The sequence below is a fragment of the Antedon mediterranea genome, chromosome 6, assembly GCF_964355755.1.
Source record: "Antedon mediterranea chromosome 6, ecAntMedi1.1, whole genome shotgun sequence".
NCBI classification, from domain to species: Eukaryota; Metazoa; Echinodermata; class Crinoidea; order Comatulida; family Antedonidae; genus Antedon; species Antedon mediterranea.
The window spans coordinates 249860-394038 of record NC_092675.1 but is presented as its reverse complement, the minus strand read 5'-3'; the positions used below and the strand labels follow the sequence as shown (position 1 = coordinate 394038).

The 144179-nt window shown below is 36.5% G+C and overlaps 3 protein-coding genes and 2 long non-coding RNA genes across 8 annotated transcripts in view; all 5 read left to right on the top strand.

The window, feature by feature from the left end:
* The first annotated feature begins 67550 nt into the window (after positions 1–67550).
* LOC140052309 (uncharacterized) lies at positions 67551–70059 on the top strand. Its single transcript, XR_011845620.1, has 3 exons — positions 67551–67696; positions 68450–68783; positions 69688–70059. It is a non-coding gene; the product is annotated as an uncharacterized lncRNA (long non-coding RNA).
* A 1353-nt stretch (positions 70060–71412) lies between these two features.
* On the top strand, positions 71413–93255 carry LOC140052290 (hyalin-like). 3 transcript variants are annotated; one of them, XM_072097776.1, is made up of 17 exons: positions 71413–71516; positions 71701–71775; positions 72416–72526; positions 72618–72728; positions 72821–72931; positions 73370–73502; positions 73919–73965; positions 75023–75157; positions 75850–75942; positions 76656–76847; positions 78416–78655; positions 79220–79456; positions 82425–82661; positions 82916–83155; positions 83689–83904; positions 84508–84554; positions 93026–93255. In XM_072097776.1, exons 2-17 carry the CDS (start codon positions 71742–71744, stop codon positions 93059–93061), a joined length of 2220 nt encoding a protein of 739 aa, XP_071953877.1. In that variant the 5' UTR covers positions 71413–71516; positions 71701–71741; the 3' UTR covers positions 93062–93255. The 3 variants fall into 3 exon arrangements, with proteins under 3 accessions (XP_071953877.1, XP_071953876.1, XP_071953878.1); XM_072097775.1 differs by having other exon boundaries at positions 84508–84616; XM_072097777.1 differs by lacking the exon at positions 84508–84554.
* A 17048-nt stretch (positions 93256–110303) lies between these two features.
* LOC140052304 (fucolectin-like) lies at positions 110304–117829 on the top strand. 2 transcript variants are annotated; one of them, XM_072097804.1, is made up of 6 exons: positions 110304–110419; positions 112924–113055; positions 113439–113531; positions 114356–114559; positions 116783–117009; positions 117598–117829. In XM_072097804.1, the coding sequence occupies exons 1-5, from the start codon at positions 110335–110337 to the stop codon at positions 116830–116832; spliced, it is 564 nt and encodes a 187-aa protein (XP_071953905.1). In that variant the 5' UTR covers positions 110304–110334; the 3' UTR covers positions 116833–117009; positions 117598–117829. The 2 variants fall into 2 exon arrangements, with proteins under 2 accessions (XP_071953905.1, XP_071953904.1); XM_072097803.1 differs by lacking the exons at positions 116783–117009; positions 117598–117829 and having other exon boundaries at positions 114356–114962.
* A 6059-nt stretch (positions 117830–123888) lies between these two features.
* On the top strand, positions 123889–125057 carry LOC140052308 (uncharacterized). The gene is made up of 2 exons (XR_011845619.1): positions 123889–124144; positions 124747–125057. It is a non-coding gene; the product is annotated as an uncharacterized lncRNA (long non-coding RNA).
* An 8359-nt stretch (positions 125058–133416) lies between these two features.
* Positions 133417–144179, top strand: part of LOC140051749 (uncharacterized) — a 30799-nt gene continuing 20036 nt past the window's right edge. The window contains exons 1-6 of the mRNA XM_072097049.1: positions 133417–133539; positions 133824–133907; positions 141254–141454; positions 142137–142373; positions 142825–143064; positions 143493–143741. Coding sequence (XP_071953150.1) covers positions 133431–133539; positions 133824–133907; positions 141254–141454; positions 142137–142373; positions 142825–143064; positions 143493–143741 — 1120 coding nt within the window. The 5' untranslated portion in view covers positions 133417–133430. The remainder of the gene's footprint in view (positions 133540–133823; positions 133908–141253; positions 141455–142136; positions 142374–142824; positions 143065–143492; positions 143742–144179) is intronic.

Genomic DNA, 144179 nt, shown 5'->3' with positions numbered 1-144179 from the left:
CTAAATTAATATTAATATCATAGAAAAAAAACAATATCTCTTTAGTTATAATATCTATAGAACTATCTACTGTAATAAAATTACTCCTTTTTTCAGGAATTGGTCCATGTGACAGTTCTCCATGTCTTAATGGTGGAGTTTGTATTGATTTTGGTACATCTTACACATGTACATGTCCAAGCTTCTATACTGGAACCAGATGTGAAACTAGTAAGTCTACAAAAAAAATATTAGAAAAATGTAATATTAAAGTAATTAAAACACTTTCTACAAGATGACCATTATTGATTGTTTATGTCTTGGAATAAATATTGTCTATCTAAATTAATATTAATATCATTAAAAAAAACAATATCTCTTTAGTTATAATATCTATAGAACTATCTACTGTAATAAAATTACTCCTTTTTTCAGGAATTGGTCCATGTGACAGTTCTCCATGTCTTAATGGTGGAGTTTGTATTGATTTTGGTACAGCTTACACATGTACATGTCCAAGCTTCTATACTGGAACCAGATGTGAAACTAGTAAGTCTACAAAATAAATATTAGAAAAATGTAATATTAAAGTAATTAAACACTTTCTACAAGTTCTATGTCTTGAAATAAATATTGTCTATCTAAATTAATATTAATATCATTAAAAAAAAACAATATCTCTTTAGTTATAATATCTATAGAACTATCTACTGTAATAAAATTACTCCTTTTTTCAGGAATTGGTCCATGTGACAGTTCTCCATGTCTTAATGGTGGAGTTTGTATTGATTTTGGTACAGCTTACACATGTACATGTCCAAGCTTCTATACTGGAACCACATGTGAAACTAGTAAGTCTGCTAAATAAATATTAGAAAAATGTAATATTAAAGTAATTAAAACATTTTCTACATGATGACCATTATTGATTGTTTATGTCTTGGAATAAATATTGTCTATCTAAATTAATATTAATATCATAAAAAAAAAACAATATCTCTTTAGTTATAATATCTATAGAACTATCTACTGTAATTAAATCAACCCATTTTTGCAGGAATTGGTCCATGTGACAGTTCTCCATGTCTTAATGGTGGAGTTTGTATTGATTTTGGTACATCTTACACATGTACATGTCCAAGCTTCTATACTGGAACCACATGTGAAACTGGTAAGTCTACAAAATAAATATTAGAAAAATGTAATATTAAAGTAATTAAAACACTTTCTACAAGATGACCATTATCGATTGTTTATGTCTTGGAATAAATATTGTCTATCTAAATTAATATTAATATCATAAAAAAAAAACAATATCTCTTTAGTTATAATATCTATAGAACTATCTACTCTAATTAAATCAACCCATTTTTTTCAGGAATTGGTCCATGTGACAGTTCTCCATGTTTTAATGGTGGTACTTGTAATGATTTTGGTACATCTTACTCATGTACATGTCCAACCCTCTATACTGGAACCACATGTGAAACTGGTAAGTCTACAAAATAAATACTTAAAAAATGTAATATTAAAGTAATTAAAACACTTTCTACAAGATGACCATTATTGATTGTTTATGTCTTGAAATAAATATTGTCTATCTAAATTAATATTAATATCATAAAAAAAAAATGACTTCAGTTATAATATCTATAGAATTACTGTAATAAAATCAACCTATTTTTGCAGGAATTGGTGCATGTGACAGTTCTCCATGTCTTAATGGTGGAGCTTGTAATGATTTTGGTACATCTTACACATGTACATGTCCAAGCTTCTATACTGGAACCAGATGTGAAACTAGTAAGTCTACAAAATAAATATTAGAAAAATGTAATATTAAAGTAATTAAAACACTTTCTACAAGATGACCATTATTGATTGTTTATGTCTTGGAATAAATATTGTCTATCTAAATTAATATTAATATCATAAAAAAAAACCAATATCTCTTTAGTTATAATATCTATAGAACTATCTAAAAAAAATGGAAAATTATACATAAATGGCATGATACACAAACAATGACTTCTCTGATATAATGTCATAGTCGTCTACTAGTAATTTTGGGACAGATTATGGGACAGATCATGGTACCTCCACTGTATTTATACCAAACCACACAGGTATTCACAACAAATTACATGCCTTAATAATCATATCCTCGTTAATAATATGTGTATATACAATATATGAGTGTTTGTATATGTATGTATGTATATGTATCTTTACGGGTTACGTACGTATGTATGTATGTATGTATTATGTTTATACTTACCTCTTATTACCTTGTACTTACCGTTTAACTTGTCTTTTCGAGACTAAATACATCACAGAGAAGGTTATTCACTATACAATTATATAGAGTAGGAATAATCATCTAAGTTATGTTTTATAATAGTCTACATGAGTACGAAAATGAAACAATAGGAACTACAGAAACTAATTACTATCTTGTTAACGATTTTGTCTCCAAATTTAATATTGATAGAGAAAATTTTATTTCAATACTATGTCTGAATTGTATTGTATTGTAAACAAGTTTGATAGCATAAGTGAGGTTATATCCTCATTAAACCGAGAATTTTCTTGTATAGCTCTAGTTGAAACATGGCTAACGAAAAATGATATACCTAATATGTATAGCCTACCAAGTTACAGATTTATCTACAAAAACAGACATAATAAAAGGGGTGGCGGAATTGGATTATACTTACCTGACAATGCATACTATGCTATAAGAGAAGATCTCTCGGCTATGATGGATCAATCAGAATCATTATTTGTTGAAGTTGAACATCAAAATAAGAACATTGTATATGGAGTCATATACAGACCCCCGGATAAATGTTCTAAAAAGTTTAACGAACAATTGGGTACAGTTATGGACATTATTAATAGTGAAAATAAAGATTCATATCTCGTAGGAGATTATAATATTGATTTAGCTAATCACACAGAAAGTAACGTACAGATGCATACAGATACCCTTTTCTCACATTCTTTTATCCCTATCATAAACAAGCCAACGCGTGTAACAGCAAACACAGCTTCAATAATCGACAATATTCTTACGAATTCACAGCAATATCATCAGATAGAATCAGGAATAATTTATACGGATATTTCAGACCACTATCCTATCTTTTGCATAAATAAATCGGTTAAGACTCCAACAAAACATGTACACAAATATAAGTTACAGCGTAGCTACTCCCGTCGCAATCAAGAACTATTCAGAACTGAACTAGAACGGCAAGACTGGGAGAATGTAATTAGCAGCTGTTATGCAAATGAGTCGTACGTTAACTTTCATAACACACTAAATAGACTGATAGATAAATGCTTTCCCTTAAAAAATATACACGTGAGAGCAAATATAAATAAATCTCCGTGGATCACTGAAGGTATTGCAATATCAATTCGTAAGAAAGAAAAACTATACAGTTTGTATAGAAAAAATCCGACACTTTATAGAAAATCTAAATACACTAACTACAGAAATAAATTAACTAAACTAATACGACTAAGAAAAACGAATTATCTGAATGAAGAATTTGAGAAAAATAAAAATAACTCTAAAAAAACATGGCGAAATATTAACAATTTATTAGGAAAAAATTACAATTCGGGAAAACCGTCAAAGATGTTCTTAAATACAAACTATTACAACAATGAACAAGATCAAGCGGAAGCAATGAATTCATATTTTATTAATATTGGCAAAAATATAGCAACTGATATAAAAAATAAAAGAAGTAATAGAATAGATCCACTAATGTTAATGTCTGGCAATTACGCCAATTCTATGTTTATTAGGCCAGTAAATGAACATGACATTAAGAAATATATTGATAATCTAGATATAAGTAAGTCACCGGGTAATGATGGAATTGGTGCTCGTTATATTAAACCATTTTCGCAATGCCTAACAATACCGATTAAACATATTGTTAATATATCATTGACAACTGGTTGCTTTCCAGATGAATTAAAGATTGCCAGAACTGTGCCTATATTTAAGGGTGGCGATGAAAATGACATAACAAATTATAGATCTGTTTCAGTCTTGCCTTGTATTTCTAAAATTTATGAAAGGGTTGTGTATGATCAAACGACTCAATACCTTGACAAACTTAACATCATTGTAGTGAATTTATCTTTAGTTGGTTCCGAGCTTTCTCAGGCGTATATAACTCCACGCGACGTACACAGCTGTCACTGAATGATAACTCATACAAAAAGTATATTTAACTCAACTAGAACTTTTATTCCTTGTAATTCGATTAATACATCTTTCTACCACTACCAGTCAAGCCTTAATATTTTCTTTATCATCTTTCCATTTATCTACTCTGATCTTATTCTCTCTTCTCCTTAATATCTATTACATTCTACTTTTATACTGGATATGCAAATTTTAGGCTTCAGAGGAGGATAACATTTTCCCTCCAAAAATTATACGGTTTTGATTGGCTAATAATAAGGCGGACCTGGTCTAAAGCATCCTTCTCTAAACACAGAGAATCACAACATCAATAATATGACATTCCCCTTTTTGGGAAAAAGATTGTGTCAATCTTTCCAAAAATTTAACATTTAAAACCATTTTACTATAAACTATCTACAACACCTCTATAATATTATTTATGCACGGTTTAATCCATCTGCATTTCCATTTAATGATCCTTTCTTGTAAATAACTTTAAATTTATCCTTGTAAAAACAGAGCCCATCTCATAAGTCTAACATTGGCACCCTTCATTGAGTCCATCCATCTCAATGCCTGGTGGTCAGTATGAACTTGAAATTCACAACCATACAGATAATACTTAAGTTTATTGATAGCCCAAACAATAGAGAGGCACTCTTTTTCTGGCACAGAATATCTCTGCTCATGTACAGATAACTTTCTACTTAAGTACACAATGGGATAATCATTACCCTCCCCATCTATTTGGTTCAGCACTGCACCTATGCCATAATTTGAGGCATCGGTTTGCACTATAAACATCTTATCAAAATTTGGGGCTTTTAATACATTATCATCAGTAAGTCGTTTCTTTAAAGTTACAAAGGCATTTTCACATTGTTCATTCCACTTAACAACAGTATTACTTTTACTCTTTAAAGTTAAATCAATCAATGGCTTAGCAATATCGGCATAGTTCTGTACAAATTTTCTGTAATAGCCCGTTAATCCGAGAAATGATCGGACTTGTTTCTTAGACAAAGGTCTGGGGAACTTTTCCACAGCCTCAACCTTATCAATCATGGGTCTAATTTCTCCATTACCAATCTTATGCCCCAGAAATTCTACCTGTGCATAGGCAATTTTACATTTCAAAGGCTTTGCTGTCAATCCAGCACTACTTAATCTTTCTAATACATCATTCAAATGAAAAATATGATCTTTCCAAGTTTGACTATAAATACATATGTCATCTATATATGCCTTAGCATATCCCTCAGTACCTTGTAATACCTTATCCATTAATCTTTGGAAAGTACTAGAGCTATTTTGCATACCAAATGGAAGTACATTGTAACAATACTGTCCAAATTGTGTAATAAATGCTGATTTGTCTTTGGTCTTAGGATCCAGAGGCACCTGGTAAAATCCTTTAGTTAGATCTAACGTAGTTATATATATTGCGGATGATACCTCATCCAACATTTCGTCTATGCGAGGCATAACATAAGGGTCAAATTGTGTAGTCTTATTTAGTGATCTAAAATCTGTCACCATTCTAATTTGATTCTGGCCTTTCTTCAGGGCAATAATAGGTGCAGCATAGGCACTAACTGTAGGTTCTATTATACCCATAGCCAACATACTATCTAATTCTTCTTTCTTTTAAAATTCACCTGTTTGTTTTTGGCGTTGCTGTTCTATTGTTAGTCAACTGAAAATATTGTTAGTTGAAAGGCTGGTTACAAAACCATTACACCAAATTTGCATACACATGGTTGTAGTGAAATTAGCCTAATCACACACAGCATTGAGACACAAAAATATATATGTATTTTGTTTCTCATGAATTCATATGTAGGAGAATTTTACAGTAGGCGGAGGTATTGATGATAAAAGAAGAGAATAAAATTGTGTAAATTGCGTAAACGTAAGGACAGTGAAACATCGTCAGAACAGGGTGATGCTCACAGAGACCACACGTACATGATACCAAGGGTAAGAACCAATTTTGTCACTATATTTTTAATATTATCACATATTTCCATTTAAAAGGTTTGTGTATTTCATGTAATGTTTAATGTGGGACTGTTATTAGTTAAAATACACAATGTAATACGTAGTATTTGTGTTGTGAAAATATTTTCATGTAATTCTTAGAAAATGTATCATGTTTGAATATTCTGTTGTTAATGTTAGGAGCTATGCCTTCCCCTGAAGTATATTTGTCCAGTTCCCAGAATGAAGATCTACACCTTTTCACCTGTGTGCTTTTGTCCTCACTACAAATAAGATTCTGGTGGCTGATGGACCACATGGATTAATGCCATAACATATATGTAAGTAGGCCTGGTTACATAAGTAGTAGGTCAGGTTGCGTACGTAAGTAGGCCAGGTTGCGTAAGTAGCAGGCCAGATTGCTTACGTAAGTAGTAGGCCAGGTTGCGTACTTAAGTAGTAGGTCAGGTTATGCAAGTAGCAGGCCAGGTTGCGTGCGTAAGTAGCAGGCCAGGTTGCCTGCGTAAGTAGCAGGACAGGTTGCGTGCGTAAGTGGCAGGCCAGGTTGCGTGCGTAAGTGGCAGGCCAGGTTGCGTGCGTAAGTGGCAGGCCAGGTTGCGTGCGTAAGTGACAGGCCAGGTTGCGTGCGTAAGTGGCAGGCCAAGTTGCGTGCGTAAGTGACAGGCCAGGTTGCGTGCGTAAGTGGCAGGCCAGGTTGCGTAAGTAAGTGGCAGGCCAGGTTGCGTGCGTAAGTAGCAGGCCAGGTTGCGTGCGTAAGTAGCAGGCCAGGTTGCGTGCGTAAGTAGCAGGCCAGGTCGCGTGCGTAAGTAGCAGGCCAGGTCGCGTGCGTAAGTAGCAGGCCAGGTTGCGTGAGTAAGTAGCAGGCCAGGTTGCGTGAGTAAGTAGCAGGCCAGGTTGCGTGAGTAAGTAGAAGGCCAGGTTGCCTAAGTAAGTAGAAGGCCAGGTTGCGTGCGTAAGTAAAAGGCCAGGTTGCGTGCGTAAGTAGCTTGCCAGGTTGCGTGCGTAAGTAGCAGGCCAGGTTGCATGCATAAGTAGCAGGCCAGGTTGCGTGCGTAAGTAGCAGGCCAGGTTGCGTAAGTAAGTAGAAGGCCAGGTTGCGTAAGTAAGTAGTAGGCCAGTTTATGTTTTTTTTTTACCCTTCTTTTCAGTAATCAAAACGTAGATACGGATGCTGTGATGCTTGCTAACGTCAAGACGATTGTGGGGAATGTGACTACTCCTTGGTTAGTAGATTTTTTTAGTATACTAGATTAAAGGCAAATTAAATCTATGTCATAAGGTGTCCACTTTATTTATATTTGCATGGTTCAGCAATACCCTAACAAACACCACATAATGTATGGCTACCTTTTTAGTTGAATATTAAATATAATTTGTTTAAATTATTATTGTGAATGCTTTATTCAGGATACGAAGAAATTTGGCGGACACAACAGGATTAGCGAGAAATGCAGGTTAAAGCAATGTATTGGATTGCCTTTGGTAAGTTCTGTACTTAATTAAGGAATATATTTTCTTCTTATTTAAAGACCATTTTCCTATAATTTGTGACAATTTGTAAAAATAATAAATATATATAATACTTTAAAAACATTAAACCAAGTCATTCCTTGTCTTAAATAAACGTTTTATGGTAAATTATGATAGAAAGCTACATAGATAGCTAGATAGATCACTTTGTGGTCCGAAACGTATAACTTTAGACCAAATTCATATTCATTTTTGTTGACATTTATTACATTTTTAGAGGTGTTTAACAATCCATATTTTATTAATATTGACAATGTTTATATAATATATCAAATAAATTGCTAAAAAAAACCTAATTTTATTTTCAATTATTACTTCGAAAACTTTGTTTCGTGCAACAAAGGGCGTAACTTGTTTACATCGTTCGCATGACTAAAAAATGATGACTTTCGACAATGTTTAGAAAATGTTTGCTTTATTGCATCTTTAGCCCTAGTAGTACTACCCCATAGTGTCTGTCTCTGAAAATAAAGTTTGGGGAAAAAAGCTTATTTTATGCTTATAAAACGCATATCAAAGCCGATGAATTTATGTGTGCCGAATCGTCCCGGGGCTAAAAACTTCATTTTTGTACAATAGGCAAGAGTTTATAATATGAGATTTGTAATTTTAAAACATGATTAAATTTAATTTACATGTTTTTTGATGCAAGTAGTTTTAAAAATTTCTTTTAAAATTCACCTGTTTGTTTTTGGCGTTGCTGTTCTATTGTTAGTCAACTGAAAATATTGTTAGTTGAAAGGCTGGTTACAAAACCATTACACCAAATTTGCATACACGTGGTTGTAGTGAAATTAGCCTAATCACACACAGCATTGAGACACAAAAATATATATGTATTTTGTTTCTCATGAATTCATATGTAGGAGAATTTTACAGTAGGCGGAGGTATTGATGATAAAAGAAGAGAATAAAATTGTGTAAATTGCGTAAACGTAAGGACATTGAAACATCGTCAGAACAGGGTGATGCTCACAGAGACCACACGTACATGATACCAAGGGTAAGAACCAATTTTGTCACTATATTTTTAATATTATCACATATTTCCATTTAAAAGGTTTGTGTATTTCATGTAATGTTTAATGTGGGACTGTTATTAGTTAAAATACACAATGTAATACGTAGTATTTGTGTTGTGAAAACATTTTCATGTAATTCTTAGAAAATGTATCATGTTTGAATATTCTGTTGTTAATGTTAGGAACTATGCCTTCCCCTGAAGTATATTTTTCCAGTTCCCAGAATGAAGATCTACACCTTTTCACCTGTGTGCTTTTGTCCTCTACAAATAAGATTCTGGTGACTGATGGACCACATGGATTACTGCCATAACATATATGTAAGTAGGCCTGGTTACGTAAGTAGTAGGCCAGGTTGCGTACGTAAGTAGGCCAGGTTGCGTAAGTAGCAGGCCAGATTGCTTACGTAAGTAGTAGGCCAGGTTGCGTACGTAAGTAGTAGGTCAGGTTATGCAAGTAGCAGGCCAGGTTGCGTGCGTAAGTAGCAGGCCAGGTTGCGTGCGTAAGTAGCAGGCCAGGTTGCGTAAGTAAGTGGCAGGCTAGGTTGCGTGCGTAAGTGGCAGGCCAGGTTGCGTGCGTAAGTGGCAGGCCAGGTTGCGTGCGTAAGTGGCAGGCCAGGTTGCATGCGTAAGTGGCAGGCCAGGTTGCGTGCGTAAGTGGCAGGCCAGGTTGCGTGCGTAAGTGGCAGGCCAGGTTGCGTGCGTAAGTAGCAGGCCAGGTTGCGTACGTAAGTAGCAGGCCAGGTTGCGTGCGTAAGTAGCAGGCCAGGTTGCGTGAGTAAGTGGCAGGCCAGGTTGCGTAAGTAAGTGGCAGGCCAGGTTGCGTAAGTAAGTGGCAGGCCAGGTTGCGTAAGTAAGTAGCAGGCCAGGTTGCTTAAGTAAGTAGCAGGCCAGGTTGCGTGCGTAAGTAGCAGGCCAGGTTGCGTGCGTAAGTAGCAGGCCAGGTTGCGTGCGTAAGTAGCAGGCCAGGTTGCGTGCGTAAGTAGCAGGCCAGGTTGCGTAAGTAAGTAGAAGGCCAGGTTGCGTAAGTTAGTAGTAGGCCAGTTTATGTTTTTTTTTTACCCTTCTTTTCAGTAATCAAAACGTAGATACGGATGCTGTGATGCTTGCTAACGTCAAGACGATTGTGGGGAATGTGACTACTCCTTGGTTAGTAGATTGTTTTAGTATACTAGATTAATGGCAAATTAAATCTATGTCATAAGGTGTCCACTTTATTTATATTTGCATAGTTCAGCAATACCCTAACAAACACCACATAATGTATGGCTACCTTTTTAGTTGAATATTAAATATAATTTGTTTAAATTATTATTGTGAATGCTTTATTCAGGATACGAAGAAATTTGGCGGACAAAACAGGATTAGCGAGAAATGCAGGTTAAAGCAATGTATTGGATTGTCTTTGGTAAGTTCTGTACTTAATTAAGGAATTTATTTACTTCTTATCTAAAGACCATTTTCCTATAATTTGTGACAATTTGTAAAATTAATAAATATATATAATACTTTAAAAACATTAAACCAAGTCATTCCTTGTCTTAAATAAACGTTTTATGGTAAATTATGATAGAAAGCTACATAGATAGCTAGATAGATCACTTTGTGGTCCGAAACGTATAACTTTAGACCAAATTCATATTCATTTTTGTTGACATTTATCACATTTTAAGAGGTGTTTAACAATCCATATTTTATTAATATTGACAATGTTTATATAATATATCAAATAAATTGCTAAAAAAAAACTAATTTTATTTTCAATTATTACTTCGAAAACTTTGTTTCGTGCAACAAAGGGCGTAACTTGTTTACATCGTTCGCATGACTAAAAAATGATGACTTTCGACAATGTTTAGAAAATGTTTGCTTTATTGCATCTTTAGCCCTAGTAGTACTACCCCATAGTGTCTGTCTCTGAAAATAAAGTTTGGGGAAAAAAGCTTATTTTATGCTTATAAAACGCATATCAAAGCCGATGAATTTATGTGTGCCGAATTGTCCCGGGGCTAAAAACTTCATTTTTGTACAATAGGCAAGAGTTTATAATTTGTGATTTGTTATTTTAAAACATGATTAAATTTAATTTACATGTTTTTTGATGCAAGTAGTTTTAAAAATTTTTTTTAAAATTCACCTGTTTGTTTTTGGCGTTGCTGTTCTATTGTTAGTCAACTGAAAATATTGTTAGTTGAAAGGCTGGTTACAAAACCATTACACCAAATTTGCATACACATGGTTGTAGTGAAATTAGCCTAATCACACACAGCATTGAGACACAAAAATATATATGTATTTTGTTTCTCATGAAGGAGAATTTTACAGTAGGCGGAGGTATTGATGATAAAAGAAGAGAATAAAATTGTGTAAATTGCGTAAACGTAAGGACAGTGAAACATCGTCAAAACAGGGTGATGCTCACAGAGACCACAAGTACATGATACCAAGGGTAAGAACCAATTTTGTCACTATATTTTTAATATTATCACATATTTCCATTTAAAAGGTTTGTGTATTTCATGTAATGTTTAATGTGGGACTGTTATTAGTTAAAATACACAATGTAATACGTAGTATTTGTGTTGTGAAAACATTTTCATGTAATTCTTAGAAAATGTATCATGTTTAAATATTCTGTTGTTAATGTTAGGAACTATGCCTTCCCCTGAAGTATATTTGTCCAGTTCCCAGAATGAAGATCTACACCTTTTCACCTGTGTGCTTTTGTCCTCTACAAATAAGATTCTGGTGGCTGATGGACCACATGGATTAATGCCATAACATATATGTAAGTAGGCCTGGTTACGTAAGTAGTAGGCCAGGTTGCGTACGTAAGTAGGCCAGGTTGCGTAAGTAGCAGGCCAGATTGCTTACGTAAGTAGTAGGCCAGGGTGCGTACTTAAGTAGTAGGTCAGGTTATGCAAGTAGCAGGCCAGGTTGCGTGCGTAAGTAGCAGGCCAGGTTGCGTGCGTAAGTAGCAGGCCAGGTTGCGTAAGTAAGTGGCAGGCCAGGTTGCGTGCGTAAGTGGCAGGCCAGGTTGCGTGCGTAAGTGGCAGGCCAGGTTGCGTGCGTAAGTGGCAGGCCAGGTTGCGTAAGTAAGTGGCAGGCCAGGTTGCGTGCGTAAGTGGCAGGCCAGGTTGCGTAAGTAAGTGGAAAGCCAGGTTGCGTAAGTAAGTAGCAGGCCAGGTTGCGTGCGTAAGTAGCAGGCCAGGTTGCGTGAGTAAGTAGCAGGCCAGGTTGCGTGAGTAAGTAGCAGGCCAGGTTGCGTATGTAAGTGGCAGGCCAGGTTGCGTAAGTAAGTGGCAGGCCAGGTTGCATAAGTAAGTGGCAGGCCAGGTTGCGTAAGTAAGTGGCAGGCCAGGTTGCGTAAGTAAGTGGCAGGCCAGGTTGCGTAAGTAAGTGGCAGGCCAGGTTGCGTAAGTAAGTGGCAGGCCAGGTTACGTAAGTAAGTGGCAGGCCAGGTTGCGTAAGTAAGTGGCAGGCCAGGTTGCGTAAGTAAGTGGCAGGCCAGGTTGCGTAAGTAAGTGGCAGGCCAGGTTGCGTGCGTAAGTGGCAGGCCAGGTTGCGTGCGTAAGTGGCAGGCCAGGTTGCGTGCGTAAGTGGCAGGCCAGGTTGCGTGCGTAAGTGGCAGGCCAGGTTGCGTGCGTAAGTGGCAGGCCAGGTTGCGTGCGTAAGTGGCAGGCCAGGTTGCGTGCGTAAGTGGCAGGCCAGGTTGCGTGCGTAAGTGGCAGGCCAGGTTGCGTGCGTAAGTGGCAGGCCAGGTTGCGTGCGTAAGTGGCAGGCCAGGTTGCGTGCGTAAGTGGCAGGCCAGGTTGCGTGCGTAAGTGGCAGGCCAGGTTGCGTGCGTAAGTGGCAGGCCAGGTTGCGTGCGTAAGTGGCAGGCCAGGTTGCGTGCGTAAGTGGCAGGCCAGGTTGCGTGCGTAAGTGGCAGGCCAGGTTGCGTGCGTAAGTGGCAGGCCAGGTTGCGTGCGTAAGTGGCAGGCCAGGTTGCGTGCGTAAGTGGCAGGCCAGGTTGCGTGCGTAAGTGGCAGGCCAGGTTGCGTGCGTAAGTGGCAGGCCAGGTTGCGTGCGTAAGTGGCAGGCCAGGTTGCGTGCGTAAGTGGCAGGCCAGGTTGCGTGCGTAAGTGGCAGGCCAGGTTGCGTGCGTAAGTGGAAGGCCAGGTTGCGTGCGTAAGTGGCAGGCCAGGTTGCGTGCGTAAGTGGCAGGCCAGGTTGCGTGCGTAAGTGGCAGGCCAGGTTGCGTGCGTAAGTGGCAGGCCAGGTTGCCTAAGTAAGTGGCAGGCCAGGTTGCCTAAGTAAGTAGCAGGCCAGGTTGCCTAAGTAAGTAGCAGGCCAGGTTGCGTAAGTAAGTAGCAGGCCAGGTTGCGTGCGTAAGTAGCAGGCCAGGTTGCGTGCGTAAGTAGCAGGCCAGGTTGCGTAAGTAAGTAGAAGGCCAGGTTGCGTAAGTAAGTAGTAGGCCAGTTTATGTTTTTTTTTTACCCTTTTCAGTAATCAAAACGTAGATACGGATGCTGTGATGCTTGCTAACGTCAAGACGATTGTGGGGAATGTGACTACTCCTTGGTTAGTAGATTGTTTTAGTATACTAGATTAATGGCAAATTAAATCTATGTCATAAGGTGTCCACTTTATTTATATTTGCATAGTTCAGCAATACCCTAACAAACACCACATAATGTATGGCTACCTTTTTAGTTGAATATTAAATATAATTTGTTTAAATTATTATTGTGAATGCTTTATTCAGGATACGAAAAAATTTGGCGGACAAAACAGGATTAGCGAGAAATGCAGGTTAAAGCAATGTATTGGATTGTCTTTGGTAAGTTCTGTACTTAATTAAGGAATTTATTTACTTCTTATCTAAAGACCATTTTCCTATAATTTGTGACAATTTGTAAAAATAATAAATATATATAATACTTTAAAAACATTAAACCAAGTCATTCCTTGTCTTAAATAAACGTTTTATGGTAAATTATGATAGAAAGCTACGTAGATAGCTAGATAGATCACTTTGTGGTCCGAAACGTATAACTTTAGACCAAATTCATATTCATTTTGGTTGACATTTATCAGATTTTTAGAGGTGTTTAACAATCCATATTTTATTAATATTGACAATGTTTATATAATATATCAAATAAATTGCTAAAAAAAAACTAATTTTATTTTCAATTATTACTTCGAAAACTTTGTTTCGTGCAACAAAGGGCGTAACTTGTTTACATCGTTCGCATGACTAAAAAATGATGACTTTCGACAATGTTTAGAAAATGTTTGCTTTATTGCATCTTTAGCCCTAGTAGTACTACCCCATAGTGTCTCTGAAAATAAAGTTTGGGGAAAAAAGCTTATTTTATGCTTATAAAACGCATATCAAAGCTGATGAATTTATGTGTGCCGAATCGTCCCGGGGCTAAAAACTTCATTTTTGTACAATAGGCAAGAGTTTATAATTTGTGATTTGTAATTTTAAAACATGATTAAATTTAATTTACATGTTTTTTGATGCAAGTAGTTTTAAAAATTTCTTTTAAAATTCACCTGTTTGTTTTTGGCGTTGCTGTTCTATTGTTAGTCAACTGAAAATATTGTTAGTTGAAAGGGTGGTTACAAAACCATTACACCAAATTTGCATACACATGGTTGTAGTGAAATTAGCCTAATCACACACAGCATTGAGACACAAAAATATATATGTATTTTGTTTCTCATGAAGGAGAATTTTACAGTAGGCGGAGGTATTGATGATAAAAGAAGAGAATAAAATTGTGTAAATTGCGTAAACGTAAGGACAGTGAAACATCGTCAAAACAGGGTGATGCTCACAGAGACCACAAGTACATGATACCAAGGGTAAGAACCAATTTTGTCACTATATTTTTAATATTATCACATATTTCCATTTAAAAGGTTTGTGTATTTCATGTAATGTTTAATGTGGGACTGTTATTAGAATGTAATACGTAGTATTTGTGTTGTGAAAACATTTTCATGTAATTCTTAGAAAATGTATCATGTTTAAATATTCTGTTGTTAATGTTAGGAACTATGCCTTCCCCTGAAGTATATTTGTCCAGTTCCCAGAATGAAGATCTACACCTTTTCACCTGTGTGCTTTTGTCCTCTACAAATAAGATTCTGGTGGCTGATGGACCACATGGATTAATGCCATAACATATATGTAAGTAGGCCTGGTTACGTAAGTAGTAGGCCAGGTTGCGTAAGTAAGTGGCAGGCCAGGTTGCGTGCGTAAGTAGCAGGCCAGATTGCTTACGTAAGTAGTAGGCCAGGTTGCGTGCGTAAGTAGCAGGCCAGGTTGCGTAAGTAAGTAGCAGGCCAGGTTGCGTGAGTAAGTAGCAGGCCAGGTTGCGTGCGTAAGTGGCAGGCCAGGTTGCGTGCGTAAGTGGCAGGCCAGGTTGCGTGCGTAAGTGGCAGGCCAGGTTGCGTGCGTAAGTGGCAGGCCAGGTTGCGTGCGTAAGTGGCAGGCCAGTTTGCGTGCGTAAGTGGCAGGCCAGTTTGCGTGCGTAAGTAGCAAGCCAGGTTGCGTGCGTAAGTAGCAGGCCAGGTTGCGTGCGTAAGTAGCAGGCCAGGTTGCGTAAGTAAGTAGCAGGCCAGGTTGCGTGCGTAAGTAGCATGCCAGGTTGCGTGCGTAAGTAGCATGCCAGGTTGCATGCGTAAGTAGCAGGCCAGGTTGCGTAAGTAAGTAGCAGGCCAGGTTGCGTAAGTAAGTACCAGGCCATGTTGCGTAAGTGGCAGGCCATGTTGCGTAAGTGGCAGGCCAGGTTGCGTGCGTAAGTGGCAGGCCAGGTTGCGTGCGTAAGTGGCAGGCCAGGTTGCGTGCGTAAGTGGCAGGCCAGGTTGCGTGCGTAAGTGGCAGGCCAGGTTGCGTGCGTAAGTGGCAGGCCAGGTTGCGTGCGTAAGTGGAAGGCCAGGTTGCGTTAGTAAGTAGCAGGCCAGGTTGCGTGCGTAAGTAGCAGGCCAGATTGCTTACGTAAGTAGTAGGCCAGGTTGCGTGCGTAAGTAGCAGGCCAGGTTGCGTAAGTAAGTAGCAGGCCAGGTTGCGTAAGTAAGTAGCAGGCCAGATTGCTTACGTAAGTAGTAGGCCAGGTTGCGTAAGTAAGTAGCAGGCCAGGTTGCGTAAGTAAGTAGCAGGCCAGGTTGCGTAAGTAAGTAGCAGGCCAGGTTGCGTGCGTAAGTGGCAGGCCAGGTTGCGTGCGTAAGTGGCAGGCCAGGTTGCGTGCGTAAGTGGCAGGCCAGGTTGCGTGCGTAAGTGGCAGGCCAGGTTGCGTGCGTAAGTGGCAGGCCAGTTTGCGTGCGTAAGTGGCAGGCCAGTTTGCGTGCGTAAGTAGCAAGCCAGGTTGCGTGCGTAAGTAGCAGGCCAGGTTGCGTAAGTAAGTAGCAGGCCAGGTTGCGTAAGTAAGTAGCAGGCCAGGTTGCGTGTGTAAGTAGCATGCCAGGTTGCGTGCGTAAGTAGCATGCCAGGTTGCGTGCGTAAGTAGCAGGCCAGGTTGCGTAAGTAAGTAGCAGGCCAGGTTGCGTAAGTAAGTACCAGGCCATGTTGCGTAAGTGGCAGGCCAGGTTGCGTGCGTAAGTGGCAGGCCAGGTTGCGTGCGTAAGTGGCAGGCCAGGTTGCGTGCGTAAGTGGCAGGCCAGGTTGCGTGCGTAAGTGGCAGGCCAGGTTGCGTGCGTAAGTGGCAGGCCAGGTTGCGTGCGTAAGTGGAAGGCCAGGTTGCGTGAGTAAGTAGCAGGCCAGGTTGCGTGCGTAAGTAGCAGGGCAGGTTGCGTGCGTAAGTAGCAGGGCAGGTTGCGTGCGTAAGTAGCAGGCCAGGTTGCGTGAGTAAGTAGCAGGCCAGGTTGCGTGCGTAAGTAGCAGGCCAGGTTGCGTAAGTAAGTAGAAGGCCAGGTTGCCTAAGTAAGTAGAAGGCCAGGTTGCGTGCGTAAGTAGAAGGCCAGGTTGCGTGCGTAAGTAGCAGGCCAGGTTGCGTGCGTAAGTAGCAGGCCAGGTTGCGTGCGTAAGTAGCAGGCCAGGTTGCGTAAGTAAGTAGTAGGCCAGTTTATGTTTTTTTTTTACCCTTTTCAGTAATCAAAACGTAGATACGGATGCTGTGATGCTTGCTAACGTCAAGACGATTGTGGCTTCTCCTTGGTTAGTAGATTGTTTTAGTATACTAGATTAAAGGCAAATTAAATCTATGTCATAAGGTGTCCACTTTATTTATATTTGCATGGTTCAGCAATACCCTAACAAACACCACATAATGTATGGCTACCTTTTTAGTTGAATATTAAATATAATTTTTTAAAATTATTATTGTGAATGCTTTACTCAGGATACGAAGAAATTTGGCGGACAAAACAGGATTAGCGAGAAATGCAGGTTAAAGCAATGTATTGGATTGTCTTTGGTAAGTTCTGTACTTAATTAAGGAATTTATTTACTTCTTATCTAAAGACCATTTTCCTATAATTTGTGACAATTTGTAAAAATAATAAATATATATAATACTTTAAAAACATTAAACCAAGTCATTCCTTGTCTTAAATAAACGTTTTATGGTAAATTATGATAGAAAGCTACATAGATAGCTAGATAGATCACTTTGTGGTCCGAATCGTATAACTTTAGACCAAATTCATATTCATTTTTGTTGACATTTATCACATTTTTAGAGGTGTTTAACAATCCATATTTTATTAATATTGACAATGTTTATATAATATATCAAATAAATTGCTAAAAAAAACCTAATTTTATTTTCAATTATTACTTCGAAAACTTTGTTTCGTGCAACAAAGAGCGTAACTTGTTTACATCGTTCGCATGACTAAAAAATGATGACTTTCGACAATGTTTAGAAAATGTTTGCTTTATTGCATCTTTAGCCCTAGTAGTACTACCCCATAGTGTCTGTCTCTGAAAATAAAGTTTGGGGAAAAAAGCTTATTTTATGCTTATAAAACGCATATCAAAGCCGATGAATTTATGTGTGCCGAATCGTCCCGGGGCTAAAAACTTCATTTTTGTACAATAGGCAAGAGTTTATAATATGAAATTTGTAATTTTAAAACATGATTAAATTTAATTTACATGTTTTTTGATGCAAGTAGTTTTAAAAATTTCTTTTAAAATTCACCTGTTTGTTTTTGGCGTTGCTGTTCTATTGTTAGTCAACTGAAAATATTGTTAGTTGAAAGGCTGGTTACAAAACCATTACACCAAATTTGCATACACATGGTTGTAGTGAAATTAGCCTAATCACACACAGCATTGAGACACAAAAATATATATGTATTTTGTTTCTCATGAATTCATATGTAGGAGAATTTTACAGTAGGCGGAGGTATTGATGATAAAAGAAGAGAATAAAATTGTGTAAATTGCGTAAACGTAAGGACATTGAAACATCGTCAGAACAGGGTGATGCTCACAGAGACCACACGTACATGATACCAAGGGTAAGAACCAATTTTGTCACTATATTTTTAATATTATCACATATTTCCATTTCAAAGGTTTGTGTATTTCATGTAATGTTTAATGTGGGACTGTTATTAGTTAAAATACACAATGTAATACGTAATATTTGTGTTGTGAAAACATTTTCATGTAATTCTTAGAAAATGTATCATGTTTGAATATTCTGTTGTTAATGTTAGGAACTATGCCTTCCCCTGAAGTATATTTTTCCAGTTCCCAGAATGAAGATCTACACCTTTTCACCTGTGTGCTTTTGTCCTCTACAAATAAGATTCTGGTGACTGATGGACCACATGGATTACTGCCATAACATATATGTAAGTAGGCCTGGTTACGTAAGTAGTAGGCCAGGTTGCGTACGTAAGTAGGCCAGGTTGCGTAAGTAGCAGGCCAGATTGCTTACGTAAGTAGTAGGCCAGGTTGCGTACGTAAGTAGTAGGTCAGGTTATGCAAGTAGCAGGCCAGGTTGCGTGCGTAAGTAGCAGGCCAGGTTGCGTGCGTAAGTAGCAGGCCAGGTTGCGTGCGTAAGTAGCAGGCCAGGTTGCGTCAGTAAGTGGCAGGCTAGGTTGCGTAAGTAAGTGGCAGGCCAGGTTGCGTGCGTAAGTGGCAGGCCAGGTTGCGTGCGTAAGTGGCAGGCCAGGTTGCGTGCGTAAGTGGCAGGCCAGGTTGCGTGCGTAAGTGGCAGGCCAGGTTGCGTGCGTAAGTGGCAGGCCAGGTTGCGTGCGTAAGTGGCAGGCCAGGTTGCGTGCGTAAGTGGCAGGCCAGGTTGCGTGCGTAAGTAGCAGGCCAGGTTGCGTGCGAAAGTAGCAGGCCAGGTTGCGTGCGTAAGTGGCAGGCCAGGTTGCGTGAGTAAGTGGCAGGCCAGGTTGCGTAAGTAAGTGGCAGGCCAGGTTGCGTAAGTAAGTAGCAGGCCAGGTTGCGTAAGTAAGTAGCAGGCCAGGTTGCCTAAGTAAGTAGCAGGCCAGGTTGCCTAAGTAAGTAGCAGGCCAGGTTGCGTAAGTAAGTAGAAGGCCAGGTTGCGTAAGTAAGTAGTAGGCCAGTTTATGTTTTTTTTTTTACCCTTCTTTTCAGTAATCAAAACGTAGATACGGATGCTGTGATGCTTGCTAACGTCAAGACGATTGTGGGGAATGTGACTACTCCTTGGTTAGTAGATTGTTTTAGTATACTAGATTAATGGCAAATTAAATCTATGTCATAAGGTGTCCACTTTATTTATATTTGCATAGTTCAGCAATACCCTAACAAACACCACATAATGTATGGCTACCTTTTTAGTTGAATATTAAATATAATTTGTTTAAATTATTATTGTGAATGCTTTATTCAGGATACGAAGAAATTTGGCGGACAAAACAGGATTAGCGAGAAATGCAGGTTAAAGCAATGTATTGGATTGTCTTTGGTAAGTTCTGTACTTAATTAAGGAATTTATTTACTTCTTATCTAAAGACCATTTTCCTATAATTTGTGACAATTTGTAAAAATAATAAATATATATAATACTTTAAAAACATTAAACCAAGTCATTCCTTGTCTTAAATAAACGTTTTATGGTAAATTATGATAGAAAGCTACATATATAGCTAGATAGATCACTTTGTGGTCCGAAACATATAACTTTAGACCAAATTCATATTCATTTTTGTTGACATTTATCACATTTTTAGAGGTGTTTAACAATCCATATTTTATTAATATTGACAATGTTTATATAATATATCAAATAAATTGCTAAAAAAAAAAAAATTTTATTTTCAATTATTACTTCGAAAACTTTGTTTCGTGCAACAAAGGGCGTAACTTGTTTACATCGTTCGCATGACTAAAAAATGATGACTTTCGACAATGTTTAGAAAATGTTTGCTTTATTGCATCTTTAGCCCTAGTAGTACTACCCCATAGTGTCTGTCTCTGAAAATAAAGTTTGGGGAAAAAAGCTTATTTTATGCTTATAAAACGCATATCAAAGCCGATGAATTTATGTGTGCCGAATTGTCCCGGGGCTAAAAACTTCATTTTTGTACAATAGGCAAGAGTTTATAATTTGTGATTTGTAATTTTAAAACATGATTAAATTTAATTTACATGTTTTTTGATGCAAGTAGTTTTAAAAATTTCTTTTAAAATTCACCTGTTTGTTTTTGGCGTTGCTGTTCTATTGTTAGTCAACTGAAAATATTGTTAGTTGAAAGGCTGGTTACAAAACCATTACACCAAATTTGCATACACATGGTTGTAGTGAAATTAGCCTAATCACACACAGCATTGAGACACAAAAATATATATGTATTTTGTTTCTCATGAAGGAGAATTTTACAGTAGGCGGAGGTATTGATGATAAAAGAAGAGAATAAAATTGTGTAAATTGTGTAAACGTAAGGACAGTGAAACATCGTCAAAACAGGGTGATGCTCACAGAGACCACAAGTACATGATACCAAGGGTAAGAACCAATTTTGTCACTATATTTTTAATATTATCACATATTTCCATTTAAAAGGTTTGTGTATTTCATGTAATGTTTAATGTGGGACTGTTATTAGTTAAAATACACAATGTAATACGTAGTATTTTTGTTGTGAAAACATTTTCATGTAATTCTTAGAAAATGTATCATGTTTAAATATTCTGTTGTTAATGTTAGGAACTATGCCTTCCCCTGAAGTATATTTGTCCAGTTCCCAGAATGAAGATCTACACCTTTTCACCTGTGTGCTTTTGTCCTCTACAAATAAGATTCTGGTGGCTGATGGACCACATGGATTAATGCCATAACATAACATATATGTAAGTAGGCCTGGTTACGTAAGTAGTAGGCCAGGTTGCGTACGTAAGTAGGCCAGGTTGCGTAAGTAGCAGGCCAGATTGCTTACGTAAGTAGTAGGCCAGGTTGCGTACTTAAGTAGTAGGTCAGGTTGCGTAAGTAAGTAGCAGGCCAGGTTGCGTAAGTAAGTAGCAGGCCAGGTTGCGTAAGTAAGTAGCAGGCCAGGTTGCGTGCGTAAGTGGCAGGCCAGGTTGCGTGCGTAAGTGGCAGGCCAGGTTGCGTGCGTAAGTGGCAGGCCAGGTTGCGTGCGTAAGTGGCAGGCCAGGTTGCGTGCGTAAGTGGCAGGCCAGTTTGCGTGCGTAAGTGGCAGGCCAGTTTGCGTGCGTAAGTAGCAAGCCAGGTTGCGTGCGTAAGTAGCAGGCCAGGTTGCGTAAGTAAGTAGCAGGCCAGGTTGCGTAAGTAAGTAGCAGGCCAGGTTGCGTGTGTAAGTAGCATGCCAGGTTGCGTGCGTAAGTAGCATGCCAGGTTGCGTGCGTAAGTAGCAGGCCAGGTTGCGTAAGTAAGTAGCAGGCCAGGTTGCGTAAGTAAGTACCAGGCCATGTTGCGTAAGTGGCAGGCCAGGTTGCGTGCGTAAGTGGCAGGCCAGGTTGCGTGCGTAAGTGGCAGGCCAGGTTGCGTGCGTAAGTGGCAGGCCAGGTTGCGTGCGTAAGTGGCAGGCCAGGTTGCGTGCGTAAGTGGCAGGCCAGGTTGCGTGCGTAAGTGGAAGGCCAGGTTGCGTGAGTAAGTAGCAGGCCAGGTTGCGTGCGTAAGTAGCAGGGCAGGTTGCGTGCGTAAGTAGCAGGGCAGGTTGCGTGCGTAAGTAGCAGGCCAGGTTGCGTGAGTAAGTAGCAGGCCAGGTTGCGTGCGTAAGTAGCAGGCCAGGTTGCGTAAGTAAGTAGAAGGCCAGGTTGCCTAAGTAAGTAGAAGGCCAGGTTGCGTGCGTAAGTAGAAGGCCAGGTTGCGTGCGTAAGTAGCAGGCCAGGTTGCGTGCGTAAGTAGCAGGCCAGGTTGCGTGCGTAAGTAGCAGGCCAGGTTGCGTAAGTAAGTAGTAGGCCAGTTTATGTTTTTTTTTTACCCTTTTCAGTAATCAAAACGTAGATACGGATGCTGTGATGCTTGCTAACGTCAAGACGATTGTGGCTTCTCCTTGGTTAGTAGATTGTTTTAGTATACTAGATTAAAGGCAAATTAAATCTATGTCATAAGGTGTCCACTTTATTTATATTTGCATGGTTCAGCAATACCCTAACAAACACCACATAATGTATGGCTACCTTTTTAGTTGAATATTAAATATAATTTTTTAAAATTATTATTGTGAATGCTTTACTCAGGATACGAAGAAATTTGGCGGACAAAACAGGATTAGCGAGAAATGCAGGTTAAAGCAATGTATTGGATTGTCTTTGGTAAGTTCTGTACTTAATTAAGGAATTTATTTACTTCTTATCTAAAGACCATTTTCCTATAATTTGTGACAATTTGTAAAAATAATAAATATATATAATACTTTAAAAACATTAAACCAAGTCATTCCTTGTCTTAAATAAACGTTTTATGGTAAATTATGATAGAAAGCTACATAGATAGCTAGATAGATCACTTTGTGGTCCGAATCGTATAACTTTAGACCAAATTCATATTCATTTTTGTTGACATTTATCACATTTTTAGAGGTGTTTAACAATCCATATTTTATTAATATTGACAATGTTTATATAATATATCAAATAAATTGCTAAAAAAAACCTAATTTTATTTTCAATTATTACTTCGAAAACTTTGTTTCGTGCAACAAAGAGCGTAACTTGTTTACATCGTTCGCATGACTAAAAAATGATGACTTTCGACAATGTTTAGAAAATGTTTGCTTTATTGCATCTTTAGCCCTAGTAGTACTACCCCATAGTGTCTGTCTCTGAAAATAAAGTTTGGGGAAAAAAGCTTATTTTATGCTTATAAAACGCATATCAAAGCCGATGAATTTATGTGTGCCGAATCGTCCCGGGGCTAAAAACTTCATTTTTGTACAATAGGCAAGAGTTTATAATATGAAATTTGTAATTTTAAAACATGATTAAATTTAATTTACATGTTTTTTGATGCAAGTAGTTTTAAAAATTTCTTTTAAAATTCACCTGTTTGTTTTTGGCGTTGCTGTTCTATTGTTAGTCAACTGAAAATATTGTTAGTTGAAAGGCTGGTTACAAAACCATTACACCAAATTTGCATACACATGGTTGTAGTGAAATTAGCCTAATCACACACAGCATTGAGACACAAAAATATATATGTATTTTGTTTCTCATGAATTCATATGTAGGAGAATTTTACAGTAGGCGGAGGTATTGATGATAAAAGAAGAGAATAAAATTGTGTAAATTGCGTAAACGTAAGGACATTGAAACATCGTCAGAACAGGGTGATGCTCACAGAGACCACACGTACATGATACCAAGGGTAAGAACCAATTTTGTCACTATATTTTTAATATTATCACATATTTCCATTTCAAAGGTTTGTGTATTTCATGTAATGTTTAATGTGGGACTGTTATTAGTTAAAATACACAATGTAATACGTAATATTTGTGTTGTGAAAACATTTTCATGTAATTCTTAGAAAATGTATCATGTTTGAATATTCTGTTGTTAATGTTAGGAACTATGCCTTCCCCTGAAGTATATTTTTCCAGTTCCCAGAATGAAGATCTACACCTTTTCACCTGTGTGCTTTTGTCCTCTACAAATAAGATTCTGGTGACTGATGGACCACATGGATTACTGCCATAACATATATGTAAGTAGGCCTGGTTACGTAAGTAGTAGGCCAGGTTGCGTACGTAAGTAGGCCAGGTTGCGTAAGTAGCAGGCCAGATTGCTTACGTAAGTAGTAGGCCAGGTTGCGTACGTAAGTAGTAGGTCAGGTTATGCAAGTAGCAGGCCAGGTTGCGTGCGTAAGTAGCAGGCCAGGTTGCGTGCGTAAGTAGCAGGCCAGGTTGCGTGCGTAAGTAGCAGGCCAGGTTGCGTCAGTAAGTGGCAGGCTAGGTTGCGTAAGTAAGTGGCAGGCCAGGTTGCGTGCGTAAGTGGCAGGCCAGGTTGCGTGCGTAAGTGGCAGGCCAGGTTGCGTGCGTAAGTGGCAGGCCAGGTTGCGTGCGTAAGTGGCAGGCCAGGTTGCGTGCGTAAGTGGCAGGCCAGGTTGCGTGCGTAAGTGGCAGGCCAGGTTGCGTGCGTAAGTGGCAGGCCAGGTTGCGTGCGTAAGTAGCAGGCCAGGTTGCGTGCGAAAGTAGCAGGCCAGGTTGCGTGCGTAAGTGGCAGGCCAGGTTGCGTGAGTAAGTGGCAGGCCAGGTTGCGTAAGTAAGTGGCAGGCCAGGTTGCGTAAGTAAGTAGCAGGCCAGGTTGCGTAAGTAAGTAGCAGGCCAGGTTGCCTAAGTAAGTAGCAGGCCAGGTTGCCTAAGTAAGTAGCAGGCCAGGTTGCGTAAGTAAGTAGAAGGCCAGGTTGCGTAAGTAAGTAGTAGGCCAGTTTATGTTTTTTTTTTTACCCTTCTTTTCAGTAATCAAAACGTAGATACGGATGCTGTGATGCTTGCTAACGTCAAGACGATTGTGGGGAATGTGACTACTCCTTGGTTAGTAGATTGTTTTAGTATACTAGATTAATGGCAAATTAAATCTATGTCATAAGGTGTCCACTTTATTTATATTTGCATAGTTCAGCAATACCCTAACAAACACCACATAATGTATGGCTACCTTTTTAGTTGAATATTAAATATAATTTGTTTAAATTATTATTGTGAATGCTTTATTCAGGATACGAAGAAATTTGGCGGACAAAACAGGATTAGCGAGAAATGCAGGTTAAAGCAATGTATTGGATTGTCTTTGGTAAGTTCTGTACTTAATTAAGGAATTTATTTACTTCTTATCTAAAGACCATTTTCCTATAATTTGTGACAATTTGTAAAAATAATAAATATATATAATACTTTAAAAACATTAAACCAAGTCATTCCTTGTCTTAAATAAACGTTTTATGGTAAATTATGATAGAAAGCTACATATATAGCTAGATAGATCACTTTGTGGTCCGAAACATATAACTTTAGACCAAATTCATATTCATTTTTGTTGACATTTATCACATTTTTAGAGGTGTTTAACAATCCATATTTTATTAATATTGACAATGTTTATATAATATATCAAATAAATTGCTAAAAAAAAAAAAATTTTATTTTCAATTATTACTTCGAAAACTTTGTTTCGTGCAACAAAGGGCGTAACTTGTTTACATCGTTCGCATGACTAAAAAATGATGACTTTCGACAATGTTTAGAAAATGTTTGCTTTATTGCATCTTTAGCCCTAGTAGTACTACCCCATAGTGTCTGTCTCTGAAAATAAAGTTTGGGGAAAAAAGCTTATTTTATGCTTATAAAACGCATATCAAAGCCGATGAATTTATGTGTGCCGAATTGTCCCGGGGCTAAAAACTTCATTTTTGTACAATAGGCAAGAGTTTATAATTTGTGATTTGTAATTTTAAAACATGATTAAATTTAATTTACATGTTTTTTGATGCAAGTAGTTTTAAAAATTTCTTTTAAAATTCACCTGTTTGTTTTTGGCGTTGCTGTTCTATTGTTAGTCAACTGAAAATATTGTTAGTTGAAAGGCTGGTTACAAAACCATTACACCAAATTTGCATACACATGGTTGTAGTGAAATTAGCCTAATCACACACAGCATTGAGACACAAAAATATATATGTATTTTGTTTCTCATGAAGGAGAATTTTACAGTAGGCGGAGGTATTGATGATAAAAGAAGAGAATAAAATTGTGTAAATTGTGTAAACGTAAGGACAGTGAAACATCGTCAAAACAGGGTGATGCTCACAGAGACCACAAGTACATGATACCAAGGGTAAGAACCAATTTTGTCACTATATTTTTAATATTATCACATATTTCCATTTAAAAGGTTTGTGTATTTCATGTAATGTTTAATGTGGGACTGTTATTAGTTAAAATACACAATGTAATACGTAGTATTTTTGTTGTGAAAACATTTTCATGTAATTCTTAGAAAATGTATCATGTTTAAATATTCTGTTGTTAATGTTAGGAACTATGCCTTCCCCTGAAGTATATTTGTCCAGTTCCCAGAATGAAGATCTACACCTTTTCACCTGTGTGCTTTTGTCCTCTACAAATAAGATTCTGGTGGCTGATGGACCACATGGATTAATGCCATAACATAACATATATGTAAGTAGGCCTGGTTACGTAAGTAGTAGGCCAGGTTGCGTACGTAAGTAGGCCAGGTTGCGTAAGTAGCAGGCCAGATTGCTTACGTAAGTAGTAGGCCAGGTTGCGTACTTAAGTAGTAGGTCAGGTTATGCAAGTAGCAGGCCAGGTTGCGTGCGTAAGTAGCAGGCCAGGTTGCGTGCGTAAGTAGCAGGCCAGGTTGCGTGCGTAAGTAGCAGGCCAGGTTGCGTAAGTAAGTGGCAGGCCAGGTTGCGTAAGTAAGTGGCAGGCCAGGTTGCGTGCGTAAGTGGCAGGCCAGGTTGCGTGCGTAAGTGGCAGGCCAGGTTGCGTGCGTAAGTGGCAGGCCACGTTGCGTGCGTAAGTGGCAGGCCAGGTTGCGTGCGTAAGTGGCAGGCCAGGTTGCGTAAGTAAGTGGAAAGCCAGGTTGCGTGCGTAAGTAGCAGGCCAGGTTGCGTGCGTAAGTAGCAGGCCAGGTTGCGTGAGTAAGTAGCAGGCCAGGTTGCGTGCGTAAGTGGCAGGCCAGGTTGCGTGCGTAAGTGGCAGGCCAGGTTGCGTGCGTAAGTGGCAGGCCAGGTTGCGTGCGTAAGTGGCAGGCCAGGTTGCGTGCGTAAGTAGCAGGCCAGGTTGCGTACGTAAGTAGCAGGCCAGGTTGCGTGAGTAAGTGGCAGGCCAGGTTGCGTAAGTAAGTGGCAGGCCAGGTTGCGTAAGTAAGTGGCAGGCCAGGTTGCGTAAATAAGTAGCAGGCCAGGTTGCCTAAGTAAGTAGCAGGCCAGGTTGCCTAAGTAAGTAGCAGGCCAGGTTGCCTAAGTAAGTAGCAGGCCAGGTTGCGTAAGTAAGTAGAAGGCCAGGTTGCGTAAGTAAGTAGTAGGCCAGTTCATGTTTTTTTTTTTACCCTTCTTTTCAGTAATCAAAACGTAGATACGGATGCTGTGATGCTTGCTAACGTCAAGACAATTGTGGGGAATGTGACTACTCCTTGGTTAGTAGATTGTTTTAGTATACTAGATTAATGGCAAATTAAATCTATGTCATAAGGTGTCCACTTTATTTATATTTGCATAGTTCAGCAATACCCTAACAAACACCACATAATGTATGGCTACCTTTTTAGTTGAATATTAAATATAATTTGTTTAAATTATTATTGTGAATGCTTTATTCAGGATACGAAGAAATTTGGCGGACAAAACAGGATTAGCGAGAAATGCAGGTTAAAGCAATGTATTGGATTGTCTTTGGTAAGTTCTGTACTTAATTAAGGAATTTATTTACTTCTTATCTAAAGACCATTTTCCTATAATTTGTGACAATTTGTAAAAATAATAAATATATATAATACTTTAAAAACATTAAACCAAGTCATTCCTTGTCTTAAATAAACGTTTTATGGTAAATTATGATAGAAAGCTACATATATAGCTAGATAGATCACTTTGTGGTCCGAAACATATAACTTTAGACCAAATTCATATTCATTTTTGTTGACATTTATCACATTTTTAGAGGTGTTTAACAATCCATATTTTATTAATATTGACAATGTTTATATAATATATCAAATAAATTGCTAAAAAAAAAAAAATTTTATTTTCAATTATTACTTCGAAAACTTTGTTTCGTGCAACAAAGGGCGTAACTTGTTTACATCGTTCGCATGACTAAAAAATGATGACTTTCGACAATGTTTAGAAAATGTTTGCTTTATTGCATCTTTAGCCCTAGTAGTACTACCCCATAGTGTCTGTCTCTGAAAATAAAGTTTGGGGAAAAAAGCTTTTTTTATGCTTATAAAACGCATATCAAAGCCGATGAATTTATGTGTGCCGAATTGTCCCGGGGCTAAAAACTTCATTTTTGTACAATAGGCAAGAGTTTATAATTTGTGATTTGTAATTTTAAAACATGATTAAATTTAATTTACATGTTTTTTGATGCAAGTAGTTTTAAAAATTTCTTTTAAAATTCACCTGTTTGTTTTTGGCGTTGCTGTTCTATTGTTAGTCAACTGAAAATATTGTTAGTTGAAAGGGTGGTTACAAAACCATTACACCAAATTTGCATACACATGGTTGTAGTGAAATTAGCCTAATCACACACAGCATTGAGACACAAAAATATATATGTATTTTGTTTCTCATGAAGGAGAATTTTACAGTAGGCGGAGGTATTGATGATAAAAGAAGAGAATAAAATTGTGTAAATTGCGTAAACGTAAGGACAGTGAAACATCGTCAAAACAGGGTGATGCTCACAGAGACCACAAGTACATGATACCAAGGGTAAGAACCAATTTTGTCACTATATTTTTAATATTATCACATATTTCCATTTAAAAGGTTTGTGTATTTCATGTAATGTTTAATGTGGGACTGTTATTAGTTAAAATACACAATGTAATACGTAGTATTTGTGTTGTGAAAACATTTTCATGTAATTCTTAGAAAATGTATCATGTTTAAATATTCTGTTGTTAATGTTAGGAACTATGCCTTCCCCTGAAGTATATTTGTCCAGTTCCCAGAATGAAGATCTACACCTTTTCACCTGTGTGCTTTTGTCCTCTACAAATAAGATTCTGGTGGCTGATGGACCACATGGATTAATGCCATAACATAACATATATGTAAGTAGGCCTGGTTACGTAAGTAGTAGGCCAGGTTGCGTACGTAAGTAGGCCAGGTTGCGTAAGTAGCAGGCCAGATTGCTTACGTAAGTAGTAGGCCAGGTTGCGTACTTAAGTAGTAGGTCAGGTTATGCAAGTAGCAGGCCAGGTTGCGTGCGTAAGTAGCAGGCCAGGTTGCGTGCGTAAGTAGCAGGCCAGGTTGCGTAAGTAAGTGGCAGGCCAGGTTGCGTAAGTAAGTGGCAGGCCAGGTTGCGTGCGTAAGTGGCAGGCCAGGTTGCGTGCGTAAGTGGCAGGCCAGGTTGCGTGCGTAAGTGGCAGGCCAGGTTGCGTAAGTAAGTGGAAAGCCAGGTTGCGTGCGTAAGTAGCAGGCCAGGTTGCGTGCGTAAGTAGCAGGCCAGGTTGCGTGAGTAAGTAGCAGGCCAGGTTGCGTGCGTAAGTAGCAGGCCAGGTTGCGTGAGTAAGTAGCAGGCCAGGTTGCGTAAGTAAGTGGCAGGCCAGGTTGCGTGCGTAAGTGGCAGGCCAGGTTGCGTGAGTAAGTGGCAGGGCAGGTTGCGTGCGCAAGTGGCAGGGCAGGTCCGTGCGTAAGTGGCAGGGCAGGTTGCGTGCGTAAGTGGCAGGCCAGGTTGCGTGCGTAAGTGGCAGGCCAGGTTGCGTGCGTAAGTGGCAGGCCAGGTTGCGTAAGTAAGTGGCAGGCCAGGTTGCGTGCGTAAGTGGCAGGCCAGGTTGCGTGCGTAAGTGGCAGGCCAGGTTGCGTGCGTAAGTGGCAGGCCAGGTTGCGTGCGTAAGTGGCAGGCCAGGTTGCGTGCGTAAGTGGCAGGCCAGGTTGCGTGCGTAAGTGGCAGGCCAGGTTGCGTGCGTAAGTGGCAGGCCAGGTTGCGTAAGTAAGTGGCAGGCCAGGTTGCGTAAGTAAGTGGCAGGCCAGGTTGCGTAAGTAAGTGGCAGGCCAGGTTGCGTAAGTAAGTGGCAGGCCAGGTTGCGTAAGTAAGTAGCAGGCCAGGTTGCCTAAGTAAGTAGCAGGCCAGGTTGCGTGCGTAAGTAGCAGGCCAGGTTGCGTGCGTAAGTAGCAGGCCAGGTTGCGTGCGTAAGTAGCAGGCCAGGTTGCGTGCGTAAGTAGCAGGCCAGGTTGCGTAAGTAAGTAGAAGGCCAGGTTGCGTAAGTAAGTAGTAGGCCAGTTTATGTTTTTTTTTTACCCTTCTTTTCAGTAATCAAAACGTAGATACGGATGCTGTGATGCTTGCTAACGTCAAGACGATTGTGGGGAATGTGACTACTCCTTGGTTAGTAGATTGTTTTAGTATACTAGATTAATGGCAAATTAAATCTATGTCATAAGGTGTCCACTTTATTTATATTTGCATAGTTCAGCAATACCCTAACAAACACCACATAATGTATGGCTACCTTTTTAGTTGAATATTAAATATAATTTGTTTAAATTATTATTGTTAATGCTTTATTCAGGATACGAAGAAATTTGGCGGACAAAACAGGATTAGCGAGAAATGCAGGTTAAAGCAATGTATTGGATTGTCTTTGGTAAGTTCTGTACTTAATTAAGGAATTTATTTACTTCTTATCTAAAGACCATTTTCCTATAATTTGTGACAATTTGTAAAAATAATAAATATATATAATACTTTAAAAACATTAAACCAAGTCATTCCTTGTCTTAAATAAACGTTTTATGGTAAATTATGATAGAAAGCTACGTAGATAGCTAGATAGATCACTTTGTGGTCCGAAACGTATAACTTTAGACCAAATTCATATTCATTTTTGTTGACATTTATTACATTTTTAGAGGTGTTTAACAATCCATATTTTATTAATATTGACAATGTTTATATAATATATCAAATAAATTGGTAAAAAAAACCTAATTTTATTTTCAATTATTACTTCGAAAACTTTGTTTCGTGCAACAAAGGGCGTAACTTGTTTACATCGTTCGCATGACTAAAAAATCATGACTTTCGACAATGTTTAGAAAATGTTTGCTTTATTGCATCTTTAGCCCTAGTAGTACTACCCCATAGTGTCTCTGAAAATAAAGTTTGGGGAAAAAAGCTTATTTTATGCTTATAAAACGCATATCAAAGCCGATGAATTTATGTGTGCCGAATCGTCCCGGGGCTAAAAACTTCATTTTTGTACAATAGGCAAGAGTTTATAATTTGTGATTTGTAATTTTAAAACATGATTAAATTTAATTTACATGTTTTTTGATGCAAGTAGTTTTAAAAATTTCTTTTAAAATTCACCTGTTTGTTTTTGGCGTTGCTGTTCTATTGTTAGTCAACTGAAAATATTGTTAGTTGAAAGGGTGGTTACAAAACCATTACACCAAATTTGCATACACATGGTTGTAGTGAAATTAGCCTAATCACACACAGCATTGAGACACAAAAATATATATGTATTTTGTTTCTCATGAAGGAGAATTTTACAGTAGGCGGAGGTATTGATGATAAAAGAAGAGAATAAAATTGTGTAAATTGCGTAAACGTAAGGACAGTGAAACATCGTCAAAACAGGGTGATGCTCACAGAGACCACAAGTACATGATACCAAGGGTAAGAACCAATTTTGTCACTATATTTTTAATATTATCACATATTTCCATTTAAAAGGTTTGTGTATTTCATGTAATGTTTAATGTGGGACTGTTATTAGTTAAAATACACAATGTAATACGTAGTATTTGTGTTGTGAAAACATTTTCATGTAATTCTTAGAAAATGTATCATGTTTAAATATTCTGTTGTTAATGTTAGGAACTATGCCTTCCCCTGAAGTATATTTGTCCAGTTCGCAGAATGAAGATCTACACCTTTTCACCTGTGTGCTTTTGTCCTCTACAAGTAAGATTCTGGTGGCTGATGGACCACATGGATTAATGCCATAACATATATGTAAGTAGGCCTGGTTACGTAAGTAGTAGGCCAGGTTGCGTACGTAAGTAGGCCAGGTTGCGTAAGTAGCAGGCCAGATTGCTTACGTAAGTAGTAGGCCAGGTTGCGTACTTAAGTAGTAGGTCAGGTTATGCAAGTAGCAGGCCAGGTTGCGTGCGTAAGTAGCAGGCCAGGTTGCGTGCGTAAGTAGCAGGCCAGGTTGCGTAAGTAAGTGGCAGGCCAGGTTGCGTAAGTAAGTGGCAGGCCAGGTTGCGTGCGTAAGTGGCAGGCCAGGTTGCGTGCGTAAGTGGCAGGCCAGGTTGCGTGCGTAAGTGGCAGGCCAGGTTGCGTAAGTAAGTGGCAGGCCAGGTTGCGTGCGTAAGTAGCAGGTCAGATTGCTTACGTAAGTAGCAGGCCAGGTTGCGTAAATAAGTAGCAGGCCAGGTTGCGTGCGTAAGTAGCAGGCCAGGTTGCGTGCGTAAGTGGCAGGCCAGGTTGCGTGCGTAAGTGGCAGGCCAGGTTGCGTGCGTAAGTGGCAGGCCAGTTTGCGTGCGTAAGTAGCAAGCCAGGTTGCGTGCGTAAGTAGCAGGCCAGGTTGCGTGCGTAAGTGGCAGGCCAGGTTGCGTGCGTAAGTAGCAGGCCAGGTTGCGTGCGTAAGTAGCATGCCAGGTTGCGTGCGTAAGTAGCATGCCAGGTTGCGTGCGTAAGTAGCAGGCCAGGTTGCATAAGTAAGTAGCAGGCCAGGTTGCGTAAGTAAGTACCAGTCCAGGTTGCGTAAGTGGCAGGCCAGGTTGCGTGCGTAAGTGGCAGGCCAGGTTGCGTGCGTAACTGGCAGGCCAGGTTGCGTGCGTAAGTGGCAGGCCAGGTTGCGTGCGTAAGTGGCAGGCCAGGTTGCGTGCGTAAGTGGAAGGCCAGGTTGCGTAAGTAAGTAGCAGGCCAGGTTGCGTGCGTAAGTAGCAGGGCAGGTTGCGTGCGTAAGTAGCCGGCCAGGTTGCGTGCGTAAGTAGCAGGCCAGGTTGCGTGAGTAAGTAGAAGGCCAGGTTGCGTGCGTAAGTAGAAGGCCAGGTTGCGTGCGTAAGTAGAAGGCCAGGTTGCGTGCGTAAGTAGAAGGCCAGGTTGCGTGCGTAAGTAGCAGGCCAGGTTGCGTGCGTAAGTAGCAGGCCAGGTTGCGTGCGTAAGTAGCAGGCCAGGTTGCGTGCGTAAGTAGCAGGCCAGGTTGCGTAAGTAAGTAGTAGGCCAGTTTATGTTTTTTTTTTACCCTTCTTTTCAGTAATCAAAACGTAGCTACGGATGCTGTGATGCTTGCTAACGTCAAGACGATTGTGGCTTCTCCTTGGTTAGTAGATTGTTTTAGTATACTAGATTAAAGGCAAATTAAATCTATGTCATAAGGTGTCCACTTTATTTATATTTGCATGGTTCAGCAATACCCTAACAAACACCACATAATGTATGGCTACCTTTTTAGTTGAATATTAAATATAATTTTTTTTAATTATTATTGTGAATGCTTTACTCGGGATACGAAGAAATTTGGCGGACAAAACAGGATTAGCGAGAAATGCAGGTTAAAGCAATGTATTGGATTGCCTTTGGTAAGTTGATTGATTGAAATATATATTTATACTGGGTAACCTCTTCAGTCAATGACTGGTCTCCCAGAGGGCCCAGTTGGTGATCAGTGGCTGTGATGTACTAATACACCGGGGTAACCCCCTACTCGTCTCGAAAGATGTACTAGTTCTGTACTTAATTAAAGAATTTCCTTTCTTCTTATTTAAAGACCATTTTCCTATAATTTGTGACAATTTGTAAAAATAATAAATATATATAATACTTTAAAAACATTAAACCAAGTCATTCCTTGTCTTAAATAAACGTTTTATGGTAAATTATGATAGAAAGCTACGTAGATAGCTAGATAGATCACTTTGTGGTCCGAAACGTATAACTTTAGACCAAATTCATATTCATTTTTGTTGACATTTATTACATTTTTAGAGGTGTTTAACAATCCATATTTTATTAATATTGACAATGTTTATATAATATATCAAATAAATTGGTAAAAAAAACCTAATTTTATTTTCAATTATTACTTCGAAAACTTTGTTTCGTGCAACAAAGGGCGTAACTTGTTTACATCGTTCGCATGACTAAAAAATCATGACTTTCGACAATGTTTAGAAAATGTTTGCTTTATTGCATCTTTAGCCCTAGTAGTACTACCCCATAGTGTCTCTGAAAATAAAGTTTGGGGAAAAAAGCTTATTTTATGCTTATAAAACGCATATCAAAGCCGATGAATTTATGTGTGCCGAATCGTCCCGGGGCTAAAAACTTCATTTTTGTACAATAGGCAAGAGTTTATAATATGAGATTTGTAATTTTAAAACATGATTAAATTTAATTTACATGTTTTTTGATGCAAGTAGTTTTAAAAATTTCTTTTAAAATTCACCTGTTTGTTTTTGGCGTTGCTGTTCTATTGTTAGTCAACTGAAAATATTGTTAGTTGAAAGGCTGGTTACAAAACCATTACACCAAATTTGCATACACATGGTTGTAGTGAAATTAGCCTAATCACACACAGCATTGAGACACAAAAATATATATGTATTTTGTTTCTCATGAATTCATATGTAGGAGAATTTTACAGTAGGCGGAGGTATTGATGATAAAAGAAGAGAATAAAATTGTGTAAATTGCGTAAACGTAAGGACATTGAAACATCGTCAGAACAGGGTGATGCTCACAGAGACCACACGTACATGATACCAAGGGTAAGAACCAATTTTGTCACTATATTTTTAATATTATCACATATTTCCATTTAAAAGGTTTGTGTATTTCATGTAATGTTTAATGTGGGACTGTTAAAATACACAATGTAATACGTAGTATTTGTGTTGTGAAAACATTTTCATGTAATTCTTAGAAAATGTATCATGTTTGAATATTCTGTTGTTAATGTTAGGAACTATGCCTTCCCCTGAAGTATATTTTTCCAGTTCCCAGAATGAAGATCTACACCTTTTCACCTGTGTGCTTTTGTCCTCTACAAATAAGATTCTGGTGACTGATGGACCACATGGATTACTACCATAACATATATGTAAGTAGGCCTGGTTACGTAAGTAGTAGGCCAGGTTGCGTACGTAAGTAGGCCAGGTTGCGTAAGTAGCAGGCCAGATTGCTTACGTAAGTAGTAGGTCAGGTTATGCAAGTAGCAGGCCAGGTTGCGTGCGTAAGTAGCAGGCCAGGTTGCGTGCGTAAGTGGCAGGCCAGGTTGCGTAAGTAAGTGGCAGGCTAGGTTGCGTAAGTAAGTGGCAGGCCAGGTTGCGTGCGTAAGTGGCAGGCCAGGTTGCGTGCGTAAGTGGCAGGCCAGGTTGCGTGCGTAAGTGGCAGGCCAGGTTGCGTAAGTAAGTGGCAGGCCAGGTTGCGTGCGTAAGTGGCAGGCCAGGTTGCGTGCGTAAGTGGCAGGCCAGGTTGCGTACGTAAGTAGCAGGCCAGGTTGCGTGCGTAAGTAGCAGGCCAGGTTGCGTGCGTAAGTGGCAGGCCAGGTTGCGTGCGTAAGTGGCAGGCCAGGTTGCGTGCGTAAGTGGCAGGCCAGGTTGCGTGCGTAAGTAGCAAGCCAGGTTGCGTGCGTAAGTAGCAAGCCAGGTTGCGTGCGTAAGTGGCAGGCCAGGTTGCGTGCGTAAGTGGCAGGCCAGGTTGCGTGCGTAAGTAGCAGGCCAGGTTGCGTGCGTAAGTAGCATGCCAGGTTGCGTGCGTAAGTAGCAGGCCAGGTTGCGTAAGTAAGTAGCAGGCCAGGTTGCGTAAGTAAGTACCAGGCCAGGTTGCGTAAGTGGCAGGCCAGGTTGCGTGCGTAAGTGGCAGGCCAGGTTGCGTGCGTAACTGGCAAGCCAGGTTGCGTGCGTAAGTGGCAGGCCAGGTTGCGTGCGTAAGTGGCAGGCCAGGTTGCGTGCGTAAGTGGAAGGCCAGGTTGCGTAAGTAAGTAGCAGGCCAGGTTGCGTGCGTAAGTAGCAGGCCAGGTTGCGTGAGTAAGTAGCAGGCCAGGTTGCGTGCGTAAGTAGCAGGCCAGGTTGCGTAAGTAAGTAGAAGGCCAGGTTGCCTAAGTAAGTAGAAGGCCAGGTTGCGTGCGTAAGTAGAAGGCCAGGTTGCGTGCGTAAGTAGCAGGCCAGGTTGCGTGCGTAAGTAGCAGGCCAGGTTGCGTGCGTAAGTAGCAGGCCAGGTTGCGTAAGTAAGTAGTAGGCCAGTTTAGGTTTTTTTTTTACCCTTCTTTTCAGTAATCAAAACGTAGATACGGATGCTGTGATGCTTGCTAACGTCAAGACGATTGTGGCTTCTCCTTGGTTAGTAGATTGTTTTAGTATACTAGATTAAAGGCAAATTAAATCTATGTCATAAGGTGTCCACTTTATTTATATTTGCATGGTTCAGCAATACCCTAACAAACACCACATAATGTATGGCTACCTTTTTAGTTGAATATTAAATATAATTTTTTTTAATTATTATTGTGAATGCTTTACTCGGGATACGAAGAAATTTGGCGGACAAAACAGGATTAGCGAGAAATGCAGGTTAAAGCAATGTATTGGATTGCCTTTGGTAAGTTGATTGATTGAAATATATATTTATACTGGGTAACCTCTTCAGTCAATGACTGGTCTCCCAGAGGGCCCAGTTGGTGATCAGTGGCTGTGATGTACTAATACACCGGGGTAACCCCCTACTCGTCTCGAAAGATGTACTAGTTCTGTACTTAATTAAAGAATTTCCTTTCTTCTTATTTAAAGACCATTTTCCTATAATTTGTGACAATTTGTAAAAATAATAAATATATATAATACTTTAAAAACATTAAACCAAGTCATTCCTTGTCTTAAATAAACGTTTTATGGTAAATTATGATAGAAAGCTACGTAGATAGCTAGATAGATCACTTTGTGGTCCGAAACGTATAACTTTAGACCAAAATCATATTCATTTTTGTTGACATTTATTACATTTTTAGAGGTGTTTAACAATCCATATTTTATTAATATTGACAATGTTTATATAATATATCAAATAAATTGGTAAAAAAAACCTAATTTTATTTTCAATTATTACTTCGAAAACTTTGTTTCGTGCAACAAAGGGCGTAACTTGTTTACATCGTTCGCATGACTAAAAAATCATGACTTTCGACAATGTTTAGAAAATGTTTGCTTTATTGCATCTTTAGCCCTAGTAGTACTACCCCATAGTGTCTCTGAAAATAAAGTTTGGGGAAAAAAGCTTATTTTATGCTTATAAAACGCATATCAAAGCCGATGAATTTATGTGTGCCGAATCGTTCCGGGGCTAAAAACTTCATTTTTGTACAATAGGCAAGAGTTTATAATATGAGATTTGTAATTTTAAAACATGACTAAATTTAATTTACATGTTTTTTGATGCAAGTAGTTTTAAAAATTTCTTTTAAAATTCACCTGTTTGTTTTTGGCGTTGCTGTTCTATTGTTAGTCAACTGAAAATATTGTTAGTTGAAAGGCTGGTTACAAAACCATTACACCAAATTTGCATACACATGGTTGTAGTGAAATTAGCCTAATCACACACAGCATTGAGACACAAAAATATATATGTATTTTGTTTCTCATGAATTCATATGTAGGAGAATTTTACAGTAGGCGGAGGTATTGATGATAAAAGAAGAGAATAAAATTGTGTAAATTGCGTAAACGTAAGGACATTGAAACATCGTCAGAACAGGGTGATGCTCACAGAGACCACACGTACATGATACCAAGGGTAAGAACCAATTTTGTCACTATATTTTTAATATTATCACATATTTCCATTTAAAAGGTTTGTGTATTTCATGTAATGTTTAATGTGGGACTGTTAAAATACAAAATGTAATACGTAGTATTTGTGTTGTGAAAACATTTTCATGTAATTCTTAGAAAATGTATCATGTTTGAATATTCTGTTGTTAATGTTAGGAACTATGCCTTCCCCTGAAGTATATTTTTCCAGTTCCCAGAATGAAGATCTACACCTTTTCACCTGTGTGCTTTTGTCCTCTACAAATAAGATTCTGGTGACTGATGGACCACATGGATTACTACCATAACATATATGTAAGTAGGCCTGGTTACGTAAGTAGTAGGCCAGGTTGCGTACGTAAGTAGGCCAGGTTGCGTAAGTAGCAGGCCAGATTGCTTACGTAAGTAGTAGGCCAGGTTGCGTACGTAAGTAGTAGGTCAGGTTATGCAAGTAGCAGGTCAGGTTGCGTGCGTAAGTAGCAGGCCAGGTTGCGTGCGTAAGTAGCAGGCCAGGTTGCGTGCGTAAGTGGCAGGCTAGGTTGCGTAAGTAAGTGGCAGGCCAGGTTGCGTGCGTAAGTGGCAGGCCAGGTTGCGTGCGTAAGTGGCAGGCCAGGTTGCGTGCGTAAGTCGCAGGCCAGGTTGCGTAAGTAAGTGGCAGGCCAGGTTGCGTGCGTAAGTGGCAGGCCAGGTTGCGTGCGTAAGTAGCAGACCAGGTTGCGTACGTAAGTAGCAGGCCAGGTTGCGTGCGTAAGTAGCAGGCCAGGTTGCGTGCGTAAGTGGCAGGCCAGGTTGCGTGCGTAAGTGGCAGGCCAGGTTGCGTGCGTAAGTGGCAGGCCAGGTTGCGTGCGTAAGTGGCAGGCCAGGTTGCGTGCGTAAGTGGCAGGCCAGGTTGCGTGCGTAAGTAGCAGGCCAAGTTGCGTGCGTAAGTAGCAGGCCAGGTTGCGTGCGTAAGTAGCAGGCCAGGTTGCGTGCGTAAGTAGCAGGCCAGGTTGCGTGCGTAAGTAGCAGGCCAGGTTGCGTGCGTAAGTAGCATGCCAGGTTGCGTGCGTAAGTAGCATGCCAGGTTGCGTGCGTAAGTAGCATGCAAGGTTGCGTGCGTAAGTAGCAGGCCAGGTTGCGTAAGTAAGTACCAGGCCAGGTTGCGTAAGTGGCAGGCCAGGTTGCGTGCGTAAGTGGCAGGCCAGGTTGCGTGCGTAAGTGGCAGGCCAGGTTGCGTGCGTAAGTGGCAGGCCAGGTTGCGTGCGTAAGTAGCAGGCCAGGTTGCGTGCGTAAGTGGAAGGCCAGGTTGCGTAAGTAAGTAGCAGGCCAGGTTGCGTGCGTAAGTAGCAGGCCAGGTTGCGTGCGTAAGTAGCAGGCCAGGTTGCGTGCGTAAGTAGCAGGCCAGGTTGCGTGAGTAAGTAGCAGGCCAGGTTGCGTGCGTAAGTAGCAGGCCAGGTTGCGTAAGTAAGTAGCAGGCCAGGTTGCGTAAGTAAGTAGAAGGCCAGGTTGCGTGCGTAAGTGGCAGGCCATGTTGCGTGCGTAAGTGGCAGGCCAGGTTGCGTGCGTAAGTAGCAGGCCAGGTTGCGTGCGTAAGTGGCAGGCCAGGTTGCGTAAGTAAGTGGCAGGCCAGGTTGCGTAAGTAAGTAGCAGGCCAGGTTGCCTAAGTAAGTAGAAGGCCAGGTTGCGTGCGTAAGTAGAAGGCCAGGTTGCGTGCGTAAGTAGCAGGCCAGGTTGCGTGCGTAAGTAGCAGGCCAGGTTGCGTGCGTAAGTAGCAGGCCAGGTTGCGTAAGTAAGTAGTAAGCCAGTTTATGTTTTTTTTTACCCTTCTTTTCAGTAATCAAAACGTACATACGGATGCTGTGATGCTTGCTAACGTCAAGACGATTGTGGCTTCTCCTTGGTTAGTAGATTGTTTTAGTATACTAGATTAAAGGCAAATTAAATCTATGTCATAAGGTGTCCACTTTATTTATATTTGCATGGTTCAGCAATACCCTAACAAACACCACATAATGTATGGCTACCTTTTTAGTTGAATATTAAATATAATTTTTTTAAATTATTATTGTGAATGCTTTACTCAGGATACGAAGAAATTTGGCGGACAAAACAGGATTAGCGAGAAATGCAGGTTAAAGCAATGTATTGGATTGCCTTTGGTAAGTTCTGTACTTAATTAAAGAATTTCCTTTCTTCTTATTTAAAGACCATTTTCCTATAATTTGTGACAATTTGTAAAAATAATAAATATATATAATACTTTAAAAACATTAAACCAAGTCATTCCTTGTCTTAAATAAACGTTTTATGGTAAATTATGATAGAAAGCTACATATATAGCTAGATAGATCACTTTGTGGTCCGAAACGTATAACTTTAGACCAAATTCATATTCATTTTTGTTGACATTTATCACATTTTTAGAGGTGTTTAACAATCCATATTTTATTAATATTGACAATGTTTATATAATATATCAAATAAATTGCTAAAAAAAAACTAATTTTATTTTCAATTATTACTTCGAAAACTTTGTTTCGTGCAACAAAGGGCGTAACTTGTTTACATCGTTCGCATGACTAAAAAATGATGACTTTCGACAATGTTTAGAAAATGTTTGCTTTATTGTATCTTTAGCCCTAGTAGTACTACCCCATAGTGTCTCTGAAAATAAAGTTTGGGGAAAAAAGCTTATTTTATGCTTATAAAACGCATATCAAAGCCGATGAATTTATGTGTGCCGAATCGTCCCGGGGCTAAAAACTTCATTTTTGTACAATAGGCAAGAGTTTATAATTTGTGATTTGTAATTTTAAAACATGATTAAATTTAATTTACATGTTTTTTGATGCAAGTAGTTTTAAAAATTTCTTTTAAAATTCACCTGTTTGTTTTTGGCGTTGCTGTTCTATTGTTAGTCAACTGAAAATAATGTTAGTTGAAAGGGTGGTTACAAAACCATTACACCAAATTTGCATACACATGGTTGTAGTGAAATTAGCCTAATCACACACAGCATTGAGACACAAAAATATATATGTATTTTGTTTCTCATGAAGGAGAATTTTACAGTAGGCGGAGGTATTGATGATAAAAGAAGAGAATAAAATTGTGTAAATTGCGTAAACGTAAGGACAGTGAAACATCGTCAAAACAGGGTGATGCTCACAGAGACCACAAGTACATGATACCAAGGGTAAGAACCAATTTTGTCACTATATTTTTAATATTATCACATATTTCCATTTAAAAGGTTTGTGTATTTCATGTAATGTTTAATGTGGGACTGTTATTAGTTAAAATACACAATGTAATACGTAGTATTTGTGTTGTGAAAACATTTTCATGTAATTCTTAGAAAATGTATCATGTTTAAATATTCTGTTGTTAATGTTAGGAACTATGCCTTCCCCTGAAGTATATTTTTCCAGTTCCCAGAATGAAGATCTACACCTTTTCACCTGTGTGCTTTTGTCCTCTACAAATAAGATTCTGGTGGCTGATGGACCACATGGATTAATGCCATAACATATATGTAAGTAGGCCTGGTTACGTAAGTAGTAGGCCAGGTTGCGTACGTAAGTAGGCCAGGTTGCGTAAGTAGCAGGCCAGATTGCTTACGTAAGTAGTAGGCCAGGTTGCGTACTTAAGTAGTAGGCCAGGTTGCGTGCGTAAGTAGCAGGCCAGGTTGCGTGCGTAAGTACTGTAGTAGGCCAGGTTGCGTGCGTAAGTAGCAGGCCAGGTTGCGTAAGTAAGTGGCAGGCCAGGTTGCGTGCGTAAGTGGCAGGCCAGGTTGCGTGCGTAAGTGGCAGGCCAGGTTGCGTGCGTAAGTGGCAGGCCAGGTTGCGTTTGTAAGTGGCAGGCCAGGTTGCGTAAGTAAGTGGCAGGCCAGGTTGCGTGCGTAAGTGGCAGGCCAGGTTGCGTGCGTAAGTGGCAGGCCAGGTTGCGTAAGTAAGTGGAAAGCCAGGTTGCGTAAGTAAGTAGCAGGCCAGGTTGCGTGCATAAGTAGCAGGCCAGGTTGCGTGAGTAAGTAGCAGGCCAGGTTGCGTGCGTAAGTAGCAGGCCAGGTTGCGTGCGTAAGTAGCAGGCCAGGTTGCGTGAGTAATTAGCAGGCCAGGTTGCGTAAGTAAGTGGCAGGCCAGGTTGCGTAAGTAAGTGGCAGGCCAGGTTGCGTAAGTAAGTGGAAAGCCAGGTTGCGTGCGTAAGTAGCAGGCCAGGTTGCGTGCGTAAGTGGCAGGCCAGGTTGCGTGAGTAAGTGGCAGGGCAGGTTGCGTGCGTAAGTGGCAGGGCATGTTGCGTGCGTAAGTGGCAGGCCAGGTTGCGTGCGTAAGTGGCAGGCCAGGTTGCGTGCGTAAGTGGCAGGCCAGGTTGCGTGCGTAAGTGGCAGGCCAGGTTGCGTGCGTAAGTGGCAGGCCAGGTTGCGTGCGTAAGTGGCAGGCCAGGTTGCGTAAGTAAGTGGCAGGCCAGGTTGCGTAAGTAAGTGGCAGGCCAGGTTGCGTGCGTAAGTGGCAGGCCAGGTTGCGTGCGTAAGTGGCAGGCCAGGTTGCGTAAGTAAGTGGCAGGCCAGGTTGCGTGCGTAAGTGGAAGGCCAGGTTGCGTGCGTAAGTGGCAGGCCAGGTTGCGTGCGTAAGTGGCAGGCCAGGTTGCGTGCGTAAGTGGCAGGCCAGGTTGCGTGCGTAAGTGGCAGGCCAGGTTGCGTAAGTAAGTGGCAGGCCAGGTTGCGTAAGTAAGTAGCAGGCCAGGTTGCCTAAGTAAGTAGCAGGCCAGGTTGCCTAAGTAAGTAGCAGGCCAGGTTGCGTGCGTAAGTAGCAGGCCAGGTTGCGTGCGTAAGTAGCAGGCCAGGTTGCGTGCGTAAGTAGCAGGCCAGGTTGCATAAGTAAGTAGAAGGCCAGGTTGCGTAAGTAAGTAGTAGGCCAGTTTATGTTTTTTTTTTACCCTTCTTTTCAGTAATCAAAACGTAGATACGGATGCTGTGATGCTTGCTAACGTCAAGACGATTGTGGGGAATGTGACTACTCCTTGGTTAGTAGATTGTTGTAGTATACTAGATTAATGGCAAATTAAATCTATGTCATAAGGTGTCCACTTTATTTATATTTGCATAGTTCAGCAATACCCTAACAAACACCACATAATGTATGGCTACCTTTTTAGTTGAATATTAAATATAATTTGTTTAAATTATTATTGTGAATGCTTTATTCAGGATTTGAAGAAATTTGGCGGACAAAACAGGATTAGCGAGAAATGCAGGTTAAAGCAATGTTTGGATTGTCTTTGGTATGTTCTGTACTTAATTAAGGAATTTATTTACTTCTTATCTAAAGACCATTTTCCTATAATTTGTGACAATTTGTAAAAATAATAAATATATATAATACTTTAAAAACATTAAACCAAGTCATTCCTTGTCTTAAATAAACGTTTTATGGTAAATTATGATAGAAAGCTACGTAGATAGCTAGATAGATCACTTTGTGGTCCGAAACGTATAACTTTAGACCAAATTCATATTAATTTTTGTTGACATTTATCACATTTTTAGAGGTGTTTAACAATCCATATTTTATTAATATTGACAATGTTTATATAATATATCAAATAAATTGCTAAAAAAAAACTAATTTTATTTTCAATTATTACTTCGAAAACTTTGTTTCGAGCAACAAAGGGCGTAACTTGTTTACATCGTTCGCATGACTAAAAAATGATGACTTTCGACAATGTTTAGAAAATGTTTGCTTTATTGCATCTTTAGCCCTAGTAGTACTACCCCATAGTGTCTCTGAAAATAAAGTTTGGGGAAAAAAGCTTATTTTATGCTTATAAAACGCATATCAAAGCCGATAAATTTATGTGTGCCGAATCGTCCCGGGGCTAAAAACTTCATTTTTGTACAATAGGCAAGAGTTTATAATTTGTGATTTGTAATTTTAAAACATGATTAAATTTAATTTACATGTTTTTTGATGCAAGTAGTTTTAAAAATTTCTTTTAAAATTCACCTGTTTGTTTTTGGCGTTGCTGTTCTATTGTTTGTCAACTGAAAATATTGTTAGTTGAAAGGGTGGTTACAAAACCATTACACCAAATTTGCATACACATGGTTGTAGTGAAATTAGCCTAATCACACACAGCATTGAGACACAAAAATATATATGTATTTTGTTTCTCATGAAGGAGAATTTTACAGTAGGCGGAGGTATTGATGATAAAAGAAGAGAATAAAATTGTGTAAATTGCGTAAACGTAAGGACAGTGAAACATCGTCAAAACAGGGTGATGCTCACAGAGACCACAAGTACATGATACCAAGGGTAAGAACCAATTTTGTCACTATATTTTTAATATTATCACATATTTCCATTTAAAAGGTTTGTGTATTTCATGTAATGTTTAATGTGGGACTGTTATTAGTTAAAATACACAATGTAATACGTAGTATTTGTGTTGTGAAAACATTTTCATGTAATTCTTAGAAAATGTATCATGTTTAAATATTCTGTTGTTAATGTTAGGAACTATGCCTTCCCCTGAAGTATATTTGTCCAGTTCCCAGAATGAAGATCTACACCTTTTCACCTGTGTGCTTTTGTCCTCTACAAATAAGATTCTGGTGGCTGATGGACCACATGGATTAATGCCATAACATATATGTAAGTAGTAGGCCAGGTTGCGTAAGTAAGTGGCAGGCCAGGTTGCGTGCGTAAGTAGCAGGCCAGATTGCTTACGTAAGTAGTAGGCCAGGTTGCGTAAATAAGTAGCAGGCCAGGTTGCGTGCGTAAGTAGCAGGCCAGGTTGCGTAAGTAAGTAGCAGGCCAGGTTGCGTGCGTAAGTGGCAGGCCAGGTTGCGTGCGTAAGTGGCAGGCCAGGTTGCGTGCGTAAGTGGCAGGCCAGGTTGCGTGCGTAAGTGGCAGGCCAGGTTGCGTGCGTAAGTGGCAGGCCAGTTTGCGTGCGTAAGTGGCAGGCCAGGTTGCGTGCGTAAGTAGCAGGCCAGGTTGCGTGCGTAAGTAGCAGGCCAGGTTGCGTAAGTAAGTAGCATGCCAGGTTGCGTGCGTAAGTAGCATGCCAGGTTGCGTGCGTAAGTAGCATGCCAGGTTGCGTGCGTAAGTAGCAGGCCAGGTTGCGTGCGTAAGTAGCAGGCCAGGTTGCGTGCGTAAGTAGCAGGCCAGGTTGCGTAAGTAAGTAGCAAGCCAGGTTGCGTAAGTAGCAGGCCAGGTTGCGTGCGTAAGTGGCAGGCCAGGTTGCGTGCGTAAGTGGCAGGCCAGGTTGCGTGCGTAAGTGGCAGGCCAGGTTGCGTGCGTAAGTGGCAGGCCAGGTTGCGTGCGTAAGTGGCAGGCCAGGTTGCGTGCGTAAGTGGCAGGCCAGGTTGCGTAAGTAAGTAGCAGGCCAGGTTGCGTGCGTAAGTAGCAGGGCAGGTTGCGTGCATAAGTAGCAGGCCAGGTTGCGTGCGTAAGTAGCAGGGCAGGTTGCGTGAGTAAGTAGAAGGCCAGGTTGCGTGCGTAAGTAGCAGGCCAGGTTGCGTGCGTAAGTAGCAGGCCAGGTTGCGTAAGTAAGTAGAAGGCCAGGTTGCCTAAGTAAGTAGAAGGCCAGGTTGCGTGCGTAAGTAGAAGGCCAGGTTGCGTGCGTAAGTAGCAGGCCAGGTTGCGTGCGTAAGTAGCAGGCCAGGTTGCGTAAGTAAGTAGTAGGCCAGTTTATGTTTTTTTTTTACCCTTCTTTTCAGTAATCAAAACGTAGATACGGATGCTGTGATGCTTGCTAACGTCAAGACGATTGTGGCTTCTCCTTGGTTAGTAGATTGTTTTAGTATACTAGATTAAAGGCAAATTAAATCTATGTCATAAGGTGTCCACTTTATTTATATTTGCATGGTTCAGCAATACCCTAACAAACACCACATAATGTATGGCTACCTTTTTAGTTGAATATTAAATATAATTTTTTTAAATTATTATTGTGAATGCTTTACTCAGGATACGAAGAAATTTGGCGGACAAAACAGGATTAGCGAGAAATGCAGGTTAAAGCAATGTATTGGATTGTCTTTGGTAAGTTCTGTACTTAATTAAGGAATTTATTTACTTCTTATCTAAAGACCATTTTCCTATAATTTGTGACAATTTGTAAAAATAATAAATATATATAATACTTTAAAAACATTAAACCAAGTCATTCCTTGTCTTAAATAAACGTTTTATGGTAAATTATGATAGAAAGCTACATAGATAGCTAGATAGATCACTTTGTGGTCCGAATCGTATAACTTTAGACCAAATTCATATTCATTTTTGTTGACATTTATCACATTTTTAGAGGTGTTTAACAATCCATATTTTATTAATATTGACAATGTTTATATAATATATCAAATAAATTGCTAAAAAAAACTAATTTTATTTTCAATTATTACTTCGAAAACTTTGTTTCGTGCAACAAAGAGCGTAACTTGTTTACATCGTTCGCATGACTAAAAAATGATGACTTTCGACAATGTTTAGAAAATGTTTGCTTTATTGCATCTTTAGCCCTAGTAGTACTACCCCATAGTGTCTGTCTCTGAAAATAAAGTTTGGGGAAAAAAGCTTATTTTATGCTTATAAAATGCATATCAAAGCCGATGAATTTATGTGTGCCGAATCGTCCCGGGGCTAAAAACTTCATTTTTGTACAATAGGCAAGAGTTTATAATATGAGATTTGTAATTTTAAAACATGATTAAATTTAATTTACATGTTTTTTGATGCAAGTAGTTTTAAAAATTTCTTTTAAAATTCACCTGTTTGTTTTTGGCGTTGCTGTTCTATTGTTAGTCAACTGAAAATATTGTTAGTTGAAAGGCTGGTTACAAAACCATTACACCAAATTTGCATACACATGGTTGTAGTGAAATTAGCCTAATCACACACAGCATTGAGACACAAAAATATATATGTATTTTGTTTCTCATGAATTCATATGTAGGAGAATTTTACAGTAGGCGGAGGTATTGATGATAAAAGAAGAGAATAAAATTGTGTAAATTGCGTAAACGTAAGGACATTGAAACATCGTCAGAACAGGGTGATGCTCACAGAGACCACACGTACATGATACCAAGGGTAAGAACCAATTTTGTCACTATATTTTTAATATTATCACATATTTCCATTTAAAAGGTTTGTGTATTTCATGTAATGTTTAATGTGGGACTGTTATTAGTTAAAATACACAATGTAATACGTAGTATTTGTGTTGTGAAAACATTTTCATGTAATTCTTAGAAAATGTATCATGTTTGAATATTCTGTTGTTAATGTTAGGAACTATGCCTTCCCCTGAAGTATATTTTTCCAGTTCCCAGAATGAAGATCTACACCTTTTCACCTGTGTGCTTTTGTCCTCTACAAATAAGATTCTGGTGACTGATGGACCACATGGATTACTGCCATAACATATATGTAAGTAGGCCTGGTTACGTAAGTAGTAGGCCAGGTTGCGTACGTAAGTAGGCCAGGTTGCGTAAGTAGCAGGCTAGATTGCTTACGTAAGTAGTAGGCCAGGTTGCGTACGTAAGTAGTAGGTCAGGTTATGCAAGTAGCAGGCCAGGTTGCGTGCGTAAGTAGCAGGCCAGGTTGCGTGCGTAAGTAGCAGGCCAGGTTGCGTGCGTAAGTAGCAGGCCAGGTTGCGTAAGTAAGTGGCAGGCTAGGTTGCGTAAGTAAGTGGCAGGCCAGGTTGCGTGCGTAAGTGGCAGGCCAGGTTGCGTGCGTAAGTGGCAGGCCAGGTTGCGTGCGTAAGTGGCAGGCCAGGTTGCGTGCGTAAGTGGCAGGCCAGGTTGCGTGCGTAAGTGGCAGGCCAGGTTGCGTGCGTAAGTGGCAGGCCAGGTTGCGTGCGTAAGTAGCAGGCCAGGCTGCGTACGTAAGTAGCAGGCCAGGTTGCGTGCGTAAGTAGCAGGCCAGGTTGCGTGAGTAAGTGGCAGGCCAGGTTGCGTAAGTAAGTGGCAGGCCAGGTTGCGTAAGTAAGTGGCAGGCCAGGTTGCATAAGTAAGTAGCAGGCCAGGTTGCCTAAGTAAGTAGCAGGCCAGGTTGCCTAAGTAAGTAGCAGGCCAGGTTGCGTGCGTAAGTAGCAGGCCAGGTTGCGTAAGTAAGTAGAAGGCCAGGTTGCGTAAGTAAGTAGTAGGCCAGTTTATGTTTTTTTTTTACCCTTCTTTTCAGTAATCAAAACGTAGATACGGATGCTGTGATGCTTGCTAACGTCAAGACGATTGTGGGGAATGTGACTACTCCTTGGTTAGTAGATTGTTTTAGTATACTAGATTAATGGCAAATTAAATCTATGTCATAAGGTGTCCACTTTATTTATATTTGCATAGTTCAGCAATACCCTAACAAACACCACATAATGTATGGCTACCTTTTTAGTTGAATATTAAATATAATTTGTTTAAATTATTATTGTGAATGCTTTATTCAGGATACGAAGAAATTTGGCGGACAAAACAGGATTAGCGAGAAATGCAGGTTAAAGCAATGTATTGGATTGTCTTTGGTAAGTTCTGTACTTAATTAAGGAATTTATTTACTTCTTATCTAAAGACCATTTTCCTATAATTTGTGACAATTTGTAAAAATAATAAATATATATAATACTTTAAAAACATTAAACCAAGTCATTCCTTGTCTTAAATAAACGTTTTATGGTAAATTATGATAGAAAGCTACATATATAGCTAGATAGATCACTTTGTGGTCCGAAACATATAACTTTAGACCAAATTCATATTCATTTTTGTGGACATTTATCACATTTTTAGAGGTGTTTAACAATCCATATTTTATTAATATTGACAATGTTTATATAATATATCAAATAAATTGCTAAAAAAAAAAAAATTTTATTTTCAATTATTACTTCGAAAACTTTGTTTCGTGCAACAAAGGGCGTAACTTGTTTACATCGTTCGCATGACTAAAAAATGATGACTTTCGACAATGTTTAGAAAATGTTTGCTTTATTGTATCTTTAGCCCTAGTAGTACTACCCCATAGTGTCTGTCTCTGAAAATAAAGTTTGGGGAAAAAAGCTTTTTTTATGCTTATAAAACGCATATCAAAGCCGATGAATTTATGTGTGCCGAATTGTCCCGGGGCTAAAAACTTCATTTTTGTACAATAGGCAAGAGTTTATAATTTGTGATTTGTAATTTTAAAACATGATTAAATTTAATTTACATGTTTTTTGATGCAAGTAGTTTTAAAAATTTCTTTTAAAATTCACCTGTTTGTTTTTGGCGTTGCTGTTCTATTGTTAGTCAACTGAAAATATTGTTAGTTGAAAGGGTGGTTACAAAACCATTACACCAAATTTGCATACACATGGTTGTAGTGAAATTAGCCTAATCACACACAGCATTGAGACACAAAAATATATATGTATTTTGTTTCTCATGAAGGAGAATTTTACAGTAGGCGGAGGTATTGATGATAAAAGAAGAGAATAAAATTGTGTAAATTGCGTAAACGTAAGGACAGTGAAACATCGTCAAAACAGGGTGATGCTCACAGAGACCACAAGTACATGATACCAAGGGTAAGAACCAATTTTGTCACTATATTTTTAATATTATCACATATTTCCATTTAAAAGGTTTGTGTATTTCATGTAATGTTTAATGTGGGACTGTTATTAGTTAAAATACACAATGTAATACGTAGTATTTGTGTTGTGAAAACATTTTCATGTAATTCTTAGAAAATGTATCATGTTTAAATATTCTGTTGTTAATGTTAGGAACTATGCCTTCCCCTGAAGTATATTTGTCCAGTTCCCAGAATGAAGATCTACACCTTTTCACCTGTGTGCTTTTGTCCTCTACAAATAAGATTCTGGTGGCTGATGGACCACATGGATTAATGCCATAACATAACATATATGTAAGTAGGCCTGGTTACGTAAGTAGTAGGCCAGGTTGCGTACGTAAGTAGGCCAGGTTGCGTAAGTAGCAGGCCAGATTGCTTACGTAAGTAGTAGGCCAGGTTGCGTACTTAAGTAGTAGGTCAGGTTATGCAAGTAGCAGGCCAGGTTGCGTGCGTAAGTAGCAGGCCAGGTTGCGTGCGTAAGTAGCAGGCCAGGTTGCGTAAGTAAGTGGCAGGCCAGGTTGCGTAAGTAAGTGGCAGGCCAGGTTGCGTGCGTAAGTGGCAGGCCAGGTTGCGTGCGTAAGTGGCAGGCCAGGTTGCGTGCGTAAGTGGCAGGCCAGGTTGCGTAAGTAAGTGGAAAGCCAGGTTGCGTGCGTAAGTAGCAGGCCAGGTTGCGTGCGTAAGTAGCAGGCCAGGTTGCGTGAGTAAGTAGCAGGCCAGGTTGCGTGCGTAAGTAGCAGGCCAGGTTGCGTGAGTAAGTAGCAGGCCAGGTTGCGTAAGTAAGTGGCAGGCCAGGTTGCGTGCGTAAGTGGCAGGCCAGGTTGCGTGAGTAAGTGGCAGGGCAGGTTGCGTGCGCAAGTGGCAGGGCAGGTCCGTGCGTAAGTGGCAGGGCAGGTTGCGTGCGTAAGTGGCAGGCCAGGTTGCGTGCGTAAGTGGCAGGCCAGGTTGCGTAAGTAAGTGGCAGGCCAGGTTGCGTAAGTAAGTGGCAGGCCAGGTTGCGTGCGTAAGTGGCAGGCCAGGTTGCGTGCGTAAGTGGCAGGCCAGGTTGCGTGCGTAAGTGGCAGGCCAGGTTGCGTGCGTAAGTGGCAGGCCAGGTTGCGTGCGTAAGTGGCAGGCCAGGTTGCGTGCGTAAGTGGCAGGCCAGGTTGCGTAAGTAAGTGGCAGGCCAGGTTGCGTAAGTAAGTGGCAGGCCAGGTTGCGTAAGTAAGTGGCAGGCCAGGTTGCGTAAGTAAGTGGCAGGCCAGGTTGCGTAAGTAAGTGGCAGGCCAGGTTGCGTAAGTAAGTAGCAGGCCAGGTTGCCTAAGTAAGTAGCAGGCCAGGTTGCGTGCGTAAGTAGCAGGCCAGGTTGCGTGCGTAAGTAGCAGGCCAGGTTGCGTGCGTAAGTAGCAGGCCAGGTTGCGTGCGTAAGTAGCAGGCCAGGTTGCGTAAGTAAGTAGAAGGCCAGGTTGCGTAAGTAAGTAGTAGGCCAGTTTATGTTTTTTTTTTACCCTTCTTTTCAGTAATCAAAACGTAGATACGGATGCTGTGATGCTTGCTAACGTCAAGACGATTGTGGGGAATGTGACTACTCCTTGGTTAGTAGATTGTTTTAGTATACTAGATTAATGGCAAATTAAATCTATGTCATAAGGTGTCCACTTTATTTATATTTGCATAGTTCAGCAATACCCTAACAAACACCACATAATGTATGGCTACCTTTTTAGTTGAATATTAAATATAATTTGTTTAAATTATTATTGTTAATGCTTTATTCAGGATACGAAGAAATTTGGCGGACAAAACAGGATTAGCGAGAAATGCAGGTTAAAGCAATGTATTGGATTGTCTTTGGTAAGTTCTGTACTTAATTAAGGAATTTATTTACTTCTTATCTAAAGACCATTTTCCTATAATTTGTGACAATTTGTAAAAATAATAAATATATATAATACTTTAAAAACATTAAACCAAGTCATTCCTTGTCTTAAATAAACGTTTTATGGTAAATTATGATAGAAAGCTACGTAGATAGCTAGATAGATCACTTTGTGGTCCGAAACGTATAACTTTAGACCAAATTCATATTCATTTTTGTTGACATTTATTACATTTTTAGAGGTGTTTAACAATCCATATTTTATTAATATTGACAATGTTTATATAATATATCAAATAAATTGGTAAAAAAAACCTAATTTTATTTTCAATTATTACTTCGAAAACTTTGTTTCGTGCAACAAAGGGCGTAACTTGTTTACATCGTTCGCATGACTAAAAAATCATGACTTTCGACAATGTTTAGAAAATGTTTGCTTTATTGCATCTTTAGCCCTAGTAGTACTACCCCATAGTGTCTCTGAAAATAAAGTTTGGGGAAAAAAGCTTATTTTATGCTTATAAAACGCATATCAAAGCCGATGAATTTATGTGTGCCGAATCGTCCCGGGGCTAAAAACTTCATTTTTGTACAATAGGCAAGAGTTTATAATTTGTGATTTGTAATTTTAAAACATGATTAAATTTAATTTACATGTTTTTTGATGCAAGTAGTTTTAAAAATTTCTTTTAAAATTCACCTGTTTGTTTTTGGCGTTGCTGTTCTATTGTTAGTCAACTGAAAATATTGTTAGTTGAAAGGGTGGTTACAAAACCATTACACCAAATTTGCATACACATGGTTGTAGTGAAATTAGCCTAATCACACACAGCATTGAGACACAAAAATATATATGTATTTTGTTTCTCATGAAGGAGAATTTTACAGTAGGCGGAGGTATTGATGATAAAAGAAGAGAATAAAATTGTGTAAATTGCGTAAACGTAAGGACAGTGAAACATCGTCAAAACAGGGTGATGCTCACAGAGACCACAAGTACATGATACCAAGGGTAAGAACCAATTTTGTCACTATATTTTTAATATTATCACATATTTCCATTTAAAAGGTTTGTGTATTTCATGTAATGTTTAATGTGGGACTGTTATTAGTTAAAATACACAATGTAATACGTAGTATTTGTGTTGTGAAAACATTTTCATGTAATTCTTAGAAAATGTATCATGTTTAAATATTCTGTTGTTAATGTTAGGAACTATGCCTTCCCCTGAAGTATATTTGTCCAGTTCGCAGAATGAAGATCTACACCTTTTCACCTGTGTGCTTTTGTCCTCTACAAGTAAGATTCTGGTGGCTGATGGACCACATGGATTAATGCCATAACATATATGTAAGTAGGCCTGGTTACGTAAGTAGTAGGCCAGGTTGCGTACGTAAGTAGGCCAGGTTGCGTAAGTAGCAGGCCAGATTGCTTACGTAAGTAGTAGGCCAGGTTGCGTACTTAAGTAGTAGGTCAGGTTATGCAAGTAGCAGGCCAGGTTGCGTGCGTAAGTAGCAGGCCAGGTTGCGTGCGTAAGTAGCAGGCCAGGTTGCGTAAGTAAGTGGCAGGCCAGGTTGCGTAAGTAAGTGGCAGGCCAGGTTGCGTGCGTAAGTGGCAGGCCAGGTTGCGTGCGTAAGTGGCAGGCCAGGTTGCGTGCGTAAGTGGCAGGCCAGGTTGCGTAAGTAAGTGGCAGGCCAGGTTGCGTGCGTAAGTAGCAGGTCAGATTGCTTACGTAAGTAGCAGGCCAGGTTGCGTAAATAAGTAGCAGGCCAGGTTGCGTGCGTAAGTAGCAGGCCAGGTTGCGTGCGTAAGTGGCAGGCCAGGTTGCGTGCGTAAGTGGCAGGCCAGGTTGCGTGCGTAAGTGGCAGGCCAGTTTGCGTGCGTAAGTAGCAAGCCAGGTTGCGTGCGTAAGTAGCAGGCCAGGTTGCGTGCGTAAGTGGCAGGCCAGGTTGCGTGCGTAAGTAGCAGGCCAGGTTGCGTGCGTAAGTAGCATGCCAGGTTGCGTGCGTAAGTAGCATGCCAGGTTGCGTGCGTAAGTAGCAGGCCAGGTTGCATAAGTAAGTAGCAGGCCAGGTTGCGTAAGTAAGTACCAGTCCAGGTTGCGTAAGTGGCAGGCCAGGTTGCGTGCGTAAGTGGCAGGCCAGGTTGCGTGCGTAACTGGCAGGCCAGGTTGCGTGCGTAAGTGGCAGGCCAGGTTGCGTGCGTAAGTGGCAGGCCAGGTTGCGTGCGTAAGTGGAAGGCCAGGTTGCGTAAGTAAGTAGCAGGCCAGGTTGCGTGCGTAAGTAGCAGGGCAGGTTGCGTGCGTAAGTAGCCGGCCAGGTTGCTTGCGTAAGTAGCAGGCCAGGTTGCGTGAGTAAGTAGAAGGCCAGGTTGCGTGCGTAAGTAGAAGGCCAGGTTGCGTGCGTAAGTAGAAGGCCAGGTTGCGTGCGTAAGTAGAAGGCCAGGTTGCGTGCGTAAGTAGCAGGCCAGGTTGCGTGCGTAAGTAGCAGGCCAGGTTGCGTGCGTAAGTAGCAGGCCAGGTTGCGTGCGTAAGTAGCAGGCCAGGTTGCGTAAGTAAGTAGTAGGCCAGTTTATGTTTTTTTTTTACCCTTCTTTTCAGTAATCAAAACGTAGCTACGGATGCTGTGATGCTTGCTAACGTCAAGACGATTGTGGCTTCTCCTTGGTTAGTAGATTGTTTTAGTATACTAGATTAAAGGCAAATTAAATCTATGTCATAAGGTGTCCACTTTATTTATATTTGCATGGTTCAGCAATACCCTAACAAACACCACATAATGTATGGCTACCTTTTTAGTTGAATATTAAATATAATTTTTTTTAATTATTATTGTGAATGCTTTACTCGGGATACGAAGAAATTTGGCGGACAAAACAGGATTAGCGAGAAATGCAGGTTAAAGCAATGTATTGGATTGCCTTTGGTAAGTTGATTGATTGAAATATATATTTATACTGGGTAACCTCTTCAGTCAATGACTGGTCTCCCAGAGGGCCCAGTTGGTGATCAGTGGCTGTGATGTACTAATACACCGGGGTAACCCCCTACTCGTCTCGAAAGATGTACTAGTTCTGTACTTAATTAAAGAATTTCCTTTCTTCTTATTTAAAGACCATTTTCCTATAATTTGTGACAATTTGTAAAAATAATAAATATATATAATACTTTAAAAACATTAAACCAAGTCATTCCTTGTCTTAAATAAACGTTTTATGGTAAATTATGATAGAAAGCTACGTAGATAGCTAGATAGATCACTTTGTGGTCCGAAACGTATAACTTTAGACCAAATTCATATTCATTTTTGTTGACATTTATTACATTTTTAGAGGTGTTTAACAATCCATATTTTATTAATATTGACAATGTTTATATAATATATCAAATAAATTGGTAAAAAAAACCTAATTTTATTTTCAATTATTACTTCGAAAACTTTGTTTCGTGCAACAAAGGGCGTAACTTGTTTACATCGTTCGCATGACTAAAAAATCATGACTTTCGACAATGTTTAGAAAATGTTTGCTTTATTGCATCTTTAGCCCTAGTAGTACTACCCCATAGTGTCTCTGAAAATAAAGTTTGGGGAAAAAAGCTTATTTTATGCTTATAAAACGCATATCAAAGCCGATGAATTTATGTGTGCCGAATCGTCCCGGGGCTAAAAACTTCATTTTTGTACAATAGGCAAGAGTTTATAATATGAGATTTGTAATTTTAAAACATGATTAAATTTAATTTACATGTTTTTTGATGCAAGTAGTTTTAAAAATTTCTTTTAAAATTCACCTGTTTGTTTTTGGCGTTGCTGTTCTATTGTTAGTCAACTGAAAATATTGTTAGTTGAAAGGCTGGTTACAAAACCATTACACCAAATTTGCATACACATGGTTGTAGTGAAATTAGCCTAATCACACACAGCATTGAGACACAAAAATATATATGTATTTTGTTTCTCATGAATTCATATGTAGGAGAATTTTACAGTAGGCGGAGGTATTGATGATAAAAGAAGAGAATAAAATTGTGTAAATTGCGTAAACGTAAGGACATTGAAACATCGTCAGAACAGGGTGATGCTCACAGAGACCACACGTACATGATACCAAGGGTAAGAACCAATTTTGTCACTATATTTTTAATATTATCACATATTTCCATTTAAAAGGTTTGTGTATTTCATGTAATGTTTAATGTGGGACTGTTAAAATACACAATGTAATACGTAGTATTTGTGTTGTGAAAACATTTTCATGTAATTCTTAGAAAATGTATCATGTTTGAATATTCTGTTGTTAATGTTAGGAACTATGCCTTCCCCTGAAGTATATTTTTCCAGTTCCCAGAATGAAGATCTACACCTTTTCACCTGTGTGCTTTTGTCCTCTACAAATAAGATTCTGGTGACTGATGGACCACATGGATTACTACCATAACATATATGTAAGTAGGCCTGGTTACGTAAGTAGTAGGCCAGGTTGCGTACGTAAGTAGGCCAGGTTGCGTAAGTAGCAGGCCAGATTGCTTACGTAAGTAGTAGGTCAGGTTATGCAAGTAGCAGGCCAGGTTGCGTGCGTAAGTAGCAGGCCAGGTTGCGTGCGTAAGTGGCAGGCCAGGTTGCGTAAGTAAGTGGCAGGCTAGGTTGCGTAAGTAAGTGGCAGGCCAGGTTGCGTGCGTAAGTGGCAGGCCAGGTTGCGTGCGTAAGTGGCAGGCCAGGTTGCGTGCGTAAGTGGCAGGCCAGGTTGCGTAAGTAAGTGGCAGGCCAGGTTGCGTGCGTAAGTGGCAGGCCAGGTTGCGTGCGTAAGTGGCAGGCCAGGTTGCGTACGTAAGTAGCAGGCCAGGTTGCGTGCGTAAGTAGCAGGCCAGGTTGCGTGCGTAAGTGGCAGGCCAGGTTGCGTGCGTAAGTGGCAGGCCAGGTTGCGTGCGTAAGTGGCAGGCCAGGTTGCGTGCGTAAGTAGCAAGCCAGGTTGCGTGCGTAAGTAGCAAGCCAGGTTGCGTGCGTAAGTGGCAGGCCAGGTTGCGTGCGTAAGTGGCAGGCCAGGTTGCGTGCGTAAGTAGCAGGCCAGGTTGCGTGCGTAAGTAGCATGCCAGGTTGCGTGCGTAAGTAGCAGGCCAGGTTGCGTAAGTAAGTAGCAGGCCAGGTTGCGTAAGTAAGTACCAGGCCAGGTTGCGTAAGTGGCAGGCCAGGTTGCGTGCGTAAGTGGCAGGCCAGGTTGCGTGCGTAACTGGCAAGCCAGGTTGCGTGCGTAAGTGGCAGGCCAGGTTGCGTGCGTAAGTGGCAGGCCAGGTTGCGTGCGTAAGTGGAAGGCCAGGTTGCGTAAGTAAGTAGCAGGCCAGGTTGCGTGCGTAAGTAGCAGGGCAGGTTGCGTGCGTAAGTAGCAGGCCAGGTTGCGTGCGTAAGTAGCAGGCCAGGTTGCGTGAGTAAGTAGCAGGCCAGGTTGCGTGCGTAAGTAGCAGGCCAGGTTGCGTAAGTAAGTAGAAGGCCAGGTTGCCTAAGTAAGTAGAAGGCCAGGTTGCGTGCGTAAGTAGAAGGCCAGGTTGCGTGCGTAAGTAGCAGGCCAGGTTGCGTGCGTAAGTAGCAGGCCAGGTTGCGTGCGTAAGTAGCAGGCCAGGTTGCGTAAGTAAGTAGTAGGCCAGTTTAGGTTTTTTTTTTACCCTTCTTTTCAGTAATCAAAACGTAGATACGGATGCTGTGATGCTTGCTAACGTCAAGACGATTGTGGCTTCTCCTTGGTTAGTAGATTGTTTTAGTATACTAGATTAAAGGCAAATTAAATCTATGTCATAAGGTGTCCACTTTATTTATATTTGCATGGTTCAGCAATACCCTAACAAACACCACATAATGTATGGCTACCTTTTTAGTTGAATATTAAATATAATTTTTTTTAATTATTATTGTGAATGCTTTACTCGGGATACGAAGAAATTTGGCGGACAAAACAGGATTAGCGAGAAATGCAGGTTAAAGCAATGTATTGGATTGCCTTTGGTAAGTTGATTGATTGAAATATATATTTATACTGGGTAACCTCTTCAGTCAATGACTGGTCTCCCAGAGGGCCCAGTTGGTGATCAGTGGCTGTGATGTACTAATACACCGGGGTAACCCCCTACTCGTCTCGAAAGATGTACTAGTTCTGTACTTAATTAAAGAATTTCCTTTCTTCTTATTTAAAGACCATTTTCCTATAATTTGTGACAATTTGTAAAAATAATAAATATATATAATACTTTAAAAACATTAAACCAAGTCATTCCTTGTCTTAAATAAACGTTTTATGGTAAATTATGATAGAAAGCTACGTAGATAGCTAGATAGATCACTTTGTGGTCCGAAACGTATAACTTTAGACCAAAATCATATTCATTTTTGTTGACATTTATTACATTTTTAGAGGTGTTTAACAATCCATATTTTATTAATATTGACAATGTTTATATAATATATCAAATAAATTGGTAAAAAAAACCTAATTTTATTTTCAATTATTACTTCGAAAACTTTGTTTCGTGCAACAAAGGGCGTAACTTGTTTACATCGTTCGCATGACTAAAAAATCATGACTTTCGACAATGTTTAGAAAATGTTTGCTTTATTGCATCTTTAGCCCTAGTAGTACTACCCCATAGTGTCTCTGAAAATAAAGTTTGGGGAAAAAAGCTTATTTTATGCTTATAAAACGCATATCAAAGCCGATGAATTTATGTGTGCCGAATCGTTCCGGGGCTAAAAACTTCATTTTTGTACAATAGGCAAGAGTTTATAATATGAGATTTGTAATTTTAAAACATGACTAAATTTAATTTACATGTTTTTTGATGCAAGTAGTTTTAAAAATTTCTTTTAAAATTCACCTGTTTGTTTTTGGCGTTGCTGTTCTATTGTTAGTCAACTGAAAATATTGTTAGTTGAAAGGCTGGTTACAAAACCATTACACCAAATTTGCATACACATGGTTGTAGTGAAATTAGCCTAATCACACACAGCATTGAGACACAAAAATATATATGTATTTTGTTTCTCATGAATTCATATGTAGGAGAATTTTACAGTAGGCGGAGGTATTGATGATAAAAGAAGAGAATAAAATTGTGTAAATTGCGTAAACGTAAGGACATTGAAACATCGTCAGAACAGGGTGATGCTCACAGAGACCACACGTACATGATACCAAGGGTAAGAACCAATTTTGTCACTATATTTTTAATATTATCACATATTTCCATTTAAAAGGTTTGTGTATTTCATGTAATGTTTAATGTGGGACTGTTAAAATACAAAATGTAATACGTAGTATTTGTGTTGTGAAAACATTTTCATGTAATTCTTAGAAAATGTATCATGTTTGAATATTCTGTTGTTAATGTTAGGAACTATGCCTTCCCCTGAAGTATATTTTTCCAGTTCCCAGAATGAAGATCTACACCTTTTCACCTGTGTGCTTTTGTCCTCTACAAATAAGATTCTGGTGACTGATGGACCACATGGATTACTACCATAACATATATGTAAGTAGGCCTGGTTACGTAAGTAGTAGGCCAGGTTGCGTACGTAAGTAGGCCAGGTTGCGTAAGTAGCAGGCCAGATTGCTTACGTAAGTAGTAGGCCAGGTTGCGTACGTAAGTAGTAGGTCAGGTTATGCAAGTAGCAGGTCAGGTTGCGTGCGTAAGTAGCAGGCCAGGTTGCGTGCGTAAGTAGCAGGCCAGGTTGCGTGCGTAAGTGGCAGGCTAGGTTGCGTAAGTAAGTGGCAGGCCAGGTTGCGTGCGTAAGTGGCAGGCCAGGTTGCGTGCGTAAGTGGCAGGCCAGGTTGCGTGCGTAAGTCGCAGGCCAGGTTGCGTAAGTAAGTGGCAGGCCAGGTTGCGTGCGTAAGTGGCAGGCCAGGTTGCGTGCGTAAGTAGCAGACCAGGTTGCGTACGTAAGTAGCAGGCCAGGTTGCGTGCGTAAGTAGCAGGCCAGGTTGCGTGCGTAAGTGGCAGGCCAGGTTGCGTGCGTAAGTGGCAGGCCAGGTTGCGTGCGTAAGTGGCAGGCCAGGTTGCGTGCGTAAGTGGCAGGCCAGGTTGCGTGCGTAAGTGGCAGGCCAGGTTGCGTGCGTAAGTAGCAGGCCAAGTTGCGTGCGTAAGTAGCAGGCCAGGTTGCGTGCGTAAGTAGCAGGCCAGGTTGCGTGCGTAAGTAGCAGGCCAGGTTGCGTGCGTAAGTAGCAGGCCAGGTTGCGTGCGTAAGTAGCATGCCAGGTTGCGTGCGTAAGTAGCATGCCAGGTTGCGTGCGTAAGTAGCATGCAAGGTTGCGTGCGTAAGTAGCAGGCCAGGTTGCGTAAGTAAGTACCAGGCCAGGTTGCGTAAGTGGCAGGCCAGGTTGCGTGCGTAAGTGGCAGGCCAGGTTGCGTGCGTAAGTGGCAGGCCAGGTTGCGTGCGTAAGTGGCAGGCCAGGTTGCGTGCGTAAGTAGCAGGCCAGGTTGCGTGCGTAAGTGGAAGGCCAGGTTGCGTAAGTAAGTAGCAGGCCAGGTTGCGTGCGTAAGTAGCAGGCCAGGTTGCGTGCGTAAGTAGCAGGCCAGGTTGCGTGCGTAAGTAGCAGGCCAGGTTGCGTGAGTAAGTAGCAGGCCAGGTTGCGTGCGTAAGTAGCAGGCCAGGTTGCGTAAGTAAGTAGCAGGCCAGGTTGCGTAAGTAAGTAGAAGGCCAGGTTGCGTGCGTAAGTGGCAGGCCATGTTGCGTGCGTAAGTGGCAGGCCAGGTTGCGTGCGTAAGTAGCAGGCCAGGTTGCGTGCGTAAGTGGCAGGCCAGGTTGCGTAAGTAAGTGGCAGGCCAGGTTGCGTAAGTAAGTAGCAGGCCAGGTTGCCTAAGTAAGTAGAAGGCCAGGTTGCGTGCGTAAGTAGAAGGCCAGGTTGCGTGCGTAAGTAGCAGGCCAGGTTGCGTGCGTAAGTAGCAGGCCAGGTTGCGTGCGTAAGTAGCAGGCCAGGTTGCGTAAGTAAGTAGTAAGCCAGTTTATGTTTTTTTTTACCCTTCTTTTCAGTAATCAAAACGTACATACGGATGCTGTGATGCTTGCTAACGTCAAGACGATTGTGGCTTCTCCTTGGTTAGTAGATTGTTTTAGTATACTAGATTAAAGGCAAATTAAATCTATGTCATAAGGTGTCCACTTTATTTATATTTGCATGGTTCAGCAATACCCTAACAAACACCACATAATGTATGGCTACCTTTTTAGTTGAATATTAAATATAATTTTTTTAAATTATTATTGTGAATGCTTTACTCAGGATACGAAGAAATTTGGCGGACAAAACAGGATTAGCGAGAAATGCAGGTTAAAGCAATGTATTGGATTGCCTTTGGTAAGTTCTGTACTTAATTAAAGAATTTCCTTTCTTCTTATTTAAAGACCATTTTCCTATAATTTGTGACAATTTGTAAAAATAATAAATATATATAATACTTTAAAAACATTAAACCAAGTCATTCCTTGTCTTAAATAAACGTTTTATGGTAAATTATGATAGAAAGCTACATATATAGCTAGATAGATCACTTTGTGGTCCGAAACGTATAACTTTAGACCAAATTCATATTCATTTTTGTTGACATTTATCACATTTTTAGAGGTGTTTAACAATCCATATTTTATTAATATTGACAATGTTTATATAATATATCAAATAAATTGCTAAAAAAAAACTAATTTTATTTTCAATTATTACTTCGAAAACTTTGTTTCGTGCAACAAAGGGCGTAACTTGTTTACATCGTTCGCATGACTAAAAAATGATGACTTTCGACAATGTTTAGAAAATGTTTGCTTTATTGCATCTTTAGCCCTAGTAGTACTACCCCATAGTGTCTCTGAAAATAAAGTTTGGGGAAAAAAGCTTATTTTATGCTTATAAAACGCATATCAAAGCCGATGAATTTATGTGTGCCGAATCGTCCCGGGGCTAAAAACTTCATTTTTGTACAATAGGCAAGAGTTTATAATTTGTGATTTGTAATTTTAAAACATGATTAAATTTAATTTACATGTTTTTTGATGCAAGTAGTTTTAAAAATTTCTTTTAAAATTCACCTGTTTGTTTTTGGCGTTGCTGTTCTATTGTTAGTCAACTGAAAATAATGTTAGTTGAAAGGGTGGTTACAAAACCATTACACCAAATTTGCATACACATGGTTGTAGTGAAATTAGCCTAATCACACACAGCATTGAGACACAAAAATATATATGTATTTTGTTTCTCATGAAGGAGAATTTTACAGTAGGCGGAGGTATTGATGATAAAAGAAGAGAATAAAATTGTGTAAATTGCGTAAACGTAAGGACAGTGAAACATCGTCAAAACAGGGTGATGCTCACAGAGACCACAAGTACATGATACCAAGGGTAAGAACCAATTTTGTCACTATATTTTTAATATTATCACATATTTCCATTTAAAAGGTTTGTGTATTTCATGTAATGTTTAATGTGGGACTGTTATTAGTTAAAATACACAATGTAATACGTAGTATTTGTGTTGTGAAAACATTTTCATGTAATTCTTAGAAAATGTATCATGTTTAAATATTCTGTTGTTAATGTTAGGAACTATGCCTTCCCCTGAAGTATATTTTTCCAGTTCCCAGAATGAAGATCTACACCTTTTCACCTGTGTGCTTTTGTCCTCTACAAATAAGATTCTGGTGGCTGATGGACCACATGGATTAATGCCATAACATATATGTAAGTAGGCCTGGTTACGTAAGTAGTAGGCCAGGTTGCGTACGTAAGTAGGCCAGGTTGCGTAAGTAGCAGGCCAGATTGCTTACGTAAGTAGTAGGCCAGGTTGCGTACTTAAGTAGTAGGCCAGGTTGCGTGCGTAAGTAGCAGGCCAGGTTGCGTGCGTAAGTAGTAGGCCAGGTTGCGTGCGTAAGTAGCAGGCCAGGTTGCGTAAGTAAGTGGCAGGCCAGGTTGCGTGCGTAAGTGGCAGGCCAGGTTGCGTGCGTAAGTGGCAGGCCAGGTTGCGTGCGTAAGTGGCAGGCCAGGTTGCGTTTGTAAGTGGCAGGCCAGGTTGCGTAAGTAAGTGGCAGGCCAGGTTGCGTGCGTAAGTGGCAGGCCAGGTTGCGTGCGTAAGTGGCAGGCCAGGTTGCGTAAGTAAGTGGAAAGCCAGGTTGCGTAAGTAAGTAGCAGGCCAGGTTGCGTGCATAAGTAGCAGGCCAGGTTGCGTGAGTAAGTAGCAGGCCAGGTTGCGTGCGTAAGTAGCAGGCCAGGTTGCGTGCGTAAGTAGCAGGCCAGGTTGCGTGAGTAATTAGCAGGCCAGGTTGCGTAAGTAAGTGGCAGGCCAGGTTGCGTAAGTAAGTGGCAGGCCAGGTTGCGTAAGTAAGTGGAAAGCCAGGTTGCGTGCGTAAGTAGCAGGCCAGGTTGCGTGCGTAAGTGGCAGGCCAGGTTGCGTGAGTAAGTGGCAGGGCAGGTTGCGTGCGTAAGTGGCAGGGCATGTTGCGTGCGTAAGTGGCAGGCCAGGTTGCGTGCGTAAGTGGCAGGCCAGGTTGCGTGCGTAAGTGGCAGGCCAGGTTGCGTGCGTAAGTGGCAGGCCAGGTTGCGTGCGTAAGTGGCAGGCCAGGTTGCGTGCGTAAGTGGCAGGCCAGGTTGCGTAAGTAAGTGGCAGGCCAGGTTGCGTAAGTAAGTGGCAGGCCAGGTTGCGTGCGTAAGTGGCAGGCCAGGTTGCGTGCGTAAGTGGCAGGCCAGGTTGCGTAAGTAAGTGGCAGGCCAGGTTGCGTGCGTAAGTGGAAGGCCAGGTTGCGTGCGTAAGTGGCAGGCCAGGTTGCGTGCGTAAGTGGCAGGCCAGGTTGCGTGCGTAAGTGGCAGGCCAGGTTGCGTGCGTAAGTGGCAGGCCAGGTTGCGTAAGTAAGTGGCAGGCCAGGTTGCGTAAGTAAGTAGCAGGCCAGGTTGCCTAAGTAAGTAGCAGGCCAGGTTGCCTAAGTAAGTAGCAGGCCAGGTTGCGTGCGTAAGTAGCAGGCCAGGTTGCGTGCGTAAGTAGCAGGCCAGGTTGCGTGCGTAAGTAGCAGGCCAGGTTGCATAAGTAAGTAGAAGGCCAGGTTGCGTAAGTAAGTAGTAGGCCAGTTTATGTTTTTTTTTTACCCTTCTTTTCAGTAATCAAAACGTAGATACGGATGCTGTGATGCTTGCTAACGTCAAGACGATTGTGGGGAATGTGACTACTCCTTGGTTAGTAGATTGTTGTAGTATACTAGATTAATGGCAAATTAAATCTATGTCATAAGGTGTCCACTTTATTTATATTTGCATAGTTCAGCAATACCCTAACAAACACCACATAATGTATGGCTACCTTTTTAGTTGAATATTAAATATAATTTGTTTAAATTATTATTGTGAATGCTTTATTCAGGATTTGAAGAAATTTGGCGGACAAAACAGGATTAGCGAGAAATGCAGGTTAAAGCAATGTTTGGATTGTCTTTGGTATGTTCTGTACTTAATTAAGGAATTTATTTACTTCTTATCTAAAGACCATTTTCCTATAATTTGTGACAATTTGTAAAAATAATAAATATATATAATACTTTAAAAACATTAAACCAAGTCATTCCTTGTCTTAAATAAACGTTTTATGGTAAATTATGATAGAAAGCTACGTAGATAGCTAGATAGATCACTTTGTGGTCCGAAACGTATAACTTTAGACCAAATTCATATTAATTTTTGTTGACATTTATCACATTTTTAGAGGTGTTTAACAATCCATATTTTATTAATATTGACAATGTTTATATAATATATCAAATAAATTGCTAAAAAAAAACTAATTTTATTTTCAATTATTACTTCGAAAACTTTGTTTCGAGCAACAAAGGGCGTAACTTGTTTACATCGTTCGCATGACTAAAAAATGATGACTTTCGACAATGTTTAGAAAATGTTTGCTTTATTGCATCTTTAGCCCTAGTAGTACTACCCCATAGTGTCTCTGAAAATAAAGTTTGGGGAAAAAAGCTTATTTTATGCTTATAAAACGCATATCAAAGCCGATAAATTTATGTGTGCCGAATCGTCCCGGGGCTAAAAACTTCATTTTTGTACAATAGGCAAGAGTTTATAATTTGTGATTTGTAATTTTAAAACATGATTAAATTTAATTTACATGTTTTTTGATGCAAGTAGTTTTAAAAATTTCTTTTAAAATTCACCTGTTTGTTTTTGGCGTTGCTGTTCTATTGTTTGTCAACTGAAAATATTGTTAGTTGAAAGGGTGGTTACAAAACCATTACACCAAATTTGCATACACATGGTTGTAGTGAAATTAGCCTAATCACACACAGCATTGAGACACAAAAATATATATGTATTTTGTTTCTCATGAAGGAGAATTTTACAGTAGGCGGAGGTATTGATGATAAAAGAAGAGAATAAAATTGTGTAAATTGCGTAAACGTAAGGACAGTGAAACATCGTCAAAACAGGGTGATGCTCACAGAGACCACAAGTACATGATACCAAGGGTAAGAACCAATTTTGTCACTATATTTTTAATATTATCACATATTTCCATTTAAAAGGTTTGTGTATTTCATGTAATGTTTAATGTGGGACTGTTATTAGTTAAAATACACAATGTAATACGTAGTATTTGTGTTGTGAAAACATTTTCATGTAATTCTTAGAAAATGTATCATGTTTAAATATTCTGTTGTTAATGTTAGGAACTATGCCTTCCCCTGAAGTATATTTGTCCAGTTCCCAGAATGAAGATCTACACCTTTTCACCTGTGTGCTTTTGTCCTCTACAAATAAGATTCTGGTGGCTGATGGACCACATGGATTAATGCCATAACATATATGTAAGTAGTAGGCCAGGTTGCGTAAGTAAGTGGCAGGCCAGGTTGCGTGCGTAAGTAGCAGGCCAGATTGCTTACGTAAGTAGTAGGCCAGGTTGCGTAAATAAGTAGCAGGCCAGGTTGCGTGCGTAAGTAGCAGGCCAGGTTGCGTAAGTAAGTAGCAGGCCAGGTTGCGTGCGTAAGTGGCAGGCCAGGTTGCGTGCGTAAGTGGCAGGCCAGGTTGCGTGCGTAAGTGGCAGGCCAGGTTGCGTGCGTAAGTGGCAGGCCAGGTTGCGTGCGTAAGTGGCAGGCCAGTTTGCGTGCGTAAGTGGCAGGCCAGGTTGCGTGCGTAAGTAGCAGGCCAGGTTGCGTGCGTAAGTAGCAGGCCAGGTTGCGTAAGTAAGTAGCATGCCAGGTTGCGTGCGTAAGTAGCATGCCAGGTTGCGTGCGTAAGTAGCATGCCAGGTTGCGTGCGTAAGTAGCAGGCCAGGTTGCGTGCGTAAGTAGCAGGCCAGGTTGCGTGCGTAAGTAGCAGGCCAGGTTGCGTAAGTAAGTAGCAAGCCAGGTTGCGTAAGTAGCAGGCCAGGTTGCGTGCGTAAGTGGCAGGCCAGGTTGCGTGCGTAAGTGGCAGGCCAGGTTGCGTGCGTAAGTGGCAGGCCAGGTTGCGTGCGTAAGTGGCAGGCCAGGTTGCGTGCGTAAGTGGCAGGCCAGGTTGCGTGCGTAAGTGGCAGGCCAGGTTGCGTAAGTAAGTAGCAGGCCAGGTTGCGTGCGTAAGTAGCAGGGCAGGTTGCGTGCATAAGTAGCAGGCCAGGTTGCGTGCGTAAGTAGCAGGGCAGGTTGCGTGAGTAAGTAGAAGGCCAGGTTGCGTGCGTAAGTAGCAGGCCAGGTTGCGTGCGTAAGTAGCAGGCCAGGTTGCGTAAGTAAGTAGAAGGCCAGGTTGCCTAAGTAAGTAGAAGGCCAGGTTGCGTGCGTAAGTAGAAGGCCAGGTTGCGTGCGTAAGTAGCAGGCCAGGTTGCGTGCGTAAGTAGCAGGCCAGGTTGCGTAAGTAAGTAGTAGGCCAGTTTATGTTTTTTTTTTACCCTTCTTTTCAGTAATCAAAACGTAGATACGGATGCTGTGATGCTTGCTAACGTCAAGACGATTGTGGCTTCTCCTTGGTTAGTAGATTGTTTTAGTATACTAGATTAAAGGCAAATTAAATCTATGTCATAAGGTGTCCACTTTATTTATATTTGCATGGTTCAGCAATACCCTAACAAACACCACATAATGTATGGCTACCTTTTTAGTTGAATATTAAATATAATTTTTTTAAATTATTATTGTGAATGCTTTACTCAGGATACGAAGAAATTTGGCGGACAAAACAGGATTAGCGAGAAATGCAGGTTAAAGCAATGTATTGGATTGTCTTTGGTAAGTTCTGTACTTAATTAAGGAATTTATTTACTTCTTATCTAAAGACCATTTTCCTATAATTTGTGACAATTTGTAAAAATAATAAATATATATAATACTTTAAAAACATTAAACCAAGTCATTCCTTGTCTTAAATAAACGTTTTATGGTAAATTATGATAGAAAGCTACATAGATAGCTAGATAGATCACTTTGTGGTCCGAATCGTATAACTTTAGACCAAATTCATATTCATTTTTGTTGACATTTATCACATTTTTAGAGGTGTTTAACAATCCATATTTTATTAATATTGACAATGTTTATATAATATATCAAATAAATTGCTAAAAAAAACCTAATTTTATTTTCAATTATTACTTCGAAAACTTTGTTTCGTGCAACAAAGAGCGTAACTTGTTTACATCGTTCGCATGACTAAAAAATGATGACTTTCGACAATGTTTAGAAAATGTTTGCTTTATTGCATCTTTAGCCCTAGTAGTACTACCCCATAGTGTCTGTCTCTGAAAATAAAGTTTGGGGAAAAAAGCTTATTTTATGCTTATAAAATGCATATCAAAGCCGATGAATTTATGTGTGCCGAATCGTCCCGGGGCTAAAAACTTCATTTTTGTACAATAGGCAAGAGTTTATAATATGAGATTTGTAATTTTAAAACATGATTAAATTTAATTTACATGTTTTTTGATGCAAGTAGTTTTAAAAATTTCTTTTAAAATTCACCTGTTTGTTTTTGGCGTTGCTGTTCTATTGTTAGTCAACTGAAAATATTGTTAGTTGAAAGGCTGGTTACAAAACCATTACACCAAATTTGCATACACATGGTTGTAGTGAAATTAGCCTAATCACACACAGCATTGAGACACAAAAATATATATGTATTTTGTTTCTCATGAATTCATATGTAGGAGAATTTTACAGTAGGCGGAGGTATTGATGATAAAAGAAGAGAATAAAATTGTGTAAATTGCGTAAACGTAAGGACATTGAAACATCGTCAGAACAGGGTGATGCTCACAGAGACCACACGTACATGATACCAAGGGTAAGAACCAATTTTGTCACTATATTTTTAATATTATCACATATTTCCATTTAAAAGGTTTGTGTATTTCATGTAATGTTTAATGTGGGACTGTTATTAGTTAAAATACACAATGTAATACGTAGTATTTGTGTTGTGAAAACATTTTCATGTAATTCTTAGAAAATGTATCATGTTTGAATATTCTGTTGTTAATGTTAGGAACTATGCCTTCCCCTGAAGTATATTTTTCCAGTTCCCAGAATGAAGATCTACACCTTTTCACCTGTGTGCTTTTGTCCTCTACAAATAAGATTCTGGTGACTGATGGACCACATGGATTACTGCCATAACATATATGTAAGTAGGCCTGGTTACGTAAGTAGTAGGCCAGGTTGCGTACGTAAGTAGGCCAGGTTGCGTAAGTAGCAGGCTAGATTGCTTACGTAAGTAGTAGGCCAGGTTGCGTACGTAAGTAGTAGGTCAGGTTATGCAAGTAGCAGGCCAGGTTGCGTGCGTAAGTAGCAGGCCAGGTTGCGTGCGTAAGTAGCAGGCCAGGTTGCGTGCGTAAGTAGCAGGCCAGGTTGCGTAAGTAAGTGGCAGGCTAGGTTGCGTAAGTAAGTGGCAGGCCAGGTTGCGTGCGTAAGTGGCAGGCCAGGTTGCGTGCGTAAGTGGCAGGCCAGGTTGCGTGCGTAAGTGGCAGGCCAGGTTGCGTGCGTAAGTGGCAGGCCAGGTTGCGTGCGTAAGTGGCAGGCCAGGTTGCGTGCGTAAGTGGCAGGCCAGGTTGCGTGCGTAAGTAGCAGGCCAGGCTGCGTACGTAAGTAGCAGGCCAGGTTGCGTGCGTAAGTAGCAGGCCAGGTTGCGTGAGTAAGTGGCAGGCCAGGTTGCGTAAGTAAGTGGCAGGCCAGGTTGCGTAAGTAAGTGGCAGGCCAGGTTGCATAAGTAAGTAGCAGGCCAGGTTGCCTAAGTAAGTAGCAGGCCAGGTTGCCTAAGTAAGTAGCAGGCCAGGTTGCGTGCGTAAGTAGCAGGCCAGGTTGCGTAAGTAAGTAGAAGGCCAGGTTGCGTAAGTAAGTAGTAGGCCAGTTTATGTTTTTTTTTTACCCTTCTTTTCAGTAATCAAAACGTAGATACGGATGCTGTGATGCTTGCTAACGTCAAGACGATTGTGGGGAATGTGACTACTCCTTGGTTAGTAGATTGTTTTAGTATACTAGATTAATGGCAAATTAAATCTATGTCATAAGGTGTCCACTTTATTTATATTTGCATAGTTCAGCAATACCCTAACAAACACCACATAATGTATGGCTACCTTTTTAGTTGAATATTAAATATAATTTGTTTAAATTATTATTGTGAATGCTTTATTCAGGATACGAAGAAATTTGGCGGACAAAACAGGATTAGCGAGAAATGCAGGTTAAAGCAATGTATTGGATTGTCTTTGGTAAGTTCTGTACTTAATTAAGGAATTTATTTACTTCTTATCTAAAGACCATTTTCCTATAATTTGTGACAATTTGTAAAAATAATAAATATATATAATACTTTAAAAACATTAAACCAAGTCATTCCTTGTCTTAAATAAACGTTTTATGGTAAATTATGATAGAAAGCTACATATATAGCTAGATAGATCACTTTGTGGTCCGAAACATATAACTTTAGACCAAATTCATATTCATTTTTGTGGACATTTATCACATTTTTAGAGGTGTTTAACAATCCATATTTTATTAATATTGACAATGTTTATATAATATATCAAATAAATTGCTAAAAAAAAACTAATTTTATTTTCAATTATTACTTCGAAAACTTTGTTTCGTGCAACAAAGGGCGTAACTTGTTTACATCGTTCGCATGACTAAAAAATGATGACTTTCGACAATGTTTAGAAAATCTTTGCTTTATTGCATCTTTAGCCCTAGTAGTACTACCCCATAGTGTCTGTCTCTGAAAATAAAGTTTGGGGAAAAAAGCTTATTTTATGCTTATAAAACGCATATCAAAGCCGATGAATTTATGTGTGCCGAATCGTCCCGGGGCTAAAAACTTCATTTTTGTACAATAGGCAAGAGTTTATAATTTGTGATTTGTAATTTTAAAACATGATTAAATTTAATTTACATGTTTTTTGATGCAAGTAGTTTTAAAAATTTCTTTTAAAATTCACCTGTTTGTTTTTGGCGTTGCTGTTCTATTGTTAGTCAACTGAAAATATTGTTAGTTGAAAGGCTGGTTACAAAACCATTACACCAAATTTGCATACACATGGTTGTAGTGAAATTAGCCTAATCACACACAGCATTGAGACACAAAAATATATATGTATTTTGTTTCTCATGAAGGAGAATTTTACAGTAGGCGGAGGTATTGATGATAAAAAAAGAGAATAAAATTGTGTAAATTGCGTAAACGTAAGGACAGTGAAACATCGTCAAAACAGGGTGATGCTCACAGAGACCACAAGTACATGATACCAAGGGTAAGAACCAATTTTGTCACTATATTTTTAATATTATCACATATTTCCATTTAAAAGGTTTGTGTATTTCATGTAATGTTTAATGTGGGACTGTTATTAGTTAAAATACACAATGTAATACGTAGTATTTGTGTTGTGAAAACATTTTCATGTAATTCTTAGAAAATGTATCATGTTTAAATATTCTGTTGTTAATGTTAGGAACTATGCCTTCCCCTGAAGTATATTTGTCCAGTTCCCAGAATGAAGATCTACACCTTTTCACCTGTGTGCTTTTGTCCTCTACAAATAAGATTCTGGTGGCTGATGGACCACATGGAATAATGCCATAACATATATGTAAGTAGGCCTGGTTACGTAAGTAGTAGGCCAGGTTGCGTACGTAAGTAGGCCAGGTTGCGTAAGTAGCAGGCCAGATTGCTTACGTAAGTAGTAGGCCAGGTTGCGTACTTAAGTAGTAGGTCAGGTTATGCAAGTAGCAGGCCAGGTTGCGTGCGTAAGTAGCAGGCCAGGTTGCGTGCGTAAGTAGCAGGCCAGGTTGCGTAAGTAAGTGGCAGGCCAGGTTGCGTAAGTAAGTGGCAGGCCAGGTTGCGTGCGTAAGTGGCAGGCCAGGTTGCGTGCGTAAGTGGCAGGCCAGGTTGCGTGCGTAAGTGGAAAGCCAGGTTGCGTAAGTAAGTAGCAGGCCAGGTTGCGTGCGTAAGTAGCAGGCCAGGTTGCGTGAGTAAGTAGCAGGCCAGGTTGCGTGCGTAAGTAGCAGGCCAGGTTGCGTGAGTAAGTGGCAGGCCAGGTTGCGTAAGTAAGTGGCAGGCCAGGTTGCGTAAGTAAGTGGCAGGCCAGGTTGCGTAAGTAAGTAGAAAGCCAGGTTGCGTGCGTAAGTAGCAGGCCAGGTTGCGTGAGTAAGTAGCAGGCCAGGTTGCGTGCGTAAGTGGCAGGGCAGGTTGCGTGCGTAAGTGGCAGGGCAGGTTGCGTGCGTAAGTGGCAGGCCAGGTTGCGTGCGTAAGTGGCAGGCCAGGTTGCGTGCGTAAGTGGCAGGCCAGGTTGCGTGCGTAAGTGGCAGGCCAGGTTGCGTGCGTAAGTGGCAGGCCAGGTTGCGTGCGTAAGTGGCAGGCCAGGTTGCGTGCGTAAGTGGCAGGCCAGGTTGCGTAAGTAAGTGGCAGGCCAGGTTGCGTAAGTAAGTGGCAGGCCAGGTTGCGTGCGTAAGTGGCAGGCCAGGTTGCGTGCGTAAGTGGCAGGCCAGGTTGCGTGCGTAAGTGGCAGGCCAGGTTGCGTGCGTAAGTGGCAGGCCAGGTTGCGTGCGTAAGTGGCATGCCAGGTTGCGTGCGTAAGTGGCAGGCCAGGTTGCGTAAGTAAGTGGCAGGCCAGGTTGCGTAAGTAAGTGGCAGGCCAGGTTGCCTAAGTAAGTAGCAGGCCAGGTTGCCTAAGTAAGTAGCAGGCCAGGTTGCCTAAGTAAGTAGCAGGCCAGGTTGCGTGCGTAAGTAGCAGGCCAGGTAGCGTGCGTTAGTAGCAGGCCAGGTTGCGTGCGTAAGTAGCAGGCCAGGTTGCGTAAGTAAGTAGAAGGCCAGGTTGCGTAAGTAAGTAGTAGGCCAGTTTATGTTTTTTTTTTACCCTTCTTTTCAGTAATCAAAACGTAGATACGGATGCTGTGATGCTTGCTAACGTCAAGACGATTGTGGGGAATGTGACTACTCCTTGGTTAGTAGATTGTTTTAGTATACTAGATTAATGGCAAATTAAATCTATGTCATAAGGTGTCCACTTTATTTATATTTGCATAGTTCAGCAATACCCTAACAAACACCACATAATGTATGGCTACCTTTTTAGTTGAATATTAAATATAATTTGTTTAAATTATTATTGTGAATGCTTTATTCAGGATACGAAGAAATTTGGCGGACAAAACAGGATTAGCGAGAAATGCAGGTTAAAGCAATGTATTGGATTGTCTTTGGTAAGTTCTGTACTTAATTAAGGAATTTATTTACTTCTTATCTAAAGACCATTTTCCTATAATTTGTGACAATTTGTAAAAATACTAAATATATATAATACTTTAAAAACATTAAACCAAGTCATTCCTTGTCTTAAATAAACGTTTTATGGTAAATTATGATAGAAAGCTACATATATAGCTAGATAGATCACTTTGTGGTCCGAAACATATAACTTTAGACCAAATTCATATTCATTTTTGTTGACATTTATCACATTTTTAGAGGTGTTTAACAATCCATATTTTATTAATATTGACAATGTTTATATAATATATCAAATAAATTGCTAAAAAAAAACTAATTTTATTTTCAATTATTACTTTGAAAACTTTGTTTCGTGCAACAAAGGGCGTAACTTGTTTACATCGTTCGCATGACTAAAAAATGATGACTTTCGACAATGTTTAGAAAATATTTGCTTTATTGCATCTTTAGCCCTAGTAGTACTACCCCATAGTGTCTGTCTCTGAAATTAAAGTTTGGGGACGACTGTAGCATTTACAATGCTAGATAAACCCATACCTCGTTCATTATTAAACTAACAAAACAAATTTATAATTACAGTAATTCAGTTTATGTGATTTGTGTTATTTACAGCTTGTTCCTCTAGTCCATGTGGACCTGGTACTTGTATGTCTACCAATCCTTCAGGATCCACTTGTGTCTGCCCTGAAGGGTATTCGGGGGACGACTGTAGCATTTACAATGGTAGGTAAAAACCAATACCTCGTTCATTATTAAACTAACAAAATAAATGTATTTACAGTAATTCAGTTTATGTGGTTTGTGTTATTTCCAGCTTGTTCCTCTAGTCCATGTGGACCTGGTACTTGTATGTCTACCAATCCTTCAGAATACACTTGTGTCTGCCCTGAAGGGTATTTGGGTGACGACTGTAGCACGTACAATGGTAGGTACACTCCTTTCGTTAATAAAGTTTTAAAACCAACTCATCATTTATAATTACAGTAATTCAGTTTATGTGGTTTGTGTTTTTTGCAGCTTGTTCCTCTAGTCCATGTGGACCTGGTACTTGTATGTCTACCAATCCTTCAGAATACACTTGTGTCTGCCCTGAAGGGTATTTGGGTGACGACTGTAGCACGTACAATGGTAGGTAGTTAAAGTGCGATATTTTCAGTTGTTTTTACCAATCTTTCAAGATACTGTACACATTGTGTCCGAAAGGACTTTCGAGTCACAATTGTAGCACACATACTATGGTATATGTACCCCATTTTCTATAATAAAAAGAATGATAAAATAGAAAATGTTAAGTCTTTTTTGGGTAGAAATAATTAGCCTGATACATTTACTTTAGGTTAATTATTTGAAATCTTAAAATACCAAAAATGCTAATTTGATTATGCTACAATCACACTGATTATGTTACAACAGGCAAATGACTACTGCCATTCGGTTTAGTGGTTAAACGTTTCTTACAATGATGTGTAACGTAGAAATGTGTAAATTATCCTTCAATGATTTAGATTTTTTAAACATACATATTAGTTGTAGTAAAGATTTAATCATTTATTATCGTTAATTTAGATCAATCAACAGAAAGCCCCATAGAAGATATCGCTACCAGTAACAGTATGATATATATTATAGCGGCTGCTGTTACGGCTGCATTAATCCTACTGATGATTGTAGTTATTATTATTCTATTACGAAAACGAAGGTTAGTTTTAATTTGCACTTTTATTTTAGAAGTTAAAGATTGAAAGTACAAATAAGTATTATTTATTTGAGAAAATAAATATACAATATATAATGTGTTGGTTTCTACTCTGTGTTATACTTTGTATACATCTTAACATTGTTTGATACAGGAAGGTGCTGTAAAATGTGTGTTAACACAAATGAGCAACATCTGACGCAATCTACTTCAAAATAGTTATACTGTATTAGAGAGAATCACAGACAAATGGTGTTTGCGAGGATAATTGATTAAATTAAAGATTATTTAAAGCGACGGAAACAAATTAAAAAGTTAATAACAATAACATAATGTAAAATTTTCTCAACATAATATGTAGGCCTATCATTTGAATAATTTAATGTTAAAATATGATCTGTGTATTATTCTTTTAACAGAAATTTAAAGGATGAAAATGAAACAACTGACGATATTGGACTACAAAGTATGGCAGAAGATAATCCTATTTAAAATTGTATCATCATTGTATTGTCTACTTATCTGCTATGATTGATTATTGTGTCATATTGTCTAAACCATTTTTATCAAACTTTTTTACATAGATACAATTATGCTTCCCAACTGTCATATAGTTATTATTTTGTATAATTCATTCATTTATTGAAACATTATTTGCATTTATTAATGTCATTTGCATATATACAATATACATAGAGAGTGTGTTGCTCTGAAACACAAATACATCACATTCTCAAAACAAAGTCACACTTGTTTGTTTGGTGCCTTAATAGCAGTTGGATAGAAGCTGTTGTGAAACCTATTTCTACAAGAGATGATGGACTGGTACCGTCTATATAATCTAATTTGTGCACTATTATTATCCATGTATCTTTAAATCTTACTGATACTTTTTATAACTCTGTCTGTCTACTGTAGACATACTTGTTAGTCTACTTTCTATGTTCATGTTTTATATACCAACAAAGATAAGTTAATTGTAATACATTTTATATAAATCATAATTATTAAATAGAAAATAAATATATTAATAATATTCAGATTTAAAGCAATAAAAATATATTAATATTGGAATAATTAATGATGTTTAAGTTTGAAGAGAAACATTAGGGTCATATATAAAAAAAATTATTACACCAACATTATTTCAACCTTTAGTTTACATACTGTATGCATTTGTCTACTATAAGTACTGTATATGAAACCATGTTGTTTAATCTTTTGTGTAATTGAAGTGTATTTTTTTTTTCTTAGCAGCTCATGCATTTCCAATACAAATAGTTATTGTATATGCAATATGAACAAGTCTATATAAAATTTACTTTCCTGTTTATTTAGAATAAAATAATGTAAATTGAGTATTTAATTATTTATATATGAGAGGTTATAGGAAATCAATAAAATAAATAATTGATGATAAATTGGTCAGTAAAAAGGCAATGTTTAATTGCTCTTGTTACAGTTATTTGTGAAATTGTGGAAAAATTAAATACTCAACTTTGTAATAATTGTTTTCTCTTCAGCTGTTTTATCAACTGGCAAGGTTGCATACCAGAGTACAACTTATTCCTCTGGTCGTATATCATATCATGCTGAATTAGCTGTTGATGGTGACACCAGTAGTGACTTCAGCAGTGGTTCATGTTCACGTACTGCTGGTGAGATTGTTATGCCAGGCTCTTCAAATAATTTAATATATTATTATTATATTATTTTAATTATTTTCTTTAGTAACAATAATAATTTTTATTTAAAAAAAATAATTTGCAAATAGTTAATAAAAGTATAAATAAATCATCATATTTAATTGAATAAACACCCCCTTGAATAAACACCCCAATACAACATCATTTGGAATAAATGCCCCACCACATTGTATTCAAAATATTGTATTACAGTTCACATTTCTATTATATACAATTTGTGAATAAAAATATAAAAAACATACCATATTTAATTGGTTACAACTCTCCACTTTGAATAAACACTCTGCCACATGCATATACACAATTTTGTATCGCAAACACATTTCTGTTTTTAGGTAGAATTCATTGAATGCCATGAGCTGCAATTTACCAACCATTTTTTATACAATTTTTACTGTTTTTTGTCACTTTTTAAATTTATTTTGTTGTATATTGGTTCATTAGGGGCCTATTTATTTTATTAAAGATGTTACCATAAATATTACACCAAAAAAATAAACACCTCCCTGAAATAAACACACGCCTAAATATCAGCCTGAACAATAAATGCCCTGGGTTGTTTATTTAAAAAAAATACTTACTGGTATTTGGATTTTCTACAGTAACAGATTGATAAAAAAAATATATTGTTGTTTATATTAAAGCTTCTGCAGGGGCAACTGCTTTTTGGTATGTTGATTTAGGAGATACATACAGCATTGACTATGTTAATGTATTCCCAGCAACTCAATTTGCAGGTTAGTACTACAGTAATTACTGCATGACATTATTACTAAAGTGTATTACTATATATTTTGTTTCCTTTGATTTTGATGAATTGTCATTTTTGTTTATATGAAATGTTTCATATTTTTATTTGTTATTTATTATTATTATTATTATTTTATATAATTATTATTTTTTTTTTTTATGGATCGTTTCCTTTTATATTTTGTGGTTTATTTTTGTACTCCGAAAGGTGTGTGCAACTGCTTGATAAAGTGAGTGGCAATAAAATACTGAATATTGAATACTGACACCAACACTAGTACTGTAGAATCCTAAACTTACCTTTGGGTGCCTACTGTATGGATTTCTTAATGTAACAGTACAGTAACATGATGCTTGGGAGGATGATGCTTCGCATACTTGATGCTTTGAATTGAGGAGATTATGATTATAAAAATATTAAAAAACAAATTGCCTTGTGTTGATGGATGTCATACTACACCCATGTCTATTGTAATCATAATTACATCATAATGCTGTTTCTTCCCATAGTAATTGTTAATACTCATTTTGTTTAAATATCAGTTCACCATTATAAATTTATAGAACTCACCAATAATTCTTCTTGAATAAATGTATTGGTAATGTTACATATTAAATACAAGTATTGAATATATGTAGGTCAATATGTACCTGCAGTGATTGCTAATAAGTTTTTTTTACTGATATTTTAATATTTCAGCAACACTTACTGGCATTGAGGTGCGTGTTACTAGTTTTACCAATTCAATCCTTAGTTCCACTAACATCTGTGGATCTATCCCTTCTGGTCATCACTTTGTAAACTGCAATCCATCTTTGATTGGACGTTATGTTTCTTTACATAACAGTAATATCAATGAAATCATTGTTTGTGAAGTACAGGTTAATGGAGGTAATTAACATATCAAATAATTGTTAGGATAAATCTATCATCCAAATGAATGTTTATGAATTGGATGGTGAGAACATTTCGGGACTGCTCTATTTTTAACGAGACGGAGCCGAGTTGAAAATAGAGCAGTCATCTTTTCATTACATGAAATATTCTCTCCATTCAATAAATACAAAATATTCATTAACTACTTTTATTCAATTTATCCATAGTAAATTATTAACGAATGCCAGGCCGGGAAGCTAGGCCATTCAAAAAGTGCTCCAACTTTAGCATGGCAAAATTTCTCAAAATGTTTACTGAAATCTGAACGTACATTAGAGCGTGTTAATTATTACCATTATATATCACTTAGGTAGGGTTCCAAATGCATACCTGCCAACCCTACCGATTCACAGAGAAGGCTACCGATTTTTTAGCATTTTTACCGCCTACTGATTTAGCCCCCTGTTTCTACCGTTTTCATTAAAAAGTAATATTTTCATACCGGTTTTCAAATTAAAATTTAAAATATCTGCTTATCCATCTCAATGAGCATCAAATAGTTATAGCATTGCTTTTACCAACTGGCAAAGTAGAAACTGGCCTACAGTAGCTGCACTGTTTGTCTTGCCATGTGTATTCATCATTTTTTTTTCCTGACATGTAGTGCCTGTTATACCAGTTGTGACCTGTCCTGATGATATTATTGCTTCTACACAACTATTTGTTTTTTTGTTTAAACAACACTCATGAAGTCTAGACCTACTGAAAACTAAACTTCCTAAATTGACAATTTGTGAAACTACTGCAAACTGTGACATGGGATGCACCAACAGTGACTGATGATGTTGACACTGACCTGGTTGCCAGCTGTACTCCACCATCTGGTTCATCATTTCTTGTTGGCTCTACTACTACTATAACATGTACTGCAACTGATAGTGATACTAATACTGGTGAATGCACTTTTACTGTTCAAGTTGTATCAGGTATGTTATACTTTACAGTAGTTTCACAAATTGTCAATTTAGGAAGTTTAGTTTTCAGTAGGTCTAGACTTCATGAGTGTTGTTTAAACAAAAAAAACAAATTGAAGAGACATATCTCACTTTTGACATAAATACAATCTATTACTTGTTGTATATTATTGTGGTGTAAGTGTGGTACTCATAATATAGAGCTATTTAAAACAAATTTTCATATTTAAAGCACTTTTTTCATTTTATTTATTTGATCTTTTGGACTATAGAGCACTTACAACTGCTTCCTATTCTGGTAACGGTTGGAAATTGTATAATTTGCATAAATAACAAGACACTGTGCTTATGCAATAATACTACTAATAATAATAATAATAGCTAAATTGAACACCAAAAATCCAGTTTACATATGCTAAAAAGTAAGTTTAACAATTGGAAAATCTTCCAATACCAGTTGTACCAATATTTATTGTATATAATTGAAAACCAGATTCTCAAAACCAAATGTATGGTCAGCTCAAAAGTGTATGGGTTTGGTAAAGTAAGTATTTATACATATGATACATACATTATTAATTAGTTTTACATCCTATATTGTTTTGCTAGACAACATTAGTCCCAGTGTTGATTGCCCTGCTGATATAGGTAGAGGTGCATCAATATCAAACCAAGTTACAGTGACCTGGAATGACCCCTCAGTCAGTGATAATATTGATACTGGTCTGTCAGCTACTTGTACTCCACCTTCTGGTTCATTATTTCATATTGGTTCAACTGATGTTTATTGTTCAGCTAGAGATATGGCTTTCAACAGTGGTAGTTGTACTTTCACAGTTAGTGTATTTGGTAAGTTTTGTAAGCATTCATTTAAAAACTTAAATGTATAATATACAAATAATGATTGTTTATGTGTGAGCTGGTATAAATTATTTAAGATGGCGTTATGTGGCCTTTCCTCTTTCACCGAATGAAATTATTTGTACCATAGCATGAACATCTAAAGAGGGTATTTGCCTCTACAGGCTACTGACCGTATATTTGATTTTGCTTTTTGGTGTTTTTTGAGTTCCAACAGCAAATTTCAATCGGAATTTGCCATTTCTTCTTGTTGTGATGGATGTCGCTTCTTGTTCTGGTCTTCAACCTATAATTGAGTAATTTACTGTTCTCTTGCTGGATCATATGCAAAGGATTGTTGTTATGCTGTCATTATCTGGGCTGTAGTCAGTAAAAATTGGAATTCACCACGATATGTGAATAGGCAATTACTTATCATGTGATCCACAATCATCCAATTAAATGACAAGAATCTATTTATGTGTTCTATAATATAAAATATTTTGAATTGAAGGTCTATAATTGTTATGGCCAACATTATTTTTATGAATGTTATACAAATATTTCGTATAGATACTGGTAATCCTCAAGTGACCTGCCCAAGTAACATTGAAGAAGATACAGGCACAGACCAAACTACAGTGACTTGGGATGACCCCTCAGTCAGTGACAATTTTGATACAGGTCTGTCAGCTACTTGTGTTCCACCTTCTGGTTCATCATTTAATATTGGTTCATATAGTGTCACTTGTACTGCAACTGATAATGCTGGCCGAGAAGGAGAATGTACATTCATAGTTACTGTTAATGGTTAGTCAGAATTTATTATGCCACTTCTTAAGTTTCTGCATGTTTACTTTATTTAAACTTTTGTCTGTTTTTTGTTGTTACAAAAATGTATCGTATTGATATATTTCTTTTTTTAAGAGATTATGGAGCGGCTGTACCAGAATATACAACACTAAGTATTGTAAAGTTAATATAGACAGGTTCCATTTCTCAAAAAACGGCTTAGAAAACGAATCAAGAAGCATTTTTGGGTAGAAGCTGGGATCCACTTGATTTAGGATATTTCGACCTCGCTGATTACGAATATGGCGGATCCCAAGCGAAATTCGGCCATCTAAGCCCTTAATTTGCATAATTAAAAATGGCGGCCATTTGTTATAATTAACCCTATATCTCGAGAACCACTAGTCACAGATAATTAATTTTGATCTCAAAATGTTTTGAATATATGTTTTTATATTCACTTTCATGACACATTTTCTCAAATGTATTTTGTACAAGAATGGCCGATAGTATGGTTATTGAGGCATTACCTCCAACAAGCGATGCAGTGCACCAGCATATAAAGAGCACACTTCCAAGCACTCGTATTGAAAAAAGCTGTATCGCCAATCCAGCATTTGCCATCACCAACAGATTTTGGTTGGGAGCTATCTAATGGTAAACTTCAACCAGTGCTTCTGAAAAATGAAGCTATTCTTACTCCTTCGTTAGAGATGATTTATTGTGGACGCAAGACACGATGCATAACCATATAGATGTAGGTGCAAGAAGTCAAAACTACCATGTACAGCTTTATGCTGCTGTAACAACGCTAAAGATGACGGAAACCTTTGCATGAATGATCAAAACTGATGCCCTTGACATGTTCATTCCAAATGTAGCTTACGTGTTCACATTTCTTTCAAACCTATACAATCATAATCCTTCATATTGATGGCCGGTAATTTCCAAGTTTCCAAATGTAGCTGACATGTTCAAATTCTTTTTTAAATCTATAATCATAATCCATTATATTGATGGCAGGTAATTTTCAAATGTAGCTTACGTGTTCAAACTCTTTTTTAAATCTATAATCATAATCCATCATATTGATGGCAGGTAATTTTCAAATTTAGCTTACGTGTTCAAATTCTTTTTTAAATCTATAATCATAATCCATCATATTGATGGCATGTAATTTCCACATTTAGCTAACATGTTCACATTTTTAAAAATCTATAATCATACTCCATCATATTGATGGCAGGTAATTTAAAATTTCAAATTTCAACAAATGTAACTTGCGTGTTCACATTTTTTTTTAATCTATATAAATCATAAAAGTGACATCATATTTGATGGCAGTGAATTTTATAATTTTACTAATTATTATTGTGTATAAATAATTTCATAGTTATTTATGCAATTATATTATATTTAGTATACAGTAGGCCTATGCTGTAGTTTAAAGGTCAATAACCATACTATCGGCCATTCTTGTACAAAATGTGCCATTAGACTGGATAGAAACACACATGTTTTAAACAATTTAAAAAGAAAACAAAATTCATAAGACCACAATTTTCAAAGTTATATTATTAGTATATTATTATATTTGACTAATAGTTCAAAGGTCAATAGTTGTAGAATCGGTCATTTTTTGTAAAAACATTTCATTATAATAAATATGAATGTATAGTTTCTGAACAATTTGAGCCCTATTTCGTGTCTCTCCGATTATTGGTTACTGAGATACGATAAATCAAGGTCAAAGGTCAAAATGTCAGAAATAAGACTTGCATCCATTTTTTGAGAAAATGTGTTTTTAAAGTGAATATAAAAACATATATTTAAAACATTTTGAGACCAAAATTAAGTATCTGTGACTAGTGGTTCTCGAGATATATGGTAATTATAAAAAATGGCCGCCATTTTTAATTATGCAAATTAAGGGCTTAGATGGCCAAATTTCGCTTGGGATCCGCCATATTCGTAATCAGCGAGGTCGAAATATCCTAAATCAAGTGGATCCCAGCTTCTACCCAAAAATGGTTCTTACACCATATTTCAGAGGAAATAGAACTTGTCTAATATACTAAAACAATTATAGGCGATCTTGTCAAAGGTCAAGTGCCTTCAGCCTGCCACGTTTCAATATTCAATATTGAACTTGACCTGACATGGTTCCACAATATCTTATTATGAAAAATGGTAGAGTGTAGATAATTAATATTGGTGATTATGAATTAAAAATATATTTTGTTATTAAATTATTATAATAGGCAAAAAATCTCGGTCTATATTATTTTATTTTATTTTATTTTATTCAAATTCATTCAACAGCGGGAAACCCGCCCCTTACAGAATGGAATAAACTATACCATATAAAAATATATAAAAATCTTAAAATCTAACAATACAAAATTATACAATTATTAAAAAGTCTCACCTTAAAAATAATTTTTCTTGAAGATAACAAGGGTAGTACTATAGTATATTCGTTTCAGTATTGATTATTTTCTGCGTTGATGGAAAATTTTATATATGTTAAAAATATTATATATAATAATTTTATAAATTCGTTTAATTTTAGCAGCTCACTGTACCTTTCCATTAAATTCTAATTTTGACATTAATTAGATATATATAAAATTTTGAAATATGACCATGGTTTCCTATATCTTAAATATTTTTAATCTTAACAAATTGTCTGCTATTATCATCATTAAAGTTTTCTTCGCAAAAATAATAATGTTTAAAAAAGAAGTTTAGAAGAACACGTATTTAATGAACAATATTATGCAAACCCTGAGTTTGGATTCATATCAAAATGGGGCCTAAATATCTGCTTTGCTTTTGCTTCTAAAACATATTGATTTTTCCTTTAATAAAATGCTTGTTTTTTCTAATGAAAATAATGAATGAAATTAGTCACTTCTGCTCAAACTATTTTGTCTTTTCTTGTTCATTTCCACTTTAATTATTTTCCGAATGAATTTTTTATAAGATGGAAGAATTCCCATTGTTATATGCCCTGATGATATAACCATGGATACAAACACAGAAGGAACTACAGTGACCTGGGATGACCCCTCAGTGAGTAATAATGTTGATACTGGTCTGTCAGCTACTTGTACTCCACCTTCTGGTTCCTTATTTAATGCTGGTTCAACTAATGTTATTTGTACTGCTACAGATAGTGCTGGTAATATGGGAAGTTGTCAATTTACAGTTATTATCAATGGTAAAGTACAACTACAAACTTGTGCTATTTTTATTAACTTTTTTAAATCTATGAACAGGAAAGTCAATTTATATTCCTTGTCACAAAACTCAACTGGTTTCAGTAAACAAAGGGGTTAATTGATAATGTATTAGAGGATTATTTTATACTTAAGAGTACTCTCAATATTTTTGCACTATACATGATGCATTGTAAAAGAATCAAACTAATGATGTCCCACCCATGATATCTAATTTAATTTATTCTTTATAAAGATTCTGGGGGTCTAATTGTAACATGTCCTGATAACATTGAAGAACGTACAAACATAGAACAAGTTACAGTGACCTGGGATGACCCCTCAGTGAGTGACAATGTTGACAATGGTCTGTCAGCAACTTGTACTCCAGCTTCTGGTTCATCATTTAATATTGGCTCAAATGGTGTTAAATGTACTGCTACAGATATTGCTGGGAACGTGGGAAGTTGTCAATTTACAGTTAATATCATTATTGGTAAAGGCTTTTTTTTACTATATTGATCATTTTCTGGTAATCCACAATAGGTTTCTATAACAGTGATTTGTACTGGTGGTCCTTCTTTTCATGTTAAGCATCATTAAGTGCAATTTTCATTTATTTAATTGAGTCATGGAGTAATTATTGAGTACAGTTAATTTGGTAGTTGTAGTGGTTCTCCCTGGACACGACAATAAAGTACTGACACACAACTTATCTTTAAACTCTAACTTTAATGTATTCCAAGTATACGATTGTATCGCCATGTTATGTGTGTCTTATCAAGAGTTGCCATAGGTGGCGCTATACTAGTTTTATCAATTAATATCATTACAGTAGTAATTGACAATGTTTTGCTTGTGATTACAGTACAGATGTATTCATGCTTTCCCTTTAACTTCTGCTTTTTACTTTAATGTTACCTTTCTCGGTCATTACTCAAAGTTTTTCTGATTATAACCATTTTCATTTGGTTTCTATGAGCTTTCTTTCATTTGAATTTTACCAGTAACTTGCATTCCATTTCCCAGATGATAGTGATGCTCCAGTTGTAACATGTCCTGACCGTGCGAAAAATCAATTTACTGTGACCTGGAATGACCTCTTGGTCAGTGACAATGGTCTGTCACCTACTTGTTCTCCACCTTCTGGTTCATTATTTGATGCCGGTTCAACTGATGTAACTTGCACATCAACAGATATTGCTGGAAATACAGGTAGCTGTGAATTTACAGTTTCCTTTGATGGTAAGTACTAGTGTAACATGCATTTGTGAAAGAGTGCTTAGAAGTCATTTTTTTCCCTTAAAAGTACATTTAATTGTACTGCTAACAGTAGATCTTTTGATTTCAGTGGCTACCTGAATTTAATTTAATTAAACATTATGCAAAAATGCATATATAATCACCGCTCTAATAATTTGTCTAAACAATTGCACATTACTGTTACAAGTTGAAATTGCTTTTCAGACAACAGTACCTCACTTTAATTTTGTGTGAAATATTTCTTATTCTAACCAATTGTAAACTCTCACTGGTTAAAAATAGCTTAAACACAGTAGTTAACAATTATCTGATGGAATTTTGAAGATTTTATCAACTAAAATGGATGTATAAACAAATCTCCCAGCTCTCCCGATAATGTGTGGCATCAACCTTACTCTATTCTTGGCTCCCAGCCTAAGGTTGTTCACTTTGATGGCAAATTATTCACATTATTATGTAACTCAATACCCTTTAAAACGGATCTGTACTGATAAATGGTTGAATAAAGCCCAGAATTTAATTTGTAAACTAGTTTACTAAATTCAAAAAATGTTTTTAGTTAACATGTTCTATTATTGTTTAAAGGCAGGGAAGATACATTGAGCAACACAGTATCCGGTTACCTTATAGCAGTAATAATTGTTCTTGTTGTCATCATTTTGGTGATGTTTCCAGTTTTGATCTTTTATTGCAGGTGTTTACATTTCATTGCAGATCCTTAATTGCACAATGTCTATTGGGCTATTTTATTGATTCTTTTCCTCAACTTACAGTAGCAGCAGTTTGTAATAATATGTAGAATATTTCTATTTTAATAGTATATTTTTTTTTAGAAATGATTAGTAAATAACTTTGCATACAATGCTTAATCTCATTAATCTGTTTAAAATATATGGTGATTTGAGAAATCTTGGTCTAATAATGCATTTATAAAACTTTTCAGTAGCAAATATTTGTTTATTTCACAAAATTGTAAAAAGTTTTCCTTTCTGCTTTAATCAAAGAATAGTTCCAGTTTGTTTTACTTTAACCTTATTATATAGTAGTATTTGCTTTTCTTTGGCAGACTCTGGTTGCAATGCTAATTGTTTACTAAATCAAATTATTCTTTTTCTGACATTCATTAGATGCAGCACAGCAAATCTGATTTCTAAATATTTCTGTTACTTCTTCGTTAAATTTAAACTTACTGTATATATATTAACTTGGTATTTCTATAAATTATAATAAATAATTTAATTCTTCTACTTAAAAATCTTTATTTTGGTGTAATGAATTTATTTTCAAATACATTATATCGTACTGTAGATTTCGAATGATAATATACTGTAGTTCAGAATATTAAATGTCTTATAACTGAATATTTTACTTACCGTACTTGCATTACTCTTTTCTATTTTAAAAATTTGATTTAAAAATGCCAATCCAAAATCTTTTAAGATATAGACCGGCAGCCCAGAGACATTTGGTTAGATGAGCTAGGTACCAATATCTGACTATTTGAGTGTGTTGGGGGTCACTTGAAGTGAATGAAAATGGGAGTCTGCCGGGTACCCCCTGCTGCGCCTAGACCGGGGGACCCCGAAACGTGCTAAAAAATCGGCACAGGTTAGATGAGAGAGATACCACCTAATTTTACCACCATGGGATGCCCATTGGCATCCTTATAACAGTATCACAAACGACAGACTTTTTCTCTGCTGTAAAAGGCCCGCCAGACCCCCCGAGGGAGGGCCTAAAATGGAGTTAGCATAGATGAGTGAGGTACCACTCAAAATCAATTCCAAACGAACAAGTTGTGTTCATACAATACTAAATGGATAACAACAGACTAATTGTCTGCTGCACCGCAAGTGCCAGACACCCTAAAGTTAGACTAGAGGCCCCCCTTCCCCCAACTAACCCAGCTTAGATATTGTAGATACCACCAGCAACCAATGTTATATGATTTAGCACATTGTAAGCAATACCATATGACCTATTACAGACTATCTGAACACTGCCCTGGCCCTGGCAGACCCCTCTAAAGTTAGACTAGAGACCCTCTTTCCCCAACTAGCCCAGCTTAGATATTGTAGATACCACCAGCAACCAATGTTATATGATTTAGCACATTGTAAGCAATCACCAAATGACCTATTACAAACTATCTGTACACTGCCTTGACCCTGGCAGACCCCTCTAAAGTTCGACTAGAGACTCCATTCCCCCAACTGGCCTAGCTTAGATATTGTTGATACCACCAGCAACCAATGTTATAATTATGATTTAGCACATTGTAAGCAATACAAAATGACCTATAACAGACTATCTGTACACTGCCTTGGCACTGGCAGACCCCTCTAAAGTTCCCCCATTTACCCCAAGTATATAGCCTACCTTAGATATTGTAGATACCACCAGCAGCAAAAAAATAACCACCCAAAACAACATGTTTAATTGAATAAAGTTTAACTTTAATCGAACTAACACAAAACAATTGAAAATATATCACATCAATGACGATAAAATGACCATTACCATTCTAAAGGGGAAAATAGTTTAAGAGTTTCAATTAAAACTTATATATTATAAGCCAAATATATATAACAAGTATGGATTCGGGTAAATTTAGCATTCCTTGCCTTTGGATGTCAAAGATACATAAAGGTAAAACGTTGGACTGAGGAAGCCAGCGAGACCCTTAAAGGGTGTTTTGAATGCACAAACTGGGATGCATTAACGGAAAATGCAGAAAATTTGAGCGAAGCGACCCTCGTTGTAACCGAATACGTAAGATTCTGTGAAGAAATGATTATACCTGTATCAAGAATTAAAGTTTTTTCTAATAATAAACCTTGGGTGTCCAAAGAACTCAAAGAACTCCTTAATAAGAAAAAGAAATGTTTTTATGACGGAGAGAAAGAGAAGCGAAAAGATATACAGAAGCAAATCAAGCGGAAAATTATTGAATGCAAAAAGGAATATAAAAATAAAATTGAAAGGTCCTTCCGAAATCGTGACTCATCTAAGGTTTGGCAAGGTTTGCAGAATATTACTGGTTATAAACCGAAGGCAAAGGGTGTTGGTGAAAAGAAATATGCAAATGATTTAAATGCCTTCTACAACAGATTTGATAAAGTGGACGTTGACTTGAACATGAGGGAAACAACAAAACGCGTTGATGAACTGCCGGTACCCCCGGAACATTTTCAAATCACTGTGGACGAAGTGAACTTATTATTTAAAAAACTTAACCCACGTAAGGCAAAAGGTCCCGATAATATTAGTTGTGTGCCGATCAGTTGGCCATTCCTTTTTGTAAACTTTTTCAATCCTCTGTAAATGACTCAATAGTTCCAATGTTGTGGAAAAAATCAACAATCATGCCCATTCCCAAAAAACCAAATCCCAAGGAAATGAATGACCTTAGACCTGTGGCCCTTACATGTGTACCAATGAAGTGTTTAGAAAAAATTGTTAAAAGTAAGCTAGTTGCCTCAGTGGAGAATCTGCTAGATATAAATCAATTTGCATATCGTCCAAACAGGTGTGTTGATGATGCAGTGCTTCTGCTCCTTAATAATGTTTCTGAGCACCTAGAGAAAAAAGGTTGCTTTGCGAGAATTCTTTTTGTTGATTTCTCTAGTGCATTCAATAATATTCAACCATATGTTCTGGCTAATAAGCTTATCGATTTAGAAGTTAACCCACTGATTATAAAATGGCTACTTAATTTTTTAAAAGATAGAGAACAGCGTGTTAAGCTTAATCACACGTTGTCCTCGTTGTTGAAAGTTAACACGGGTGTTCCACAAGGTTGTGTGTTATCACCTTTATTGTATAAAATATACACAAATGATTGTAAGTCAAATAATACAAAAACTGAGATTATTAAATATGCAGACGACACTGCTCTGATTGGTTATCTGGATTCAAAAGATGATTCAATGACAGGCTTCTTAGACAGTATTAATATTTTTCACAAATGGTGTAAAGATAATTTTTTAGATCTAAATATAAATAAAACTAAAGAGATGGTTTTTGATTTTCGGAAGAAGATAAACTACCTTCCCAAGATCAAAATCAATGGTGAGACCATTCCGGAAGTTAAAACTTACAAATATTTAGGGGTTGAAATTGATAATAAACTTAAATTTGATGCAAATAGTAGGTGCATATACAATAAATTACAAAAACGTCTCTTCTTTCTACGCAAATTAAACTCTTTTAAGATTGACCGTACTATTTTACAACTTTTTTATACTTCTATCTTAAACAGTGTACTTAGTTTTTGCCTAATATGTTATTATGGTAATTCACGTTTTAAAGATAGACTTTTACTTAATAAAATAGTTAAACAAGGCAGTAGAATAGTAGGCTCTGAACAAATTCAACCTGAAGTTTTATATAAGGAATTAGTAATAAAAAAATTGAAAATTATTTTAAAAGACCACGCTCATCCTCTGCACTATAAATTTAACAAAAGTCAACGTTGTGACAGACTCCTTCAAAGAAAAATTAAAACAAATAGATATGGCAATTCATTCGTCCCTGCCGCTATACGATTATATAATGAAAGATAATATCATTCATTATATAATCGTATAATCGTATTTTATGCGCTAGTTTTATTTTTTGTAGTATTTTAAATCGACTTTTTAGGATTTTATATGTATATTTTGTATGGCTTTTTTTATCGTATTTTATATTTTATGTACTGTATCCATTTTATATTTGTAAGTACTGTACTTTTGAAAAGGCCAACAGAGTTTCCCCATGGGGATAATAAAGTTTTAATTGAATTGAATTGAATTGAGTCTGTAACTCTTGGACATATTTTGAGAGAAAGCTTAGTAATCACCCTAATCAAATTCAGGATTGTAGTAACTTAATCTAAAGTGATTTGATTAATTAATAGTGGGTAATTTTAAATGCTGTATATTATAATCTTAATCTTGTATTCATATGTATATATATATATTTATAAATCCAAAGGCAAATTACTGAAAAATGACAATGCTGTGGGTATCAGTGGCTGGATCTCAATGGAGATACAAAAAAAAGCGAAAAGCTAAATCAAAACGAAAAAGTAAACAGCCAGAAAAGTTAGCAGAGCTTTCGCGCAACACTAGCCCTTCATCAGTGCAAGTCTTATATAGATGCGTTGAGGCTGCAAACGTGCTCAATTGGAATCAAGAGCGAATATATATTTTTATAAAGTAGATGGAACACGGACGTCTATTACACGGTGTTTCACGTTAAACGATCTTCAGATAGACTGAACAATACCGTATCTCGATCGAAAAAAATATAAAAAAAAAAATTATAAATATATATAATTTTTTTTTATGTACTTTATTTATGTAGATATGTAGTACTGTATCTATTAAAAAAGATATTTGAACAAAATTAGAGATCTCAATGAGATCCAAATTGACAATTGCCGCAAAATCCTCACTGAGTTTGACGTTGAAATTCACTCTAGAACTAAGAAGTTGAAAAGAGAACTTCCTGCATCCTAGTTTCAAAACAAACTCAGGATTATCGCCAATGACTGCCGTAAACAATCAACGGTAATGGCCCGAAGGGAACATCACAAATTTGGTCTACCATGCAGACTTGGTCATTTCAACACAAATGACTCTACCTTCGGATGACTTCAGGGCTTTTAGGAAACCCTGCAGAAGGTTCGTTGGGACATATAACAAGAATCAGAGCAACACCTCTGATTCAGTTGTTGAAATTAATTGTCGACTTTCCGAAGGAGAGAGAAAACTTCCTTCCCGAGGACTTAAATTCTGCCCAAAACCAAGGCAGTTCGGCGCACAACAACTATCTTTGGATATAGAGTCTTTTTCTAGAAGATTACGATTACGTGAATATTTTGCTGATTCAGACAGCAGCACCACGCAAAACGAAGGCAACGTTAACAAATTTAAACCAAAAAGTTCCTGGAATCCACCTAAAAATCGTTGTCCAGCTTTAGAAACATTTATCCAGGCTATTGAGGAGGATGTACAAAACTACGTCCCGAGTCCAGATAAACGTGACAATCTCAAAACAGGAGAGGCAGGCCATTGCCAAATTGCGTCAGCGTAATGATATCATCATTAAACCCGCTGATAAAGGTTCTGCCACTGTTGCTATGGACATCAAATTTTATTAAGAGGAATCCTTAAGACAGCTTCATTATATATCGTAAACTGACAACGGAACCCACCCCGGAAATTGCGGATAAGGTGGCAAAATCTGTTTCTGTGATGGTAAAAAAAAACACTCCATCGATCCTAAGATTTACAGTTACCAAATCCACTAGTAGCGTTGATTTTGTGGACACTATAGTAACCATAGAAAATGGTACTCTCAAAACTGACCTATTCCGTAAACCCACTGATAAAAATATGTACCTGCTCCCTAGCAGTTGTCATCTCCAACATTGTACTAAAAACATACCGAACAGTAAAGCATTACCTATCAGACGTATCTGTTCTTCAGATTTAGATTTTCAGAATCGTACCGAAGAACTAACCGGACATCTCCGGAATAGAAATTACAAACCTATCAACCTAGGTTGCCTCCATTACGGGGCTATTAATTTATTGAGAAACATATGCCCATTCTACAGTCCACAGAACGTCTCAGGACTGTTTTTCCGGAACCACCCATTATTGCATTTCGTAGACCTCCCAACCTTCGTGATATATTAGTCAGATCCAAATGTAAGAGTGAAATTAACTCTCATGACAGTCAAAATTTGGGCAGTCACCTTTGCGGCAAATCTTGCAAAACTTGTTCATTGGTTGATTCTACTGAAAAATTTAAGAGTAACCAAACTGGCCGCATTTTTCGGATAAGACAATCAATTAATTGTCTAACCAAAAACGTCATTTATCTCATATACTGTAATATTTGTGGCAAACAGTACGTCGGAGAAACAAAAAACACTCTTCGTATGAGAATGACACAACACAGATCAGCTATCAACACATTAAAGCTTGTTCAACCTGTAGCCGAACATTTTAATTCATCTGGTCACTCGATAACAAATTTCAGCGTTATTGCAATATTCCATTAATGTGTCAAATGGAGCGACAAAACTTGCAAAGACAAGGAAAACCACTGGGAATTACAACTTAAAACCACAAAACCTTTTGTACTTAACATTAGAAACATACTCCCAGGTTGGTAAAATTATTCCATTGTCTACCTAAATTTAAGTTTCAATATTAACCACCATTTAAACTGTTTTTAGTCGCGTGGACGCGACTCTATAGTTCACTATGTCGGCGGTCGGTCGGTCTGTCGGTCTGTCTGTCGATCCGGTATTACTATGCGTTTTAGCACGCGACTTATGACTGTTGGCCGTGTTTAGTTTCATTCCAAAATTGTTTATACTGTATCTCTACCAAGCTACCTTCTTTGTTTTCTACTCTTATTCAGACTCCACCCTGTCTCCTTTTGTTGTATTTCTTTTATTCCTGTCCACCCAGGCAGCACTTGCCAGCTCTTATCCTTCACTTGCAATGATGAAGGGCTAGTGTTGCCCGAAAGCTCTGCTAACTTTCTGGCTGTTTTACTTTATCCTTTTGATTTAGCTTTTCACTTTTTTTTTGTATCTCCATTGAGATTCAGCCACTGATACCCACAGCATTGTCATTTTTTCAGTTATTTGCCTTTGGATTTATATATATAAATATATATAGAGGATTAAGATTATAATATACAGCATTTAAAATTACCAACTATTAATTTATCAAATCACTTTTGATTAAGTTACTACAATCCTGAATTTGATTAAGGTGATTACTAAGCTTTCTCTTAAAATAGGTTGCAAGAGTTACAGACGAATGTATCTTTGACATTCAAAGGCAAGGAATTCCAGATCCTCACAATTCTTAGCAGGAATGCTAAATTTACTCGAATCCGTACTTGTTTATATTTGGCTTATATAAGTTTGAAGTGAAACTCTTAAACTATTTTTCCCTTTAAAATGGTAATGGTCATTTTATCGTCATTGATGTGATATATTTTCAATTGTTTTGTGTTAGTTCGATTAAAGTTAAACTTTATTCAATTAAATATGTTGTTTTGGGTGGTTTTTTTTTTGCTGCTGGTGGTATCTACAATATCTAAGGTAGGCTATATACTTGGGGTAAATGGGGGAACTTTAGAGGGGTCTGCCAGTGCCAAGGCAGTGTACAGATAGTCTGTTATAGGTCATTTGGTATTGCTTACAATGTGCTAAATCATAATTATAACATTGGTTGCTGGTGGTATCTACAATATCTAAGCTAGGCCAGTTGGGGGAATGGAGTCTCTAGTCGAACTTTAGAGGGGTCTGCCAGGGCCAAGGCAGTGTACAGATAGTTTGTAATAGGTCATTTGGTGATTGCTTACAATGTGCTAAATCATATAACATTGGTTGCTGGTGGTATCTACAATATCTAAGCTGGGCTAGTTGGGGAAAGAGGGGTCTCTAGTCTAACTTTAGAGGGGTCTGCCAGGGCAGTGTTCAGATAGTCTGTAATACAGTAGGTCATATGGTATTGCTTACAATGTGCTAAATCATATAACATTGGTTGCTGGTGGTATCTACAATATCTAAGCTGTGTTAGTTGGGGGAAGGGGGGCCTTTAGTCTAACTTTAGGGTGTCTGGCACTTGCGGTGCAGCAGACAATTAGTCTGTTGTTATCCATTTAGTATTGTATGAACACAACTTGTTCGTTTGGAATTTATTTTGAGTGGTACCTCACTCATCTATGCTAACCCCATTTTAGGCCCTCCCTCGGGGGGTCTGGCGGGCCTTTTGCAGCAGAGAAAAAGTCTGTCGTTTGTGATACTGTTATAAGGATGCCAATGGGCATCCCATGGTAGTAAAATTAGGTGGTATCTCTCTCATCTAACCTGTGTCGATTTTTTTGCACGTTTCGGGGTCCCCCCGGTCTAGACGCAGCAGGGGGTACCCGGCAGACTCCCATTTTCATTCACTTCAAGTGACCCCCAACACACTCAAATAGTCAGATATTGGTACCTAGCTCATCTAACCAAATGTCTCTGGGCTGCCGGTCTAATATCAGAAAATTTGAATTAAGAATGAAAAAACTTATGCATTTATCTTAGGTCCCACTATTCTCAGAAGAACAAGAGAAAGGATGATAGCACAGCGATGAACATGCCTACGTATGATGCTATTGCAATGAAACCAGCTGCTACAGAATATGAGATAAACCTGCCAACACCTGGCAATGTTACAGCACCACCACCTCAGCCAGAATCTAGAGAAAGGCTTAATTCTGGATATCAAGATCTGCACACATATTCGTCGGTGGGACCAGTAGTGATTTAAAACAGTATGAGGCTAATTATGTTATGAACAACTCATGTAGTCATATATAAATAGCGCTATTCTCAGGTTTAGAGATGAAAACCCCAATTTCAATCTTCTACTCATGTCAACCAGCATTATGTATTAATACAACATGTTTATTTTACAGTGTGATTGTTATTTATTTTTGTATTTTGGGACAAATAATTTAATACCTTAAATGATTAATGCTTGTGTATATATTATTTCTACATAATTCATAATTATAAACAGTTTTTAAAAATATGTATGCTCTATATTTTTAGAAAAAGAAAGTGGACTATCATTTAACAAATTGATGTTGTAGGAGATATGTTGATCGAGCTTCTTCACAGTGTACATCTGGCCATCAATTACAATGTTCTCAACAAAACAAATTTAAAGTCTCATAATTCTTGTATGTTGTTCAACAACGTTCAGTGCTCTATTAGAAGCACTGGATGGAAGCTGTTGCAGAACCTAATTGCACAAGAAATGATGGAATGGTACCATCTATATAATTTAATTTGTATACTATATATTATATTCATGTAACTGGGTAAACAAAGGAATGTTTGTAATTCCTGTCTGTCTATGTGCATGTTTTGTAAAGCAATAAAGATATTAATTAATTGTAGTACATTTGATAAAACATAATAATAATATAAAATATATTAATATAGGAATAATTAATGATATATAATTTTTAAGAGAAACATTAACATATAGATAATAGTCAAACAATTTTTATCCCACCAGTTAATATTTATGATACTATAATATATCATTTTTTCACTCTCTCCTGAACATATGTAATTATCTTTTCTTATTTTTTAATGGTTTTGTTTAAATTTCTCATGAATTTCCAATACATATTACTATTGTATCTGCAATATGAACAGGTCTATATAAAATTTAATTTATGTTTATTTAAAATAATATAAATTGTATATTCAATCAACTTTATATAACTGACAGGTTATGACAAATCAGCAACAGGAGTAGAGTAGAGAAAAGATAGTTGAAATTTACTAAAATTAATTTGCTCAATTTAAATGATCAACTACAGCGAAATTGTCATAGCTGCCACTGAAGTAAAATATGTTTCAAATTACAGTATAACAGGCCTACTACTACTGAAGATAAGCAATAACTTTACTAAACTAAATTTTGATGACTTACAATCATCATACGGAAAATGTAATCAATGTATTGTTTGGTTATTTAGAGTTTAAAGTAGATTTGATTGCATATTAAGGCAATTTGGCAATATCCAGCAATTTGACCATATTTTATAAAAATATGTTTTGAAATAAATTGTGTTCTTATTTAATTGGCTTTGCTTTACCATATTGTTAATGAGAAAAAAAAGATAATAATAATCATTTTCTGTCGTAAATTGAATCCTTAGGAAATAATAATGTTAAGAGCATCATTGGTATTGAACCATATACTGCAATTCACCTTGATGCATTCTGTTATCAGATACCACAAACATCAGGTGTTTTTTTGTACAACTCTGAAGTCAAATGACTACGAATACGATAATGGCCAAAACAAATATAAATTTTGTAAATGAATAAAACCAAATAAATAATTTAAATATATGTAATAATAATTAAAAATAACTAAATACTAATTGTTTACAAATTGAATTATATTATAATATTTTAATTTTATTTCTTTACATAAGATCTTTTGTTGTTAAAGGGAATAAAGCTCAGGCAGATATTTGATACTTTAATGGTCAAATGTTATATTGTAATTTTTGTATGTTTTATGGTTTCCACTCAACAGTGATTTAGTAAATAATAATATATTTTTTTATTTCATTTTTGTACAACATGAAATATAATTGCAAAATAAAATGAAAGTACAATCATTGTAGTCAGTGAAAAGGAAACTTTGAATCTGTTGCGGAGCTCTGATAAAAGTAATATAGAGAAATATTTCCTAGTAAAATAAATAACAACAATGGAATTTATAATTTAGGAAATTGAGGAGCATAATACGACCTTTATGTATTTAAGTGGTTCACTTTTGGTTTTCTCTGTCTCATTTTTCTCTTTTTTATTATTATTGTATGTTAATTGTACTCTCCCTGTTTTTTGAGACGAATAAATGAAATCCAATAGATTAATTGGGCAAAACTCTGTCAGATGTTAAAGTATTTGAACCGGATACTCTCCAGAAAATGTAAAAAAGTTGGTGGGTATACCAATAGCGGTGGATGATTTTTGATATAACTCGTAAATAAAAATCTGTAAATAAAAGACATAAAATTACACTGACTGTACACTGATAACATGTACAAAAAGAATAGGACTGTTACTGTGGGTAATTTGAAATAGCCTGTCTAATCACTGATAAGAATGTGATATTTTAAAAAAAAGTTATGAAACATGGGAAACTATGGATTGATGATTTATGAAATGGCATTTAATTACTTTAGTTTTGTTTCAAGAACTAGCCCTGAAGTTTAGAGAAAGTGAGGGCGCTATAACACCCGGAAATAATAAAGCGGTTGTACATGCCTGTGTATATACACAGTACAGTACAGTACAGTACAGTACTGTATTTGTAAATAATAATCACGAAAAATATGAAAATATTGATTTTAGTGAACGTTTTACCAGTGTTAATTTATGTCAAAATGTTTGATAAAAGGTTCACACTATTTTTGTTACTTCTACTTAAGCATTGCTTCATCAGTTCATCTCAAAACAGTAAGTATCCGTGTAAAATCCGTAGACAAATATAGGCTAAGTAATTAGCCAAGCTAGCTAGGCCCAACTAATGCTGTACTACTGTGTGTAACTGTTCTGTAGGCTTCTTCTCTGGGCCCCGGCCTAGACTACTCTCTCAGCCTATGGATCCCTCTGCAGTGGTATGCCATGGCGTAAAGTAGGACCTGGTGAAGACAAAGATCTTACTAGAATATTATTCTCTTAATATGAATATCGCCGTGGTTAGGATTCCGGCACCGGAACTCAACTGCCCAGCATTTAAGACTAGTTAGGCGTAGAGGAGGCAGCCAGTTCGTAATAGATTTACCAATTCCTGTTTTCGGCAAAAAGTTTGTGTATACAGTTACTTACTATACACAACTTGGCTCGATAAAGATGCAAATTATCAGTATTTATTTTTTGAGTCCATACATTATAACGTTTTATTGAACTTTGATCAAAAACGCATACAAAAAGGAAGCAGATGAAGTAGCTCTTAAAAATATAATCCAACATGACAATAACATTGTAATGATATCATTTTGTACATCACACAGACAGAGGTTTGCTTGAATGTAATGAAAATTAACAATTATTTATATCTGATTATACATATAGATCTATGCAGTAATTTAAACTCATATTATATAGTATTTTCATTTATTCTCATACCTCAGATTCATTACACATTTCTAACAAACAATTTACAATCAAAGTTACTGCAGTATTATTAATCGATTATCCAAAACATTGTTGCTGTATTTCATATATGAGAATATCATTAAATTAACATAGATAATAACATTTATTTTATTGTTATACAGTAGTTCTACACAAAACAATCGGGAAAAGAAATGAATGTAATTGGTACAGTTCCGGCAGACTCTCTATAACCTAAAATAACATATCAAATGGTGGGTAAAGACAACTAAAAGACAATAATGAATTAAAAAGAAAAAGAAATTGTCCAAGAATTGAACCTAATCAAACCAATAAAGTTACTTGATTTCAATCTGAAATACATACCACAATACTCCAACGAACCAGTCAAATCAATCGGTGTTATATATTATACATGAGGTTTTGAAAATGTGCATGAGCAATTTTTAATTTACCAATCAATTATTACATTCCACTGACAGCATGAAAAAATTCTTTACAATCTATTTGTTTAGACCGATTTGCACAATTTGAATAAAAAAATAATCAATTTGACTAATTAATTCTACCCTACTCATATCTATTCATACTGTACCTTGTATCTGTCTGAGTTTGAGGCAGATTAAAGGATAGTGGGAGTGCAAAAGAGAGGCTGGAAAATATATGTAAACTTAGACTCTATCTAATTAGGTTATATGCATTATCATGCACATAACCTATTGATTCTGTCAGGATCTTTATTTATTCTTTCTTTAGCAGTATTTTGTCCTAGTCAATTATCTTGATATCAGTTTCAACTAGCTAAGTCAATTGTTCAGAGTATATTCCTTATGGCAGGAATCAATGGGGTTATGTTTTCATTGTGCGCAATAAAAAAATACCAGTCTATGCTCGATTTAACGAAATCACGTTTGTAATCATATATTCACAAGCATAAATCGCAATTAAACAAAATGTGGTACTCATAAATTTCAGGTCATATTTCATCATGGCAATACAATTATGTGCATAGCACATGTATAACGTTTGCGTACGCGCGCATAAAATGGTCAAAATTGTCAAAATTTATTTTCGATGAAATTAGAATACGTTTCAGCGATTACCCCTGGTGGCTGGATGTCACAACTCTCTAATTGCTCTTATTACACTTGTTTGTGAAATAGGGAAAAAATAAACTCAACTAATGATTGTTTTCTTTACAGCGGAGTTGGCAACTAGCAAGCCTGCATACCAGAGTACAACTTATTCCTCTGACGGTATATCATATCATGCTGGTTTAGCTGTTGATGGTGACAGTAGTTCATGTTCACGTACTGTTGGTGAGATTGTTATTCCAGGCTTTTTAAAAAAATAACTTATTACTTATTTATTATTTTTTTAATATATAAACTTACCTACTATACTGTATCTTGACATTAACCAAAAATTATAGAAAAAGGGAAAAACACAGACCAATATTTTTCTTATACTAGTATAGTAGTATAAATGTTTATTTTTAAAAAGTAATAATATTATCATTCTATTTGGATTTACTTGTTAAGTATGAATAAATAAAATATAAAAACATATTACTAGTATTTTTTTCAAAGAAGATTGAAGAATAATATATTTCTGTTTATATTTAAAGTTTCTACAGGGGCTGCTTTTTGGTATGTTGATTTAGGAGATACATACAGCATTGATGATGTTTATGTATACCCAGCATCTTTAGGTTCGTAATATTATTTATTTTAATTACTTACGTTGCATCATGGTGGTACCATGAGGCTTCAAATAAAATGCATACATATACCATATGTCATAATGATGTAATCTTTTTCTTTGCGCATTTTCTAACGTACGTGCACGTGGCGTTTGTCGTGAGGATAAAGTGATGAATTCAAATCTAGTATTCTATTAGGCTTAAAAGTTCCAAAAATGTGTATGCACAATACCTAGATATACATGGCAGACTAAAATAGCTAGGCTGTCCTGTTTATCTAAATTAGCATAATTTCTAGAAAGAAGGAATGTATATTTTGTATTAAAATCTCTTTAGACTACCCTGTATTTAGAACCGTTTTCAACAACAAATGAGATATTCTGTCCACGAATATAAAACACATCTGATTGTATCCTTGCAATTTGATTGGTTAACTTACACATCTGTTGGAATTCGCTCTATCTCATGGAAAAGTGATATCTAATGGTGATAATGAATGGTTCTAATGCACGTTCAGCTTGAACTGTAAACATTTTAAAAATTTTTGCCACAAGTTACAAAGATAGCAACTTTTAAAATCTTTAAAAAATTAACCTTGCATTATGGATTTTTAGGACTCCCCCAACGATCTACCTCAAGTTTTGAGCTCAAATTATTTAGATTAGTCTTTCATATGTAAATCAATCAATTTAAACTTGAAAATCTATTCTACTTCTGACTGCAGTTTCTCAGAGAGATTTTCTATTATAAAATTAATTCTGTGGCATTTTTATTTCAGGTACACTTACTGGCCTTGAGATCCGTGTTGCTAGTGATACCAGTTCACTCCTTACTTCAACTAACATCTGTGGATCTATTCCTTCCTCAACAACCGAAGGTTATTACTTTGTAGACTGCAATTCATCCAAGATTGGGCAATATGTTTCTTTATACAACAGTAATATTAATGAGATCATTGTTTGTGAAGTATATGTTTATGGAGGTAATTAACATTTGATAAGGTACCACCATCATTTCATGTTGATTTTTAAACACTTTTAAACAGAGCTTTTATCACTCAGTAATTCTCACATGATTGTTATTGTTAATCTATGTGAACAAGAAAAAATGTAAATTATTAACTAAATCAAATTAAAATTTGCATACCACTGAATGTGTACTGTATGTGAAATATGCAGATTACTTACGGTAATGTACCCGAATTTGAGAGTCGGTCCAGCATAAGCCAGCCATTTTAAGCCAATGCTTTTTGTGACAATTGGCAAACTAAACAGTTAGTCTTTTTCTTACTTAAAGTGCCTGTACCAGATTTGACATGCCCTAGTGATATTATGACTTCAACAACTAAAGTTGTGACATGGGATACACCAACAATACTTGATGTTGACCCTGCCGTGGTTGCCACTTGCTCTCCATCTTCTGGTTCATCATTTACTGTTGGCTCTTATACTGTAACATGCAGTGCCACTAATTATGGTGATTGCACTTTTACAGTTTTAGTAACAGAAGGTATGTTTTTCCTCTTTTATACAGTAATGTGTTTCAAATGATCTTGTACTCTGCAACAATTATGCTACTGTACATGGATCCCTATACATTAATGATAATGATACAGTATTTCTGATTGAATATAACTGAGGTTACATTAAAGTATACTGAAACATTTTACATACACAAAGGAAAAAATCGCTATGTTTTAATATCTAATTAATTGTTATTACACACCTGATTGTATTCTTTTGTACTTTTTATTCAATCAATGAAAGATTTACTTTTCTATTTAACTTGGCTCTTCAATTCAACCTGCTTTTTTTTAGCAAACAATCCGTGTGCCAGTTCTCCATGTGTCAATGGTGGTACTTGTAATGATTTTGGTACATCTTACACATGTACATGTCCAAGCCTCTATACTGGAACCAGATGTGAAACTAGTAAGTCTACAAAATAAATACAAGGATACTATATGATTTATTTTTTATTTGTAACAATTGTGTAGTTTCATGTATTGAAATTTAATGAGTTTGTTTAGTTGTGTTATGATATCTTTAAAAATCAACTCTTTTTTCAGGAATTGGTGCATGTGCCAGTTCTCCATGTCATAATGGTGGAGCTTGTAATGATTTTGGTATATCTTACTCATGTACATGTCCAAGCCTCTATACTGGAACCAGATGTGAAACTGGTAAATCTACTTCTACAAAATGGAAATTATACATTTTTAAACAATAGCTCAGTTTAATGTTTGTTGGGAATAAATGTACGATTTTTCTTGTTGTCAAGAGATGTCCACTTTTTTCCACCCACATGCAACTACTTTTAGAAATGTGGTGATCTCTTTGCAACTGACACAAAAGGATATATCTAAGTCATTTTATTATTTAAATTATTGATTAACCAAAATATAATCTAATATGCAGTAATAAAATCTTTTCATAGAACGTGAGAATCCAATTGTAACATGTCCTGGTAATATTAAAGAACATACCTCCTTGGGCCAAACTACAGTGACCTGGAATGACCCCACAGTCAGTGACAATGTTGATACTGGTCTATCAGCTACTTGTTCTCCACCTTCTGGTTCATCATTTAATATTGGTTCAACTAATGTTACATGTTTTGCTGTGGATATGGCTGGTAATGTAGGAATCTGTTTATTTGAAGTAACTGTCAATGGTAAGTGTTACTTCTGTACTACCATTAATGTGTATATGTATCTTAGTTTCTGTTACAATCTTTTGTCTGCCAATCATTTCAGTTCTGTGTTTTAGGTAGTAGGGTCTCCTCATTACATATTAACACTATACTTAGATAAATCAGATAAGGCAAATGTTGTCCTTTCTCAATGCATTTTGTTTTTCTATGATTTTGAAATAATCTCTTAATTTTAATAAATGCCAGAGAAGTTATTTAAAACACATCTTACATAATATAATTTCAGATGACAAAATGCCAGATAGTATAACTCCAGTTGTAACATGTCCTGACAGTGTTGTACATCAGTTCAAAGTGACCTGGGATGACCCCTCAGTGAGTGACAATGTTGATACTGGTCTGTCAGCTACTTGTACTCCACCTTCTGGTTCATTATTTGATGCCGATTCAACTGATGTAACTTGCACATCTACAGATATTGCTGGAAATATGGGAAGCTGTGAATTTACAGTTTCATTTGGAGGTAAAACAATTAAATTCAGCATTTGTCCAACTTTAAAAAAACTTAACTGCTCAATAAAAAATCAGAAATTCACAAAGAAAACAGCATATAAACCAACAATGTTATGTTCTAAAACCCAATCAATCTTCTCTGCCAGCAATAGGTCTTCACTTGTCTTATCCATTTAAAAAACAAATCTGTTGCCCAAGCACAATTTAATAAGCTTTGCTTTATAAATGTTTACTATGCCTTACCTAAAGGAATTTCATTGCAGGTAATTAAATTTGCTTAAATTTAAAGTACAATTTAACTTAAGTACATAATTCATTAACTTAAGTATATAATTCATTAACTTAAGTACATAGTTCATTTACTTAAGTACATAATTCATTAACTTAAGTAGATAATTCATTAACTTAAGTACATAATTCATTAACTTAAGTACATAATTCATTAACTTAAGTACATAATTCATTAACTTAAGTACATAATTCATTACCGTAATGAATATACGTAATTTACGTATTCATTCTATAACAGTATAATAAACCTTGAAAGCACTTCATAGTTTTTATAATCAATTTTTTCCTGAGCTGATGGTTAAAATTTGTAAGTAAGAGAGCTCGTTCAAGCTTTGAGAGGGAGCTTGATCAAGCTTTGAGATGGAGCTTGATCAAGCTTTGAGAGGGAGCTTGATCAAGTTTCGGGAGGTAGCTCATTCAAGCTTTGAGAGGGAGATCATTTCAAGTTTTGAGAAGATCGAGCTTGATCAACTTTGAGAGGGAGCTCGATCAAGCTTTGGGAGGGAGCTTGATCAACAGCCAAAAACGCAATGCTGTTGCTGCTGCAATGATCCAATGACAAGTTGATTTTCGAACAGGATCAGTCAACAATGTCTTGTGGAAACAAATCTCAAAATGTTTATAACATAGATATCACTTTTCCGTTAAGTAGGGCTAATTCCAAATGACACGTGATGGGTAATTAACAAATCAAATTACAAGAATACAACCAGGTGTGTTATAAAAGAATTTAAATGTATTTTATTATCAATATCAAGGAAGACTATTTTCAAAAATTTCAACAAATTTGTGATGAATATTAAGTATATTTGTTTACCTTCCAAAAGTTACTTTTGATGCTGATTGAAAATACTGGTCTATAACCATGCACTAATGACATATAGCAATGTTGTGTTTTCTCTACTATCCTACAGCATTACATATTCATGTATCACTTATAAAAAGTGTTTTCTATAACATGCTTTTGAACAGTTTAAATGTTGTATTTACTTTTGAAGGTAAATGTGACACATCCTGTAACACAGTACCAGTTTACCTGATAGCAATAATAATTGTTCAGGCCATCATTATTTTGATGATGTCTCCAACTTTGGTTTTTTATTGCAGGTTTTGTACTTAAACAATTATTTTTATTTGGGCTATTATTGCTTCTCTTTAGGTGACGTCTCAGCCTAACAGTAGTTTTTGATATATTACAGACTTCTGTTGTAATTCAACAAGTTTAGCATATAATAATCGCTTTTAAATACTGTATTCATTCTGCTTGCAATTTAATCTGGGGATTTGAAAACTTAGCTTGAATAATTGTCTTTGATCACTTATAACGATTAAATTTAAATTAAAACAAATTATTTATACCTTGTTTGTTTTAACATGTGTAAATTGCAGTACTAACACCGGTACATTTAATCATCAGTTGCCTAATAACCTATATTTTTGTTTTTACTGTGTATATTTTTCTATATATTAAAACGAATCATACAATTTCTCCAATCTGTTTCAAATCTGTTGAGATAACCTCTTTTTCATATAAATTTATATAAAGATTATATTTCTTAATATTACATTTAAATAACTTATTTAAGGTTTATTTAAATATGGTATATTAATTTTACCTTAATAATTCATAGATTATTTAAATCAATGTTGTTACCATTTTAAGGCTACTGTGCAGTGAGGTATGTATTTGGTCAAATCTCTTGCCCTACTCTGACATACTCCACAGCATATGATTATCACCCTGTGCTGTACCTGCTGCTCGATTCCAACCCTAACCATCAGCTCAAGCTCTGCTGTCTAGAGAGGATCTGAAGGTTGTGGGTTCCTAGTCTGACCCGATAACTAATTGTGTTCAAAAGTGACGATAGTTTACCACAGTATAATAGTGAATGCACATTTATTCATTTTTTTTCCTTTTTTTCAAATAATAAAAATGTTGTTTGTTGAAGATTAATTCATTTATCTTAGGTCCCACTACTCTCAGAAGAACAAGGAAGTGGGTGTTTCCTCAGAGACGAACATGACTGATTATGATAATGTTGCAATGCCAATAAAACCATCTAATACAGTATATGAGATCAGTTTGCCAACTGCTGATAGTGAAAATGCTGTAGCGCCACCACCTCTGCCAGATTCTAGAGAGACATTTAAAGATCTGCACACATACTCATCACTGGAACCAACATATATTGATTTGAAACGGTAATCATGAGAGGCCACTGAGATTTATAAAAAATGGTATAAACAACTTTATCATGTAGTCATTAAAACTCCAATATATCCATAGTTCTTAGTTTTATTTCCATACACCAACAGCACTAATTAAAATGTCAATTAGGAATATAAACATTGAACATTTGTGCATTATTTATGTCAACTTACAAAGGGCATTCTGTAATACGCTTGTTTTTTTTATTTTGACACAAATAAGTTAATTAAGAAGAATGAACCACTTATAGCTTTGTTAAGTTGAAATAAGTAATGCTTGATATGTGTATAGTATATACATTCATACATAATTCATAAACAATACTACATTCTTTTTGATATTTTCTCTTTAGTAAAGTGCAGAGCAGAACCTTTTGAAGAGGTTTTTCATTCAACAAGCTAATGATGATATTGTAGTGGATATGTTGATTGAACTTCTTCACTCTGTACAATCTACTACTCAACTGAGATTCTGTGGTCTTGGTTGGTGCTTATTGTGAAGTCACAAGTTTAAATCTACTAAATTGTTACCAGTATCTGTTATGGTACAGGATGACATTTTATTTCAATAGACCATTTTATACAGTAGTACTCGCAATGTCTGACAGAGGGCGCTTCATGGTGGTTGGACGTGTTTCTGAAGTTGTAAAAGTTTTGAATCTTGTTTGCTGGTTTTGTATAGTTTTTTCACGATTTTTACTTACATAAAGTCTCCATTACTCTTCTTATTGCTACAAATGTAGCTTAAGCCCTTGTATTATTCGATTTGTCTTTCGATTGGAGAGATTTTTTGAGATTGTCTTTGCTAGGCCTGGGTTTGTGGTTGGACGAATCTGTAATCGGAAAGTCTTTGAATCTTGTTTGCTAGTTTTTTTTATAGATTTGGTATTTCTTAAATAATATAAAACTCCCTTTGCTCATCTTTTATTCAATTGTTGCTTGTGCTCTTATTTTACTTGCCTTAGCTGTTGATTATACCAGGCCTTTAGCCTCTCCATACGCTAAGGAATAGGCTAGGCTTAGGCCCTTAAATTTGTTGTGCGCGCTTTATGGTAGTGGGACGTGTTTCTGAAGTCGGAAATTTCTTTATTATTGCTGGCGGGGTTTGTAAGTTGTTTTTTTTACGATCTTTTACTTTCATATCATTATTCCTATTCTTATTGCTTCAAATTTCTGCTTGAGCTCTTAGTGTATTCTAAGGACTGGTGAGATTTTTCTTTTTTTAGATTGTCTTTCGCTAGGCCTAGGGTTGTGTAAGCAGTTAGGGCATGGCTTCCAAAAGCAAAGATGAAGGTGCCAGGCCAAAGCCTAGATCACGTAATGCAGGAGGCACAGTTGATAAAACGGTATTAGATATCGAGGGTGAAGACGAATGTGGTTCATGTGGTGGCCATTTTATGTCTGGTGGCAAATCGGTTTTATGCGGTCTTTGTAAGCTATGGTTCCACATAGATTGTCAGAAAATTAATGAAGCCAAATATAAGTGGCTATCCAAAGATGACTCATCCATTTTTTGGTACTGTAGGAGCTGCTCAGTCTCAGTAGGCAATTTCATGGGTCTTATTAATAATGTTAATGAGACACAAAAAACCATGATTAAAACAATTGAAGCAATTAAATCTGAGGTAGAGATCAATAAAGAGGATATTAAAAAGTTATCCCGGTCATCTAGTGTTGTTAATAATGAGGAGGTTAAGACAATAATTGAAAATAGACTTAAGGATGAAAATGAGAGATTGAAAAGAAAATCTAATTTGATGCTATATAGAATAGATGAGTCCAAGAGTAATGACTCGGATACAAGAAAAAATGATGACCTCAGTAAATTGACAGGTATTTTCGAGGATATTGACCTAGAGGTCGAAATGAGGACATTTTTCCGGGTGGGTAAACACGGAGAAGATGGGTGCCGCCCTATAAAGGTAGTTTTCAAGGAGGAATGTATCAAAAGAGATGCCTTTGAAATTGCTATACAAAAAAAGTGCGCAGTAAGTAATGATAGAACAATAAAGGAACGTGATGAGTATAATAAACTTAGGGACATATTGAGGGATAGGCAAAGCAAAGGGGAAAAAGACTTGGTAATTAGAAGGGGGAAAATAACTCGGTTTCGTTCCCAAAGCACTACCCAATCGGAAGAGAACACTGCCTAACAATGTAAGTTCTACGCAGTCAGAAGATGTTAATGATTTTTTTAATGTATTTTATACAAATTGTGATTCCCTTCTAAATAAGAAGAATGAGCTTCTGTTGCGTTTATCTTCAGAGAAAGTTGATATCATTGCTTTGACTGAGATTCTACCAAAGAAGTACTTTTTTGAATTGTCTATAGAAGAGTTTCATATCCCTGGTTTTCAGATGTTTTTGCCCGGCAAATGAAAAGCTTTCATCTGGTAGAGGAGTTGTTATTTATGTTCGAAATGGGATGTCTGCCACTCCGGTTTTGTTTAAAGATATTTTGTTTGAGGGATCCATGTTTGTTGAGATTAAAGTCAAGGATCGCACCTTTTTAATTGGATGTGTGTATAGAAGTGACGCCGGATCTAGTGTCAATAATTCTGCTTTGTCTTCTCTGTTTAGAAAAGTGGCATCCTTTTCTTGTTCTGATTTTATTATAGTTGGAGATTTCAATTATAGGAGTATTAATTGGGAGCTAGGATATGTGACTGGTGAAGATGGTAAAAATAGTCATAATTTTTTTGACACCATTAATGACTTATTTTTAGCTCAGCATGTACGAGACCCAACCCGTTACAGAATAGGAGAACAGGCCAATGTTCTGGACCTGGTGCTTACATCTAATGAGGATTCTATTAGTGAGGTCCTTCAAGCTCCACCATTAGGTAAGAGTGATCATATGGTACTTTGATTTAAAATTCCAGTTAATTTAATCAAAGAAGAGGTGGAAGAGGTCAGAAATTATTTCCATGCTGATTATGATAAGTTTCGTGGTTTTCTTGATGGTGTCGATTGGGAAACTGAGTTATTGGATAAGGACGGGTTACACTCGCACGGTTCTTTTGATGAGATCTTATCTAGAGGTATGGAACAGTTTGTTCCAAAGTGTAAGAAACACTTGTCTGGAAATGTTAAGAGACCTTTGTGGTATACTAAGGAGGTTGATAAGTCTATTAAACAGAAGAATAAATGCTGGAAACAGTATATCAAAGCAAAACGTAAAGGGCATGACTGCTAGTGTCAAATGGAACACGTTCATTAGAGTAAGGAATGATACTGTCAATTTGATTAAGAGTTCTAAAATCATCTTCGAAAATAAGATTGCAAATGAGGTTAAAGTCAATGAAAAGTCTTTTTGGCGCTATGTAAATTCTCAGTTAAACACCAGATCTGGTATTCCTACTCTTAGAAATGTTGAAGGTAAACTTGTTGTAGATGACCAAGATAAAGCCGAGTCTTTTAATTCTTTTTTTAGCAGTGTCTTTTGTAAGGAGAACTTATCGAATGTTCCGAATCTTGATAAAAAAGATTGAGGCTTCCTTGTCAGATATTGAGTTTAATGTAGAAGATATTCATAAGCTGTTGTCTAACTTAGTTATAGATAAGTCAGCTGGCCCTGATGGCTTTCACCCACGGGTTTTGATTGAATTAAAGGATCAAATTGCTTACCCTCTCAGTCTAATATTCACTAGATTATTCAATGATCAGAAGGTCCCTCTATCGTGGAAGGAGGCAATTGTAATACCTATATTTAAGAAAGGCAAAAAGGAGGACCCGGCTAACTACAGACCGGTTAGTTTAACGTCGGTCATAGGGAAAATGATGGAAAGGATTATTAGGGATAAACTTGTAATGTATCTTGAGAGTAATGGTCTTTTGTGCAATGAGCAATTTGGATTCAGACAAGGTAGATCATGTGCATTACAACTACTTGATGTCCTGGAGAGTTGGACTACTAACCTGAATAACCATGATAGCTTTGATTGTGTCTATTTAGACTATAAAAAGGCCTTTGATAGTGTGCCACACCAAAGGCTTCTAGTCAAATTGAAATGTTTTGGTATTACGGGAAATCTACTAGGATGGTTCTCTAATTATTTGTCAAATAGAACACAACGAGTTAGTGTCAATGGTCAATTGTCATCACAGGCTCCAGTATTAAGTGGAATTCCACAGGGTAGCGTTGTGGGCCCAATCTTATTTTCAATCTTCATTAACGATTTACCTGATGTTGTCGAATCTAGTATACGTTTATTTGCAGACGACACCAAGTTGTATAGAGTGGTCAATAACATTGATGATGCGGATTTATTTCAAAGAGACATTGACAGTGCTTTCCATTGGTCTAATGTTTGGCAATTGCCATTTAATGACACTAAGTGTAAGGTATTTCATTATGGTCGTGATAATCCCAATTTCTTGTATTCAATGGCTGGTAATTTACTACATGAGGTAAAGCAGGAGAAAGATCTAGGTGTTACCTTTGATCCTAGTTTAATCTTTAATTTGCATGTAGCGGATATTTGTAAAAGAGCTAATAAGAAACTAGGAATGATTTATAGATCTTTTAAATTCTTGAATAAAGATGGATTTTTGAAGCTGTATAAGTCTATTGTCAGGCCAACGCTTGAATATTGTAACACTGTTTATAATCCTATTAGAAAACGAGATCAGGATGAAATAGAGAAGGTCCAGCAAAGAGCAACAAGATTGATTCCTAGGTACCGTAATATTCCTTATGAACAACGTTTGAGAATTCTTGGTCTTCCTACCATGAGATAACGAAGGCAGAGAGCGGATATTATCCAAGTTTTTAGGATAGTTAAAGGTTTCGATCGTATTTCGATCAACACATTTTTTGAATTTGATCTAGAATCTCAGACCCGTGGACACCCATATAAACTCAAGTTTAAAAGCTCTCGTCTTAATATTAGGAGGGACACGTTCTCCAGGAGAGTTATTCTCTTATGGAATGCTCTGCCTACGGATGTAGTTTCATGTGCTACGGTGAACTTGTTCAAAGCAAAACTTAACGTCGCATGGTCTAACCACCCGCTGAAGTTTTCACCCTATATAGAATATGATTTTATTGCTAAGAGGGGCTTTTAAGCACTGAGTGCTTCGCCTCGATCCCGTAGACGAAAGTGTACGGGAAACAAGTAAACAATAAAATAAATTGTTAAATAAAGCAGAACAGTTAATTTTATTTTGTGTACTTATCCTATATATGACTGATGCTTATTGTGAAGTGACATGGTCACACATGAATAACTCACTTGTTAATTGATGGTAGACTTTATGTGAATTCAAATGCAGAAGATCTTTGTCAGAAAATACAATATATTTGAATAATTTTTGAATAGTACTTATTTTGTATAATAAATACATTTTTTATAAAGAAATTAGTATTGGTGTTGCAAACAATTTTGATACTGTTTCATAGCAACCTCCTTGGGCATATACAGCGCAGTTCTTATAACCCCATTTTGTGAAATAATAAGATTAATTACAGGAATATTTAATAAAAGTAAATAATATAAATAAAAGTCCTTTGATTATTAAAATGAATAATTTTAAGAAGGAAACTAAACTGCAACAACATTAAATTAATGATCGGAAAAATATTTTAATTTTAGTGTGGGAATATGATATTCAAGTTCCAATGAAAAAAAAATTAATCTGACAGAAACTTTATGTTCAGATTATCTCCATATACTGATGATTATTGTTTCATAGCATTGTGTACTTAAAATATGTTGATTTAAAATAACATAACTATGAGTAAATATAGGATTGTCTCATTTTGTTGTAAAAGAAGAAATAAATAAATAAATAAATATATGAGGAATACACTAGGATTCAAGAAAGATGCACAACATAACAGTTGAGACAATTAATTTTTTTTAATGAAGACACTCCGGGCAAAACCCTCAAAAGAGATGTTCATAGTTGGTCATATGAATCTCACAACCAAAATTATTATTCCTGTTTCTAAGTTTCTCTGTAATCTTTTCGAATATAATTTTTAATTTGATTGACTTTTAAAGTTTTTTTCTGTTACCACGCATCTGAGAAATTAATGCCAGTATTTTGATTTAATAATAATGTATTTTATAATAGTGATATATATATATAATATATATTAGTTAATATATTTACTATATAATCATGTTTAATTTAATATCAATGTTTTTGTACTGGGTGGTATCATAGAAGAGTCTCCAAGAAGAATTGGTATCATGTAGACAGTGAGGGCGCTATTAAACCCGGAAATAATACTTGATACCATGCAAAAAAGAATAGGCTACGTGGTATATAAAACAATCAAGAAAAAAAATATGTAAACATTGCTTTTTTAAATATTTGTATAAGCACCATGTTTGATAACGAAGTGAGGCTGTTTTTATTACTTCTACTTAGTAGGCATTGCTTCATTTGTTTATCTCAACAAAGCACCAGTAGTGAGTATTACTAAATAGGCCTACTATTACTCTAATTCTGTACTATTATTATAGCCTAGTGTAGGCCTAGGGGAGTAGCTATTGTAATTAATTCACCTTTACTACACTGGCATCTGAGAGTCATGCTCTATAATATGAAGTAGCCAGGCCTACTAATAATAGGTAGGCCTAGACATAGCTCTGTTTGCATAGCTAGAATAGTGCAAAATATATATTGTCATTGCCAAAGGTTTAACTGATAAGGTTTTGATTTTTGTATGTTTAAAGACCCCTTACCACCTGCAATTTTGGACGTTTTTTGGAAAATAATACATATATATCACTTCAAAAACATTAAACCATGTCATTCCTTGTCTTAAATGTACGTTTTATGGTAAATTATGATAAAAAGTGAGAAACAATGCACTACCTAAGTAGCTTGCGGTGATCGACCTCTCGTGGACGGTCTTAGGCTTAGCCTATAGCTAGGCTTAGTTTTGTAGGCCTAGCTGGTAAACATCGGTAACGTACGAACATCGTACGCTAGCTATATACCTAGCCTGACGTTGTATAGTTGCTGCATTAATTGTCTTTCTATTTTTGCCAGACTTCGTTGATACAAATTGGGGAAAACCCGGTATTTTCGCGGAAAAGTTAGCAGTCTTCCATTTGCTTTGGCCTCACGATCGATCGAAAAGTGGGCGAAAAGCGAATTACAGGAGAAAAACAAAAATATCAATCCGCGCGAAATGCATTTTGGGATTTGTAGCGGGCCGCTATAATTATTAGAATCGACTTATTTTTCACATTTTTAACCGTTTAAAGACGAAAAAAGTTATCGCAATAGGACCATATAGTATTATTTTTACATTAAATATAGTTTGTGATCTTAAATTAGATCTAAAAAACGTAGGGAAGGGGGCTTTAAAAAATTCAATCAAGTCTTTTTTGGGACAAATGTCAAATTTTACAGTATAGTTTATAAAAATGTAATACTTTAAATACGAGTCATAGGCTACTATATCTACGACAGGGTTTTTTATAATAATATATGCTAACATTGTTATTGTGATATCTTATTGTATGTTTTTTATTGAAAAAAACATATTCATGAATCTCTTGAGCAACGAAATAGCTAAATTGCCTCAACACATAAATACCACTGATTTCGCATCGTGATATTCTACAAAACACTTGATTTTCATGTTCCCACCTAAATATCTCGGCTATTATAAATCGGATTCTTTTGGATAGTAGCTCAAAATAAACTGTAGACAATACTGAACATTATGATATATGTTTGAAATTGTAATATTACAAAAAGTATGTGTCATTTTACGTTTTATAACTCACCATCCATTGCCCACTGTCAATGTGAGGTCAATTTTTTACCTTTTTTCTAAAGCCCCACAGTATTTTATTTTCAATTTAAGATCACTTGTACAGTATTTCATCAATCATTCTGAATATTCATAGATTCCTTTCATACTTTTCTTATGAGCAATGGCTTAAAATAAACTGTGTCAAAATAGCAAAATCTATTTTGAAAAAATCTAAAAAATCCTAAAAAACGCAGCAAAATTCAAATAGGGGTTGCCTGTGTTATCAAGCCTTCACTTGGATTGTAGCTAAGTTTGGGGTTAATTTTTCATTACATAATTGTAAGTAGCATTTTAATGTTTATATCATTCTAATGTTTGATATATAAGGAACAATTATTAATAGGTGTTATTTAGTTCTATATGTTGTGTTTTATATTCACAATTGCCAAATTAAGATACCTATGTTTGAATGCCAGCGAGCTGGGATCTACCATTTATCACTCGGTTAATGGTTATGTTTATTTTTCTGTGACCTGTTTAATGAATAGATGGTAATTATTACAAAGTCTGGAAATGTTCATATAATACTAGTTTATGTCATTTTAATTTCTTTGGTTAAAAAATGTAATCAATAATTGTGGAAATTATTTTTAGTCATAATGGTTAACCCCCCTATATAATAGACGATGACCTACAGTCCGGCTTGGAAACAATTGGTCCGGGCGGTAGGTCCAGTCTTATAATATATATCATTAAAAAAATGCCATAATAAAATAGCCATTATATAGCCGTTTTATTTGTTAAAATATTACAAATTCAGCCTGTTGTTTAAAATATTAAATTATTAATTAGATGCAACTAATCAATAATCAGTACTAATTGTTAAGCTTTTTGTGTACAACAATACAATATCTTTGAATGCCTTAATATTATATTCTCAGTTAGAAAATGTTTAGACATTTTCCCTATATTTTTGGTCTATTTTGAAGACACAAATAAAACTACATTTATTGTAAATATTTAAATCCTATATTTGAAAATAAAGTTGATTCTAACAAAAACAACGCAAAGAAATTAGGGTACAGTACTGTACAATGTAATTTTTATCATTTATACCATAGAACATACATTTCAGACAACGAATGACCTGATGTATAAAGTAATGTTTATTGCAGTGTCTAACACATATCTTCTTTACCACAGTTTTGTCATTTGGCAAGCCTGCTTTTCAGACTACAACTTACGTCTCTGGTGATACATCCTATAATGCTGGTTTAGCTGTTGATGGTAACAATAATATGGACTTCTTAGCTGGTTCTTGTTCACGTACATTTGGTAAGTAATGAACCAAATTGGTGACTAAACAAATTGCTTATTTAAAATTAACATTTCAACAAAAGTTTGAGATATAATAGTTTTTTATACTTGAGATCCTACTATTTATCATTAATTTTTTGTTTATTTTATGCTCTTAATTTTTTATTTACCTAGAAATACTTTTTAGATTTTTATTTATTTTTATCTGTAATTTTGTAAATTTATATATATATTTGTTATTATTTATTTGCAATTTTGGTAATTTTGTTTACTTTTATGTAAACTGTACCACTAAAAACAGTATACTAATATTGATGGTCTATACAGAGTATAATAAAGAAATAATAAGTTATTTGTGACACACAATTGACTAAATATTATTTATTTTTAATATTTTTCAGTTTCTGAAAACACAACCCCGTATTGGTATGTTAATTTAGGAGATATGTACAGCATTGACTATATTTTAGTATATTCAGTAACTCAATATGAAGGTATAGTTATGTAGCTATTTGTTACAGTGTTCCACAGTTAAATTAAAATAGGTTGATTATATTAGATGTTGCTATCACTGCTTTACTGTACTCTTTGTTTTTCAATTGATTTGTATTTTTCCATGTTCTAGATTAGAAACTTTTTTTTTTGGTCTTTTAATGAAAGAAGCCAAAACGTATTTTCCAGTCAACGTTGAGTTGCATTGAATTGCGTTGAGTACATCAGATTGAACGATTTTATAGGAAGAGGGGTAATAAAGCATTATGTTGAAAGTTAGAATCACTGAAATGTTAACAATTGACAGGGTACAGTATAATCACCACAAGAAATTTAAAACAATTGAATGATTGCAGTTGATCGATTGTTAAAACTGATCAATCAAATGGTTATTGTGTAGTTTGTGAACAAAATATGTAAGCACTGATCCTTCTTGAAAACATGTCCTGTAAGTGACCGTGCGTGGTTTGTCCCAGCAACACTTAAAGTCAGAAGTGCTAAACCAATTTGAAACGATTTCCAAAGATCTTTTGGTAAATATTTACAGGCCGGCTTGATCATCATTTCTGATATTTATTTTCAACTTTAACGATTTTAAAATACAACTTTGACTCGAAAACAAGCTTACTGTACATCTCTCACCGAATAAATAATTTATAAAATGGTAAAGATATGAAAATCTGAGATTGAAAAAAATTTCTCTCAACAGAAATTCAAACTGTCTCTTCTACGGTACATGGTATACAAAAGCCTAACCCATGTAGTACTTTGAAAGTATGTCGCAAATGACTGATTAGCAACACCTTTATGTGTTATTGTGTTTCAGAAAATGTTGTTGGTATTGAGGTCTATGTTAGTAGTGGAAGTTTGTCCTTTGATCCTAATGGCATATGTGGATCCATAACTTCAACAACATCTACTCCAGGTGTTTACATTGTATACTGCAATCCACCCTTGATTGGAGATTATGTCGCTTTATATCAACAGAACAGTAACGAGATCACTTTGTGTGAAGTACTGGTTTATGGAGGTATAAATTACATTATTTTTACTTTCAGACATTTATCCTGTGATCGTTGTAGTCATTCAGTAATGAATTTTTATAACTAGATGGTTCGTTTGCGTACCATCTAGGTCGTGCCCACAGATGCTTCTCGAATTCACATAGTAATATCAGGGTAAAAAAAACTGGCGATTCTTGTCACAAAATGAGACAAATCCAATTTGTGTTTTGTATGTAAAATTACATTTTAACATTTTATTTTATCTTTTATTCTTTTATCTACTCAGTATTGAAATATTTGTTTCATGTTTTATATATAATATACCACTAATAAAACATTTGCGATTTAATATAGTAGGGACGATAGGGAAAGTACCTTGATGATTAATATTTATATGCCGTATGAAAAAGATGACGATTCTTTATTTGAATTTATGGGGTATTTAAGTAAAATTAAAAATATTTTTGATGAGTATAATTATTATAAAAATATAGTACAGTATCTTATTTTGATTATCTAGAATTAGTTGTCCTAGTACTCAGACTAGTCTTGTTACCATGTCTCCCCAACCAATGAATCACTCTCTATATACTATAATATGCAATATACAATGTTAGTGCTTAAAGCTCAGCCTCTTTAAAGCTGTTCAAATTAGTACCCCAGCCATGTATTTAAGAATTGTATACTGTTGTCCCACCCAACTGCTTATTATTGTTTAATGAAAAAAAATGTTCAATTTTGAAAACATCTATACTGAACTAAACCATTTTCACAATGAATTAGATCACTACAAGGAATACAGTGTAATTGTTTTTACTGCTTAAAACACATGTTTGTAGGTTAGTTAAACTCTGCTGGGTTCATCAGTCTAAGCATTACCTACTATTCATTGCATCTCCTTTGAAACTGTTTACACCCTTGTGCTTTTAATAGGGGAATTCCCAGAAGAGATCAGTGAATAAAATAATGTAAACCACTGATAAAGTGTAGGAATATAGCCGTAGTCCGACAGCAATTTTTACTGTTACTACCTTTTCGAAGTGCAATTTTCCAAAACCTGAGAATGAGGTCCTGAAGACTATATATATTTCGTTAAGCTAACTGACAAAAATATTATCTTTGCACCCCTTGACCCTGTGATGTGCCTGTTCAAACATTTAAGACCGGTTTGCTTTACTAATGGCGTGGTAATGTTGTACTGGGCTGATCAGAAAGTAAAAGAATAACGTTTTTCCCGTAACATGCATTTGAACAGTTAAAGTATGTTACTTTTGAAGGCAGTGAAGACACATCAAGTAACACAGTACCAGGTTACCTGATAGCAGTAATAATTGTTCTTGTTGTCATCATTTTGGTGATGTTTCCAGTTTTGATCTTTTATTGCAGGTGTTGTTTCTATTTGTTTTCCAGGCTCTCACATTCTAAATTATTTCTATTGAACTATTGGTTGATTGATTATTTCTTTCTCAATTCAATTTAGAAGCTTCATAATGTAGCAGTAGTTTTATTATGTAGAATTGTATGTTTTAAATCATATTTTAATGGTAGATTTTCTTTAGAAATTATGCTCAACTTCATTACTTTTCTGCTTTAAAATATGCGGTGATTTGAGCCTCTCTTGGCCTAAATGCATTTATAAAACTTTCAGTAGCAAATACTTGTTTATTTTACAAACTTTTAGAAAGTTTAGCTGGATTCTACAATACAAATGCACAGGAAGTTCCTTTTAAAATGGTTGTATAATTTGCTTATACTGTAGACAATTTTTTCTCTGGTTTCAAAACTGTTTACTAAATCCTGTTATGATCTACTAGAAGCAGCACATGAAATCTGATATCTAAATATTTAAGTTATTTCTTCTTTTTTTACAGCTTATTTAATTCGATAGGTAAAATCTAATATTTACTTTTATTTAATTTAACTGTGTATTTCAATAAATTATATAATTCATTTAAATTCTCCGTTCTAATCAAAATCTTGTATTCTGTGTTATTTCTTGTGCTATTTGTACTTAAAAAGAAATATACATGTATACACATTTAATAATACTTCAAAATATTAAATTTAAATTATGCGGGATGCTTAATATTTTACTAATACTTCATAGTAGAGTGTATGTGCACTTTGCTTGAAAATACCTCCTTTCAAAAGTACCAACAAATCTGCAATGAAAATAAAGGACAATCATTAATATTGAAGATTTGTTTAAACAATACTTAAAATGACCTAGCACTAATGCATTATCTTAGGTTCTATTATTCTCAGAAGAACAAGAGAAAGGATGATACCACAGCGATGAACATGCCTACGTATGATGATGTTGCAATGAAACCAGCTGCTACAGAATATGAGATAAACCTGCCAACACCTGGCAGTGTTACAGCACCACTACCTAGGCCAGAATCTGGATATCAAGATCTACACACATACTCATCAATGGAGCCAACATATACTGATTTGAAACAGTAATCATGAGGTGAATATTAGATTATTCAAATAGGTATGAAGCATTTGTCATGTAGTCATTAAAAAGTTAATCTATTTATATCACACATTCAACATCAGCAATGAGAAATAAACCCTTCACTAAATGCCAATCAGGAATAAACAGGTTCTTCTAAACTCATGTCAATGTGTAATACAATATAACATTTTTATGATGCAGTGTGCCTGTTACGTTATTTTTTTATTTTGACACCAATAATTGCATACAGGTACCCTAAACAGGATCATCAACAAGAGAAATAGTTGGACAGACTGGCTGCTTTATTAAATTTTTTTTTGTTTTTGTTTGTAGTATATGCCATTTTAATGCCACATATTAATTATCCACCTTGACCAAAACTTGGATAAAAAAATATTGATTTAGCTGAAAAAATTACGAAAATAACTTTATTAACACTACAAAATAACCTATTCAAAGTCTGATTTTAATCTTCATTTTTTATGTTTTGGGGGACAATAACTTTTTTTTTTAACTTTTTACATAATGTATACATTCATACACAACTCATGTTTATTTAACCATTTTTTTATCATTATTTTTTTTAACATTGAATTGCAGAAGAAGTATGACTTCAACAAGTTAATGATGATGTTAGTGGATATGTTGATTGAACTTCTTCACGCTGTATAATCCATCAATTATTGAACTACTCAGCTGGTATTCTGTGGTCTTGATTGGTGCTTATTGTGAAGTCACAAGTTTAAATCTAGAGAATTGTTACCAGTCATGACATTTTAATATTTCATGACTTTACTCTATTTAAAGATACAAACATAATTTATCAATTTTATATTAGGATATGCTTTTAAATTGTATCATCATTGTATTGTCTACTTATCTGCTATGATTGATTATTGTGAAGTCACATTGTCTAAACCATTTTTATCAAACTTTTTTACATAGATAGATACAATTTTGCTTCCCAACTGTCATTTTGCATAATTCATTCATTGAAACATTATTTCCATTTATTAATGTCATTTGCATATAATACAATATACATTAAGTTAAGCAACGTTGGGCCCGGTTGCGTTCTGGATGGGAGACCGTCTAGAAATCGCAACGGGTGCTGTATATACTGGAGAGTGATGGTGTAATGGTAATATCGGACTAGCATGTGATAGGCATGGTTTCGAGGTTATCTGTACCATACTAATTGCATCCTTACGCAAGATGCTTTAATACTCTCATTGCCTCATCCTTCGGATGGGATGTAAAGCCGTTGGTCCCGTGTACTTAACAGTGCACGTTAAAGAACTTGGTACACTATTCGAAAAGACTAGGGGATCGTCTCCCGGTGTGCTGATATGGTAGGCGCTGCACTGCTGGCTGCCGTGGGTCCGTGGAGGGCCTAATCCGAATTTCCTTGAGGACAAATATAAATACCTTTACATTTACCTTTTACATAGAGATTGTGTTTCTGTGAGACACAAATACATAACATTCTCTCGACAAAACAAAGTCACACTTGTTTGTTTGGTGCCCTAATAGCAGTTGGATAGAAGCTGTTGCGAAACCTATTTGTACAAGAAATGATGGACTGGTACTGTCTATATAATCTAATTTGTGCACTATTATTATCCATATATCTTTAAATCTTACTGATAATGTTTATAACTCTGTCTGTCTACTGTAGGCCTACTTGTTAGTCTACTTGCTATGTTCATATTATACATATCAATAAAGATATGTTAAAGATGTATTGTCCCCCTGAACAAAAATTTTTTTTTTTTTAAAGGCCATTTTAATGATACATAAAAGTTATTCACTTTGAAAAAAATTTGGATCAAAAAAAAAATTATTTACCTTAGAAAATCGTAATTTAAAGTAAAAAATAGTCAACCGGAAGTCGGTTGGCTGGCAGCCAGCTGGCTTCCGGTTTAATTTAACCCTTGACCTGAATTAGCTTATGAATTATGCATATTGTATGATTCTTGTGCGTGTATGTGACCTCTAGGTCATCAGAAAAAAAATACGACGTGATATGGCGAGACGACGGTGGGAAAGTTCTGTAGTTTAACAACAACAAAAACAACTCCTACTTGAAGAAAAGACTATGGCTAGGCCCTAGCAGATTGGTAAGTAAGAAATGTAGTTTCTATGGTGCAGCTTTGTTAGTTAGTATAGGAAGCCTAGCTGTAATGTTTTATCACTCTTCTATATTATACTTTATTCACATCGTCCATGTTGCACACGCTTTTCCTTACCTAGAGGGCGGCAACTACATTACATTCCCTCCTTACTTTAGATAAGTTCTACAACTATCAAATACAACACTGAATATTAACTAACATTTTAACTATTAACTTTTATCATATTGACTAGCTTATTTAATTATTAATACTCTGATTGTTATGCTTCATATTAGTGTATATATTTTTTTTATAAGTAATTCTCCATCACTTGCATAGTGTCAATTATCAAGATATATTATTGTTTACTAATTAAATTCTCAGAAATGTTCAAATTGTCTTTTACTGTTTATCAATGTCTCTTGTCACAAATATAATCAATGTTCTTATCCAATAATTCGAAATCAATAACTTTGCTCAAAATCAAATTTAAATGTTCATCAAAATGTGAATCAACTCAACAATGTCCATATCCTTTGTTTCCATTATTTTCGAACTTATTGGTCCAACACAAAATCATTATATCTTGCGGGCATTCGTCGATTCCTTTGCGGTCGTCTTGGTTCTTGTTGATCATTTACATCTTGGGGTCTTTCTACTACATCATCATCGACGTCTGACTCATAATCATTAAAAATGTTTATTTTCTTGAAATGAGAAATGTTCCTTCTAATTTTTATACCATTCCTATCTGCAATTATAGCATTTCCTTTTCTCCAACTTACAATATACGGATCTGGGTCAAACGGGGTTGTTAACATATTCTTCTTTTGTTGCTTTACAAGCACTTTGTCTCCAACTTTCAAATCGCTTTCTTTTGTATGCAAATACATATCTCCGCTATCTTTCATTTTCTTCTTCTGTTCTTTATCTTTGTTTGCAACTTCTACATCATTCTTCTCGTCTACTTTAGTCAGTGATGGAAAACATATTTTTATTTTTCTTCCATATAATAGTTCAGCTGGACTTTTCCCTGTGGTTGAATGTGGGGTTGCTCGATACTGCCTGAGGAATTCATATAACGCTTGATGCGGATTTCTTCCCTCAACACTTGCAGTTTGAAGAACTTTGGTTAATGTCCGATTGAATCTTTCAACTTCCCCATTTGCTCTCGGCCATAATGGAGTCGTTCTTCGATGTTTAAACCCTTGGTATGTTGCAAATTGCTCGAACTCATGACTGTTAAATGGAGGTCCATTATCTGACAATACTACAGTATATTAGGTATGCCATGTCTTGCGAATATCGCATCTAATTTCGGAATAGTTGCTTTCGCTGATGTCGACTGAACTATCTCGACTTCTGGAAATCTGCTATACATATCATATACAACAAGCAAATATTTTCCATTTGGCATTGGTCCTTTAAAATCAACTGCCACTTCAGTCCATGGTAATGTTGGTAATTCTGTCATCTTCAATGGTTCTGGTTTCTCTGCATTCGTAGATACAGTCGCTTGACATGCTAGGCATTTTCTAACCTGTCGTTCTACCATTTTATCTATTCCAGGGAACCACACTTTTTCACGTATCAATGCTTTAGTCTTTACGATCCCTTGGTGTCCTACATGAGCCAATTCTACAGCTTTTCCTCTCAATGTCTCTGGTAAAACTATCTGATGTCTTCGTAATATGATTTTATCTACTACTGCTATTTCATCTTTCACATTTTTAAATGGTTCCAACAAAGGATGTTTCCAATCTTTATCCTTTCCACTTTCAACAGCTTTCCTCAACTTCTTGAATGTTTCATCACGATCACTCTCTATTTCAATTTCTTGTTTGGTCATTGCCTTTGGAACACTGTTCTGTACAACATAGTTTACATAACTTCCTATCATATTAACATCTTGACTAACTTCTGTCTGTGTATCTGTTGAAGTAGGATGTCTGCTCAAGTAATCTGCAGGGTTGTCAATACCTGGTCTATAGATCACTTCACAATCATATGGCATTAGTCGCAATCGCCATCTCTCAATCCTTGCGGACATCTGTTTTTGACTTTTGAAGATTCCTAGTAATGGCTTGTGATCCGTTGTTATCTTGAACTTTGCACCATATACGTACAAATGAAAATGTTCAGCACCGTATACAACAGCTAGCATTTCCCTCTCGGTTTGTGAGTATCTCGTTTCAACATCGGATAATGCTCTGCTTCCATATCCTATCACTTTACCATCTTGGCACATAATAGCTGACAGGCCTACAGGGCTTGCATCTACTAGAATATTTGTTCTCTTGTTAATGTCAAAGTAAGTTATTACATCAGAACTAATTAAAGCTTTCTTTAGATCTTTAAATGATTGTTCTTCAACACCTGTCCATTTCCATTGGCTATTTTGATGAGTAAGCTCTCGCAATGGTGTTGTAATCGAAGCGTAATTGTAGATGAACCGTGACAAGTACTGAGCCATACCTAACAAGGACTTTACTTCACTTGCCGACTGTGGTCGTGGAGCATTCTTGAGACTTTCTATCTTCTGTGTATCAGCAGCTAATCCGTCACTACTGAATGTATGTCCGTAAAACTTAACCTTTGGTTGAGCAAAACAACATTTCTCTTTATTTAAAGTTGCTCCACATTGCTTCAATCTTTCAAGAACTGCTTTAAGGTTTATGTCATGTTCTTGTTTTGTCCTTCCAAAAATAATTATGTCATCAGATATGTTTCTGCATCCATTTAACCCGCTCAATAAATTTCTTACTGCAGCTGCAAATAATTCAGGGGCAGAATTCACGCCAAACATCAACCGTTTGTAACGAAACAAACCGACGTGTGTGCTAAACGTTGTAATATATCTGCTTTCAGGATGGAGTGAAAATTGATGATATCCCGATGACAAATCTAATGTGCTAAACACTGATGCACCATTCAAATCAGATACAATTTCATCTAACGTTGGTATTGGGTGTTTTTCTCTCTTGATAGCTTGGTTCGCTTCACGCATATCAACGCATAAACGAACTCCATTTTTCTTCGGTACTACAACGATTGGACTGACCCACGGTGTTGGTCCTTCAATTTTCTCTATGATGTCAAGTTCTAATAATCGCTTCAGCTCTCGATCAACATCAGCACGAACATGAAATGGTATTCTCCTGTGTTTTTGTTCCTTTGTTGGTACTGTTGTGTCGATGTGTAACTTGATCTCTACATCTTTGATTTTACCAATACCTCTAAAAAGTTCTGAGTAGTCATTGATACATTGAGGAACACTATCTTCACTCTTACCAATTCCACACGCTAGTTTGACAAGCTCTAGTTCTTGAGATGTTTTCCATGATAACAAATTTCCTGTATTACCATGTACTATATAAAACTCAGTCTCTATACACTTCTGTGTGGATTCAATGGATATTTTGAGTTTAACAATTCCTACTACTTTCAGTGGATTTGCTTTTCCATATGCAAAGATTTCTGTTTTGTGTTTGTCAATTGTTGGCTTGGGTACTATCTTATCAAATGAAACACTATCCATCACGTTCACTGACGCTCCTGTGTCTACAAGTGCTCGCATCTGTACCTTGTTATTACAGTGGACTATCATATCACATGTTGGTAACTTTTTTGATGGTCCTGGGAGAACAAAAGCATATTCTGGATCTGTTGCATAATCTGTATCTCCTGTTGCACCACTACTGCACACCTGTTCTTCCACTCTGCTAACTTGTTGTTTGCCTTTCGTGAAACAAACTCGTGCATAATGATCTTGTTTACCACATGAATTACAAATTTTACCTTTTGCTGGACACTCAGCCTCATGTGGGTATGCCAAACCGCATTTTCTACATGTTGATGATTTTCCTGCTGGTTTTGACTTTTGTTTGTAAGTGGATTTATTATATTGACTTTGATTCTTTGTACCATTATATTTCTTTGAACGGCTACGATTTGTAAACTTCATCGCATTCACAGATTCTGTTGTCGCATTTACAGCTGATTGGGATGAATTTCCTTCAACCTCTGTTGCCCTTTTTTCTGACAACTCAACAGACCGTGCTAAATCAAGAATTTGTGTCAATGTTCTTTCCTTTTCTAGGATACGCCTTCTAAATCGGCTGTCTTTGCATCCTGAAATTATCTGTGTTTTAATTTCTCTGGTAATGTCATTGAAATTACACTTAACAGCCTGTAGACGCAGTCTACTACAGTACTGGTCTATTTTCTCACTAGGCTCCTGATTCATTCTCCGAAAAATTATCGTTTCATAATCAATGTTACCTTTTGGGGTTAAATGTGTTGTCAAGGCTTCTTTGGCCTGTGTGTAAGGGGATGTGTAAGTACCATCATCACCACCAGTATCTTGATCTGGCAGGGTGTCAAATTCATCTTGTAACTCTAACCCTCCATAGAATAACAACAGTGCTCTCTTTCGGGCATCATTTGTAATTCCAAAGCCTACCATGGCTCGCTCAAAACGCTTCAGCCACTTGGTCCACCTCGTCGCTCTGCTGGCGAGATCGGCGTGCACATCAAATGCAGGCAGGCTAGGCATATTACTATTCGCCGTAGCCATGGTGGTTATTCAAACGATATTTAACTTATATAAGACGGTATAGTTACGATTCTCATTTATCTAATTTATCTATCCTCATTTATTCACGTTTATCCTCGTCGCCAAATTGTAATGTTTTATCACTCTTCTATATTATACTTTATTCACATCGTCCATGTTGCACACGCTTTTCCTTACCTAGAGGGCGGCAACTACATTACACTAGCTAGCCCATTACAGCTGTACTGGCTATCTAGTGTACTATCCCCTATCTATTGGCTAGCTAGGCCTAGAGTAGTAGCTAGTCTAGTAGTAGTAGTAGTACTAGGCCTAGTTGTAGGCCTGAGTGAGGGTTCACCCTGAGTGAGTAGCAGGCCTAGCTAATACTAATAGATACAACTTGTAAGCCTTATTAATAGTTATTGCCAACCTAGCTTTAAATAGGATTAGGCCTATAACATTCATCTGTGAGCATGGAGTAAGGAATAAGGTTTTAGCATGGAGGTATAAAAATAAAATATTTTATACCTCCATGGTTTTATTGTGACTTGTGTGAATTTCGACACCACCAACTCGTCTTATTTTTAGTATAATACTATAATATTAATAATAGTAATTAATAGTCTTTAATTTATCATTATTCATATCACTTTTCATTCATTTTAAAACATTTAATTTTCTTTTCTATGTAGAGTTTGTGATTAAAAAAAATTATACATAAGAGCAGCAAAACTCAAAAAGCGAAAACTTGTGAATGGCTGCCAAAAATAGAAAATAAGGTCACCACCAGGGCCAGGAGAGATTATGGTGCTTGGTTTTTCCTTCATGATTAATTAGATGTTAATGCTAATATAAATTTGTGAAAATTGTAACTAGGCCTATACTGTACATCCAATAATGTAATTATTTTAGAGAAAATGACCAAATAATCTAAGTTAAATATTTTTTGGAATGTGTACTTTACAGTACTTAGTACCGTTATGTTGAAAATTCTTCCAAAGCAATAACGTTCAAACCAACATTCACACAATTAAACTTTTTATGTACATATTTTAATAAATAATGTCTTTCTTTTAATAGGTATTAACACACTTGAATGAACAATATGAGCAAGTAGTGGAAAATGGTGAAGAAATCAACACAAAATGTGGTAGCAACATTCACAATATTTATTTGAACGTTTCTTACTATGACACTTTAAAATGGATGAACAATCACAGAAGACAAGCTATTGCTGTAATGCCACAATCAACACATCAATTAATAGTTGAAAATAAATTGTCAACAATAATGCAGAAATTCAATGAAATATACTAGTAATTAACTCATTTTTTACTGTACTGTACTGTAAATCTTCACACATTAAAATTATGGTGATTTTATCTCATGTACTGTAGTAGTATTTTTTATTTATTTATTGCTGTATACAAATGTTATTGCTCGAATTATGAAAACTATACAACATTTTAAAAGCTGGAAAACAACCAACACATTTGCCTAATGCTTTATGATAGTCATCCAATATTTATCTTGTGTTCCACTACCAAGTCTACTGCCAGTTGCCTTTAAAATGCTGTATGGGTGTAACTTCTGTTCCAGTCTTCATTAGCTTAAGTCTATAAATTGAAAAACAATGATGTATAAATACAAAAGTCAAATAGAAAAGTTAAATATTTCACAATTTATTGCATACATATAATTATTATTTCTGTACATGAATCTGAAGTTTTCAATTTGGGGTACTAATGTACAGTAAGGAATCCCTGAAAAGTGCATCTCCTCCCTAAAAAAGGCCTAGTCTAATTACTAGTGTTTTCGTTTTGGTTGCTATCAACAACAATCTATTCTACCGTCAACTTCTTTGGTACTGTATGCTGATCATTTTCCAAATGTTCGTTTTTTGTCATCAGTTAGGTGAGTACGATATATAGGACCTAGCTAGGCCTCAAAGTGGGTTCCCGTCTACTTTTCTGACCCGATTATCTGCCTGCCTACAGCTGCTGCTACACTACACTACACAGTAGTAAACTACAGTACTAACCAGGCCTAGGCCCTACTAGATAGATTAGTAGAAGTAGGCTTATATTATAGCCCTAGCCTAGATAGCTAAGCCTATAACTATACGCCAAAAACTATTATAGGAGGATGTGTCATTCATCTAAAATAGAATTCTACTTACCAGCAAATTAACGGCAGAGCTTTTTACATCATACGATCAGGGAAACCCCAGCACTTTCTTCTGTTCTTCGCACATGTTTGTTTACGTGGTGAACAGATCGGATCTCCCCTGTTTGGATACTCATTAACATATCATGCATATTTATGAGCTGTTAGCTAACCATCGTTATTTTGGAATTTCTGAACTTATGAGTTCGAAAAAATGGTAAACTTATTTTGATTTTTTATAAGCGAAATCAATATTTTTTCCGGATTTTTTTTCGGCGAAAGTGAATAACTTTATTATAACTACAAAATGGTCTATTCAAAATTTGATTTTTTTCATCTTTATTTTTCATGTTTTGGGGGACAATACAACTTTAATTGTAGTAATTCATTTGATATAAATCATAATTATTAAATAGAAAATAAATATATTAATAATATTCAGATTTAAAGGAATTCAAATATATTAATGATATATAAGTTTTATAGAGCAACATTAGGGTCATATATAAAAAAAATTATTACACCAACATTATTTCAACCTTTCGTTTATACACTGTATGCATTTGTCTACTATAAGTACTGTATATGAAACAATGTTGTTTAATCTTTTGTGTATTTGAAGTGTATATTTTTTTTCTTAGCAGCTCATGCATTTCCAATACAAATAGCTATTGTATCTGCAATATCAACAAGTCTATATAAAATCTACTTTTCTGTTTATTTAGAATAAAATAAGTAAATTGAGTATTTAATTATTTATATATGAGAGGTTATGGGAAATCAATAAAATAAACAAAAGGCAATGGAAATGTTGCGAAGAAGAACATTATTTGGTACGAACCAGACCCTCTACTAGTTGAGCAAATTTCCATGAAGCATTCTGTTATCAGATACCATGAATTCAGAACGAAACATAGTATGTTATCAAGTATCAGATGTACAACTCTGGAGTCATGATTACAAATGCGATGTACTAAATGTTAAATTGGCCCAAACAGTTTTTCATTTTTGTAAATAAATAATTTAAATAACTAGATGGTTCTCGAATACACAGTAATTTCAGCGTAAAAAAACTGGCGATTTCAAATGTACGTACCGCAGGACTATAAATACATTGTCGTATTCAGAACCGAATAAATAGACACGGTGATTAATGTAGTCAACTAAAATTAGCACTCTGGGAATTAGGCCTACTTCTGAAGGAGAAACTTGTCTTAAAAATGAGTCCAAATTTTTTATTTGAAATCATTTAAACAAACTCAATTTGTGTTAGTTGTATATAACATTAGAGTTGATGGATGGGTAAGAGGATGGGAAGAACAATTTTTAAATATATTCTTTATAAAGAAGCAATTGTCAGTAAGAAAGTTTTTTGTATATGTATATTTATATGTGTTTATATATCCAGCAGTAGAGCCTACCCACAGTCACAGTTTTCTTTGTATACCTACCTTGTCATCTGCCAATTGGCAGGTCCATGACAGTCATTTTCTTCCACTCTTTTCTATTTAATGCTTTGTCCTTTAGTTGGTAATATTTGTTTCCATTTTTATGTCTATCCAGTAGCATTTTTCTCTTCCTTCCTCTACCTGCTTTTCCATCGTATCTACCCTCCATCACTATTTTCAATAATCCTCCATTTCTAATACTGTGACCAATCCATTTCTTCTGCTGTTCATTAATGCGTTTCATTAGTTGTCTTTCTTCTCTTATTTCATTCAAAATGTCATCATTCCTTCTGTGCTCTGTGTATTAAATTTTTAGCATTTTTCTCCAACACCACATTTCAAATGCATCTATTCTGTTTATTTCCTCTTTTTTTAATGTCCATGTTTCGCATCCGTATAATGCAACACTCCATACTAATGCTTTAACCATTTCTTTTCTTGTTTCAATACTTGCTTTACTTGTTAAGAATTTTCTGTTTGTTAGGAATTTCCCCTTTGCCATTCCTATTCTCCTTAGAATCTCACTCTGCCATCTGTTGTTATTTTTCCCAGGTAGCAAAAGGAATCAACTTGTTCCATAATTTCCCCATCAACATATATTTCCATTTGTACATTTGCTCTTTTTGTAATGCACATTACTTTAGTTTTTCTGGTGTTTATCTTCATTCCATATTCTTTCCCCGCTTCATTAATTTTCGTTAATATTCTTTGGAGACCGACATTAGAGTTATCCATCACAGCCTTATCATCAGCAAACCGTACAGTTGAGATTCTATGACCACCAACTTTTACTCCATTACTACTGTTTGTAAGTGCTTCTGAAAGTAGAAATTCTTCATAAATGCTGTAGAAGTTAGTTGACAGTATTCCTCCTTGTCTGACACCTCTACCTATCTGTGCTGGTTCAGATAACTGCCCGTCTATTATAATTGATGCAGATTGATTGATATACAGCTCCCATATTAACTGTCTGTCCCGATAGTCAACGCCAATTCTATACAAGATGTCCATCAATTTGATCCAATTAATCCTGTCGAATGCTTTTTCATAATCCACAAAGCATATATACAATTCGTTACCATATTCTAGGGATTTTACTCCCATCACTCTCAGCACAGCAATCGCATCTCTGGTGCTTCTTCCTTTTACAAAACCAAATTGATTCTTTCCGATATACTCTGCAAGTTTTGATGCCAATCTTTCATTTAATGCCTTAAGTGTTATCTTAGATGTATGCGTTATGAGACTTATCGTTCGGTGTTCATCACATCGTTGGGTGTTTACTTTCTTCTCCAATTGTATTACTACAGATATAGTGAAATCCGCTGGCCATTTTCCTTGTGTGTAGATTTTGTTAGAAAGTTTGGTAAGTTCCAAGGTTGCTACTTCTCCTAGTTGTTTTAACATCTCTGTCCCATCTATGCCTTCAGCTTTTCTTTCATGTAGTATTTTAATTCCTTTTGTAATTTCATCTTTCAGAAATATTGGTCCCAGACTTTCTTCATTTACATTTTGTTCATCTTCAAGCGGACACACTATATTGGCTTTAGATCTGCAGCATATAACTCTTCCAGATATTCTTTCCATTTTGTCTTATTTCATTATTATCAGTTAGTAATTTATCTTCTTTATTTAATACTGCTTGTGTACCCTTACGTCTTTTAGTGTTAATTCCTGATAGTTCCTGTATTACTTTATATGATATGTCACTCCGTCCAGCCTTCTGTAGATTATCTATTTCCTTACATTTATTACTAATCCACTCTTCTTTTGCCTTATCTGTTGTTCTTCTTAGTTGATTATTTAGTCTTCTGTATTCCTTTCTTCCTTCTTCTGTATTTATAATTTTCCATTTCCTTCTTTGTTCCATTTGTGTTATCATCTCATCTGTGATCCATGGTTTTTTTGGTCTTTCCCCCTTCTATTTTTGACATGTTTGTTTGCATCAATCACTTTCTTTATCTGTAACCATCTTTTTTCAACATCCGCATCTTCTTTATTAACTATATCTATATCTATTTGATCTCTAAATAGTTCCTGTACATTGTTGTTATTTTGTAGGGCTTGAAGATTCCATCTACTCCTTGCTTTCCCAATTTTTATTTTCTTTCTTTGTATATGTGTTTATATATCTAACAGTAACCACATTCACAGTAAGGCGACCAAAAATGATAATTACGTATTTACAATATTGTCAAAGTATTACAATACTATATCTCAGTTGTAAGTTTATTCTCCAAGGGCCCATAAATTTACCTACTTGTGTTAAACCAAGGGCTCATAAATTTACCTACAAACTGGGAGTCTGATTGGAATGTTCGATTCATCGCAAATCAATACATTTGTATAAGCGTATATTGAATCTATCAAAATAGTATTTTTTGAAGAAAATCGGCCTGTCTTCAACATTATGATACTGTACTCGAGCTGTTCAACCGTTTTCAGCTATTAAAAATAATTATCGTAGAAGGAAATAGGAAAATGCGAAGCATCCTCGTAATATTGTGTGTAGGTATTTTTCAAGAGAACATGATCCATTAGACAGTGTATACCACGATCGGAAAACACCCTATTTGGGGCAAATCATTGAACCTAAATTTGTTTTAATTGTCAATAACTAATTATCTAACTAAATTTAATTAGTAAGCAGGTTAAAATCAGTACCGAGATGCTAACCAACTTTATTTAATATACCATCGAGTACACATTCTTACGTAAATTTATATATGTAATATTTTTTATTTTTTCCATAACTAAAGTCTATTACAAATTGAATTGTATAATAATAATTTATCTTAATTGATTTCTTTACATCATTAGATCTTTGTTGTTAAAGCTCAGGTACAGGCAGATATTTGGTTTGAATGTATTATTATTACTAAATCACTGTCGAGTGGGAAACCTTAAACATAAAAAATTACATTTTTTTATTTCATTTTTTTCCATAAAACTTTTTGTACAACATGAAATATAATTGTAAAATAAAATGAAAGTAGGCCTACAATTGATCATTGTAGTTAGTGAAAAGGGAACTTTACATTTGTTGCAGAGCTCTGATAAAAGTAATAATACTGTATATAGAGAAATATTTCTTGGTAAGTAATGGAATTTATAATTTAGGAAATTGAGCATACAACCTTAAATGGTTTTTCCTGTCTCATGTTTCTCACTTTGTTTTTATTATTTGTGCACGTTTGTAGGCCTACTCTCCTATTTTTTTAGACGGATAAATGAAATTAAAATTAAAGTTCAGTTTCAAGAATACGGTCCTAGCCCTGAAGTGATGGCGCTATAACAACCGGAAATAATAAAGAAGTTATTCATGGCTTTACAGTAGTACTGTATTTGTAAATAATAATCACGAAAAATATGAAAATATTGATTTTGGTGAGCGTTCTACCAGTGTTAATTTAAACCAAAATGTTTGATAAAAGGTTGACACTATTTTTTTTACTTCTACTTAAACATTGCTTCATCAGTTCATCTCAAAACAGTAAGTATCCGTGTGTAAAATCCGTAGGCCTAGACTACTACTGAGTAGTGTGTAGGAGGCTTCTTCTCTATTTTATGGCTCCGGCATAGACTACTCACTCAGTCTATGGATTTCCCCTCTCCATAGTGGTATGCCGTTGGGTAAAGTAGGACCTGATAAAGACAAAGATCTTACTAGCCTAGAATATTATTCTCTTAATATGAATTATGGCCCGTAAGTAATCAATATCAATCAATCAATAATATTCTTGAAAAATAATAAAAATATTCATGAGGCCTAGGCTAGGCCTACTTATAATATAATATAATTTGCTTTTCCTTCATCCAATCTACATAGTAGATGGATGAAGCTACTGTATTGTTCTAACCACGTGACTATGTAGCGTAGGTTTTTTTTTTTTTTATATATCTACATATATATATATATGTATTTGTTATATTTGCAATAATGTACACTAATTTGTTACTGAACTATGGAGAATTTTTTTCTGAAATAAAAGATGAATGAATGAATGAATAATATATTCCAAAATATATAGGCCTACTATAGTTTTACCATTTCCTGTTTTCGGCGCCGATAGTTTGTGTATACGTAAACACCTCATTCAAGATGCAAGTTATCAGTGTTTATTTCCGTACAGTCCGTACAATAAAATGTTATAATGTAATAATCAGTAAAAACACATACAAACAGCGGTCCGTGATCTCGGGAGTGGGGGATTTTAAGTTTATAAAATAAAGTTATAGTTCAACCAAATTTGTTTATTATAGTAACCCACTACTCTAATAGTAACCCACTACTCTAATAGTAACCCCTCCTCTAATACCCTAAAAAACAACAAAAGACTAATAACCCAGGGTTACAATTTGATTTAGATTTACGACAACATATCTCTAGTCAAATGGTGGGTAAAGACGACTAAAAGACAACAATTAATTAAAAATAAAAAGAAATTGTCCGAGAATCAAACCAAATTAAGGTACTGTACTCAATGATATCTAGCCGCAATACGTACCAAATCACCACTACAACCAGTCAAATCTTTATACCATGAATTTTTAAAATGTGCATGTTTGAGCAATTTTTAATTGACCAATCAATTGCATTCCGCTCTAACAACAGCGATAAAAAAAGATGTTTTACTGTCTTAAGTTCAATTATTTACAATCTATTTATTTGGACCGATTTGCTTAATTTTAATAAAAAAATAATCAAATTGACTAATTCTGCCCTACTCGTATCTATTCATACTGTACCTTGTATCCCTGTCTGAGTTTGAGGCAGATTAGTCATAGTCATAGTCATAGTCATATATACTTTATTGTCCATTTAAAAAACAGAAATGTGATTTGAAAACTGGCAAAATACAAAAATATAAAATACAATTTACAAAAACACACACAAAAAGTTAAGAGGCTAAAAATTGTTAAAATTAGATAAAAATTATCGGTTACAATTACATTTTACCTTTGTACTCTGGAGTTATATAAGTGTATAGCATTAGGTACAAACGAGCACCTAAACCGTTTTGTTTTGGTATTAAGTGCACGTAGTCTTATGCCAGAATTCATGAGAGCAAATTGTTTGTGAAGAGGATGTGTTTCATCATCAATGATACTTTTTACTTTTTTTAACACATTTTCTTTATACAAGGATTCAACATCAGGTAAGTGCTCTCCTACTAGTCTAATTGCTCTATTTCCTATTCGATTAAGTTTAATTTTATCTTTTTGCATTGTATTACCATAAAAACAAACATTACAAAAAAGTATTACACTGAGAATTACAGAGTTATAAAACAATTTAAGTATAGTTTTGTCAATTTGTAGGTACTTCATTTTTCTTAAAATAAACATCCTTTGGTTGGCTTTGCATGTGGCTTTATTTACATTATTTATCCAATTTAGCTTATTGTCAATTATACAACCCAGATATTTGTACTCATTTACTACTTCAATCTCATTTTCATTTATAATCAGAGGTTCTAAGGGTTCTTTAATTTTCCTAAAATCAATTTGCATTTCTTTTGTTTTCTTTATGTTTAGTTTCAGGTTGTTATTGCAGCACCAGTGATAAAAATCAAATCCTAGTTGTCTATAGCTTGTTTCATCATTGCCAGTAATGTATCCAGTGATGACTGTGTCATCTGCATATTTTACTATACAACATTCATTTGAATTGGCTCTGAAACTGCTGGTGAACAGTGAAAACAACATTGGGGAGATAACAGACCCTTGTGGCGTGCCAATGCTAACAGTTCTTTTATCAGATAAAATACCGTTTAGTTTAACATACTGGAACCTTTTTGTTAAGAAATTATATATCCATGAAGTCAATGTGTCGTTTACGTTCATTTCTTTAAGTTTGCGTACTAATGAACCAGGTTCAACGGTATTAAAAGCACTAGAAAAATCTATATACAAACATCTTACATATGATTTAGGCACATCTAAATGTTGGTAAATGTTGATTAATATAAGATAGTGGGAGTGCAAGAGAGAGAGATTGGGAAATTTATGTTACTTATATTCCATTTAATTTGGATTGAATCTAGATCACAATTTTCACTTTTTGGACTCAAAACCCAGTTTGTGGTGGTGAAGGTGGTTAATATTGTAATTTTTGTTTTCTCTTCAGCTGTTTTATCAACTGGCAAGATGGCTTACCAGAGTACAGATACATCGGGTGGTGTATATAATGCTGGTTTAGCTGTTGATGATAACACTGATATGGACTTTACCAGTGGTTCATGTTCACGTACTGTTGGTAAGATTATTATATCAATTTAATATAATTTATTCTTTTTTTCACAAATTTAAATTTGCCTACCAATATTTGTCGCCCTAAACTTAAATTAACAATTTAGAAAATATATACAATCCAACAACATTTTTCTTTAGTAGTTTTTTAGTATCCTAAATGTATATGTACTAATTAAGTAATTATTACCATACTCTATTTCATTTACTTTTTATTGAATAAATATTACTAGTTTTTTGGGATTTTTCAACAACAATATAAATTAAAATGTTGTTGTTTATATTCTGCAGGTGAAAATGCTTATTGGTATGTTGATTTAGGAGATACATACAGCATTGACTATGTTAATGTATACCCAGCAACTGGATATGAAGGTAATAGTACACTATTATTTATAAGGCTTCTTATCAAGGTACCATGACTCTTAAAAACAAAATTGCCTTTGCATACAGATGACTGTCACTGACGTTTGGAACCTATATAATGCTTATACTTATGCTTAGAGTTGAAAGACAATCAAGAGATTATGTTTATAAAATTCCAAAACAATACTCCAACGTTAGTAGTGTTATCTAGCCAAATTCCAACTCTTTTATCTTTAATCCTCTCTTTAAAACTAGGAAAGCTCCTTGTAATTCCAGATGGCTATATGCCATGCCTTTTCTACCTCAAGCCATCTCCCCCCAACTTTCTCACTTCCTAATGCACCACCCCAGCCTTCATTTGAGTTGTCCAATGAGATTATAATATTTAGGGGAACTCAATTATATTTTTCCATTGGGTATTAATTTCTGTTGTCCACCAGCTTAATTCCTTCCTCAAATTGTTTGTGATACACATCATAGCATCAAAATTGCCCTTGTTTCTTTTAATAATAATAATAATAAATAACATTTATAAAGCGCAAGAGACAAAGGTTTCAAAGCGCTGTGTTTTCCAAGATCAGTGCAAGTAGTAGCGTGCGATTATGCTTCTCTGAAGAGATGAGTTTTGAGTTTAGTTTTAAATGTGATAACAGATTTTGATGAGCGTATTTCGAGTGGTAGAGTGTTCCAGAGTTTTGGGGCTGCGACAGCGAAAGCACGATCACCGTAAAACCGAGTTCTGGAACGGGGTCCAGGTTTTAGAAGAAGTCTGCTGGATGAACGAAGCGAAGAGTTGGTTGACGGAGTAATGATGTCACATATGTAGGCTGGAGCACATCCGTTGATGGCCTTATATGTCAGCAACAGGATTTTAAAACGAATGCGCTGATCAACAGGCAACCAGTGTAAGTCACGTAAAACGGGAGAAATATGTTCATGTCGTTTAGTGCCAGTGATAAGTCTTGCGGCGGAATTTTGGATTCGTTGAAGAGGAGACAGATAAGAAGTTGGTAGGCCGTACAGAAGCGAGTTATTACAGTCCAGACGAGATGAAACAAAAGCATGAACAAGACGTTCAGTTGATGTTTTGTCAAGGTACTTACGAATCTGGCCGATCTGGTAAATTCCAAAGGAAGCACCACGGCAAACATTACGAATGTGTTCTTTTAAACCGAGGCTGTTGTCTAGTTGGACGCCTAGATTTCTGGCTGAGCTGGAGGTAGAGACACTAGTATCTCCGATATGGACCAAAGGAAATGATGATGCCTCACGGAACTTTGAATGAAAATGGATCATTTCAGTCTTGGAGTCGTTGAGCATGAGTTTATTTTGAATGGCCCATGAGCGAACATCTGCAATGCATGATTCAAGGCTGTTAACAGATTCAGAGTGATGTGTAGGTTTCATGATTAAATATAGTTGAGTGTCATCTGCATAGATCATATGACGAACTTCCGGGTGGGAATCAATGATGTTGCTGAGTGGTCCAGTGTATAAGATGAAATCGAGTGGACCTTTTACGGATCCCTGTGGTACACCCCAGGGTAGAGCGAACTCATCAGACATCGAATCACCCACAATGATTGCTTGTCTACGATTCTCAAAATATGAAATAAACCATTTCAATGCGGTTCCGCTTATGCCGTATCTTTTATGAAGACGTTGAAATAATAAATCATGATTGATAGTGTCAAATGCTGCGGAGTAGTCGAGTAGAATAAGTACCGCTTCATTACCTTTGTCTAAAGCAAGTAGTAGATCGTTTGTAACACGTAATAAAGCGGTTTCAGTTGAGTGGAAGCGGCGGTAGGCTGATTGGACTTTTGAAAACAGGAAATGTTCATCCATATATGCTTTTATCTGAGCAGTTGCAATTCTTTCCAAGACTTTGAAAAGGAAGGGAAGATTTGCTATTGGTCTATAATTTTGTAGGACGTTGGAGTCGAGATTTTGCTTTTTCAACAGTGGCATAACGAGGGACAATTTAAATGCAGATGGTACAGTACCTGATGACAGCGACATGTTGACGATTTTAGTGATATGCGGTAGTAGAGCGTCAATGCAGTTTTTTAGTAACCGTGTTGGAATTGGGTCAAGTCTACTGGACTTAGATGCGCTTTCAGCGATGACTTTGCGTACCGTATCTTCTGATATTTGCTCAAATTCAGCGAAACTACTATTACATGACTCGTCGACGTTGACAGTTATTAGTGGAGTGTTTATGGAGTTAAGTTTCTTGCAAATTTTCAGAATCTTTTCATTAAAGAAACAGCCAAACTGGTTTGCGAGATCCATTGAAGATGTGTGTTTTGGCAGAACAGGAGAAGAATCGACCGAGTACAGTTTACTTATGATGCGGAAAAGGTTCTTGTCATCCGCATTAGCGATTTCATTGCGATGATAATTGCATTTTGCTAGATCTAGCATATCTTTATATGCTTTGCATTCCAACTTGTACCTCTGTTTGTCGATATCCAAACCAGATTTCAACATTCTGCGTTCTGATCTCCGTTTGACGCACTTCGCTTCACGGAGTTCATTCGTGTACCATGGTGCCCGTGGTCTAATGGTGACCAGTTTAGTTGTTAACGGAGCATGTTGGTCAAGGATGTACTGCAATACATTATTGTATTGGTCAGCGAGATCGGAGACATTATCTTCCGGTGCGCAGACGAGCGGGGAATTCATTATATCTTCCACAAAACAATTTAGATCAATGTTACGAAGTTTGCGGTAAGAGGTTGTCCGCGTTGGTTGTTTAGGATGTGATAAATCCACAAAGCTGATGACAGCCATATGGTCGGATGGTAGTCCTTGTTTGACAGTGGTTTGTTTTATTATGTTGTCGTTTTTTCGAGAGATTAGAAGGTCCAGTGTGTGCCCGCTAACGTGAGTGGGGCCTTGGACGTGTTGATGAAGACAACTCGTGTAAAGCAGTTCATCAAATCGCTTGGTGTTGTTGTCCAAGAGGTCATCTGTGTGAATATTGAAATCACCAACTATCAGAAGGTTTTTGGTGCAAGAGACTGATTCAAGAAGTGATGAGAATTCAGTGATGAACAAGTCAAAGGTAAGTTTGTTTTTGGTCGATGGTGGTGGTCTGTAAATTGAAATCAAGTTAATTACAGATGAATTGGAAGTGATCTTGATATCCATATGTTCGAAAGACCGGAAACTTGTTGAAACATTTGGTGTTATTTGGAGTCCACGGTGCGAAATGATGCATATTCCACCTCCGCGTCCACCTGTAGGGCGTGGCTCATGTGACACCACGAAATTTGGGAGGGTGTTACTCACGTCCGCAATAAAGTGGTTGTCACTTGCATCACCTTTCAACCAACTTTCGGTAATTACAAAAATGTCTTTTTAATGCAAAGGCCCCATATTTACTGCTGGAAAGCTTGCCACAACACTTCCGATGACTTTTGCTACCCCTCTAATGGTATCCTCTTTTTTTGTTAAGAGTATCTAAACATAAACGTTTATGTTGTCTTCTTTTTCTTTGACTAATGTAACCTTCATGCTTTATTGAATCAATAATAAAGCCTAAATGTTGTATTCTGTGGCATGGATGTGTTATTGATTTTTTCCAAATAGTAATAAAACCCAATTTTGACAATAAAGCGATTACTGTCTCTAAGGATTGATTAAGCTTTGTTTCTGTCTTTGCAATTATTAACATATCATCTAGATATCCTGTGATGGTATGACCCTGTTGTTTTAATGTTGCAAGGCTGTGTTCTTCAGGTCTTTAAGCACAATTATCTAAAAACAAAAACAATACCCTGTTGACAGACTTCCAACATGCCAACAGCAACCACTTATCCACAAGGCTCAAGTTCCATATTGTAATACAGCATACATATGACCTTTACCTGAGATTTCTGAAATTTCCAATGTATGTTCCAGTATGTACATTCATATGTTGTCAAACTTTGGTGACAAAAAGCGACATATTTCATTGTAAAATATTGGAAATACTAAATACTGTAAAAACAGGTTTTCCTTTGCCGTTCATGTCATTCTGATTCATTATAGGAATTCTTAAAAATACCATTCTCTCTGAAGTTTTAATGTGAATATTAATTTTGAAATCTCAATTCACCATCCATTAAAATTCACAATAATTAGTTTTGAGTAAGTGTTTCATATTTTCATTTCATTTTATTGCATCAAAATCGCAAATGGCTGAATTACATGATACTTACAAATATAAAAACATTTCAAACAGGCATAAAACAGTATAAAAAGTACACGTACAAATCAAAGAACAATAAAAGTGGAATCATATTGCAAATTTAGCTAAAATTTATCTACAAATTTAAAAATTCAATTAAATAAGTAAGGGAAATAAGGAAATTGATAATTTATTTACAAGATTATGAAATTTGATATAATTAGAAAATGTGGAAATTATGGAGTTAATAGGGAGGTTTCGCAATCTTACGAATACAATAACGAAAACGGATACGTCACGCACACGTATTCCTTTTTCGTAAGCCAGTAAAAATCTGTTTCGCATGGCAACGAAATATTGAGGGCGCCGTCAAAATATGACTGCGGTAAATTTGAGCAAAGCGCAGGTACGTGTTGCTTGGTGCTTGGCTGCCTAGGCCTAGCGTAACATCAAAGCGAGCGAGGACTTTAAAAACTGCTATTTATCAAAATTGACCTGGCATTTTAGTAAATTACTTTAGTAAAAATTACTTTCAATAAAAGTATAATTATATTATAATCATGAATCATTCCTGATTCAAATGCAAAATGTGCAAAATAGATCAAAAACTATACTCGTTTTGTAGTTACGAATATGACTGGTGATATTCGTCAACACGAATACGCTTTACGAATAGGAAATGGGGATCAGCTCAAAAGTTTCACAAATGTGTGACGTATCCGTTTTCGTTATCGTATTCGTGAGGTTGCGGAAACTCCCTATTAAAAGTGATTTACAGTAATATTATATTTATTTGTACATATTCAGATATTATGTTAAATTTATTAAATACATCTTCACAAAATTTCTTTAGTTTTACTGAATTAAAGTCTGTCTCTCATTAAGGAGGCATGTAAGATAAAGCATAGGGCTATTATAGTATCAGTTTGTTTTACATAGGGGCTCAACAAATTCTTTTCTTTTCCTAAGTCTAACAGAAAGCTCAAGGTTTCTAATAAACCAATCCTTAAAATGGACCTGAAATGGAATTTCGATTTTCAAGAAATTCACACATGTTATTTAAATGTATCAAATTAACACAAACCCATACAAATAAAAACAAAATATATAGTATTTTGAGTAAAAACGAAATTTTAAGATACCATGGTAAATTAGCGAAAATTACTCATGCCATTGCAATATTCTATTTCAACGGCCGTCGGAAGCCTCTATATTCACGACGTCACATATACACACGATGATATCGAGAGCGTGTATGCCGCCCGATAGTCAGTGAATGATCGACGGCCTGGAAAGATACGCGAAGCGTTGACACTAATACTAATTTATTCAATATCTAATGTTGTTGAAATATAGGTCCCTAAAATGTACTTCGTTTGTTCTAAAACCCGAATTTAGAAGGCCTACCTCCCAAACCTTTACTAGCTAGGCCTAGCTAGGCCCCCAATCCAGTGCGCGGAGTCGATCCACCACCCACATCATGCGGCGAGGCTCCGTTTCATGTGCATCCAAGGACCAAAGCGATATCAACAACTTGCTGCGCTCATTGTCAAGCCAAAGTAAAATATGAATAAAATTCGTTTTCGAACTGCCTGATTCGTGACAAATAAATTATCATCTCATATTACTAATTTAATTCCGCTAAACTAAAAACTAAAGAAACTATCACATTTTAGCAGTATAAATTACGAACGATACAAAATACACGACGAACGGAAAATATGGATACGCATCATTGCGCACGGAGCTGTATCCCGGACAACGTTGCCAGGCCAACTTCGGTATTGCCAGAAAAAACCCGTTGATTTTAAGATTTTAAATCGTCATTTACTCGATGAATAACCGTTTATACGGTAATAATTTTATCTAAAAAAATTCTAAATACGTTTCTGCAAATGCACAAGCATTTTTTAGAAAATACTCCATAGATTTCAAGAGTTATAGCCAAAAAACTGCAAATTGTCCATTGGAGGGATAGGAATATATTCGCAAAGTGACGTCACCCGCGAATTTTTTTGATTTTCAAATGGGGCTTTCCCCAAAAGGGCCAATTTATATTTTGTAACAATATACATTCTAGCAACACCTAATAGCCCCCAAAACATCATTCTAAAATGAAAAAAATCGAAAATCCATTTCAGGTCCATTTTAAATTTATTAGACGTAATACAATCTGAAGCAAATTTACGACATATATTTTCGCGGCGTTCATCTAGTCGTTTGATTTTCAAAATTTTAAGGGAAGTGTTGTAGTCTTAGTAATCTTTACCCAACATTATCTTACATGCACGTTTTTGCATGGACTCTATGGCATTTGTCTGCGCAACAGTAAGACTAGAGTGCCATACTGGTATTGCATACTCGAAAATTGGTCTAACATATGTGGTGTAAACTTGGACAAGGTCTTCAAAAGGAATCCCAAACTGTTTTAAAAGGCTAAGCATGTGTAGACGTCTTCCTCCATTACTAAGGATATGGTCAACCTGGACATAACATTTTAAATCATCCTGGATGTAAACACCGAGTATTTTTGCATAGTTAACTGTTTCTAATTCACGGCCATTTATGTTGATAGGTGTCATATAGGGTGGCGACTTCATGAAACAAAATTTAAGTTGTTTGCATTTTGATGGGTTCAATTGAAATTTGTTCATGGTTGCCCATTCGACCAAATCATCAACATCATGTTGTAGTGTAGACGTTGCATTAGAGTTAACTACCTCGCCCAGTGAAAGATCATCAACGAACTTCCACTTTTTACAGATTGCTTCTTTCACAGCATCGTTGATGGCGGCACGGAACACAATTTCTCCAAGCTTAGTACCTTGTGGCACACCACGGGATAAGGTTTTCCAGTCTGACAAAGTCGATTGGTACTTGACTCTTTGGCGCCTTCCAGAGAAAAAGTTACATATCCAATCAACAATCAAGGATTTGGCACTATCACTTGCTGCAACTGTATGGTCAACAACATCAAATGCTTTAGCGAAATCTGTTATAACCAAGCGTCCTGTTTTGCGCGGCTTGTCAGTTCCTTTATAAAGAAGGTTGAGCATGTCAATCAGATAGTGGGATGTAGAGCATCCTTTCATACACCCATATCAAAGTATTAAGCTAACATTTTGAATTACCTGCAAGGGATTTTTTAGATAATGTTTTTTCTTTTTTTAAATTCCAGGAACACTTACTGGCATTGAGATCCGTGTTGATATTGATACTAGTTTACTCTTGACTTCCACTAACATCTGTGGATCTATCCCTTCCCAAACATCTGGTCATCACTTGGTAGACTGCAATCCATCTTTGATTGGACGTTATGTTTCTTTATACAAAAGTAATAATAATGAGATCACTGTTTGTGAAGTTGATGTTTATGGAGGTAATTAACATTTACATTGATTCATTGTTAGGATTAACATACAGTACCACCTTCATGTTGACTTTAAGCGAGTTCTTTAGATTCCCAAAATATCGGAAAAAAAACTCAATCAAAGAGTCCTAAAAAAACACTGATGTGTTATTAGGATTTTACAGTATTCATTATAAAATGGATTTTACACGAGGAATGCATGTAATTTTGTTTTCCATATCATCATGTGAGTGTCAGTTGATTCATTAATTTAATTAACGTTTTGCAATGTATATATACACAAAAATTATGCTGTTAAAGCTTCCAAAAATGTTAGTGTTGGCCACATTGACCAAAATTGTGTCTGTAGAAGACCTAATCTGAATTTTCTCAATTTGAAGATGAATATACAAATAAATATGACCATTCATCATCTTGACACTGCTCCCTTGTAAGCTGTGTATTGCTGTAAAATAAAGGCACTTACTACAATAATTTGTTGTTTGTTTTTCAATTTCTCAAGCCGTCCTGTGTCCAAAGATTATTCATGGCTCGATTTTGGGCCACAGCTCATAATTTGCGAAAGATCGAATTAGATTACTATAAGTTAGTAATTATTGATGAGTATGCTTACAGTAGCATTTAAATTCTATAATATAAATGGTTTTCAATGCCTTTTATTATAATTATTTTGGCTTTTTTTCATTATTAGTTCATATAAGTAAAGTACCAGTTGTAACCTGTCCTGCTGATAAAATATTAAAAACATCATCACCGCTAACTTTAGATTGGGATGCACCAATAGTAACTGATGATGTTGACACTGGCCTTGTTGCCATTTGTACTCCACCATCTGATTCATCATTTCCTCCAGGCTCTACTATGGTAACATGTACTGCAACTGATAGCCATGGTAATACTAGATCCTGTAGTTTTGATGTTATTTTAGGTATGTCATTAAATAGTTTGAAATAATTTTAATTGTACAAGTACAATTTATCCTAATTATGTTTGTTACTGCATGTTACGGTGTACTTTTACAATTATATATAAGAAATACTGCACTTGCCAATGTCAAATTATAAATTCTAACATCATGTTGTCTATTTAATTTACTGTGTTGGCAGTCATTCCAAACAGTAATGAATGTTAATGAAGATATGAAGAGGTTAATTCAGTATAATCTTTATTATCACATTTTGAAACAAAAATATTAAATAGTGCTTTACAGTAGTTTTACAGAATAACTTCAGATGGCACAAATACTTTAAAATATATCTTTCATGGATCTTGCCCCAATGTCATTCAATCAACTTATATTAAGCACTAGGTATTATAATATTAATTAATTTTGCATACTCATATTTTATAATTTGAAATACATTTTGATATTTTTCTAGATGCAGAAAAACCCATTGTTGAATGTCCTGACAACATTGCTAGAAGCATATCAACCTTTAGTCAAGTTACAGTGACCTGGAATGACCCCACAGTGAGTGACAATGTTGATACTGATCTATCCGCTGCTTGTATTCCATCTTCTGGTTCATCATTTAATATTGGTTCAACTGATGTTACTTGCTATGCTACTGATACTGCTAGTAATACAGGAATCTGTGTATTTACAGTTACTGTCAATGGTAAGTATGAAACAAATACAGTATTTCTCTTCTTCTCCTTGTATGCATGTTTACTATGTACAACTTGTTAGTTTTGTTTGTAAACTATGATGTTTTAGACTTTTTTAACTGCTGGTAATATTGGAGTGTGCACATTCACAGTTACAGACTCTGTCAATAGTAAGTTTAATGAAACACTAATTTCTCTGTTTTTTACTGTACTACTAATAGTTCAAATTGTACATACAGATCATAATGACACAATTGGGTGAACCTTCAATTATCCAGTAAAATTTCATTATTTTACTTGAGTAATTTCATTATTTTACTCGAGTATTGTATGATATTACTTAAATATGCTTGATTTTTATGTCCTTTTTCTTTAATTTATTTATTTATTATATTTTTATTGTCTTTATATTTTAATACATATTATTGAAATATTACAGTTGTTATAGATGAAGAAAGACCAAATGTTGAATGTCCTGGAAACATTATTAGGAGTATATCAACATCAAACCAAGCTACAGTGACCTGGGATGACCCCACAGTCAGTGACAATGTTGATCCTGATCTATCAGCTACTTGTAATCCACTTTCTGGTTCATCATTTAATATTGGTTCAAGGGTTGGTACTTGCTATGCTACTGATACTGCTGGTAATACAGGAAGTTGTGATTTTTCAGTTACAGTCAATGGTAAGTAATTAAACACTGCATCCAAAGTTTTAACAAAATCCTTACTATCTGATTGGTTTAATTTAGTATCACATGATATGCTTTATTAATTTTTATATTCACAGCATTAGATTGGTTGATAAAAAATGGTAAATTCTATCCCCATGTCTGGGTATAACCTTTTCTAGATTGCACATTTCTGGATTTAATCGATCTAGGTGCGCAAGGCCTACATATAAAACAACCAGTTTAAACGTGCAGCTACAGTAAAGCGGACTATGAACCATGCCCCTCATCCCAGCCAATATTTGTATACTATTGCACAGTAAAAGCTCTAAATAACAGTGGGCATTTAAAAACAATTGTTTTATATGTGGAATGGGGTAACTGAAGAAAAATCAAAAGTAGCAAACAAGAGACTTCCAGTTTTAATAAATTTAGAGACATTATATCAAGGCA

Coding starts and splice junctions, on each gene's coding strand:
- LOC140052290 (XM_072097775.1), top strand. CDS start 71,742: ATGCAGGTTAAAGCAATGTATTGGATTGTCTTTG. Junction 76,848..78,415: donor TGAAGTACAGGTTAATGGAG/GTAATTAACATA, acceptor TTGTTTTGCTAG/ACAACATTAGTCCCAGTGTT. Junction 83,905..84,507: donor ATTTACAGTTTCCTTTGATG/GTAAGTACTAGT, acceptor TATTGTTTAAAG/GCAGGGAAGATACATTGAGC.
- LOC140052304 (XM_072097803.1), top strand. CDS start 110,335: ATGTTTGATAACGAAGTGAGGCTGTTTTTATTACTTCTACTTAGTAGG. Junction 110,420..112,923: donor ATCTCAACAAAGCACCAGTA/GTGAGTATTACT, acceptor TCTTTACCACAG/TTTTGTCATTTGGCAAGCCT. Junction 113,532..114,355: donor TTCAGTAACTCAATATGAAG/GTATAGTTATGT, acceptor ATTGTGTTTCAG/AAAATGTTGTTGGTATTGAG.